General features: G+C 31.7%; 12 protein-coding genes across 16 annotated transcripts; 4 read left to right on the top strand and 8 right to left on the bottom strand.

Moving 5' to 3' along the window:
- Positions 1 to 931: 931 nt before the first annotated feature.
- On the bottom strand, positions 932 to 4,907 carry LOC109788956 (heat-inducible transcription repressor). Its single transcript, XM_020347820.3, has 6 exons — positions 4,417 to 4,907; positions 3,809 to 3,982; positions 3,452 to 3,592; positions 2,749 to 2,919; positions 2,201 to 2,371; positions 932 to 1,582 (listed from the first exon to the last, which is right to left on the bottom strand). The coding sequence occupies exons 1-6, from the start codon at positions 4,648 to 4,650 to the stop codon at positions 1,208 to 1,210; spliced, it is 1,266 nt and encodes a 421-aa protein (XP_020203409.1). The 5' UTR covers positions 4,651 to 4,907; the 3' UTR covers positions 932 to 1,207.
- A 3,618-nt stretch (positions 4,908 to 8,525) lies between these two features.
- Positions 8,526 to 11,727, top strand: LOC109788959 (RING/U-box superfamily protein). The gene is made up of 2 exons (XM_020347823.3): positions 8,526 to 8,756; positions 9,757 to 11,727. The coding sequence occupies exon 2, from the start codon at positions 9,757 to 9,759 to the stop codon at positions 11,494 to 11,496; it is 1,740 nt and encodes a 579-aa protein (XP_020203412.1). The 5' UTR covers positions 8,526 to 8,756; the 3' UTR covers positions 11,497 to 11,727.
- Positions 11,728 to 26,954: 15,227 nt separating this feature from the next.
- On the bottom strand, positions 26,955 to 31,754 carry LOC109818420 (Auxin efflux carrier family protein). Of its 2 annotated transcripts, none has more exons than XM_020383883.3 (11): positions 31,438 to 31,754; positions 31,130 to 31,353; positions 30,977 to 31,056; positions 30,739 to 30,863; positions 30,469 to 30,590; positions 30,060 to 30,254; positions 29,395 to 29,469; positions 28,759 to 28,859; positions 28,013 to 28,065; positions 27,735 to 27,923; positions 26,955 to 27,185 (listed from the first exon to the last, which is right to left on the bottom strand). In XM_020383883.3, the coding sequence occupies exons 2-11, from the start codon at positions 31,316 to 31,318 to the stop codon at positions 27,064 to 27,066; spliced, it is 1,251 nt and encodes a 416-aa protein (XP_020239472.1). In that variant the 5' UTR covers positions 31,319 to 31,353; positions 31,438 to 31,754; the 3' UTR covers positions 26,955 to 27,063. The 2 variants fall into 2 exon arrangements, with proteins under 2 accessions (XP_020239472.1, XP_020239471.1); XM_020383882.3 differs by having other exon boundaries at positions 31,130 to 31,320; positions 31,438 to 31,752.
- Positions 31,755 to 42,853: 11,099 nt separating this feature from the next.
- On the bottom strand, positions 42,854 to 46,412 carry LOC109818430 (cytochrome P450 714A1). The gene is made up of 5 exons (XM_020383893.3): positions 45,995 to 46,412; positions 45,312 to 45,538; positions 44,667 to 44,917; positions 43,979 to 44,393; positions 42,854 to 43,539 (listed from the first exon to the last, which is right to left on the bottom strand). Exons 1-5 carry the CDS (start codon positions 46,299 to 46,301, stop codon positions 43,099 to 43,101), a joined length of 1,641 nt encoding a protein of 546 aa, XP_020239482.1. The 5' UTR covers positions 46,302 to 46,412; the 3' UTR covers positions 42,854 to 43,098.
- A 5,818-nt stretch (positions 46,413 to 52,230) lies between these two features.
- Positions 52,231 to 53,096, bottom strand: LOC109818433 (calcium-binding protein CML42). Its single transcript, XM_020383898.3, has one exon. The coding sequence runs from the start codon at positions 52,960 to 52,962 to the stop codon at positions 52,414 to 52,416; it is 549 nt and encodes a 182-aa protein (XP_020239487.1). The 5' UTR covers positions 52,963 to 53,096; the 3' UTR covers positions 52,231 to 52,413.
- Positions 53,097 to 56,416: 3,320 nt separating this feature from the next.
- On the bottom strand, positions 56,417 to 57,422 carry LOC109818431 (uncharacterized). The gene has a single exon (XM_020383894.3). It carries the CDS (start codon positions 57,330 to 57,332, stop codon positions 56,667 to 56,669), a length of 666 nt encoding a protein of 221 aa, XP_020239483.1. The 5' UTR covers positions 57,333 to 57,422; the 3' UTR covers positions 56,417 to 56,666.
- Positions 57,423 to 59,746: 2,324 nt separating this feature from the next.
- On the bottom strand, positions 59,747 to 62,920 carry LOC109818435 (uncharacterized). 2 transcript variants are annotated; one of them, XM_083072906.1, is made up of 3 exons: positions 62,765 to 62,920; positions 61,861 to 61,931; positions 59,747 to 60,854 (listed from the first exon to the last, which is right to left on the bottom strand). In XM_083072906.1, the coding sequence occupies exons 1-3, from the start codon at positions 62,903 to 62,905 to the stop codon at positions 60,842 to 60,844; spliced, it is 225 nt and encodes a 74-aa protein (XP_082929032.1). In that variant the 5' UTR covers positions 62,906 to 62,920; the 3' UTR covers positions 59,747 to 60,841. The 2 variants fall into 2 exon arrangements, with proteins under 2 accessions (XP_082929032.1, XP_020239489.1); XM_020383900.3 differs by having other exon boundaries at positions 62,765 to 62,899.
- Positions 62,921 to 67,925: 5,005 nt separating this feature from the next.
- LOC109818434 (mediator of RNA polymerase II transcription subunit 33A) lies at positions 67,926 to 77,816 on the top strand. Its single transcript, XM_020383899.3, has 11 exons — positions 67,926 to 68,511; positions 68,610 to 68,975; positions 70,203 to 70,519; positions 70,650 to 70,741; positions 70,826 to 71,189; positions 71,337 to 71,547; positions 71,633 to 71,747; positions 72,707 to 72,868; positions 73,721 to 74,369; positions 74,827 to 75,033; positions 76,320 to 77,816. Exons 1-11 carry the CDS (start codon positions 68,123 to 68,125, stop codon positions 77,435 to 77,437), a joined length of 3,990 nt encoding a protein of 1,329 aa, XP_020239488.1. The 5' UTR covers positions 67,926 to 68,122; the 3' UTR covers positions 77,438 to 77,816.
- Positions 77,817 to 79,264: 1,448 nt separating this feature from the next.
- On the top strand, positions 79,265 to 84,389 carry LOC109818418 (uncharacterized). The gene is made up of 7 exons (XM_020383880.3): positions 79,265 to 79,699; positions 80,476 to 80,626; positions 80,716 to 80,841; positions 80,949 to 81,029; positions 82,423 to 82,615; positions 83,271 to 83,541; positions 83,644 to 84,389. Exons 1-7 carry the CDS (start codon positions 79,336 to 79,338, stop codon positions 83,892 to 83,894), a joined length of 1,437 nt encoding a protein of 478 aa, XP_020239469.1. The 5' UTR covers positions 79,265 to 79,335; the 3' UTR covers positions 83,895 to 84,389.
- A 12,366-nt stretch (positions 84,390 to 96,755) lies between these two features.
- On the top strand, positions 96,756 to 100,047 carry LOC109818423 (F-box/kelch-repeat protein At3g23880). Its single transcript, XM_083073319.1, has one exon. The coding sequence runs from the start codon at positions 98,818 to 98,820 to the stop codon at positions 99,934 to 99,936; it is 1,119 nt and encodes a 372-aa protein (XP_082929445.1). The 5' UTR covers positions 96,756 to 98,817; the 3' UTR covers positions 99,937 to 100,047.
- A 3,339-nt stretch (positions 100,048 to 103,386) lies between these two features.
- Positions 103,387 to 107,415, bottom strand: LOC109818424 (uncharacterized). 3 transcript variants are annotated; one of them, XM_083072908.1, is made up of 8 exons: positions 105,870 to 107,415; positions 105,361 to 105,511; positions 105,153 to 105,278; positions 104,975 to 105,055; positions 104,505 to 104,694; positions 104,143 to 104,218; positions 103,945 to 104,043; positions 103,387 to 103,836 (listed from the first exon to the last, which is right to left on the bottom strand). In XM_083072908.1, exons 1-8 carry the CDS (start codon positions 106,210 to 106,212, stop codon positions 103,592 to 103,594), a joined length of 1,311 nt encoding a protein of 436 aa, XP_082929034.1. In that variant the 5' UTR covers positions 106,213 to 107,415; the 3' UTR covers positions 103,387 to 103,591. The 3 variants fall into 3 exon arrangements, with proteins under 3 accessions (XP_082929034.1, XP_082929033.1, XP_020239475.2); XM_083072907.1 differs by having other exon boundaries at positions 103,945 to 104,218; positions 105,870 to 106,160; positions 106,304 to 107,413; XM_020383886.3 differs by having other exon boundaries at positions 103,945 to 104,218; positions 105,870 to 107,413.
- Positions 107,416 to 109,581: 2,166 nt separating this feature from the next.
- LOC109818417 (2,3-bisphosphoglycerate-independent phosphoglycerate mutase) lies at positions 109,582 to 115,175 on the bottom strand. Its single transcript, XM_020383879.3, has 10 exons — positions 115,019 to 115,175; positions 114,643 to 114,816; positions 114,408 to 114,535; positions 113,379 to 113,529; positions 113,104 to 113,307; positions 111,967 to 112,391; positions 111,424 to 111,616; positions 111,243 to 111,338; positions 110,585 to 110,737; positions 109,582 to 109,937 (listed from the first exon to the last, which is right to left on the bottom strand). Exons 2-10 carry the CDS (start codon positions 114,793 to 114,795, stop codon positions 109,773 to 109,775), a joined length of 1,668 nt encoding a protein of 555 aa, XP_020239468.1. The 5' UTR covers positions 114,796 to 114,816; positions 115,019 to 115,175; the 3' UTR covers positions 109,582 to 109,772.
- Positions 115,176 to 126,446: the final 11,271 nt, after the last annotated feature.

The raw sequence follows: 126,446 nt of genomic DNA on the forward strand, positions 1-126,446 counted from the left end.
CAAATGAAAGTAAACAACTTAAAATATACAAATCTTATTGGTTCATTCAAAGCTAGAAAATTAATCAAATTACATCCAACGTAATTTTATGAAAAGAAAAGAAGATGAGAGAGTGTAGTTTTAGGGTTATGTGGTACAAGAATAATTAGAATATTTAATAAATATTATTAAACGGGTACCTGCGGATATGAATATTCTCATACCCGCCCCCGCTCCATTTATAAACAGGTAAAAAATTATCCGTCTCCATTATCCGCATGTACTCAATTAACCTATCCATTTATTATCCGTAGTAGATTTTACTTGCAGATACTCGCAAGCACCCAATTAACCTATGCATTTAATATCTGTAGTAAATTTTACCTACAGATACCTGCACGTACATGTATTTTTGTCATCCCTACACTCAGTGGTCAACATACCAAGTTTCCAATCATATGAACAATTTTAAGCGAGTATACCTTCAGAAGTTTAGATACATATTTTATGTGATGTTTCTATTAAAACAGAACATGTAATTATTTCGCAGATGCTAAATTCATTCAAATGCATGCATGTCGTCCTTCTGATGAATAAGAAAACGATGAATCGAATTAGAGGAGTTACATTGTCAGAAATAATTTGCTGCAACGGATCATGATTCAAAGAGGGTAGCTGAATCCCTTGAGCAGAACCACATAAGGATTTATATTGAAGTGTTTCGAACAATGTACACTCTCATGATTGAGTTAGTTTATTATTACCTTACAGAATTTCTCTACTTTATTTTATGACAAATTCACTTCATTAGCGCATCGTTCCTTTCTTTTCATAAAGCGTTTTGCATGAGAATTCGCTCGACCCTGGTTTTCATTTTCAGTACTCCGTAGACCAAGAGGACAAATTGATATATTGATGTGAAATATGATAACTCATTTGTCCTATTCTTAAATACTTTTAAAATGTTAATTGAATTTGTCATATTCGTAATACATCCAGCTCCAAAAAATTATGATCAGTCAATACAAAGGCATTTGCCAAACCAACCTTACCATGAAAGGAAGGTCATACACAACACAAAAAATATGGCTTTCTCTTCATATACCCCACTCTTCCTCACTTTGCAACAAGATAGAAAAAAAAAAACAAAAAGTTCCAAAGCATGCACTTTTCCTGAAAACAAGAGAACCTCTTCTAAGGCTAAACCATGAAAAGAATAAGAAAGGTATCATTTTGTATGTGGAGAAACCGAGACAGTTGAAGGAGCCTCATCATCTGATGTACTCTTGTAATCTTCTTCTTCCGGCACAGTAAATATTTCTTTTGACAACATCGGTGGAGTTTGGGCTAGAAGAACCTCATCAGGAGATGGTGGTGATGATGAGCGTGGATAGACAGATAACAACCGTGTGAAGCCAGCAGCATCTGCAGGGTAAACTTCAGTGACTTCTCCCATGCCCTCATCTATATACACCACATCCTGCATAGTCAGCTGATGGTATTCCACAATTTCCCTTAAGAAACGGTTTTCCCTAGCATATGTCTCATTCTCACTCGCCAGACGAGCCTTCTCAGCAAGAAGTGTCTCCAGTTGATGCCTGATCTGAGGTTCTCACAAAAATATAGACGAGTTCAGTTTCTAACTCATGCAAAACTCAAAACAAGGTAGTGAGTAATGTACATGATGCATTATGCATACGTGCGTGCGTGCATCTACCTATGAATGAAGCATGCATAAAGGATACCAGAGACAATACTCATGTCAATACTTAATACTATTAATCTTAGAAACGTAAATTTGAGCTTAATTTAATCCTACAAAATTGGCTTATAAGGTGATAATTATTTCTCACTTGTATACTTTATCTTGACCTTATCTTTAGTCTCACTTGAATTTTTTCCAATATACTCTGTCTGATTCAATATTATTGGGTTTGATATGTGAATAAAAAGGTAAAAGACCATTTTTATAATGATGGATATATGAAAAGCTCTAATACCATCTTAAAAGCATAAGTTTAGACCTAATTTAATCCTATAAAACCAACTCATAAGATAATTTATATATTCTATTTTTACTTTATCTCTAGTGCTACTTGTGCTTTTTTCCAATAACACCACATGACATAATAGGACACTTCAAATTTTGCCATGTCAATGTGAGTGCTTCTAGATGTATAAACACAAAGTTGAAGTAGAGAAACATCAAGCTAATTAATACCAGATCATCATCTTCACGGTTCTGTCCCTTTTCACTGCCCTCTCGGTCTCGGAGTATTTTATTTTCTTCTTCAAGTTGAGCACACCTGGCTTTGGCAAATGCCAAATCTGCTTTAACAGATTTTAGCTCGCGAAGAAGTAATTTTGCTTTGGCAGCTGTAGCCATTGCCACCTGCAACCGGATCAAAATGAAATTATGTTTCTTTGGTCACATGAAGAAACCAAAACATCTTGATTCAAATAAAAAACCATCACATACTCAGTTTTATGTCCACAATCAAAATCAAATGCAAAAGTTAAACTGTGCTTCCTACAACTACATTGAGTATGAATGAATGCCTATAGGTAGCCAAAGTCTTAAGAAGTAGACCCGTTTCTTCAAGGCCATTTGTGAACTGAATTTAAATTAATGACTTGACATGGAAATAAGATCACTCTTATGCTAACTTAAAATCCATTAACAACTCCAATATTATATAAGACATTGTATGCCTTCACTACATGAACCAGTGAGGGCAGTAACACATGATTGCATAGTTGCCACCTTACGTCGCGTGATGCCTTGAGTTTTGTTTCATGGCTAGATTGAGTCTGTGTCTGGACTGCTTCTTGTAGTGGATTTCTCATATCTGAAGTTTGGTTTATGTCCACAGAGTTACTTTTTCGCCTAATTTGAGTTCTCAGGTCTGCTGTCTTATTCTCCATCATTGTTCGGCCTTCCTGAAGAAATTAGAAAAGCAGCGTTGAATCGGAGAAAGTGATATATCAAGCATTAGCAATAAGTAAGTGAGCCAGTTACCAAACAAAACCGAGTAACTAACTAAACAAGAAACTCTGCCTGTATTCAGTATTCCTTCTTTGGGATATGAATATGTGATGTACTGTTGAAACATGGAGTTCAGATAAATTTATCAACAGCTGGCAGCTATATTTTGTGTTTAACTCAGTGATTTGCAAACCATAACAGTGGTTAGACTATTGGTTAATAATATATATAGATTGATCAACAGACTAATAATCTGTTATCAGTTTATTAGTAATTTAACCAATTTATAATACACCTTCATATCTAATAATTCAGTCATTAATCATTATTAACCAATATAGAAATGATATGAAAATTGTGGCTGCTCCTAACATTTCTGGATTGTGTTGATGATAAATCATAAATGGCAACCTGCATCTATAGACCAACTAGAATTGTAGAGAAAGCAACCGCAAAATGGAAGTAAGATAGAGACAAATTGTTTACCTCGAAAGCCTTCTCAAAAGTGTCACCTAGTTGATTGAGGGACGAAGTGATTGCATCCAACCCCTTCCGAAATTTAGGATTGTCCATTTTTCTGTTGCAGTCGAGGGATTCATACACAGGCTTGAATTGTGAAGGGTTGTTCTAAGCATGCCAAAGAAAAAACACACACATACACACAATTAAGTTGATTCCAGTCCAACTAGAAAAGTAAAATGTCAGGCATATTCATTCCAAAATCAAGAGCCTTAAGTTTTATGTTTCATATAAGCGTCATATCATATTATATCAGATCTTCATGCATTGTATATAACGTAATAGCGAGTGAACAAACGCCAAATTATACATGACAATAATCACCTGAGTTGCAGGACTTGTAAAGGTATTAAATGAGTGCGATTTGAGTGTTTGGGGCCTGATGATGTCATGTTGTGGAGCTGGCTTATCATCATCTAGAATTGATTTGGCTTTCTGCGCAATCACACCCCAGAAACCAGCAGCCTTGGAGTTGTCATTCCCTTCAGACTCAAAGCTCTGCATTCATTCATTTGAGGAATTAACTACATATATTATATGTTAATTGAGTCAATATTTCCCACACTCTCACTTTTTATATACACACATAAGTCATATCAAGTGAAATGTAAGATTGGTGAGAAGAGTTGATCTTGATCCTTTAATCGTACATGAATGATTAAGATTGTCCAGAATCAATTTTGATTCATCATTGTAATATTGAATCCTTAAAATTATCTATTCTCTTTTCACATCCTCACCTTTTATTTATCTATCTATCCATTTGTTTGTATCTTTCTGTATATTTATCTATCTGTCTATCTATCTATTTATCTATCAGTCGGTATCTATATATGAAATCAAGAGTTTCAAAGTTATAATGGGAAATTGATGAAAAGCATTGATACAATGGTTGGTCTAAAACAAATGAAGGCATATTGAGCATCCAATACCTTGGATCTTTGATGGTCGGAGGGGGAAAAGGCGAAGGAAAGAGATGGTTGACGATGAGAAGAAGAAGCTTTGATGGCTTGAGCAGCGAGAGATGATGTTGAAGAAGAGGAAGATGAGAAGATTGATGGAGAAGCATTGTCAAGATCAGAATCCTTAACATCATCCAATGATGGATGAAATTCTTCCTTGAAGGTGGAAGCCCTGGATATACCTTGCCTTCTCCTGTACGCCATGCTACAACAACAACCTCAGAGATCACAAAACCAGAACGAGGAGAGATTCAACTGCCACCCAACCAACTCTGTTTTTTCTTCTCCTTGCTTTTTTTCCGGCTTCATGAAATGAAATGTTAACCATATAATATGTTAATATTAACGGTTGCTTCTTAATCACATGTCATAGCATCTCATTGGTTCGAATATAAATGAACTCAAGTTTTTTAAATAAGATATCAAATTTCACCCTTAAACGAAAAAAACAAATAGTTAAATATAATTAGTCAGATTTTCTGATAAAAGATTAAGACATGAAAATAGAATGGTGTCCCAAAAAGATATAGAAACACTCATAGAGAGAGAAAAATAAATGTTGCTTTTAACTTGTAACAAACATGTGTGTGGTGTGTGTCCCCTTCATTTAGGCCACGTCCAACATATTTCTTCTGCACTGAGTAAATTATCGGTTACCCTTAATAGCTTGATGACAATATTTTCAATAATACAAAAATAAATAAAATCTTCCAAACACGTTAACCAATCAATATATCTACATGTTCTTAACCATTAAATTTTACTTAATTTAATATGATGAGTTGATACGGCAGTTAAATATTTTACACTTATATATTATAAGAACAATTTAGTTAATGAAAAATCAATATTCAATTTTTATCTTATGTTAAAACTTGTCAAGTCAACAGTAAACACGATATTATAAGTAAAATTAATTTTTGATTTTTGATTTAGTAGTTGAAAGATACCATATTATTATTATTATTGTTATCTAACTTTAAAGATGTGAAATATCATGTGTAGGGATAGAACCTTTAAAGGCATAACATTTCATACTATTCAGGCGGGCTAGCCTTTCTTTTCTTTTCCTTTTTTCTTCTCATAATTCCATTATTGCATGAGAAAGGCAATAATGTTTATAAAAGGTAATTATGGATGGATGGTCCATCGATTCCTTCATTTCTCCCGAAAAGTAAAAATATGATCAAATGGTTGTTTATGTAACTCAACCTTGGTATATAGGAAGTTTTGTTATAATAATTATGTGGTATACCATATTATGGTTTTTTTTTCTATTTTATTAAAATTTTCTGAACTTCCAAGTGTAACCTTTTTGAGTTATTATTTTTGTGAACCAAGGACAAATCAAACGAGAGAAAGGGTCATACGCGTTAAGTGACAACTCAACTCAAAAGACAACCAGCGAAGCAAAGCCTACTTGAAGCATAGATTGAATGAATTTTCATAAGTCAGTACCATACACCTATGATTCTTCACTAAATTCTTTCCAAATTAATAGTGCTTTTTATTTGTATCTGTCATATTTCTTATTGTTAATATTAGTAATTCTCAACAAGCTTTTCCATGTGACAACTTTAGTGATGCCTTTCCCATTAAACGAAGCAATTGTGAAGAATATAATTGTTTGGCTTAGCTTTGAGACTCAAAATCCAAAGGAAAGATCTTTTCTACGTAGTTCAACACTGGCACCAGGTTTTGGTAGGACACAAAATGTAACCATGTATGGAACTAGATCCCTTAAAGTTCAAAATTGAACTGCAATTAATGGAGGTAACTATAATCGGATGATGCTAGGTACTTTTTGAAAAAAGTGTTCATATTTTACTTTAATACGAAAAGAAAATGCTACATGACCAACATCTATGTGCTTAAAAAGTTAATTGCATAAGATCCATAGCCAGACATGTATGTGTATATAGAACAATCTCAGCACTGAAAGATTCTCTCATATAAACTGAAATTTTGGGATCCAAGGACCCCTTTTCCTCATCTTTCAAAGATGCTTGGTATTATGATATCGAGGTTGACAAAAACCAAAGCATGCTTGGTCTTATGATTTTGGTAGTTTGCTTAGGCTTTCAAAGAAAGTGATTTTAAAATAACTGATTTTTTAAAATTTTCAGAGATTTTTACATAAGTAGAAACTGATTTATGTTTGGTTATATAAAAAAAAAATTTAAAACTTCATCCTCTCGCAGCAACTGTTCTAAAGAAAACTATTTTTCTGTTTCTTTTGTCTCCTAATTATTAAAAATAATTCACTCAAGTATTTCTAAAATTTGGGTAAGCACTTTTTCTTTAAAAAAATGTGTTTTAGATTTTTCTTTTGAACAAAAGAGGCTCAATTATAACTCAGTATGCAAATGTACTGTTGTTTGGTTGTACGATGTGATCCACTGTGTTGTGTGAATCTCTTGGGCCAGTACCATGTAGACGTAGTGGATTGGGTTAATATAATACTCCCCCTACTTTGGGGCAAGGAATCTTGTTTAGTCCAGAAACATTTTTATCAACTGTTGAAGGATTTTTCTTTCTATGATAGTGTCCTAAAATTGACAATAAAAAATTAATCTATATTTATAAGATGTGATTTTTGTTAGTTAAACATTATTTAAATATAAACAGAATCGAACTTGGAAGCATCAGATTAATCTCCCATATCTTGGAGTAGACTTTATAATCACTAGATAAAGAAAATTGATTATTGAAAAAGTTTATTTAAGGGAAATGTTTTCTTAAAATTAAATATGTAGGATAACTTATCCATGTAGAATAAAAACTATCTCTCATTAAAAAAAATCTTTTATATAGAAATAAATAAGTATTTTACTAAAAATAATATTTTTTAATGCTATCATTCAATTATAAAATTTAAATATAATATATTTGTTAACTTCTACAACAATTATATAAACAAAATCTTACTTTAGATATTTTTTACATGATTTTCTTTTGACTCTTTTTTACATATGATTGTTTTTCACTGATTGATAGTATAATTTTTTTTTACAATAAGATGATAAGAAAATTAAATAATAAACAAAGTTACATTAAAGAAAAATAAATAGGTTTAAATCTACTTTTGATCTTTATAATTTCTATAAATATATAATTTTAATTTTCAATTTTTATTATAAATTTGATCTCCTTATTTTCAAGTAATTTCGATCCACTCATTAATATATAATTTATAATTAAATAAAAGAATGTTGGCATGTTTGTGAATGACACTACCTAGAAATTGTTTAGCCATGTTAACCTTCATATAAAGAACAAAATTGTTTTTTTGCTATGGACAACAATGAGTAAGGTCTAAGGATACTATCCACCCCCATACTCATATTTTAAAAAATACTTATACTCATTTCCATACTTTTACACTTAATAATTTCAATCATCATTCTCATACCTTAATAAGAAAAAATATATACACAAAAGATTATAGAGCTACTAATACTAAAATAGATCTAAATCTTAATAAGAGTTTGGACCTTTTACCTTCAAGTTTAATTTACTCCTCTTGAATCTTTTAAGATTAGGTTCTTAAATATAATGTTATCAGATAATTAGTCTAAAAATCAATAAATTTATCATACATAATTATTTATGATAGTATAAAATTGCTTTTTAACTTCATTCCATATTTCAATTAACCTACCATAAATCCTTAATTACTTAAATAAAAAAAATAACACCTAAAAGTTAGTAAAATGAAATAGGGAAATACTAAAGATCGGATCAAATATAGTTAATCCAATAAAATAAGCGGAACTAAAAATGTGGGAGAAATCTTCTTTTTTAGGTATTGAGATAAATGAGAACATTATTAATTATTAAAAGAAATGAAATGAAAAATCCAAAAAAAAAAAAAAAGTACTTAAAGCACTCGTTTTACTTAAGAAAATTAAAGAAATAAAAAATAGTGGTACTAAAAATGTGGGGAAAAAATCTTCTTATTTAGGTAAACAGAACATTATTATTTATTAAAAGAAAAGAAATGAAAATTTTGTGAATGAATAGTAGTATAATTAGACATTGGTAGAACAGTGGAAACAAAAAAGGCTTCAAAAAAACGAAAAATGAAAAAGAAAGAAACGTCGTCGTTTGATTTGGTGCGTGTTGACGAGGGGCAGAGTCGCCGGCTGAGGATTTGATAGAAAGGAAAGAAAAAGATTTCTTCTTCTTCTTCGACTCATTCAAATCCAAATCCAAACCCAATTTTCTCACTTCAAATTTCACATCTTTTTTTGCTTTCTTCGCCGATCCCACTCTCTGCTTCTTCGCGTCGCCGTTACTCGCTCTCTCAGGTAACTTTTTCTCACTCTTCTCACCTCAGCACACAGTTTTTACGCTATCTAACGCCGTCAAAAATCCACCTTTACGATAACCCTACATTGCTTTTACTCTTATCGACGATTTTCGTCTTCTGGGTGTTTCGTAATTGTAGTGGTTTAGTAACTCCGCTTCGATGATTTGAATACATGATATCTTATGATTCTCATTTTCATTTTCATTTTATTTTTTTGTTACATTGTTTCACAATGCGTTTAACTTATTCCTGAATTTGCATGCTTTCCTCTTTCCATCAATTATACGCATTTCGAGTTAGTTAGGCGGATCATTGAACTAGTTACCATCTCTCTGCCACTGGTTGTGTGTTTGGGTGAGCGGTTATAAACTTTATTTTGTAAAATTGATTTTTGGTGAAGATGAATTTGAAGTGAAGGGGTTTATGATTGGGAACTTTTATTATGAAAGTATGTTTGTTGTGTATTATAAAATTTTCTACTTAGCACAGAAATTGCGTGTGTGTGTGTATATATATATATATATATATATATATATATATATATATATATATATTTTCCAGTTGTAGTTAAACGTGATTTTAAGAGCAAAGTTGATTTTGAATCATTATAACCAAACATGCAAAATTTATTCCAAAATCAAGTTTGTCCCAAGTAGACCTGTGTTTGGGGAGTTGAAATGCTCTCCCATACTGTAAGCAATTTCATGTGCTTGGTATCACATTTGATACTTGATTGATTCTCAGTGTCTGAGTACCTTCTTCGTGAGCTTAACTCGGTTGATTTTATCAAGTTGATGGTCTCACTGGTCTGTTTGCTTGTGCCATTCTTAGATGTAGATCGGTTCTAATTGTTTGGACTTTGGATTACTGCTTAGTGTTGTGTCTTGTTAATGGTTGATTTAGATGCCTTGTTATTGGCATTTTCTGGCTTGTTTGATTGCCTGTTTTGAATATATATTATTGTCTTGGTAAAATCTGGATTTTGTCTGGGGTTTCAGATGGCTGCAAATTCTGGGAATATATCATTTGCATCGTCTCAGTCTAGTTCACAGGTTCATGGGGACACTGATTCTGCCCAGGTTGCAGTGTGTTCTCATTGCCAAAAGGCCCTATCACCTGATAATGAAATGGCAAGTGATCTTGCTAGCAGTGGTGTGTGTGGTGATTGTAAATTTTTGTTACTTGAAGATTATGGGAGTCATACAGTTAGCCAAAGCTCACGGAGGAGGCTTAGAGGAAGATTTAGACACAACAGTTCTGAATCCGTGGAGAATAATTTATCACAACTGATCCCCCATATGGTTAATACTGTGAGGCAACATCAATCACCTGCATATGGGGAGGATGATCAACTTGTAGATGGTGATGCCTCTGCTTGGTCAGTGCAATTTCCTAGTACACATACTACCCCTAGTGGGTCTAGAAGGTGGAGGCAGGTTCTCTCTGACACTGACAGTGATGGTTTTGATAATTGGAATTCTCTTTATGGTGACAATGAATCAATTGCTAGTTTTAGACGCTACAGGGTTGGTGAGACTGATTCTTTCTCTCACAGTGCTTATGGAGGTGACTCTGATATCTCTGTGGATGCACGTAGTTTTGTAGGCACTGGAATCTTTAATTTACCAGATGAAAGAGATGAGTTTGATAGTGACACTGACATAGATCCTATGCATGCTGGCCTAAGCCAATGGATTACAGATGAAGAGGATGAGGATGAAGATGAAGACGAAGATGACGAAGATGAAGACGAGGATGAGGACGAGGATGAAGATGAAGATGAAGATGGAGAGGAGGCAGAAGAGGAGGATAGAGAATGGGAATTAGCTGAGACTGAGGAAGCTGAAGCCACAGCCCGCCTTCCAATTTTTTTCACCTCAAGTCCACGTGAGGACAGGGATCAAATTCATTGGCAACAAAGGTTTAATTCAACTGAATCTGAGGGAATGTTCAGCCAGATAATCAGGGATACCTGGCATGCTTTGGAGGATGTTGATTTACCTCATAGAGCAAACTTTGGGGATTATCTTGATGTTAGACGTTTTGAAGATCTGCTTGAGCATCTTGCTGAGAATGACAGCTCAAGACGAGGAGCACCTCCTGCTTCTGTGTCTTTTGTGAATAATCTGCCGCATGTAGTCATTGGCAAGGAACATGAGAAACATGGTGAACTAGTTTGTGCCATTTGCAAGGATGTCTTGGCACTTGGCACTGAAGTAAGTCAGCTTCCCTGCTCTCACCTTTATCACATTAATTGCATTTTGCCATGGTTGAGTGCACGAAATTCATGCCCTCTTTGTCGTTATGAGCTTCCAACTGATGATAAAGATTATGAAGAGGGAAAGCAGAACATTGATGCTAGAAATGTGATCCATGAGAGGCAGCAAATAGAAGTAACGGATGATAGCTCCTCCGATGTTTCTGATGGAGGCGATGTGAATGAAGAGGATGATACTAGTCAAGGTGGTATAAGGCAGAGAGTTGTGAGCTCAGGTTCTACTGCGAATTCCTCTGCAACAAGAAGTGGTAGAGGAAGATGGTTTTTTCTTGCTGCAGCTCCAATTGTCGGTCTAGTGGGCATTGTTCTTGTCTTGTGGTTAGGTAATAACTCTCAGATTGAAGGGAGTAGACATCTGGGTGGTCACTATTTGGCTGGGCAAAATCAGCATGCTGTTCATGCTTATGCCTCTTCAAACCAGAGGGAGAGTAGAAGCAGAAGATGGTGGTGCCCATTTTAAGTGCCTCTCTAAATGTTTATCAATAATGCCTCATCATGGCCACTTGGGGTGAAATTTTTATCTGACTCATGGCGTGCCTTGTGTCTTCACTAATTTAAGAAGACATGTATAGATTTTAGTTTGTAATGCCTTGTCTGTTTTGTTTTCTTTCTTTTCTAGTTTGTGTTTCAAGAACCCAATGTATGAATATTTGATAATCTATCGATACTGTTTTACCGTGTTAGACCGAAATCAGTCATACAATTGACCCAAGTTTCTTAGCTTGGAAAGCAAGCATCATTATCAAGTTGATAATACTGCAAATTTTCCAAACCATGGAGTTTAATTTTCCATTTGGCAGGTTTTGTAAGTTCCAGAATTTAATACTTACTACTCCATGTGAACTGAAATTTTCAGACTTGCAACGTGTTTTTAAGGCTTTCTTTCCTTGCAACTACATGATTCAACTTTCGTTTGGAAAATGTTTCAAACTGCATCAAATGCCTAGATGTAGCACATTTCCCCCAAAGTTACAACTCCAATACCAGAGGTTTTCCTCCTCTCTCCAAGTCACGTTGGCATTCTTTCTCCTAGAATAAACATGCCAGATAATGGGCCTGGTGGGGTCCACATCCGTTAGTTGATTTTTCTTCTCGACAACTCAAGTTTGGGTTGATAAATAACTTTTCTTGTAAGCGGATTTGTTAGGATTTTTTTCGTGACAAGAAATAACATGAGATATTGAATTTAAAGTACATTTATGTCTCGCTCTCTAAGGTGTTTTCACTGTGCTGTGACACTTTCATTTCAAGATAGAAGTATATAAACGAATGTTATAACTTATAACTGTTGGTGCACCACTGCGTGTCCACAAAACCAGAAAATATTTAACATGACAAAAACAACTTATAACGTGCAAAAGTGTTAAAGATCCGGTCAAACAAATTGAAAGAAAGAAAATAAAAACTAAACTAAATTAACCTACCATAATGTTAACTAAAACTAATTAACAACATTTGCTTTGAATTTTAAATTATAAATATTTTTTCCCTGCACAAACTATCTCTGGAAATCCACAGATAGAACCACATCAGGTGAATAATGTCCAACTACCATCTAAAGTTGAGATACATGAAATGTAGGGTGCACTTTGGGAGATGGAGAAAGTTTGAGTTTGTAATTAATCTCGCAAGCCCTTTCCATGATTTGGTAGGGTCAAAGAAAATGAGGATGTAGCTTCTCGAAAACACCATATCTCCAACCTCTAAAACCAATGACTTCCTAAGTTTATCAGCATAGTGTTTCATATGATCTTGAGCCTTCCTTAGTTGATACTCAAGTTGATTTAGTGTTTCATCATGATTCTTCAATTCCCTTGCATCAGCTTCCACTCGAACCTCCCCTCCACAAATTTGGTGATCGCTTGAGCCTTTCTACCATAAACTATCTCTAAAGGAGTGGCACCAATGGAGACATGGAAGATGATATTATTGTATACCACAACTCAGCCCATGGATAGATATAAGGATATAATTGAAAAAATAATGAATATTCTCTTAAACTGAAAAAAATTTTCTTAAAAAATTGACCATTAGAAAAGAATGATACTAGTTTTTGAAATTACTCATTGTTAAATTTTATTTATATTCTTCGTTGATTATTAATTATATTTATTATGCATTCACTTATAACTAATATTAAATATAAAAATCACTTATCGTAAAATGTATATTTGAAATAAAACTTAAATTTATGGTAGAATTCATTAAAAGTAACCATATTACTATATCTATTCCTATATATTGAAAATGAGGGAAATTAAAACATTAAAATGGGAACCACCAATTTTTCCAGCCGTCAAATCGAAAACCGACAATAGCTCACTGGGGAATGCGGGAGGTGTTGAATAGACAATGAGCTTCGGTTTTTTTTTGGCTATGTTGGGGTCTCTACCAGTCTCAAAGTGGATTTATTGGGTATCTTTTGTGTTTTAGAGAGCTTGACATGATGTTATTCACAACCTTATTTATGAATCAGATTCCCTTATGACCTTAAAGTTGATTAGGAAAAATGACAATGTTTTTCATCCATATTACTCGCTTATAAAGAGAATTTAACATTTTATTTTTTTAAAATTGAATTGTTAGCTTTAAACATGTCCTCCGTCAAGTTATTTCATGTGCAGACTTTTAGTAAAGCATGGCACCACACATGATTAGTTCATCCAAGTTTCCTTAACTTGCTTCCCTTTTACTGGCTGATGCCATGAGTGTCTACATGTTAGAGTGTAGTTCTTTTTGTTTTGTCTTTACATTTTATGAAACATAAAAAAAAAAATCCAAAACCTTATTTTTAATTTGATTTTTTAAATGATTTATTTTGTTGTTGTGCTATGATGATTTTGATTTTAAGTATATAATTATGTTAAAATGTGTTTTGTAAGTTTATTTTTTTGGAGACTTCTTTAATATATGATGTAAATTTTATTGAAACTTATAAGTATGAAATATGTATCATATAAAATTTTTTTTATAAAAAAATAGAAATCAGGTCATTGGTTCAATTCTAGTTTAACCTATAGTCCATTGATCAAATATTTGACGAGTTTAAAAACTGATTTGATTTTTAAAGTATTGAATAAATTGGAAGAATCCTAAGGGCACCTTTAACACTTTTGAAAATTACAAGTTTTGGTAGCTCTATATATTCCCTTTAATGAGTTTCTCTCCTAATTTAGTGTCAAAACCTATCAAAATTTGTTATTTTAACAATAAATTTTAGTTAATAATAATATAAAAAGGAGACACTAGTATTCCTCTAATTAGAGTGTACATGTGAATTATATACACATATACGTAAATATTTTCAAAATATAAAATTTTAAACAAAAGGATAAGAAATAAAATAAAATTAAAATAAACAATAGTAAAATATATATTTATATTAAAAAAATTATATCATATAATTGTAATCAAAATAAATAATTTTGTAATATATATTATAATAATTAATTTTGTTTAATAATTTCAAAGTATAGATACCCACGAATATAATTTACCTTACTACTCTCATCTCATTTATAAGTACTTATTTAATTAAGGCTAAAATTCTATTTTGGTCCCTTATAATAATTGTTTGTTTCAATTTAGTCCCACTTTTATTTTTGGTCTCAATTTAGTCCCTCATAAGTTAATTAGTTTCAATTTGGGACTTCCGTCCAAATTATTTAAACGAAGTTAACTATTGGCCACGTGGATGCCACGTAGATGCATACGTGGATGCCACGTGGACGCCAAATTCTGTGAAAACACCTGGAACCAGAACGGCCCGTTCTGAAACCAGAACGGGCCGTTCTGGATGTACTCTTGGTGTGTTAATTTTGCATCTGAAACGGGTCGTTCTAGATGCAAAATTAACACAGCACTAGTACATCAGAACGACCCGTTCCAAGACTGAGAATAGAATATTCTTTATTAATTTTATTAAAAAATATAATAATTTTGAAAAATATTTTTTATGGTAAAAATTTTATAATTATTTATTTTTATAAAACACAATTGTCTTATAAATAGAGTAATAACTTTTTCTTTTTCTCTTTCTATCCGAAGAAATATTTAAGTGTCACTTTATAATTTTTTGCAACTTATTTAAAATTAGAGGAATAAAATGATAAAAATTAATAGGATAAATATAATAAAATTATTAATTTATTTTCTTTTAGTGTTTTCTAAATTTTTACATTCATTTAAAACAAAAATATTTATTATATTAGATATAACAACATAATTAAAATATAATTAATAATATATATTTTATAAAATTATTAATATTTTATATATAAAAAAAATGAAAAAAATTTGAGTGGGGGCAAGTGCCCTACTATGATTAACTTAGATCTGTCCCTGCATATGGTTGTGGTGAAATGTTAGTCCTGTGTATCCTCTTTCTTTACTTCAGGTTCTACCTCTTCAAGAACAGGTTGTTGTTGTTGGGGTACATCGTTAATGACTTCAAGGAAAAATACTATGTCATTTCATCCTTTACTGTATAGTGTCAATTTGGTAATAAGTGGTTCACTCCAGTTTGAAATGAAATAAAATATGCTACCATTGTCTTTAGTGATACATTGCATTGTCCTTAATAATACACTGTATAGCCTAACTGTTTAGCAATTGAAGTTATCAATTTTCATTAATAATATTACCAAATTCAGTGTTTGAAATGCTTTGTACCTTGGGTCTTTTTCCTTCCATGATTTACAACCGTGAATTATAATCATTGATCGTTTATGCTTAGCGGTCTGGAACCAGAACGACCCGTTCTGGTTTCAGAACGGACCGTTCTGAATCTTCTGATTCCAGGTATTTTCAAAAAAATTGGCATCCACGTGGCATCCACATATGCACCTACGTGACATCCACGTGGCTACACAGTTAACTCCATTTAAATAATTTGGACGGAAGTCCCAAATTGAAACTAATTAATTTATTAAGGACTAAACTGAGACCAATTAATTTATTTGGGACCAAATTGAGACAAAAAATAAAAGTGAGACTAAATTGAAACAAATAATTATTACAAGGGATGAAAATAGATTTTTAGCCTTTTAAGTATTTTTAAGTATTGCGAGTTATATATGTAGTAGGTGTCGTCCTAGTGCTCCCCCAAGCGGCAAGCCAGCTACGCTACACATACAGTGATTGTTCTGCTCACCGCACTGCTCTTTCTTTAAGTAACACCTGGAACAACAATATACTGTACAAGCCCAAAATTACCATTCTCATGCCATTAAGCAACACAAAAACTACTATTACTTATGTAACTTGCAATATTTATTTTTTCATATAATATCCAAGTCATATTTAATCTATATTGTTTCATGTGTTAATCATTTTTTACTAAATTATTTTTAATTGAAATATATTATCTTAATTTAGTCATATACATTTATTATAAACAAGTTAAAAAATATGTAATTTAATTAATTAAAAAAGTGATATTATTTATGAATTCTAATTGCTTAATAAAAAAGGAGTATTAATTATGAGAGGAATTTCTCCGTTCTATAATAAATGTCACCTTAAAATAAAAAATAATTCTTCAAATAAGCATTTTGTTAACTTTTAAATACAATATTAAGTGCCCCTTTTGTGTTTGTACCCCAATAAAATATGTTTAGTATTATATCATTTATGTACCTGCTTAAGGATACACTCGTAGTCTTCTTGGTAAGAAGGGCCGAACGGATACTTCAAACGGATTCTTCAGAGGGGGGAGGTACCTGCAAAAGGCACTCCAACGCTCAAGTCAGGATAAGCACGATATTCTAGGATAATTAATGAACAGTGACATACCTTGTTGTGTGTGACCTATTTATAGCATCTGACATGGGCCTGAGCGTGATGGGCCCTCTCAGATATTTACCAAATTAGGTAATACGGTACTAATTGGTTGTTAGGCTTTAATCATGTACTTACCTTTCTTAATTGTGATTACCGTTATGACTTGTTTAACTCTTCGGCAAGAGGCCGAGCTGACTATTCAATACTAGTCGGAACGGCAAATGACCGAGCCGTCTAGTCCGTATACGGCAGCTTGTATACTTCCGGTACGATCTATGTCGGAACGGTACTTGACCGAGCCGACTCGATGAGTGATGATCGTCCATATTGGCATTAACCAGACTGATGTCGGTTCTCGACCTCATGCCGAGCCGACGTTGATGGTGATGCTTGTACGTGGCTTACTATGCATGAGTGTCTGACGAAATGGCACGTGTTGGCCCACGTGACTGATACGGTCTCTCCGGTACACAAGCCCCCCAGCCTTTGAGGAGCGAAGCGACGCGAAAGGTTAATGAAATAAAAACAGGATTTCTCAGTTGGTGTCTTGAAGAAGAAGCTAAGGGTTACAACTGATGGTGGGATATGAAGGGTTGTAACCGTTGGGCATTTGATGGCGTACGCGAGAAGTTATGGTGGGAAGCGAAGGGATATAACCGTTGGTCATTAATGACGCATGCGAAGAGTTGCGCGCCCTAGACCGTTGGATCTAAATGATCCAACGGTAGGCACGAGGGGGTGTCTCTTCAGTTGCCTATTAAGAACGCCTATAAATAGATGTGTAGGAGGAAGGGTTTCCACATGCAAACTTACTAGCTGCTCCGAGCCGAAGATATTTGAGAGCGTTTTGAGTACTCAACAGCAATTGGTCAAGTTCAATCATCAGGTACGTAATGGCTAACCTGGACATTGTTCATGTTGACTCCTCTGGGGACGAAGAGGAATCTAGGTTAAGGACGACGCCGAACCAGGAGGTAGCGTCGGCTTCAGCTTCGAATGGGGGCGATTCCGCAGAGTCGGCTTCGGGGTCCGATCGGTCGCAAAGCGGGAATGATTCGGCATCGACTGTGGGTTCTGAAGATCAGCCGAGTCGGGGTGGGGAATCGTCAAGAATTTTTCCTCCCATATCGACTCCCGGGTATTCGGGGGTACATGGTGAAGTTGGTAGTGTATACTCTCGGTATACGAGCAAGAAGTCTCTTGTGGACTTCGTATCAGCCATAAAGTTTTTAAACTTTCCCGAAGATGAAGAACCTTCTGCTGTCTTTTTCCAACCGTGCCGAGGTGACGGGGCTTCGAATCCAGACTTCGTTTATTTGAATCAAGGATCGTCCAAATACCCATTCTTTTACGTGTATGATTATATGTTCCGGGATCTGAAGATATCCCTCCCTTTTGACGATTACTTCATGAGTATACTTCGACTTCTTAATGTGGCGCCGAGCCAACTTCACCCGAACACCTGGGCCGCTATGCAAGGGTTTAGGCATTTGTGTCTAGCCCTCGGTCTCCAACCCACTCCACATCTATTCCTGCACTTCTATACGTCTCGGCCGACGAAAAAGGCTAAGTGGCTGTCGTTGATTCGTCACAATGATTGCTTGCTGCAACCTTTTACCACCTCGTACAAAAAATTTAAAGTGGGATTTATGAAGGTGATGATTCGGCCAGAACCAGGAAAAAAGTATTTCTTTGATGCCGAAGGGAATCCCCTATTTCCCTTGTATTGGACCCGGAAGCCGCGCAAGTACGACACGGTTTCCAAATCACGCATGTCCCCGGAGGAGAGAATGAGTCTAAGTTTTTTAGACAAACTACCTCGGCCTCTACCATGTCGTCCTCTGATCCGGTTGTTTGAATCGGCCGATGTAGTCGAGGAACTAATTGGTATAGTACTTTTCTTATTTAATTAAATTTGTGTGTTATCATTGATTTTGACTAATAATGTGCAGGTATAATGGCTGCCCATGGAGATGACGATCTAGACATCCGTAACCTGATCCGGAATCAATTGGCGGCGACTATTGGAAACAAGACTTCAGCCCCGATGGGTGGGAATCAAGCTACCGTCCAAGCTGGTGGGGTAGGGTCTTCGGCTCGGAAAAAGAAACCCACTCGGCCCCAACCTGAAAAAAGAAGGCCGGATGCAAGGGCCGAGGAAGAAAGTCGTCGGGCCAAACAACGCCGAGTGGCTAGCCCCCCTGTTCCAGAAGGTCTATCTTCGCCAAGTTTTTTGGCCGGGAACGTCAACGCTCAGGATTTCCTGAGTCAAGACTTAACTTCTGAAGCCGGCCAAGGGATGCTGAGTCGCATGAGCTCGGCTCAAAAATGGAGCTTCTTCTGCGAGTTCCAAGTGCGGGCCGTGGCAATGGCCCAAAGCATAGTTATGCAGCCGAACGGCGAGGCTGATGGGCTGCGCCGGTAGCTTGCTGAGCAGGAGAAGTCTCTTCAAGAGACGCTGGCGGCTTTAACAGACGCTCAAACATCCAACAGCAAGTACCAGGCTGAAATGGATCGCAGAGGGCGGGTTGCCGACGACTTGGCCTTGAAGGTTCAGCGTCTCGAACTTGCTTTGAAGACCGAGACCGACAAGGTTACTGCACTAGGGAAGGGGTTGGATGCTGAGAAGACCGCTTTCGAGGCCTATAAGGAGAAAACGCGTGCCAAGGTCCTTAGCCAGCATCAGGCCGGCTTTGCCCAAGCGGCTCGGCAAGCCTGTCATTTCGGCGACTTTCCGCCAGACTTCCATCTTGACATGACGAAAGATTTCTTTCAAGGGAAGCTGGTGGACCTCACTTCTATTCCTCCTGATCAACAAGCCGACGAGGAAGCTCCGGCTCGGGCGAACGAGCCAAATGAGGATGTTACAATTCAGGAGGAGGAAGCGCCTGAGGCTGGTCCGATTCCTGGCGAGGCGGAGGTAGTTTCTTAGGTTTTTGCGTTGTAATTTCGGGCCAATAGTGCCCGTTTTTTTTTTGTTGCTAGGCCGATAGTGCCTTTTAATAAATTCGATTTTTCTTTTCGTATACTGCTTTGAATTCTTTTCGCAATGTTTTTCTCATTGGCCGAGAGTCATCTCGGGTTAGAAGATCTAAAACTAAAGCTGCATCCTTGGCCGAGAGGCATCTCGGGAGGGAAGACGTAGGATTAAAAGTCACATCCTTGGCCGAGAGACATCTCGGGAGGGAAGACTTGTAGGGTTGAAAGTCACATCCTTGGCCGAGAGACATCTCGGGAGGGAAGACTTGTAGGATTGAAAGTCACATCCTTGGCCGAGAGACATCTCGGGAGGGAAGACTTGTAGGATTGAAAGTCACATCCTTGGCCGAGAGACATCTCGGGAGGGAAGACTTGTAGGATTGAAAGTCACATCCTTAGCCGAGAGACATCTCGGGAGGGAAGACTTGTAGGATTGAGTCACATCCTTGGCCGAGAGACATCTCGGGAGGGAAGACCGGTTCAAGGAAAAGAGTGCATCATTATACATAGTTGAAATGTAAATACATGATGTTGATTCAACTGTAATATGTCTTCAAATGAGTAGAATTCCATGTCCGAGGAACGACCTTGCCGGACAGCTCTTCTAACTTGTACGCTCCATTGTTGAGGACATGCCGTATCCGGAAAGGGCCGTCCCAGTTGGCTGATAGCTTCCCTTCTGGAGAGTTGCGTCTGGCTGACCCGGTTGCTCTCCATACAAGATTACCTTCGTGAAATGTTCTCGGCTTAACACTTGAATTGAAACGGCGTGTCATGCGTTGTTTACATGCCTCGGCCACAATCTGTGCTTTTTCCCGTGCTTCATCGAGGACATCAAGCTCGGCTCGGAGCGAAGCATTGTTAGACTCCTCATGGAAGTGCTGTCTTCGGAATGATGGCTCTCCGACTTCAACCGGGATCATGGCGTCTGCGCCGTAAGTCAGGCGAAAGGGTGTCTCTTTTGTTGTTGATTGTGGTGTACATCGATACGCCCAAAGGACCTCTGGCAACTCTTCGGCCCATGCCCCTTTTGCCGAACCGAGCCGTTTCTTTAATTCGGTGAGGATAACCTTATTGGCCGCTTCGGCCTGGCCGTTCGACTGGGGGTGTTCAACTGATGTAAACCTATGCCGGATGCCAAGGTTTTCAAGGAAAGAGTTGAACTTTTTGTCCGTGAATTGTAGGCCGTTATCCGAGATGATGGCATATGGGATGCCGAAACGGGTAACTATGTTCTTCCAGACAAATTTCTGGACATTAGCGGCGGAGATGCAGGCAAGCGGCTCGGCCTCAATCCACTTTGTGAAGTAATCGACAGCTACAAGGAGAAACTTAACTTGTCCCTTCGCCACCGGAAATGGGCCGAGTACATCAATGCCCCATAAAGTAAACGGCCATGGAGAGCTGATGCTATGCAGTTCAGCAGCTGAAGCATGGATGAGGTTCCCGTATTTTTGGCACTGAACACATTTCTTGACAAAGTCGGCGCAGTCCCCCTTCAGAGTTGGCCAATAATAACCGGCCCGCAAGACTTTAGCTGCTAAGGTTCGTCCTCCGGAATGGGAGCCACAAATACCCTCATGGACTTCCCTCATCACGTAATCTGCTTGGTGACTATCTATGCATTTGAGCAGCGGGGTGGAGAACCCCCGTCTGTAGAGGTCCTCGGCTATCATGGAGTACCGAGCCGCCTGTGTTCGCAACTTCTTAGCTTCCAACGGGTCGGCCGGTACTGCGCCGTTAGTGATATAGTTCCGAATGGGTGTGGTCCATGAGGGTGATTCATCTATTGCCATGCACTCGGTTGTTACGCTTGGGGAGGGAAATTCAAGATGAATAGTGGTGCGCAGCTGTCCCGGCTTCCGGCTGCTGGCGAGCCGAGCTAACTGATCAGCTCGTTCATTATTGCTACGCAAAACATGGCGAACCTGAACCTCGCTGAATTCATCCTTCAATTTTTGGAATAGATGATAGTATTGTAATAAGTTCGCATCTTTAACTTGGAAATTATCATTGACCTGCTCGGCCACTATCTTTGAGTCGGTCCAGCATATGACTCGCTTCACATCCATCTCGGTTGCCAACCGCATCCCAGCTAGTAGGGCCTCGTATTCCGCTTGGTTATTGGAGGCACGAAAACCGAACCGAAGGGACTGCTCAATTGTGACGCCTGAGGGACTAGCCAGTATCACTCCTGCTCCGCTGCCTTGGGCGTTAGAAGACCCATCGACATGCAAGGTCCATGATTCGTCTTCAAAACGCCCCGAAGGGGTAAGCTCGTTAACAAAATCAGCCAAGTGCTGCGACTTGATTGGACCTCTCGGCTCAAAGGAGAAATCGAACTCTGACAACTCGACCGACCATGCCATCATTCGGCCGGCAATCTCTGGTTTTCTTAATACTTTTGCCACTGGACAATCGGTCCGAACAATTATCTTGTGGCTATGAAAGTATTGTCTCAGTCGACGAGCAGTGTAGATGAGTCCTATGGCTACCTTTTCAATTAACTGGTATCGTCGTTCGGCCTCCTGCAAAGTCCGACTGATGAAATACACTAGTTGTTGCTCTTCTCGGTTTTCTTGAATTAGCGCAGCGCCAATTGAGCTGTCGGAAACCGCTAAGTATATGATCATGTCAATGTTGGCAACTGGTTTGGAAAGGACTGGGGGTGTACTAAGGCGCTCCTTGAAATGTTGGAATGATGTTTCACACTCCTGGGTCCATTGGAATCGCTCGGTCTTCTTGAGCAAGAGGAGGATGGGTCTAGCTATCTCAGCTAGGCAAGGAAGAAAGCGGGAGAGCGAAGTGAGCCGGCCTGCCAACTTCTGAACTTCTTTCAGGGTACTTGGGCTTTTCATGCTTAGAATGGCTTGGCACTTGTCAGGATTTGCTTCAATGCCGCGACTGGACAACATAAACCCTAAGAACTTGCCGCCTGAGACCCCGAATACGCACTTGTCGGGGTTGAGTCTCATTTGGTGGTGCCGAAGCGCGTGAAACACATCAGTCAAGTCCTGTGCGTGTACAGATACGCTACTTGACTTTACTACCATGTCATCAACGTACACCTCCATACATCGCCCAATGTGGTCACTGAAAATTTTGTTCATCAACCGTTGGTAAGTGGCTCCGGCATTTTTCAGGCCGAAGGGCATAACTCGGTAACAGTAATTGGCTGTTTCGGTGATGAACGCCGTTTTCTCTTCATCCTGAGGGTGCATTCGGATTTGGTTATATCCGGAATATGCGTCCAGGAATGACAGGAATTTGTGGCCAGATGCCCCATCGACGAGCCGATAAATATTTGGTAGCGGATAGGCATCCTTCGGACAGGCTTTGTTCAAATTAGTGTAGTCAGTACACATGCGCCATTTGCCATTCGGTTTCTTGACCATTACTACATTAGCTAGCCAAGTTGAGTAGTGTACCTCCCGGATGAACTTGGCTTCTAGCAACTTACTCACTTCGGCCTCTATTGCCGCCTTCTTGTCCTCCCCAGCCTTTCGACGCCGTTGAGCGATCGGTCTTGCTTCTTTGCTTATGGACAATTTGTGACAGAGGAAACTAGGATCAATGCCGGGCATGTCAGAGGGATGCCAAGCAAATAGGTCACTATTTTTGAGGATCACTTGGCTGACAGCCAATTGTTCCCGCTCGGACAGGTTGGCTCCTATATAAGTGACTTGTGACTCCAACACCCCTACTTGAATCGGTTGCTTGTCATCAACAGGTTCGACTCTTTCGTCCTGATCGATCCGGGGATCAAGGTCCACAGTCGAATGATGGGACACCGAGTGAACCCCACTCGGCCTCCTAGGTACCTCGTCTTTTATTTTTGCCAGTCGCAAACTAGCGAAGTAACATTCCCGCGCCGTCTTTTGGTCGGCATGAACCGTGACGACTCGTCCTGACTCGGCCGGAAATTTCATGGCCAAATGAGGGGTAGATACGACTGCTCCGAGCCGATTCAGTGATGGTCGTCCAAGGAGAATGTTGTAAGATGTGCTGGCGTGTACCACCACATATTTAACTGAAACATCTCGGTATTCGGCGCCTTCAAATCCGAACCGAGTCGACAACTTGATGTATCCCTTGGTCTTGACCCGTTCGCCGGAGAACCTGACCAAGGGTTCATCATACGGAACTAGCTCGGACTCCGGGATGCCCAACTGCTTGAACGTATTCCAGTAGAGGATGTCGGCCGAACTTCCTTGGTCGACCAGCGTCTTGCGTACAATACAATTGTGAATTTCGACGCTGATTACCATTGGATCATCCTGGTCCGGATCGATGCCTTTAAAATCAGCTTCTGTGAAAGTTATAGTGGGAAGGCGGCGACGAGCGGATTCGATGGCATGAACATGCCGGACAGCCCGCAGGTGTCTTTTTTGTGCAGATGAAGACGAGCCACCTCCAGCGAATCCCCCGGCAATGGTATTGATGACTCGCCGAGGCTGTGCCGAAGGCTCATCCTCTCTTCTATCTCTAGACCGACTACGTTCTCTACGAGAACGTGTTTCTGTCCTTTGTTCGAGTTGGTCGTGTCTCCGTGACCGGTCTTCGTATCTCGATCGGTTTGGACGCTCAACGAAACCTTGCAGCTGTCCCTGCTTGACTAAGTCTTCAATCTTATCCTTCAGAGCCAAATAATCGTCAGTTGAATGCCCACGGTTGCGATGATATCTGCATGACTTGGTTGTATCGGCCCGGGGAGGGGTTGATGCTCGTTTTGGGATGACCAGTATATCCGAGGCCAGTGCTTGTTCTAATACTGCTGACCGGCTAGTATTGAGGGGCGTGTATTGTGAGTACCTTGGTCCCCGATGAGGCTTCTCGCGGGGAACCAACTCTTTCGGTCGACTCCGAAAACTCGGCTCGGCCAGCTTGTCAGGTTTTGTTGACACTTCTACTCGGGCTTGGTTCCGGAACTCGGCCAATTCCTCCATCTGCATGTACTTGTCGGCTCGCCGACGCAAATCATCCATGTCTGTAGGGGGTTTCTTACAAATGCTATTGGCAAAAGGCCCTGGCTTCAAGGCAGTGGTAAGGTGGTGTAGAGCTACAGCAGGGTTTAAGTCTCGAATTTCGAGCGCCGCTTTGTTGAATCGGCTCATGAATGTCCGAAGAGATTCCTTCTTCTCCTGACGAATGCTGATTAGTGCCAACGAGGTCAATTGGTGAGGCCGACTGGTAGCAAATTGAATTGTGAACTGGGAAGCCAACGTACTGAACGAATCGATCGAGTTGGCCGGAAGCCGAGTAAACCAACTCAGTGCTCGTCCCTTTAAGGATGTTGGGAAGATTCGGCATAGAGCAGCAGCATCGTTTGTGCTTAGAGTAACTTGAGTCAAGAACACATCCACATGTTCGTCTGGATCGGTAGTGCCATCATACTTGTCTAAGGGCAAAGACTTCCAATGGTCAAGGAGTGCCATCTGCATGATGTTCGGGGTAAAAGGATGCCGATGTGCTCCGGCCGGCAAAGGCTGGATCGGTCGGCCGACCGAAGCATGCGCAGCTGGAGCGGCGACGGAGGTGTGGGGAAGAGAAGAGTGAGGGCCCTGCGAGTGGAACGACCCCTGTGTGTGAGTTGTCTCAGATGGTTTCCATGTGGGATCCCGGTATTGATTTTTCAGCGCAGCATTCTCTTCTCTCAATGCAGCCATCTCGGCAGCATCTCTCTCTCGCTGTTGTTTCATGGCGATCATTTCTTCCTTCATCTGGCGCACCATATCGATCAAGTTTGTCTCCTCAACCGTCTCGGCCCCGGACTGATGTTCGTCTTCAGACTGTTGCCCTTCAAAATTAGTATTCCTTGTCTTTACCATGATTCTTTTACTCGTAAACTTTCAGTGCTTCTGCAATGCTATCGGTTGGGCCCCACGGTGGGCGCCAAAATGTACCTGCTTAAGGATACACTCGTAGTCTTCTTGGTAAGAAGGGCCGAACGGATACTTCAAACGGATTCTTCAGAGGGGGGAGGTACCTGCAAAAGGCACTCCAACGCTCAAGTCAGGATAAGCACGATATTCTAGGATAATTAATGAACAGTGACATACCTTGTTGTGTGTGACCTATTTATAGCATCTGACATGGGCCTGAGCGTGATGGGCCCTCTCAGATATTTACCAAATTAGGTAATACGGTACTAATTGGTTGTTAGGCTTTAATCATGTACTTACCTTTCTTAATTGTGATTACCGTTATGACTTGTTTAACTCTTCGGCAAGAGGCCGAGCCGACTATTCAATACTAGTCGGAACGGCAAATGACCGAGCCGTCTAGTCCGTATACGGCAGCTTGTATACTTCCGGTACGATCTATGTCGGAACGGTACTTGACCGAGCCGACTCGATGAGTGATGATCGTCCATATTGGCATTAACCAGACTGATGTCGGTTCTCGACCTCATGCCGAGCCGACGTTGATGGTGATGCTTGTACGTGGCTTACTATGCATGAGTGTCTGACGAAATGGCACGTGTTGGCCCACGTGACCGATACGGTCTCTCCGGTACAATTTCTAACAAAGAAAATTAATTTTATAAAATTATTATTTTTATCTATTTATTAACTTTCTTTTTATCTATTTAAAATAATCTAAAACAATACTTATTATAAAACAGGAAGATTATGAGATTAGTTTTAGAAAAAGTTATAGAAATAAGATATTTATTATTTTTTAAAATGTTAAAATTGAATATATAGAATTGAAAGTAGCATCTTTTGACGCAAAAGCAATGGTTGTCTGTTTGTGTTTTCAACTACTGGGAATCACATTGACGACAATGATGTGGACCTAAACAAGCGTGGCATGTGAATACAGTTATTGATATTCCTTTCGTCCATCTTAATAATTGAGAATATTCTAGTGGGGAATGGGTTCTCCAAATACACACCAATTTGGAATAGTAAATAAACTAAGGTTTAAAATAAATAATTAAACTATGAAGAAGGGTCTTGTTTTTCAGCTTTTCTATACTACGTCCTCAACTAATGAACAAACATCAATGAATAAACATCATACACTTTGGCCTGACTTTTATTCTGGTTTGTACATAATTAAGATATCACTTTATTTATATAGAACCTCACTTAGTGGGAAAAAGTTATACTTATATCTCCTTGTTAAAAAAAAAAAAAAAAAGACATCAGACAATTTGTTCGTGAACCGTGATCATTATATAAAGGCACATTATATAAACTATTGATATTTTTCCTCTAATCTAACATCAAATGAACAAAATGAATTGGATTAAATTACAGTCTCAGAAGAGTATGTTTAGATAAAGAATAATCCATCCTGCCATTGAGAATATAGCAAAGATATGGACCCAGAATAGTACAGCTGCTGCATCCCTTCCACAGCCTCTTAAATTAGCAACAGCACCTGTGAGCAAGTAAAAAAATTGTGTAAAAAATCAACACAAAAATAATCGTCCATACAAAGTCCAACTTAACATTTTTTGTGATTTTTTAACTACTATGGACCTATATGAATAAACTTTTTTCAAAAGTATTTATAAGAAAAAAATAGTAGAAATATGTTTTTCTATATGCTAAAACTTATTTATAAAAAAGTTAAAAAATAAGATTCTGAAAAAGTTAATAGGAGAAATCTTTTACAAATTAGTTTTTGCATAAACTGTTAGCTTCTAAAAAAATTATTTCATTTTTTTCCTAGAAGTGCTCTTAAAAAAGTTTACTCAAACAAAACCTATATAACAATGGTCTTATTTACAAATGAGAAAAATCCTTAGAGCAACTTGAGAATAAAAAGCCAAAGCAGCAACTACTTCCCACCTTTCCACCCACTTTGCCAACCCAAGAAGAACCTTGTTGTGCTAGTTATGTGTGTGGTATAACAAAGTCTTTACTTCTAGAAAATGTTTAGAAGTGTTTCTAGCAGTAAGAAGTAGGATACATGTGTGTGCTATACCTGCAAGGATAGATGTTGGCATTGAATGCTGAAGGAGCAAGACGAATCGAAACATCTTATCATCAGGGGGAAGAAAACCAAGCTTGTCAGCCAACGTGACGATACCAAGTCCAACAGGTGGCACTAAAAGTAGCCGTGCAAAAATAATAGCAGCAGTTGTCCGAAAACCGAGTTTTGAACTTCCAGGTCCTACAACCAAGATAAAGATCATTTGACTCTTACAAACATGACAACTGACATTGATTAAATAAAATGAGAACATTATGACATAAATTTACCATCAATAAGGTTGCCTCCCAGTGCCAACAGAATGCAAGGAATCATGGCCTCCCTGATCACCAAAGGAACTATTAGAATGTATCCACTATCATAACATTGTAAGGATCCCTAAACAACTTCTGACAGAGAAATAATAGTTTATTATCAGTTTTATAGAACTAAAAAATGGCTTAGTTCCATAACGCATTTTTGAAGTTTATTGGATTGTTGCCTTATAGCCAAGATTGCAATGTATCCCTGAAAACATTTATTATTCTAAATATTTTGTTTCAGACCAAAAAGGAAGAGAAGAAGAGAGGAGGATAAAATATCCTCTTCCATACTAATAGATGAGCAGAAATAAAATATGGACATCAAAAAGCTTAAAGTTTATATAGTTATAAACCAAAATTTGATGCCACTAGTTAAGAGAATAATTAGGTGAAACATGAGTCACTATGGGTCTAATCTTAGTTATTTTGGATAGTAGATGTTTTACTATGTTGTTGCTCCGATCTCTCAATGATTCAACTGCCTATATAATCTATATATTTGTTTAAACAAGAACTTAAACCGTCAATATGACAGAAATTGCCAATATGTGATTGATTATCCTTTAAATATACTATCCATGGCGAAAAAGAAAACAAATTTGCTATATGCTAAAAGTTGGTATGCTTTTCAATATACTAATGAATACTTGGAAAATAAACTAAATTTCAAAGAATACTCTACATGGACATATTCATTAATTAAATGGGCATACCCAAGAATCATGCAGCTGTCAGTGAAGAAGAACAGTGGAGCATCAGGTGTAAAGATTTGTTTCTTGAGAAATGGGACGGACCCAAGTCCCATGGCAAGGATCTGCAAAGCATATGCAATACTTCAATCAAACTCAATTCCATTAATATATCAACATGACACTATCTATTTAATAAATGTATATGTAAAGTATTTGCTCTGGGTATAAGATTATTATGAAAGTAGGTAGACCAACACATTCATTTCCGACTGGTTTTTAACTATCAAGAAGACACGGCATTAATACTGCTGATACAGAGAAGTCAAATGTGGAAAAGGAAAAGGTAAGCATAAATGGAAAAAGAAAGTTCAGAACCACTATCCTCTAGAACAGAACTATTCTTGACCAGGTTGCTCTGGTTCTAAAGTTGGACGCTAATGAAATCCTAACAGGAAATCCAGAATTTTAGTGTGCAAAATATGTTTCTCTAATTAATCTATTGGATAAATTTTAACCCTATTAGAACAAGTAGGACATAATAGCCTCCAAACACACTGACTCAAAAAGGATAGAGATGAGGAGAATCCAGCATATAAAATGTAAAAAAAAAAGAAAAAAACTAAATACTAATTATAGGTTCAATAAGGAAAGGCTTACTGATGCAATAATAGGGGGTTGAAGAATTTGCTTAAGCTTCAACTTCTCATATAGGAATGCAAAGAAATCTTTAATCTGCACTAACAAAACAAACATGTGTTAACCTCGTGTGCAGGGAAGAATGAGATATAAAGGAGATAATAACTAAACAGGCACTCACTAAGAATTTGAGTGCATAAATATAAAAATTAAATCATCACAATAATTCAGAGGCCAAATAGAGAGATTTTAGAAGTTGAACCTGAAGGACATAAGAAAGAAAATTTTAAATCAAATTGCATGTCCAGACAATTTAGAGAACATAATTAAGAAAATAATAACATGAGGCTGTATAAACTCTCATTTTTACAGAAAACATTCATGAAAATGGACACTACAGATCGGTACGAATTTCCATCATTTAATATCACAGTAACCAAGTGTCATCTACTCAACACGAGCAGAAAAGAGGGGGCGAAAGCTGATTTATATTATAGCTAAATATACTCGAGAAAATCATATCACCAGTATGTACATGGTTGTCACCTTGGAAACACTGAATCTATGCCCCCTACCCCCACAAAAAAATGAACTATCTGTTCAATTTCATCTTGTAGTTCAACAAATGAAAAGTGAAAATAAGAATAGAAAAAAAACATAACATCCATGTATCAAGTCACTCTCACCTTCCATTTCTTTGTTGTATTTGGAGCTGTAGAAATTACCCCCTCCTCGCTAGCAAGCAATGGAGCTTGTTCAGGTGAAGCATCACTCATTGAAGTACTCTTCAAGGGAACACATTCATTATCGATATCAAATGTGGCTTCTGGAGGAGGTGCCAACATATGAAATACATATGTATATAGGATGATAGCACCGACCTAAGACATGAGAATTAATAACTCCCATTTAGTACTAGGTTTTTGTTTCAATGTACAGTATCTAGAACAATATTAAACATATGAACTAGTCTAAATTCTAATAAAGACCTTGTATATTGAAAATTGCTTAGGAAATGAATGAATTTTAAGTGAATGAACAAAATATCAACAACTAGGAAAAGATGCAGTAGTCAGCAAGATATCAAGAACCTACCCACTGGCCGAATGATATATAGGCAGTTCCATCTGTGCTACATTTTTCATACTCTCCAAAGGGATTCGATTGGTCTCGACATAAAGCAGAAATCAAAACAAGTGGAACATTCCCAATATTTCCTGTACAACAATTTGCAATGATAGGACTCAAGACAAAGCAAAACCAACACATGGATTCAATCAATTCCTTCACTTAACATGAAGGGGTCTTGTCCAAGTCCATAAGGTTCCAAATATAAAGAAAGTAAAACAGGGATGACCGGCTTACCTATTCCAATTTGTATAATTGTAAACTTGAAGAAAGGGTAAGGAGGGCGGATGATGGTTGCAACAACAAAACCAATGAGTGACCCTGCTATGGAACTCAAAACAACATTCACGGGAATAAACCACCTACATATAATCAAACATCAATGCTTTTGTGAGTGTGGACATGAAACAACAAAACGGGAAACAAAAGTGAAGCAAATTTGAATACTAGTCAGTTGTTATCAACCACAGCTTACCAATCAAGCATCTTTTCCAAAGTAACAGCTTGCCCCAATTGGGAGAATATCAAGCAAGGTAGCAAGAGTGTAAACACCAGCTGCAAGAACCAACAAAGTGTGTGAGTGAGTGAGAATTTGATGGCACACGCAACATACATCACACATACATACCCCATTCAAAAGCTTCCTTCCAGAAGCAGGCAAGATGGCAACATACTTTGAAGCCATGAGAAGTCCCAAGGCACACATGGTGAACACTTTAACTATGGGCATCACAGCAATTTTTATGGACCCCAATACAGATTCTCCTCCTGCACCCTGAGTTTCCAGGGCCAACAGAATCCTCTCCATCGATGCCATTACTATTCGTTGCCAAAAAGCCAATTCAATCACTCCTTGATTCAATAAGAACATTCAAAATCTAATACAAACAAAATTTAAGGACAAAAAAGAAGAAACTTTTAAATCAATTACTTTACCTCATGCACCTATGAAGAAGATCTTGGTCCTATAACGTCTTTGGCTTGATATATTGAGAGAGAAAGAAAGGGGTTTATTATTATGTTACGGGTCAGTGGTGTATGTTTCCAGCTACTTGTGAAATCGAATATGATTCTGTTTTCTTTTTGTTTCTCTCTCTTTCTTTTGGTTGGACCCAAATACAAAGACAGAAAATCAGTGAACAGAACACCCCTGAAATCTAAACATTAATCTAAATGTTATCAAACTTTATTTAATCACATAGGACTTGTCCTTCAACGCAATTTTGGAGAAAAAGACTGTTAGTTACAACTAGCCCGAATGCAAGGGAACCCCACATGTCAACTTATATTTATATCAATTTTTCCAAAAAAAAATTTTGATTTAGGGATTGCAAAGACAATTGATTCTTCAACTTCCGTAACCTTCTAGGCTCTATTAAGTAGTTATAATGATGGATCAGCAGTTGAAATAAATCCAACTATTAAAAACAAATCTTTTACGTTAGTTGATAAAAAAAAAAAAGAAGAAGAGAGAAACTTGATATAAAAAAAATCCTTTACATTAGATTATAAAGCAAATTATGAGTTAAAAAACTTCTGCACCAATAGATTTTAAACTACATGAGAGTGCAGTTACTTATGAACTGACAGGTAATCCAAATCCAATAATGATATTTTAAAAGATTTTCTCTAACAGACATCCCAAAAGATTTATTTATTTATTAGTATTTTAATTCCTGTAATTTGCATACTAAATATTTATTATATGATTAAAATTTATAATTAATTATATATAGATATTATATTTAGGTATATAAATTATATTTAAACTTTATATAATAGATATTTTTAAACACATAAAATATATTTTAAATTTATGATAAATATTTTATATCATGATAATATTATTTTTACATCTGAATATTTTAGAAATATTAACATTTATTTAAAAATAAATATAATATATAAAAATTGAATTAAATAAGAAGTTAAAGAAATTTCTAAAAATAATTTAGTTGGAAATTTTTTTTCAAAAATACTCTCACATAAAATAATGGTTTTATTTAATATATATGAATGTAATTATAAATTTTTGACACATGACAAATATATAAATTAAGTTTTATATTTATGTTATATAATTTATATGTTGCTACAAAATTGTTTTTAATTATTGATAATTTATATTAAAATTATAAAAAAAAATTAATCTATAAATAAATATGAAAAAATAAATATTTAGAAAAATTAGAAATTTAGGAAATCTCTAAAAATCCTTTCATTAGAGAGAAGTCCTTAAAAATGTATATTCTTACACAAGATAGTTATGTTTAATATATAAGGGTTTATTTATTTTAAAATTATTAAAATTTAATTTATAAATAAATATTATAAATAAAATTTGAAAGATAAGTTTCTAAAAGCATGCAAGAAAAAATTCATGTATAATATGTAGGAATTGATAAAAAAAAATCTAAAATATTTTTGTTGAAGAAAAACTCTTGAAAATACTCTTGTACAATATAGACATTTGTTTTTAACATATAATTATATTTTATATTTATGTTACATAATTTATATTTCACACAAAAGAATTTTATTGATAATTTATTTTAAAATTATAAAATTTAATTTATAAATAAATATAATAAATAAAATTTGAAAAGATTAAAAGTTAAAAAAATATCTATAAACCCTATTCTTAGAGAGAAGTCTTTAAAAATATACATAACTATGTTCAATATATAAGAGTTTATTTATTTTAAAATTATTAAAAATAATTTATAAATAAGTATAATAAATAAATTTTGAAATAGATAAGATGTTAGAAAAAAAATTTAAAACCTCTCTCATTAAAGAGAACTTCCAAAATAACGTTTTTCTCATTTAAAAAAAAAGAGCTACTGTTTATTGTTTAATATACATAATTTGATGTATAATCAATAGGATAAATATTTACTTTTACATAATTAAAACTTATATTGCTAGATATTTTGAATATATAAATTATTTTATAATTAAAATTTATAATGGATAAATTTTTAAATATAAAAATTAGTTTTTGAATTTATAATGATAATTTAAAGGCTTTATCTTATTTGTTAAATTTATTTTGGTCCTTTATTTTTAAAAATGTTCATTATGATCATTTATCTCTTAAATTTGGACTAAATTAGTCCTTTTAATTTTTTTTTTAATTTTATGACACAATTCTAAATAATTGATTTGAGACATGAAAATTATAATAATATATTGAATTATATAAAAATTATAAAATTTAATTAATGTTTGAATTCATAATAAATATAATATAATAAAAATCGTATGAAATATATGTCTCATAAATAATTAGAATATAATATGAAATTATATTTTTTTTTAATTTTCAATTATTTTTTGATTTTATTTTTATGTAATTTTTTTCATGTTTGTAATGTTTATGTATTTAGTTGCGTTTAATAATTTTTACATAAATGAATTTAATGAGACAGATTTTAAATTTTGAATCGATAAAAAAAAACAAAAAATCATGTCTCTAAATTTAAAATAATTATTATTTTAAAAGGACTAAATTGGTCTAAATTTTAGAGTTAAAGGATCATAATGAACATTTTAAAAGATAAATGATTAAAATAAATCTAATAAAAAAGATAAAGGACCAAAAGTATAATTTAACCTTATTTAAATTATGATATAAGTTTATAATGTTTTGAAGCTTAATTTAAAATTAGAGATAAAAGATGACAAATAGAAAATGACCAGTATTTTATATAATGTACTTAAATTTTATAATAAAATATACATAAAATATTTTATTTGAATATCTAAATTATATTTAAAAAAATATACACAAACATTTTAAAATGAATAAATTATATTTTAGATTTATGATAAATAATTTGTATTATAAAAAATATTTTTTATTTATTAGTATTTTATTTAAAATATTAATATTTAATTAATAAATAATTATGATAAATAAAAATCAAATAAAATAAGAAGTTAAAAAATTCATACAAATTCTCTGGTTGAAGAAAAATTCCCTAAAAATACTCTTGCATAATATAGAAATTCATATTTAATTTATAAGAATTGATATAATTAAGAAAATGAATATTTAAATAATGATATGAATGGTAGTTTAAAATAATTGAGAAAGAATTTTTTTAAAATAACAAAAAAGTGTAAAATGTACATGTACAAGAGAGAAGGAAAAAATATTGATGAATTTCAGGCTAGACAATTATTCAAAAATGACAAATAGAGTTAGATGTAAAGAACTAACATATTTTATTATTTTTTTTGTGGGCCGGGTTGGTAGGTTTGAAACCCACTCCATTTTAATGCATTAAAAAAAGTTAAAGGAGAGTTACAGTACAGTAGATCAATTAATCAACACGTTTTTTTAAATGTTTCTTTTTTATTGATATCACTTTATTATAAGATTTAAATAAATAATAATGTTAATTTTGATCCATTTAAATTTATGTTTGTATTATAATATATATAATTATATATGTGTAAATACTTCTGTTAATTATTTTTATGATTTTTTTTATTTGTATAAATAAATTATTATTAAAAAATGAAGTTAATTTTGAATAAAATATTACATATAAAAAATAAAATATATTTAATTATTAAGTGAGTTAACTTATTAACCCATGAATAAATTAGTTGAGTTGAAATTTTCAAGCCAGCTTATTAAGGTAGATGGGTTGACCCGCTTTTTTTGTGAGGGGATGTGATAGATGGACTTATTTTACTACTTGTACCACTATCACCCGTGATCCACATGTACTTTTAATACTAACATTTTCATTAATCTATTAATCTATACACAGAATCTTACTATGCCCCTTCTCTCACCTGGGTCCAATTTACCTAAACAAAATATCCAAGATTTTGTATCACTAATCCGTAACTAGGAGGAAGCTACAACAACAACACCACATATCATGTGGCAAAGGGTGACACAACAGAACAAAATAATAGCAAAGTGTAACATGAAACAATAATGGAATGTGAGTAGTCACAAAACACATACCAGACAAAATATCATTTACATTTGCCTCATAAAATCTTAAAATAAAGTAGAATATTACACCTAGAGTCCAAAGGATGAGTCGAAATAATTTAACATGTGTCGTCTAAATTTATTTGGAGATTGGTAATTATATATATTTATATATAAAACGTATTGTATATAATAAAGTATATGCAATTCTTTTAGGAAATATTTTTATGTATTTGTAAGTTTTTTTAAACAATTATTCGAGAGAGTTTTCAACTAACATTTTTATAGTAAAAGTAATCGTACTAAATAAAACATATGTCATTAACTAGTATTTTGAAGAGGAAAAAAAAAAGAATTGAATGAGGCTAGAATAACCCTTCCGTACGAATCTTGCATTCTTGATCAAATGAAGAGGACTTTATGGTATGAATGTCAAAAAATTAATATACGGTATTCATGGCATGGAACGCGTGTCCTTGGTCATGGTTTCAACATTCAATGATGCTGAGTTATGAGGATTGGTTTTATTTTTAGTGGCACTTCATTTTCTTCTATTCATACATAACACTGAATTGGAAGGGACTATGGACTTTGAGAAAAATAACCACACACAATATAAATAGTTTCTAGAGTAGAATATTTAACACTTTTATAAATGTAATCAATTCTTCAACTAATTTCTATTATAAATGTGAATTTTTATTTTATAGAATATTTTTAGAAATTTTTTTAGCCAAAAAATTTGTAAGATTTGTTTTTTTATTTTTTTAATCTAATTTGATCACTATTTATCATAGTTATTTTTTGATAAAATATTAATATTTTAAATAAGTTATCAATAATCAACTCATACATATTAAATACGAATATCTATCTTATACTAGAGTGTTTATAAGACCTTTTTTTTCAATGAGAGAATTTGTAAAAGAAAATTTAAATTTTTTTATTTAATTTGGTTATTATCTATTATAATTATTTTTAATAAAATATTAATATTTTAAATAAATCATTAATAACCAACCTTATATATTAAACATAATTTTATATCATATGCAAGAGTGTTTTTAAGAGGCTTTTCTTGATTTGTAGAATTTTTTTTAACTTCTTATCTAATTTAGTTATTATTTCTCATAATTATTTTTGAATAAAATATAAATATTTTAAATAAGTTACTAATAAAAAAATAATTTTGTGCTACAATATAAATAATTTATCATAAATCTAAAATATTATTTATATGTTTTAAAATATTTATACTAAATTTACATATAATTTATATTTCAAAAAAATATTTATTTATATTTAACTTATTATAAATTTTAATTAAATATAATAAATGTGTATGTATATTGTACATATTAAATTACTTTGTGTGTCTATATTTCAGTAAGGAAAAAAAAAAAGAGAGAGAAAAAACTAAAAAAGTTATTCTTGATAGATCACACTCTAATGATTGGGATTTACAAAGTATCTATATTTCAGTAAGAAAAAAAAAAGAGAAAAAAATTAAAGAAGTTATTCTTGATAGATCACACTCTAATGATTGTGATTTAATAAATTATAAAATATACTTAAAAAATGTAATTCGTTAATTTCTTTTTTAATATAAAATATTATTCAACCAAGAATCAAAATTACAATTTTAGTATCTATTTATAAAATTGACTTTTTTAATAAATATTTTTTTATAACATTAAATATTAAAACGATTTTAATTGGTATACTTTTTTAATTAAAGTAAAAATAAAATGTTAAATCAATAATAATCCCTTTTATTTGTTATATATATATATTTTTTTTTTAATCTATTGGTACGAAGTATTACCGATTTCGTCAATAATTAATCTCCGTCAAAAAATTTGACTGATAATCTTTAGTAAATTTTTTTTTAATTATATTTTTTACCTACACAAAACACAATAACAATACTCAAATTTGAGATTTTTTTTAATATGATCAAGTTTAATAACATTCAGACCAATAATTTATTGATGAGTTAAATTTGTATTAATCTGTCACACAATTTTTTTATTTTATTCCTTTCAATCTTTCAATAAACATCCTTCAAAATTTAAAATTGACCATTTTGGTCTATTAAAATATTATACGGAATTGAAATGATATGGTGCGTATATCTGCTGAAATACAGAAATAGGGTTCTCTTGTGCACACAAAATTTCTACCCATTTACTTTTATTCATTAATTAATTCTCTCTCTCGCGTCGTTGTCAGTATCAATTTTATATACTTTTTAACAAATCTGAACTCAAGTTTGTCTTCTTATTATTTATATCATTTCTAACAAAAAAATAAAATAAAATTGATGGTAACTTTTTGTCGCCTCTCGTCTCTTGTAGGATACGTAACAACATACAAGATTGGATCTAAACCTTTTAATTTGTACTAAAGTATTAAGTTTGTTCTTATAATGTATTTGGTAGGATGAAAATAAATAAGTGAAAAACAGAGAAATAAAATCAATAAAAATATATTAAAAAATAAAATAGAAATGTTTGATTTAAGAGAAGCATTAAAAAAATTAAAAATTAAAAAATTAAAAATTAAAAATTAAAAATAAAAACTTAAAATATTTGTAAAATCATTTTTTAATCAATTTTTTATTTTGATTTAATCAACTAAATTTTGTTTAATCCATTAAACAATAAAAAGCAACAGTTCTAAGTATAAAAGTTTGGTTTTAATCGAATAAAATTGTTATATAATAACAATTAAAGTTAATCAACTTTTTTCTTTGTCAATTTCTTTTTTCTTCTTACTATGAAAAGTATAACTCATGGGATCCACCTTTATATTTTCTCCTTATTATTATTTAAGACTTTAATATCAATTAATGTAAAAATTCTTATATAGTTAATTAATCAGAACTGACGAGTTATATGACTTTTAATATAATTATTATAAAAATTAATAAATTTATCTTTTATAAAAGATGTGATTGGATGACTGTTTAAACCCTTAAATTCATTATTCGAACTCAACAAAATATTTTTTTTTACTTCTTTCATTTTATTTTCACATTCTTTTCTTAATTTCTCACTCATTTTTCTACAACCAAAAGTGTAAGATCTTGACATATTAGTCCTTAAATATAAGAAAATTGAAAAATATTATCAAATTAATTTGTAATATTCCATCTATCACGTTAGTTCAAACATAGATAAATATTTATAATTTTATATAATGTTAGTGTTATGTCATATCCTCCTTGACGTATTGCATAGCATTCATGTCAATAGGTGCCAATGAGAAATTTTTTGGAACTAAAATGAAAATTTAAACATTTTTCCCTTGCATCAAAATCAAACAAGAATCAAAATAAAATGAAATATTTAAGAATCAAATATATATATATATATATATATATATATATATATATATATATATATTCTACATTAACAAGGAACAAAAATAAAACATTCAAGGAATCAAAGAATTTTTTTAAAAAAAAATTCTTGCATTCATGTCAACAAGGACCTAAATGGAACACTCAAAGAACAAAGTTAAAAAATTACAAATATTTTTTCTTTAAATTTATCTTTCTTCTTCTTGCATTGATGCTAACAAGGACCAAAATGAAAAATTAACATTCAGAAACCAAAATGAAAATAAATAACTTCCTTAATAGAGTCTATGAAAGACAATCATGAAGTCACATGTTGGTCATAAGACATATCTTTTTGACACCGTCTCAAGTATGCAAACAATGTTAACTTGTGTTCTATATATGATCATGTAATGCAATGTCTCCTTCATAACTTTATTCATACCTCTTTTCATTTCATCGTCAATTTCTAGCATTGGTACTTACGACCATTAGATTTCGATAATAGAGCCTTGACATTTCTTTTGACACTTGTATCTCCCTTTTATCCCTTGGTATTGTCAATCTCCATTAACAAAATTCCTTTCGTGATACTTACCACCTTATCATCCATTATCAACATCACTAATTTTTTCTTTCATTAAGAAACTTACTTGTTATTGCCCTACACCTATAGTAAAGACGTTGATGGTTCACTCTTTTAATTTCTCTATAAAATAAAGTGCATGGATTTTTTTTTTTTATTTATAAAAAATGCTAACATGTGCCCTCACACCTATTAAGAAGCCAAAAAAGATTCTTTATTAAGAAGTATAATAATGCATTCTTTTGTGATTTCCAATGTTATTCCAACATATACTTTTCTTTCATAAAACTTGTTCACCATAAAAGGCATTTTGGTAATTGAGATCTGTCTCACTGATTCATAAGTTGAAAGAAGAGATTAAGATAATGATGGCATTGAGTTTGATGGAGGCCTGACTCTGTTAAGTGACACAATTCGAAAATGATGTTTCTGATTCTGAATGCACCGCTTTTAAATGGCAATGTGAGTATGCTAACCACCGTTTGCAAGGTTAATTGACATATTTGAGAGGCGTAGGATAATAACAACGTTGGTGTGTGTGCGTGTCTTCACTTCTCACTCTTTTGCTTCAGATTCAAAACATGCCACTGATTAAAAACATCATGTTGGTGAAACTAAACCATAACAATTATTTTTGTCATCCTATTTTCGAATGCAATTTAAACTCTCTTTAAATGTAATCACTCACCTTTAGTCTATACATGTGCATTCAAAGATTATTGGGTTGTTTCTATCACCCTATGTTTGAATGCAATTTAAAGATCCTTTTACTTTATTTTCAACGATTAGTATATGAAAAATTTTACTTTATTAAAAATTTGAATTTGAGAATGTTTATTTGAGAATATTGTTAAAATTCAATATGAATCAAGAATTATTGAGTGAAATAATTCGATCATAAATTATAATTGGAGTAAATAAATCTTCTTTTATAATTATATTATTATTAATGTAAAATATTTATCATCTTTGTTAATTAGTAAATTTTGTCAGAAGAATCTGACTTAACATCGATCAAAATCACGTGTAGGAACCGTAGAATCACCATTCTGGAGCATATAATCAGTAGGAATGAAGGTTTTTATGTCTCCAATTTGTTAAGACCTCCATTCAGTTTTTCACGTTTTTTTTTGGACAATAAAAGCCTATTTCTTTTTGCAATTTTGTTTTTGTTTTGGACCTAATATTATTAGGCTTCTTTTTTATTTTGGGCTTAATAGAAATTTGACCCATAACTCAAACTAAACCTATTCAATATTCTCTCATCCTAATTTCTAATTAGTAATTACTGATATAATTAAATCGGCATTTGAAAGGCCTAACGATCACTTTTAGCACACGAACAATACCTTTTTATTTTTTCTTGTTTTTGTTGGTATTTTTAATTTTGTATATAGCTTAGATATTTTCTTTATGACGCCTACTGTTATGTTATTATGAATTTTAAGTTTAAATTAAATACTTCATGTGTTAATGATGGTATTTTTCTCTCTTATTTATACTATGTTATATATATATATATATATATATATATATATATATATAATTTATGAGTTAATCACTTATACAACCAATCATATCTTTTAATAGTGTAATGTCATTTGCTTATTTAATGAAATAAAAATAAAATAAAATAATATAAAAGATATGATTGGTTGCCAGTGTAAAAAAACTTTATACTAGCAGTGTATAGATGATTAACTCATAATTTATATGCATATGTTTGGATTTTATAATTTAGTAGAATCTTATATTTTGTATTAGATTTCATGAGCTATAATTATCCGACTTTTTTTTGAGTTGAATTAGAATCTTGATTTTGACTATTTTAATCTTTCTTTTAAATCACATTTTTTTATTCACAACACTTGTTGGTGTATTACATAAGTATATTTGAAATCAAGTATTAAAAATATATAATTTCAATAAAATTAAAAATTAAAAGTATTACTTATATTATCAATTTTTAATTTTGTTATATGAAAATATATCATTTTAAAAATGTATAAAAAATAATGTTATGTACTTAACTAATATGATAAATTTAATATTATATTAATTTTGATAGTATTCAATAGAAGACTTAAAAAAGTAAATAATTAATAGACATATTTTTTTAGCTAAATAAACTACCTCAATTTTTTTATAGATTATATCATGATACTTGTAGTAGTTAAACTTAAGTTTATCGTACACGTCTTCATCTTGTATGATAATTTTTTAATCACCGAATTAATACTATGAAAGATCATCGCTAAAAATAATAACTAATTTTTGTTGATTACCGAAGTGCAAATAAGGTGGATTCCATACTAAATATAGTTTACATTAAATTAGACCTATATGTTAAGCAATTGTTTGATGGTCAAAATAAATTTTAGTTCTATCTGTTTAGTGCATAAGTATAACATATCAACCAAATTAAATTTTATCCAATTTCAACTGCTAAAGAGACACTTATGATATATATAAGGAAGGGTTTTGGGTGATCAGTAAAATTGGGTATCCTTGGATTAAAATTGAGAACTAGATGAATCTATGAGCAACTTGGAAGTATTGTTACAGGTAATTTGGGACTGTTGAACTAATCATCAATACCTAAATTCAACAAAATTAGTATAAATAGTAACTTATGATGAAGTAAAAGGTGTTTTTTTTTTTTTTTTTTTTTTTTGCATTTATTATAACATTTATTGTATTGACTAATCTGAAATCAATGATTGACTTAAACTTTATAATGTCTTTTGCAGACATCTTCCACTTTCTTTCTTAAACAGTTATAAGGTACATATCTTGAAAAAGTCAAAAACTTTTTGGAAGAATAAAAGTAGAGCTGTCAAAATGGGCTCAGCCCGGTGAGCCAACCCGGCCCACCACGGGTTCGAGCCGGGTTGGGCTAAAAAAAATTTGCAAATTTCAGTGTGGGCCAATTTTAAACCCGGCCCACTAACAACCCGGCTCACCCGGATTCAACCCGTGGTGAGCCGGGCTGACCCACCAGCCCATAAAAAAAAAAAAAAAAAACTTCTGCTATTGGGTTGGGCCAAATAAAACTTCATAGACCATCATAGGTTCTCAATTTTATGTATTTTTTCTTCAAATTATGTAATTAGTGTAGGAATTTATTTACTTTTCTCTAGAAAAGCTTATGTGCATACTATTTTTGCAGGATTAGGCATTAAATTTGATTACATTTTTTTAAATTAGGTGATTTTTTCAAATTAGGTGAGCCAACCCGTTTAGCCCACCAACCCGTGGTGGGCCGGGCCGGGCTCAATTTTTTCTAGCTCGCCAATAAACGAGTCGGGTTGGGTTGGCCCACCAAAGGCTCAACCCGTGGTGGGCCGGGCCGGGCCGAGTCGGGTTACCTGTTTTGACAGCTCTAAATAAAAGTGATAGAATTACCTATGTAACCTTATGAAAGGACATGATATATGTTATTATTTACTATTTGTCTAAAATGACATTGAAAAACACCTTCATTTTACGAGAGTTCATAGTCACCTCCTTAATACAGGAACACTCTAAAAGATTAGTGTAAACATTTTTAAATTTAAAAAAACAAACCGAAAGAAAAGAAAGAAATAAATATGAGGCACCAAAACAATATTTTTCAAAACCTTTTATTAATCAATAGCCATATAGCTTCACCAACCAAACTAGCTATGGTCTTGGTCACATGTTGGGACAACACATAGTTTAGAACCTGAACTACGCCACGTTCTTGTGAACCTTGCTGACAAGAAGGCTCACTCCATATTTCGGTATCAACAACATTCTATACACAGGGCAATGGCGATAGTTTGGTGAAACAGCAAAGGAGAACTTGGATAGAAGAAGGCACAACACTTGCTTGATTTCGAGCAGGGCAAAGTTTTGGCCTAAGCAAATTCGACTCCCGAGGCCAAATGGTGCATAAGCTTGTGGATACTTGCATGCTGCAGAAACACCACCAGCAAACCTTTCTGGCTTGAACTCCTTAGCATCAGGCCCCCAGTTATCAGGGTCACGGTGCAATGAGGGTAAGAATAGCCACATGTTGATGCCTTTGGGGAGCACATGTTCTCCTAATTTCATCTCAGACATCACTTCCCTTGCGGCTGTAACTGCGGGGCCATACAGACGTAAACTCTCTTGAATCACCATTGTTAGCTGCACAAACACACATTAGGATCGAGAATTTGGTACAACAAATGTTAGAAAGTGCTTTTGTACTTTACTATATAATCAACATGCATGTCTCATGCATAACAGAACTTCAGGAGTACTTTGTATTGATGAAAACTTATTGAAAATCACAAATTTTATTAATCTTATATCTCATTTAATGAGTCTCTTCTAATTGATTAAAAGGATTCATCAAAATTTGCAATTTGCAATCAATACTAGAGAGGGTATAAACAATAGAGTGGAAGAGAATAACATTGCTCATTTCTTTTTCATGGATATGATTCACTGTGTTTTAAAATTGATAACTAAGGACTAATCTGTACTCATGAGATATGATTTCTGCTGACAAACACATTTAACATGCACTAAAGACTAAAGTATTATGGAATAATAATATTGGGAAAAGGGGTGTTGTACTAACTGCTTTCAAGTTTCGAAGTTTGTCCATGTCATGTAAGGAATGAGGCAACATGGTACCAAAGGTGTCCATAATCTCAGATCTAACGCGTTGTTGCCACTCAGGATGTAAGGCAAGTAGCAGCAGTGTCCAAATAGTTGCAAGAGCACTGCTCTCAGAGCCTGCAAAGTACATGTTTTTGCAGATATCTAGAATCAATTGTTCTAAGTTATACCCTGCTTCGAAAATACCCTTTCCACTGCTGTCACTGGTGGCATTGGCAGCACCTTCTAGAACTACTTGTAACATGTCCTTTTGATTCCCATGTGTGTTACTCTTCTGATTTTCTGATTCACGGTCTTTGATCACTTTTAGTATCATTGTTTCCACCTCTTTTTGTAGCTTCCATATCTCTTTGTTTTCCTTGGTAGGAAGAAACCTGGGAATGCATCATATCTCTCATTCATTTAGACATGGTTAATTTATACAATATTTATGTCAAGCCTTAGAAAAAGAAAGAAAAAACTTGGATTTAGAATCATTGGTGTCGTTCTCCGATCAAAATTAAGATTTTAATTATAATATATTTAGACATTTAATAGAATCTTTTATCAAACTAAAATTCCAATTCTAATCATAAAACAACACCAACAAGTATAATCCACGGATTAGTTTTGTATAGGTTTGGCAAAGTTTAACAAGGATATATAACCTTAGGTTTAGAAATCCAAATAGAATACTAGGCTTTGCTAGTGCATTTTGCATTTTGGCCAATTTTGCAAAAATTAAATTGCCTTGAGCGTAAGTGCTACCAAAACAAGCTTTGGAAATGATATTCGCTGTAAGAGCCTTCATATCTCCATCAATAACCAACTCTGCAACACCCCCTTCACTTTCGGTTATAAGGCTCTCCCATTTTTGGATAATCTCCATGGTAGATTCTTCCATTATATCCACCCAATTCTACATGTTAAATTAACCCAGAACCAAAACAAATACAATATTATACATCTATATGTACAAAAGGGACTTTTAATATAACAGTTTAAAAGTATCACCTCTACCAACAGAAACTTTCAATCCAATTAAAAATCTGGCAAGAAAATTGTTCAATAAAAAATATTAAATAATATATGTGTATTAATTCATTAGGATGACAGAAGAATAGATCATGTTCAATTTTTTAATCCATTTTTTTCATAAATAATAAACAAGTAGGATCTATTTAGCATCTGTTAAGAGAATAATATAAAAAAAGTTAAAAATACAAATTACTCACACACATATATATAAAATGAACCTATTTTCAAATATGAGATATGCTACTAACCTTAATTTTCTTTTTAAAAATACTAACCTTAATTTTGCTCTGGAAAAACTCAGGAGCAAGTAGATTCCTTTGAAAGGCCCAGTTTAGTCCATTAGACCTAAGGATGCCGTTTCCCAGCAAAGGCTTCAATGTTTTAGTTAGATACGATGGCCGGCCTAGTTCCAAGGACTTGTTCAGACCTATCCATTTTATTAACTCTGGTATCTCCACATATAGATGCTGTTTGGTTCCAGTGGAGTACATGAACAAAGGACCTGATCATCAAAGTAACAAGTTTCAACAATCAAAGTATTGATACACATAACAGATACTATGCATGATAATTGCAATCAACTCGTGTGAAAGTTTTTTATAATGGCATATAGATATTAAACTCAATCAGATATCACTATTGATATTCATTTTATTTATTTATAAATATGATCCACAATATTGTAAAGTTAACTATCAAAGATTAATCTATCTTTGTGAGACGTGACTAATTTGTGTTTTGAGGATGGGATTTCTACGCATCTAACATTAACATTATTTTAACAAAGAAATTGATTCTGAGAACACCATGTGGACTTCCGAGTTCCAAAATCAATAAACTTAGTTCAAAAACTTATTGTGCATGATGGGTTGTAATTAGATGATAGTGTGAAGTGATATATAATCTATTTTGTGATGATAGTCCCAACAACAGAAATGAGTAATTGGTATTCATGTACCGTAGCGTTGCCTCCATGTGTGGAAATATGGGAAGAGGGAAGAAGTCCAATCATCTAAGGCTTCAAGAGAAACGGGAGAATCTTGTTTGGCCTGTAACTTTTGCATCTCAGCAACGTTGCCAAAGGGGAATGAAGGCTTTGGTCCATTGATGCCTTGTTTCTGAAGCACTGATCTGATCCTTTGAGGCTTATGCCACAGCTTCACATATACTAATGTTATGATGCTCCATGCCGCTATGAACACCACCGAACAGCATATCTCTTTCACAGCTTTCTCTGAAATCTGCCATTGCCCTTCTGCTTCCATCCTCACTCTCTCTTTGGGTTAGTCACTTTACTTGAGTGGAAGACAATGAGTGAGTGACACGGCCAAGTATATATTTTATTTCTACAATTGAGTTGACATGGCTATCCAATAGGAACATTTTACATGTCTGTATCAGCAAACAAATAAAAGTTTATAGTAAATCCAATGCATATAGAAGTAATGCAGGCTCTTTCTTCTATTTTAATTTATTAAAAACATGAAATTAGATGACAATATTATTAAATAAAATGTGATACCTACGGAATTATATGATTTTCAATAACTAATTTAACTAATAAGAAAAATTGTATTTAAGAAATGTATTAAGAAAATGGGTTACTAGCATTTATGGTACATCGATATTATAAAAACCAAACAAGATTTGAACTAACAAAACTTTTTAATCATGGAAAAGTTAATTTAACCACTTAAATGTGTGGTTGTACTATATAATGTTTTAAAGAAAAAGGTAAGTGAGGCTTTTTTTAATATTTTTTTACTAATATTTTATATTATTGAATAAAATTTATTAAAAATTATAAATTCTGATTAACTACTAAATTGCAATAGACTCATTTAATTCAAAATTTGTGATTTTTAATAAATTTTAGTTGATAAGAAAGAAGTGTTAGAAGAAGGTATTGTCTCTAATATTTATCATATTTAAAATAAGACTTAAATATATTTTTAATCTCTAAGATTATTCTTGATCTCTCAAATTTAAAATTGTTATTTTTAAGTCAGTAATTTAAAAAAAAACTTGTTTTAGTAATTATACTTAAATTTTATTAGATTATTTATATAATATTATTGCATAAAATCTATCTATTGGTGTCCATGTTAATTACTGAAAACTTCACACTAAATCTAACTGATATTGCATAATTGTCTCAATTAATCACTTTTAGATACTACTGGTAACCTGAGTTTAATGGTTATAGTCAAATTTTATAAAAGAATATGTTAAATATTATCGTATAAAATTGACTTATTGATGTCTCTATTAGTAAAAATATCATATTAAACCAAATTGATGTTACATAATTGTCTTCGTTTATTACTTTTAGATATGTTATTAATGAATTGAAAGGTTAAAACAAAATTTTTAAAAATTGCAAGTATTTAAAAAAAATTTAAATTTGAGAAATCAAAAATAAATTTATTCTAAATTTAAGAGACTAAAAACATAGTTAAGTCTTAAAAATCTCAAAATAATAAATGTAAACCAACGGCTAGCCTATTTAATTTGATTTTCACAAATTGCTGAGTAGATAATATTAAATGTAAAAACATTTAGTATATCAAAAAACAAAAAGTATATAATTAATGTTTTTTATTTAAATGATAAAAATATTATTAGAACAATTTTGGGAATTTTTAATTTCTATACATAAATATTTGCCAAAATAACACCCTCAACCATTATTTATCACGAAATAATTTTCTTTTTTGCTCTGAAATTCCCCACCAACCTTACGTCCAAATCACCTTTTTTAATATATTTTTTTTTCCAACAAATCGGGTCCTTAACTTGTTTTCTCTGTGGGTTTTTATTGTTTCTATTTTATATTTTCTAAATTTAAAAAACTAAATTTATAAATTATTTTATTTAAAAAATAATTTATAATTATTCTATGAGTTAATTAGTAGTGAATTACTACTTTAAATAAATCATTATATATTGTAATTTTATTTAAATTATAATTTGCAGTAATTAACTCATAGAATAATTATATAAAACTAAAAATTAAAAAACAAAAAATATATATTAAGAAGTGGAGTTTGGAGGATCCAACTTCTTAACAAGTCGAAAAAATAAAAAATAGTTTGAAGTCACTAGGCGATTCAAACAAAAAACAAAATATATTAGGATGCATTAAACACTTCTTGAAATTTCATGAAAACATACAAATATTCCTTACTTTTTCTACCATATAATAACCTTCCTTTTATTGTTTTAAAAACATTACTTTAATAATCTTAAATATTATAATAATCTTCGTTAATTATTTTAAAATAATATTACAATCTAATGCAAGGACGTTATTATAAACATTAAAAAATAGAATAAAATCACATTAAATTTATAATTAAATACATAATTTGAATAATTAATTTTAATATAATAATTATAATTGAATGTTTTTATGCTAATAAAGAATTTTCTTACTGACATGACACGTGTATAACATACATAAAAAAGAAAACGTATCTTGTACAAATTGTAATCTAGCTATATGTCAAATTCAAAGAGTTACTTGCTAATTTCAAGCGTGTGATTCAGTAGTAGGAGTTGATCCACTTTTAAACAAGGTCATGGGTTTAAATCCTGCCTTATGTATGCAGTCACGTTAAATCTTGGAGCCAGTTATAATCACTACTGGGACAAATTTTAATAAGTACAAAAATATTATAAATCAAACTCTCTCACGAATAAAATAAAAATGTAATAGTGAATAGATTAGGATTGCGATTTCTTTGTTCTCTTAATCTTTTTATGCGTTCAATTTCAATTAAAACTTGTGTTATTTCAACAATTTTCAATATTATCTTACAAATTATACTAGTAATCATTTGTCATGAATTATGGAACTCTATTCTAGGTTGACTTCCAATTTGATCATTTAAGAAATTAGAAACCTAACAGACATGAAGAACGAATGAGATGAATAATTAATTAATTTAATTAGAAACAAAAATTGAAGGTTGGTCGTGTATATATCAATATATGGTTTGATTATTCTACACTTTTACTATTTAATTGCAATACAATCGTCATAATTCAATTAATTAATCAATTCAGACATACAATGATTGATAAATCACAAGGAATAATACAACATAAGAGTCTTAGATATTACATTCTGTTAACAATTCTCCTAGTACCCTCAGTTCCTCAGATTTGTGTCACATTAATTAAGAGAAAATCAGATGAAGTTAGTCTGTTACTGCAATAACTTAATCTAAATAACATAGTTTCACATACCACTCTTCCTATAAGTCACACAAAATGATGGTTCATCAACCTATACCCACAACAACAAGCAATTATTCTAACTCAAAAGATAATCTTAGAAAATCATGAAATCAAGGTATTAAGTTATATATATTAGAAAGAGAGAAACAATGATGGTACATTAATTAAGGTAATAAGTTAAAAAATATATTTATTGAAATGAAAATTTGTTGGGAAAACAATTCAAAATTTTCAAATCTCTAAGATATTATTTAAATTTTAAAAGATATTGATTCTTTTAGGATATTGTTTAGAATTAAAATATATTGTATTTATTTTATATATTTTTTTTTTTAAATAGTGATGTAAGATCAATAAATAGAGACTCTTGAGATGAGAAGAACCATCCCGACCTGTAGAGGGGGTCACCGCCTTAAATGAGAGAGGATGTCATATAAATGAGGGTTTCCAAGTTTTGTGAATGATGATTTTCAAGTTTTTTGAAACTTGTGAGGAAGGAGTTTCCAAGTTTCACCCATAAAACTTGTGAGAAATGAGTTTTCAATAAGTTTAACCCACAAAACTTGAAGGGAGGATTTTCAGATATATGTAATACATTTTGAGATAAATAATGGACATCCTTGTGGGCGTAGGTATGAAGGACTAAACCACGTTAAATAAATTTGTGTGATCTTTTCTTATTTTTTTTATGGTGTTATTTTAACATGTTTCTCATAATCATTATTGTGCGTAAAAGAAAAGAAAATTTTTTGTTCCCAACAAAATTGAAATTTTATTTAATATTTTTTTAAAATGATCAAAATACATTAAAAATATAAATATTTTTTGTATTTATTCTCTAATCATAAATTGATATATATATATATATATATATATATATATATATATATATATATATATATGTGTGTGTGTGTGTATGTATCAATGGAGTGTAGTAATTTCACCAAATTGAATAAGGTGTGTGAGTACTATAAATTCTTTTGATTCCAAATTTGATTTTTATAGATAAAAATAATAATAAATTATTTATTTTTGTAATAATTATGTTAAAAATTATATAATTATGATAGTACATACAAATTAAATGCATTAAAAAAATTAAAAATGCATATAATATATATATTTTATCCTGTATACAAGTGATAGAAAATCATAAGTTGTAAGTCCTATATCCCAAAACTTTCATCCAAAATTGAGAGGATAGGAAGAGAAGTTACTATTCATGTAATTTTTATTTTTATTTTTTTATTTTAGAGATAAATAATTTGTTTATGGAGTAACATTTAATATATAGATATTTATTTTGTAAGATAAATAATTTAAATATAAATAATCAATATAATTATAATAAATAAAATAAAAATATTTACTAAGTTAATATTTGTTAATTTAATTACAAAATTATCTCCCTTCTACTTTTCTTTTTCCTACTTTTATCCTACCAAACAATTTCAACTTCAACTTTATTTCTTACTTACTTTCCTTCTCTTCTATATATTTATTTCCTCTCTACCAAATACTTAAAAAAAAAAAATTATGGTTCAAAATACTCATTCTTGTTTGTTGTATAAATTTATAGTAACAATATCTCTTCTAGATATTGTTGCTAGAACAGAATTTAAAAAATAAAAATAAAAAAATCATAGATAACGAATGGGAATGAAGCGTGTCTGACAATGTTCATATGCAGAAGATCAAAATCCATAACGAATTAGTACATGTTTGGTTTTTAACTCTAACGTGAATTTTCACGTTTGCTTGAAGCAAAAAATTTTTGCTTCTACGTAAAATTGATACCTAACGTGGAGAAAGAATGTAGAATCATGTTTCAAAAGCTAATCCAAACATGCTCTTAATGTCATTAGAACCATTATGGAATCAGTAACTACTAACTAGCCATCTCAACTCTCAAGGTAGGTATAGTTCATTTACATTACTTTTTTTTCTTCTTTATGATCAGAAGGCTTTTATTCAACTGGATAAGGTGCCATCAATGGCCACTGGAATGGATAGGTGAAGAACATCTTCATTCAATCCCAATACAGTAGCTTTCATCACATAAAAATAAGTTCACTTATCCTATACACGGTTCCCACTGTATTGTAAAAATAGAAACATAAAAATAGGTATATTCGAGGAAAAGTGTGGTGTTACCATTTATGAAAACAACAAAAGAATTGATGAAAGCTAAAACATATAATGTTAAAAAAAAAAAAAAAATTAACGACATGAACTAAAAGAATTGAAAAACTTATAGAAACTAAAAATATTTGTCTTCAACTATATGGAAAAAATATTTAAAAATATAAATATAAAAATTAAAAAATTAATTTTAAATTATAAAAACTAAAATATAAAATAAGTAAAATTATAAAAACTAAAAAAATATTTTAATTGATTAAAGATATAATGAAATTAATCTTTCTTCTATTTATAATATTTAGATGATATGTTAATAAATAGAAATTTTTTAATTAGAAGAACTATCCGTGCAAGTTTAAAATTAGTAGCATATGGATTTTGTATTTTTATTTTTTTGCATTTGTACTTCCTCCACAACAACTATATTCATCCTTAATTTGCACCTCATAGTTATAAAAGGTTAGAATATAAAATTAATATTTTTGTAATTGGTTATTTTTAAAAGGTGGCTTGATTCGGTGTAGGAACCATGGCTGGGAACAATTCAAACTCGAATCAGCATGGTCCATTGAATATAAAAACTATGCATCTGGTTATTATTAATTATGGGAATTTTGGGTTATGGCAGCCATGGATCGTGAGACGTGCTTCTACCACTGTCAGGTTGAATTAAAATGATAAACTAATCCACCCAACTAATCCCTTATTATTATTACCACTGACCTTGTGATCCCATCACAACAACAAATAAAAATGTTATCGTGAATCGTGATGTTTTTGTGATAATTCATCATTAACAAAATTTGATGATAGAGATTGAAACAAGAATTTTTTTGAAATTATAGAAACTAATTAATCAAAAGAAGCAAATGTTTAGCAAGCAAGAAGAATGTATGACTAAAGTTACAAGTAAAGGTGAAAGAAATGACAATGACAGAAGCAAGAAGACGCGGCGAATAGTTTGAAAAAAGAAAAAAAAGAGAGAGAAAGAAGTCAAGAGGAAGAGGAGGGGGCAATGGTGGCGCGCATCATTTCCTTAAACTCGTAGAAATCGACGCGACCGTCGTTGTTGGTGTCGACGGAACCAATCATGCGGTGAACATTATCCATGAGGTTGGCCTCGACGAGTCCGAGCTTGGCGAGAACGACCTGGAGCTCCTTGGCGGAGATGTAGCCGTCGCCGTCCTCGTCGAAGACCTTGAAGGCCTCCCAGAGGTCGGACTCGTGTTGGGCCTCCTCCTGGTCCTGGATAAGCCCGAAGTAGGTGTCGCCGAGGGACTCGTGAAGGGCCACGAAGTCATCGTAGGTGAGGCCCTCGTTGCCGGGCCTGATGTAGGACTGCGTCATGGAGGCCAGCTCCTCCACGTCCGCCTCCAGGCCCAGCAGGCTCAGCGCCTGGCTGATCTCCGTCACCGTTATCATGGCGTCGCCGTTCTTGTCGAACATGTCGAAGATTCGCCGGAGGCGGAGGGAGTTCAGGCTCCGGCACCGCAGCCGGAACGACGGCGACGGGGTTGTCAGGGCCAGCTTATCCTCTCCCATTATCCTTACTATTTTTCTTCCCTTCTCTCTTTTCTGCTATATTATATCACACCATGCGTCTTCCTTGGCCCGCCAAAGGGGACTGCGTCTCTCAACCACTCTTTCTCCATTCCTCCTCCTCCATACCTTATTTATTCAACTTTCTAATTATCTTTTTTAAATATTCATCCATCTCATATATTTAGTTAATTCCTAATCTCAACCTTAATTCACGTCTCTAAATTATTTATTAAACTAAATACTATACACATAGGGGTGAGCAACGGGTGGGTTTGGTCGGGTTCGGGTGAAAAATGTCCAACCCGTTGTAAACTGACTTTGAAAAAATGTGACCCATATCTGACCGACTGAGCTTTCGATTTGAGGCGGTTCGGGTTGAAACGGATTCGGATTTAAGCGGGTGGGTATAATCGGGTTTGAATTTTTTTGTAGACCAATTTATCTTAACGAAGATGAAGCTTAAAACGATAAAAAATATTTTTAAAATAGTGTATAAAAATAGAATGAAGGTGACAATAGATGGTGTAAATAGATTCGTAGTTGAAACATTTACAAACTAAAGAAGCAAAAATAAAAGATAACAAAATTCATAGTTGTTACATGGAAAAGAAATATAAAGTTAGATTACAAAACCATAAGAAATCACACTCACACAAAATGTACTCAAAATGGAGATAAGAAGATGGAAAAGAAAGACAAAGTGTTGAGAAGTTGAATGAGGAAGGAGAAGACAAAATAAATATCTAAGTTATGAGAAAAAGGAAAAAAATAAGTTACAAATCGATGGCTATATTATACTTGAAATAAAGACTTTTAAATTTGGACCATTGTTGTTTAGTTATACAAAAATAATAAAAATTTAAACTTATCTCATTTTCGGTTGGGTTCGGTTTTTAGCGGGTTTAAAAATTCAAAACCGAACCCGCCCAATATAACCCGTATAAAATCAAAATTTTAACCCGATTTACCCATAAGACCCGCCCGAACCCACCCAAAAACAATATTTTTTTTTCGGGTTTTTCGGGTTCGGTTCGGATGTCGGTTTAATGCTCACCCCTAATACACATTAAACCAAAAATGCCTCTTTCACTTTAATTCGCCTTCTCCACTTCTTGTTGTTGGTCAAGTCAACCTATTCATCTCAATTTATTGAATTCATATGCCAACGTTGAATTGCCACTTGTGTCATTTACACATATGGGTGGCTTCCTAGTTGAAAGAAAAGTAGATTCATGTCAGACATACATCTACGAATCAACAACGTGTTCTAGATCCTCACTAAATACAAGCCCAAAAAATATAACTAAATAAATATGAAGAATATTTAAATTTAAAAATCGCTATAGTGGTGGGTCCGAGTAATAGGTAGATGTTCTCCAAAAAATTAAATTTAAGGTGAAAAGTCGAGTTCTAAACCTTATACTCGGTGGGTTTTTTTTATATATTTTTTTTATTTTTATATTTACTATCCGTAATGTTATGCCGAGCTCGAGCTCGACATCACATGGTGGAATGACTTCGGACACATACTAGATAATATCGGCCCACTATTTAATTAAGTCATAACTGATATCGAGTCCAAGGTTCAGATAAACCCTAATTCACACTAAGGTACGTGTATTATTTATACGAGACTCGTACTTCCACAAACACTAACTTTAGCATCGGAGTCTCTTTTGCAAGGACTACCCCACCTTAAAACAACAAGCGTACCCAGTGAAGGAGACTTGCTGATCTTACTCAGCAAATCATCCCTACGAATAATCTCCGCTAACAGAATACAAAACATAATCTTGTATACTGGTAAAGAAAATTTGCTCCAATTTTCTTCTATTATGCATTAAAGGCATGCAAATACAAAATTGTTTCACTTTACGGGTCTTCAGTTCTTACTTTCTTGTTTAATTCGAATGTAGAGGTAGGTAGGGTTAACTGAATGGCTTTACCGGTCCATTTCCCTCCTCAAAATTTCCATCGGATTAATTTTGTGAACTTGAATTTGATTTTAACTGGACGAAGACTCAATAATATTTGCAACAGAATTCGTATTTTATTGTCGCAACATATGTAACATTATATAGTTAAAGTAATATAATTAAATAAACATATACCAATAATTAAGATTTATTTTACAATATATATAATACATATTCTAGCATAAAAAATATCGATATAAATATTTTATCTTATTAGTCAAAATAATACTTGATAAATTAATAAGTTATAGAATAAATTGCATTCTCACTCCATGTGATTTTTGGAAATTGTACCACTCCTCCATTTATTTAAACCTACAGCTACAATGAGTCTTTTAAAAAATAAAATGTTAACACTTTTTTCCTGACCCATAGACCTACACATATTTTTAATAATTTTTTTTTCTCAAAAATGTCCCTCATCTCCACCATTAAAAAGGAGCACTTTGGGGGAAAAATATTAAAATTTATATACAAGTCACATGACATAAATATATTAACAAATTTGAAATTATTCGTGGGTTGAAGGACAGTGTAACATTTTTTTAACTTTTAAAAAATCTCACTATAAATTCAAATAACAGGAAAATATTAGGTACAATCTTAAAAAATACAGGAAGTGTGAGTGTAATTTACTTCAAATTATATTAATAATACAAATTTTTTAAAAGAATTATATTTTTTAAGAAAATATAAAATATTAGATTGAGTTAGAATAACACATAATAATTTGTTTTCAAAATATACAAAATTTAGAATTTTAATGCCATTATTAAAATTTTTAAGTGTATAAAGGACATTAATACTTTCATAATTAACATTTAATAACCTTTATATCGTCAAAACTAAACGGAGAGAATCCAAACAGTGTTCTGATTCATTGTGTAGTTGAGAGCACTAGACACAGAACATCAAATAAAAGATAATAGAAGACCATTGGAAGAGCAATGATAAAACCAAATACCATATGGACCCATTTGAGATGATTTCTTTACCTTTGTTCAGAGCCCTTAGTTTGTGTTCAGACTTTACAAATTGAAGATACTCTGTAAATGTTTGCCTCTGACTTTTAACTTGATGGTGATTCTCGTTGTGTGTCGAATAACTCCTACTTGCTAAAGACAAACCTTTGGCGCGTGAGAATAATAGTACAAGTTTTTAATCATGACTGAAATTTCATATCATATGGCTATAATTGAAATAAAACTTTCTAAAATTGAAAATGAAACTATTATTTTCAGTCTCTGCTGAAGTTATAAAAACAATTCTTAGACTTCAACATGTCTTTCGCTTGAGGACCACTCAGTACTGAGTTAATCAAAATATTGTTGTTACAGGAAGATTGAAGCCAAGTTTGACCTGGTTAGGGAAATTTTAATTGTTTTATAATAGAATGGCATGAAGAATCAAAATTCCAGTGAAGAGAATCTTGGGATTTTGCACGGCATCGCATCACAAATTTCAAAGGACAAAGTCAGTTAGCACAACATATAAATAGTTCTACCGGAAATAGTGTTCTCATATTTACAAAACTGGAACCAACGTCTAATGACTAATAGACAAGCATACATGTAATACTAAAGATGAAAAAATTAACATGTAGAAGCGTGCTGCATGCAAGTATGCAACATCATTATTCATGTCTCAGAAACCCCTCATGAGAAACTAGAGTATGAACTATGAACATGACCGTATATATATGACACAAAAATCTGCTTCGTATATGATTCATAACGTGGCCTTGGTCTTGCAAACTTGGCTAGTGATCTTCAAGGCAGAAATACTGACATTGAATTGGCAATTGGACTTAGCAATAATATGTTTCTTGATAATTCCAAGGAAGGTAACTCTCCCAGGAATCCTAGTAACTGTGTCCAGAGAAAGCTCTCCTTTCATCAAATCCCCAACCAAATCACCCACGCTGGATGCTAGCCCTTGGTTGTCAGCCTCAAGGGTGAGTCTGCATGAGAGTGTTTCAGAACCTCTTGAAGGAATCAAACCAGGCTTTATGTCAGTATCTCCAACTTGTTTCCCTCGGTACATCAAGAGACTAGTCCCCACTCCATGTTTGAAGCTAACACGGTTTTTGTTCTCCACCAGAATCTTGATATCAAGGGTGATGTTGAGTTGTATGTCAACTGCAGGAAGTGTGACACGAGGTGCTATACCCTCCAAACTGGCTGACACAATGGTGGTCTTTGGATCCTTGGACTTGAACAAGGTAAAGGCAAGGATGATTGCAACTATGAGCAACACAATGAGGTGTAACAGCACTGCTCCTGTGACTATCTTGCACAATCTTCTCGTCCTGAGTTTTTTCTGTGAAATCACCACCACTTGCTCCTGATCATCCTTCAGCTTCATGGTCTCTTGTTTTTGTGCTGATTCAGACATTATCGTTGGCTCAAGGGAACTAGAAGGGCAAGTGTGTTGTGGTGATTAATTAGATCTTTGAAATGAGATTTGGTGGCTATGAATGGGCTAAATAGGAGCTGCCAACCATATTAATAATGTGATTATCATAAGGGTAGTTGGCTGTTGTGGGGGTCCAATCGATTTAATGTGTTGTATTGATTAGTATAGTATGTAGAGTTGCACACTCTACTTAATGGTCGGCATGCCATGCCGTGTCTCAACTGTCAACCAGGTACTCTTTTAAAATGGGACTATTAAGTGTGTTTGGACAAAAATAAATTCAATTCATAAATAATTTCAAGACTTGGTTAAATCAACTAATCAAGACTCCAATGTATTCCTTTTCTCTATTTAGTAGTATTTACTTTTTAATTATAAAAGTTTCAATTTATTGTTTTCAAATATTTGTACACGAAACACCGTTTCTTGTATAAATTTTTCAAAATAGAAAATGATGTGCAAATTTTTTTATTAAATAGTGAAAACAAATATTTAAAATAAAAAAATAATAATTAATCTTTATCGGGAAATCTCACCGATACTTTTAGTAGTGTCTCTCATCTCGAAGAACTTTTTTCTATATACATGACTCAAACATGAAACCTTATATAAGAAGATTGAGTTTAGTAACACTTGGACCAAAAACTTGTTAGTTCATAATGATTTAAGACGTTAGTTAAAAAGTTAGAAAATATGGTTAATTTTTTTCTTTTTAATTTTATTTATTTTATCTTTTAGTCCCTATAATTTAAAATAGACATTTTTAATTTTTATATATATCTTTTTTAATCCTTTTAGTCTTTATAATTTAAGATAAATTATTTTAGTTCTTATACTTGCAATTTTTTAGTCCTTATTGCTAATTTTTTTTTCTTATAATGTTGTTTGTTTTATATTGGCATGATAGAGATTTTTAATTTTATGAAAATAAAAAGTATTTCAATCATAGGTTTCATGAGTGAGAGTGTAAAAGAGATACAAAACGTCAAAAAACTTAATTTAGTGTAATTTTAATAAAATAAATTTGACATAAGATCCAAAAAAAATTAAATTAATATCTCTGTCGCATCTCTAAAAAAAGTCAAACTTAAAAAAAATAACGATAGAGACCAAAAAAAATTAAAAAATTGCAAGTGTATAGAGATTAAAAAAATTTATGTTAAACTACATAAACTAAAAAAGATTAAAAAAATAAATATAAGAATTAAAAAATTATTTTAAATTATAAAGATTAAAAAGTAAAATATGAAAAATTATACAAGTATTTTAATAAAAAAAATATTTATTGAAAGTGTGACCGTATACTCTGGTCTCCAATTTCAATGTATAGTTTTCAAGGTAAGTGAATTAATGCTCTGGTTGGTGGAATAAGAGTCTGTCCACGTGTTTTATTTTCCTCACTAAACTGTGTGGAAACTCGAAAGTATAACAAATATAATCAATTGCATATTGCACATAACATATTATCATTGAACATAAAGATTAGTTTTTTTCCTATTAATTGATTATATTTTTTATTATTATTTCTGTTTCTCTTTTTTTAAAAATCTTATTTATTTTTCTTAAAACAAATACTCTTGTTTCAACTTTATGATCCACTTTTTTTTTCTTTTTTTTTTTTTTTTTTATAAATAAATTGTAGGTTCAGTTTCTCTATTTTTATAAATTTGTAATTTTGATTCTTTTATTTTAAAATAAAAATATTTAGTTTTCATATTTTTAAAATGTCTTATCATTAATTTTATGTTAATTAATTATTGAATGTTAATGTTTTTCAATAAGTTATGTTAATTAATTATTGAATATTAATGTTTTTTAATAACTTATCACCACGTAAGCAACTTATTATTTAATAATGTAATATTTAAAAATAAAAATTAAAAAATAACATACAAAATATTCTCATTTATTTATATTTTAATGAGTCTAAGTAATATTTATTTTATTAATAAATATTATTTATATTTTTAATTTTAAATATTATATTACTAAATGTTACATCACTTAAGTATCTATAAATATTAAAACTTAATACTTATTAAAAGAGTTATTAAATAATAAAGCATAATACATACCAAATTTTATATTTTTTAATACATTTTAATTAATAAAAAAGTTTTTTAAAGAGTGTATTATTAATATTTCTCATTTTTAAATTTAGAGAGATCAAATATCTCTATTTTAAAATAAAGAGATCAAAATTGTGAATTGATAAAAATAGAAGGGTTAAAAATATCATTTCACCTATATTTTTCATTTATTTATTTATCTCATCTTTTCACTCTGGTCTAGTTCTTTTATTTCTATCTAGCATTCCATTGCAGGAAATGAAATTAGCTGATAACACTAATACAGAAAAGAAATTCTACATTAGTAAGAGTTGACATTGTATATAGAGTAAAATTAACTTTTTATATCGATTAAATTTAATCTATGTAAAATTGCTAAATTCTGGCACAGCTAGATCACCCTCCTCTTATGTAAAATACACACTCCAACTCATACTTGGAAGTTGAGGGAAATGGTTGAAAAGAAAATGAAGGGTAATGGAAGATGATTCACATGAGAGGTTAATTAACATGTTTAAAATTCTCCAAATCGGGAGAACTTTCATATATTTACTAAGAAATGATTTTGAAAGAATACATAATAGACTCAGTTTTTCTTTGAATCTTTTCTCTTTTTCTGAGACAAGAAATTATTAAGTGACCTTGAATCATCGTATATTTATGATCTTAATCAATTTCTACATGACATGTATTTAAAATTTTCAACTCACAAGAAAAAATTAATTACAATTGATTACTTGTCATGTAGAGATTAATCAAAATCCACAAAGTTCAGGACTATCTAATAATTTCTGAAACTCCATGCTATGATGCTATTGAAAATCAAATCTTAGTCTTGTATAGGCACTCATTGACCACAACAGTGTTGTTGGAAAGCATGACAGTGAAATCACAAGAGGCTGTTGAACCCAAATGGAACCTGATGAAGCCTAATAAGACTTCACCAGTCATTGAGACCACAGCGTTAAGGGGTAATGAACCCGATGCAGCATCCCTGGTAACCTGAGAATTGGAGAGCAAACGATCAGCCATAACAGTGAGTGTGAAGTTCACTCCCTTAGTCTCCTCAGGTGCTATCTCTCCATTGGGTAGAGGAGCTTCCCCTATCAACTCTCCTCCATAGTTTAGTTTGGCGTTGCCATCATAGTATCTGAATCCGAACTTGTTTGGGTTCTTCACTGAAACATCCACTTCCAGTGTCACGTTCAGATCTATCCTCATTTTAAACAAGTCCATGCCTGTGCTCATGTCCTGAATCGTTATGGCATCCACCGAGGTCACAGGTTGTTTTGGTTTGAACACTGTCAATGTTAATATCACTGCTACCAACACAATTGCGATCACTATGCTAAATGTTATCAACAGGCACGTTATGCATCTTTTGCAAGCAGATCCTTTTTCCATTTTGAGTTTTCCTTCTTATACCCTGGATCTGCATCATCATGCAAATGAGATATGAATTGTAGCTGAAGCAAGTGCATATCAATGAGATATGTAAACTCATATTCAGAATAATAACTGAACATTAAGCATGTTCACCAAAAGTTTCATTTTTAATATTCACATTCTTGGTTTCTTTGAAAGAGAGAATAAGGCTTCTTGGTCCTTATCATATATGATATATTTTAAGAAGAAGAAAAATGATATTTGTCCAACTAAAGGAAAGAAAAGTTTGAAATATAATAAATAATATGATAGAGAGAGTAGAGATAACTACAAAAAAAACGATGTTGTATGAATTATTATGTGTATCATCACTTAGGAAGAGCAATGATACTTGTACAACAAATTTAAAATTTTCCAATCCTTTTTGGAGAAGTATAAAGCAAGTTCTAACTTTAACTTTCAAGAATCTACTCTCTTATTGTCCATTAATTATCCTAGAGGTATATGTAAATAATGTAATGTATATTTTGAAATTACAACATATAAGGTTTCATGATATATTTCTTTTGTGATTCGGTGAAGATGTCCAAGATAAAACTATTGAGCGAGAATTTGATTTCTTCGGAGACTCAACATTTTGTTTTTTTGACCTATCCTTTTTGTCACTTTGCTTGTTTTCCTGGTTTAAGAAGAATCTGTCAAAGTCCTTGTTTCTTCTTTTATCTTTTTGCTTGCTCTATTTCCCTTGTGCTTGTCTATTAAGTTCCGGTTAAAATTAAAAAATATAGCGTGGTTCATGGTATATCAAACTGCTATTACAACAACTCAAATGAAAATTTATAATCTTATTGAACTAAAAAGAAATGATATTGGAATTTTACATTATCTATGTTAATATTATCATACCAAACCTGTCAATAATGTGATATGATAGTGAACAATTAGATGTATCAGAAAGCAAATTTAGGTAATTCAAGCTCATTGTAATGATTAAATACAGTATAATAGTTCACCAAAAATGAAGAGTTTTGGTTTGTTGAGCATCTGCTTACCTGGACAGGAAATGTTTTGTGAGGAAGTTAGCTGTCAAAAGCACCTCTTGACAACTTTTATCCCCGTCCAACTGTATTTGAAAGTAAACATTATACAGTATATTAGGTTCAGTATAACAGTATAACCCTTAGTTTTTACATATTAAACAACATATTTCAGGACAGAGGTCTACATCTGTGTTTGAGTGTCTATGCAGTATGCACACAAATAAAAGCATAAAAAAGAGAATGAAATCCCAACTTATTTAGTTATTTTGGCTAGATAGAAACAAATCTTAGATTGCTTGTGGATCAGAAAAAAAAAGAAAAAAGAGGTGATTGGTGAAAAGGAAAAAACAAAATCATGGTTTGTTTAAGCTTCAGGGATATCACAACTAACCAATCAATACTAGGAAAGGATTTGAATTTGTCAAAGTTTTGTGAAGAGGAAATATACCTACCTTTTCCAATTAATCAATCATGACCATGCATCTGAAAATGGTGCTTTCACTTTTTCCTCTAATAAAACAAAATTAAATGGGACTAGTCCCCACATTGATTCAAACACATATGATGCAGTAACATGAAACATCATAGCCTCCAACACGTTATGTTACTATTCCTTTTCTTGCCTCTCATAATTCATTCCGTGTCCACAATTCACGGCACACACAGAAATGTGTGATATGTATGATGCATAGAGAAACAAAATCTTAATGTATATTCCAGACATGATCACATGCAATGCAACAAATTGCTTGACCAAATTCAAAATCAATGTATTATTTAGCTTGCTTAACAGAATCACGTTCATGGAAAATTAATACAAAATCTAAACCAAAGAAAGACGAAATCGATATGGCATTGTAACAATTAATATGTCTAACGTGAAGTAACCTTATAAGAATACAAGATATATGAGTACCTGCAAATTGAAGCATAAATTGGACGAGGACGGGGTCCTCACAAAATGTTGAAATACCCCAAAATGCAATCCAACTGAAATTGCAAGATTTGAAGACAAATTTGCAATCCTTAACGCACCTTCATATGTTCGGTTTGCCATAAGGCTATTATTGGCCACTGGCTAGTATGAAACAAGAAATTTAATAACAGATAAAAAAAATAAATAAATAAAGAATGTTGTTTCTTTTTTTTTGAAGACCCAAAAGAGCATTTGAGTTGGAGGGTTGTTTTTCTACATGTTGTTTTTCTATTCTACTCTATGCCTCGGGAAGAAAGTGTACTTAGGATTAAAACATGTTTTTCTACATTCCTACTTTGTAGGACTGGACCAACCACCAGGGAACCAGGGAAAAAGAAACCACACAAACCTTTATTGAAAATGTTTTTATGTATAAAAGAGATAAAATTTTGGGTAAGGTAGAGGCATCTTTTTAATCTAAATTAAATAATTAGTTGTCTACAAAATAAATTTGTCAGCGAAATTCCTATTACTAGAGAAAAAGGAAATTTTCTTCATTTGTTTATTATAGTATGATTAAAGATTTTCCTTTGACGTTTCCACTCTAAAAGTTATCATATTACATTATTATTATTAAACTATTAACATAATATATAATGAACATTTTTTTGTGTGTTCCTTTAGATGTGAAAACTTATTTTAATCTGGAAAGCAATAACTTATTTTACTCTTGAAAGCACAAATTTAAGGTGAATTCTTTGAAGGGCCGGTAATGCAAGTAATGTATTTATGTACCATGAAAATTGACCATAGATATATTAATAAAATAATAAATAGTCGAGATATTTAATCAGTAAATTTTTTATGATTAAGATTTTGAAATTGCTGACAAGTCCTTTTTTTTTCAAATTTTGAAATTGCTCCTTCTCACCTCCCTCTTCTTGGGCTTCGCTGCCTTCCTCCTCCTCCACCTCTTCCTCCTTGGCGGTGCCTTCCACTGCCTCCGCTCTTGTCCCTCCGCCGCCCCCAATTCCTCCACTGCCTTCCCCCCTCGCGAAATCAACAAGCTCCCCCGTTTCTGTCTCGTCAAGGGATCCCTTCCCGCTCAAAATCAACGGACCACATTTTTGCCACATCCAAGGGATCCCTTGGCGAGACGGAAACGAGGGAACTTGTTGATTTTGCGAGGGGGGAGGCGGTGGAGGAATTGGGGGCGGAGGAGGGGCAGGAGCGCAGGAGGTGGAAGGTGCCGCCGAGGAGGAAGAGGTGGAGGAGGAGGAAGGCAGCAAAGCCCAGGAAGAGGAAGAAGAGGGAGGTGAGAAGGAGCAATTTCAAAATTAAAAAAATAAAAGGACTAGTCTGCAATTTCAAAATCTTAGTCATAAAAAATTTACTGATTAAATATCTTAACAGTTTATTATTTTACTATTATATCTACGGTTAATTTTCATGGTGCATAGATACACCACTTGCATTACTGGTCCTTCAGAGAATTCACCCAAATTTAAATACATGCTATGTAAATCTTGGAGAACATATTGAACTTTGGATTGTATTGAAGGTCCACTAAAATTTACTTTTAGGATAGTGGCCAATACAACGAAACAATACTCTCTTTCAATCTTTTTTTAATAATACCTCTTTCATTTTTTTTGTTTGACATTTAAGGTTTATGCACGAGAATTAAGAAAATGATTGATATTTTAGTTTTTAAAAGTATTTATTACTTACTTTCTTGTTATACCCTTTATTTTTTATTTTTTGTATTCAAGCCTTGAGATTGTTGACTTGTGTACACTTATTGTTGTTATGCGCTTTTTGAGAAGTCCATGAATTAATGCATTAATTGTTGGAATGCACATGTGAACTGTAACCTACTCCATTTAATCACACTTCTAAGTAAATTGTGTCTTTTGGGTATCCTAATTCCTGAATGAATATTGTGGAAAGAAAAAAAAATTATGAATGAATGATATTGCCTCATCATCTTTAACTAATACTGAATCAAGTGAGTCTTTTACCCTTTCCAAATATGGAGAGTCTTGAACCCTTTTCATGAAGTCTTCTACCAGTTCTAAATTTACAGATTTTTCAGTGCCATCCATGGAGTCTTTTACCCTTTCTAAAATTAAAGAGTCTTGGACTCGTTTCATAGAGTCTTTTACTCTTTTTGAATCCATCAAGACTTTTTACTACCTTCAGAATGTTTAAATAGCTGTCCATTTTTTTTTTAAATTTTTTATATTTCAATCTTAAAAAAGGAAGAAGATAAGAAGAATAGGAGCTGAGCATCAAAATAAAAAGAGATAGAAGGGAACAAATAGGTACTCCTATACGTTGGAAATATGTCGCACTTAGGTAGTTGGAGAACAAATAAGTACACTGAAAATAAATAAACACATTATTCAAAAAATGCAGATTAATTATTAAAGATAAAAATTAATAAATCATTGATTTTAGAAAAGTGACAATGAGAATTAAAAAAAAAAATAGTATCAAAACGTTTATGAAAGAATAAGAGAGAGTATTTCCTAACATGTATAATTGTGCATTATTATCTCCTTCATTTTGCATGTTAGTCTTGTGGCAATTTCTACAGTCAGCCCATAAAGCATGTGGTTCAATAGTGAACTATGAAAATATGATTATAATTTAATATGATTCACCCATAAATACTAATGTTTAAACTGTTGGATATAAATATATAAATTAGTGGTTGAGATTAGATACATGTTACTTTCAATATATTTTTTGAAAATTTGAGAATTATGTTATATATAAAAAAATGAAATATCCATTTTGTCCTTGAATTTATTAGAGGGAGCAGGAACCAATGGCCAAAATTTCAACTCCTTCATATTTGTGTGTTGCGGCGAAAGGAACAGCAGCCACATTGTGATGAACAAAAATGGTGGCCACAATACCCCTATATTCACTTTCTAGTCCTTGAATTTGTCCACCCTAACAATCGTCTAGCTTAGTTATGTTGAAAACCGGTGAATCAGAACAATTATAATCACATTAAAGAAATGGAAAGAAAAACAAAGTTGGTGTTCATGGCCGTATCAAAAGCTACTTTAATTAATTGAAGTTTCGTCCATATGTTTTTTTATTGACTAATTGAAATGAACTATTCGGCTTTGAATACTTTTGTATGAGAGGGTGAAAGAAAATAAATTATGTAACTTGTTTTCAAAAACTACTTTAATTAACTGTTTTTAATAATCATTTCCTTTTTTAATAAAAAATAAGGTGTTGTTTGATTTAAGAAAATATTTTTTATTTTTATTTTTTAAAAATAATTTTCATGTTTAAATTTCATGATTCAGAAAATATAAGTTTATTTTGTCCCATTGTTTTGTTTTCATTTTCTGGTCTCCAGAATGATTTCTGTTATGTGATTTGAATTTATTTAACGAATGTCTTCTTCCTCCTATCTTGCAATATAGGATTGTTGATGAATCTCTTTCCATAAGAGTTTCCACCACTTAATTCAATTGGACCCAGCCTAGTTGCCACAATGCTTACACTACACCATGTTATTAAACATTCTTCTTACTAATCATTTTATATTATGTTGATCAAAGACTATTTTAAAATTTCTTTAACAGTGAGATAAGTTTTGAAGAGGTAGTAAGGAATGCATGGTCTTTGAGAGAACCTTTTGGTCCCATGGAGTGCAAGATTTGGCTATTGGAATCAATGGAATGCAACTATGAGTTCCGAAGAAAGAGAAAAGTACCTTGAAATTAAAAAAGTTACAAAAATATCAAAATTGCTAAGAAAGGACTTTTCTTTTATTTTAGTATTTTCAAAAATAATGAATTCATCTTCTGAAATTGAACATCAAAATATCTAACTAACGTAATTTCTTTCTTATTTTTTTATTTTATTTGAAAATGAAAATAAAGTGATGAAAGTAAACAAATGAATAAACAATTGCTTAAGTCATTGAATTTGAAAGATATCATCATATTAATCTTTGAAATTAAGAAAATGTCAAACTAGTCTCTTAAAGTGCAAATAGCCACATTAGTTAATTTTTTTAAAAAAATATATTGATTAAAGTGATAATATGAATATATGTTTAGGAACTAAAATATCATATACTAGTTAAATTTAGGAACTTATTTAACTTTTTTTCTTAATTTTAGAGACCAATGTAACAATAATTTCCAATTTTAATGACTAAAGTAACTTATAAGCAATCTTAATATCAGCATTTTCTTTAATAAAAAATAATTATTAACAAAATCAATATATTTCATATCAATAACATAATCATTAAACAAAACAAACAAAATTAGCTAAGGTGACTCTTTACTAGGGGAATTTATGGAGTTGATTTTTTCAATGGTTGCACTATCCATTGCCTGAGAAGTAATGTCTCACGTTCCTCTATTTTGAAACCAGATTGAGAATTATGTTTTGATGTAACTCGATTCCCTATGACATAATAGAAATAAGTTATTGTTTCAGCATACAGTGATCCACCCGCCTCAAGTGATGACTGAAATTAATGCACCTGTCTTGACTATAGTTTTGTTTTTTTTTTAGGGTGTCTTGGCTATAGTTAAAATAATTAATGGGAAGACTGGTAGATAACGGCCTTAGCAGTTGATTTTATCACCAAGGGGTGCAATAAGACTCTTGGAGCATCTGCAATGGGGTTGCTCTGTGCCACATCATTGTCAAATCAGTTCTGTCCCATTTTATAGATTGTTTAAATTTTAGCAAAGTTGCTTGTACTTATAAGCAATCTCGTGTATCACATTACTGTCAAATTAGCTCTAACCTACTTTATGAGTTGTTTAAATTTTAGCAGAGTTACTTATAGAAGCAACTTTACTAAAATTTAAACAACTCATAAAATAGGTCAGAGCTAATTTCACAGTGATATGACACACAAAATTGCTTATAAGTAATCCCATTAGAAATGCTGATAGTTATTTGCTGGTTCAGAAAGTTACTACTAGTTAAGTAAAAGTCAAAGATGAAATTTTGAATAGTAAATTCAAATTCTTGGTTGCTTATCCTTATAATGAAAAAATTTGGTCAAATGTAAGTGTTGCATAAAGAAATAATATGGACCTAGTGACAGTGACAAGTGATTGGTGTGGTTTGGGATTGGCAAGTGAATAAGGGCGAGACCTACAAGTACAACCATCAATCTGAATACAAGTAGAAGCGTAGGCAGCCACAATCCCAACCTAACAGTCTTTATTTATGTATCCTTTTTACATACACGTAAGACGACCACACTCCTCTTCACTCACTGTTCCTGGGTTGTATTTTGTGTTTTGTTTAATCTTATGCGGCGAAAATGGGAGGAAGCAACTAACTAGTAACTGACAGAGCATGGAGTTGGAGTGGGACGATGGAGTGAAAGAAGGGGTTCTGAAGAGGCTAAAGTGGTGGCAGCAACGCAGCACGAAGCCCCCAACGGCATGGGTGACGGAGCTGGTGGAGCACTTGAACTCACTGGGGGTTGCGTTACCCAGCCCCGAGTTAGGGGAACTCATAGTCTCACAAATCTGCTTCGACAACAACCACCCTTGGATGTGGAAGTTCACGCACCACGCACTCTCCTCTCGTCTCCTCTTCCCTTTTCAAATCCTCTCACTCCTCGCTTCCAACGTCATTCCTCACCGCCACGCGCACCCCCACGCTTACGCCCTCTTCCTCCCTCTCCTCGCTCACCACGCCTTTTCCTTTCACCCTACGCCCTCGCTCTCCTCCAACCTCAGGTGAATAAACCCTAACCTCTCTCTCTCTCTCTCTCTCTCTCACACACACACACACTCACACGCATTGCTTAAACCTAATTCGCGTTTTCGTTTTGCAGGATAGCGAGTTCCGTCGACGCCGCGCTTCGCCTTTCGGAGACGTACAAGATACGCGATCTGGAGCTAGGGCACGTGTTTGTGCTGTTCTTCTACGAGGTTGTTGTGGCGTTGATTGATTGCATGCTCATGGATTGGGGATTTCAGGTCGCGTTTAGTGAAAGGTCGTGTTTGGTTGCTGCTGCTACTACTGATGGTGGCGGTGAGGATTGTATGGAGATTGATCATGGCGTGACGCAGGGGTTTAAGAAAAGTGAATGTCATGAACAGATAAGGAAGCGGAATCCATTCACCGCCTTAGAGGTATTGGAACGACTAACCGAAAGCAGAAAGGCTACTATTCTGCTGCAGTCTGTTCTCTTGAACATGTATTGTCTCCCACTTTACATATGGTTTTTGTCTTGAAAGTTTTGCTCAATGTTTGCCTCGCAATCCTTGCTATTTTGTTTTATCTTTATAATCTGAAATAAATATAATCTGTTAACGTAATTCGTTGATTGAGCTCCAAAAATTGATAGTGTTCGGTTGCAATATTGCCTGATAAAATAATGTAGATAATAAAATTGCACTCTGTTTGTTGTTTTACTACTATAAGATAAGATATCTCTAGTCAGTTTGATGTGTCTTTACATTCTGAAATAATCCATTAGCTTAATGCATTGATTGAGCTCCAAAAAATTGATACTGTTGAGTCTCATTATTGCCTGATAAAACAATGTAGATATAAATTTGCTCTCTGTTGTTTTACTACTATAAGATATCTCTAGTTCAATGTGTCTACTGCATGTCGTACTTTGGTTTGATTGTGCTGTTTTTTCTTAACCAAAAAGATGAGAGGGATTCTTAACATGCAACAATAAGTTAGAGAAAGCATCTGTAGAAGTGATTTCCTGGTCTTGTTAGTTGTCAATGCCACCATCACGTGGGAGCCTTCTGCTTCCATGGAAAATCAAGATGGCAACGTCGGTCTGGTAGTTGGCATTTTAAGTTTATCTAGGATCAAAAAACCATTGTTTATTTGATTTCTCCTCCATTCTATGATATCCTCTAGAGGAATATGCTACTTTGGGAGTAGTTCAACCAACAAAACTGTTTTCAGCTGATCCATCAAGAGATCATCTAACAAGGAAGAGATAATAAAGGATCCAAAATGCTTCATATCCTGCAGGATTTTCCTTCTGAATTTTTTTAATGGGTAAATATTTTCAGATTCATCAATTGACTTGTCAAGTAAAATCATAGTAACTTGTTCACTCTCCATTCAAGTTCTAATATACCTTTAAAAGGGCCTACTTTCCTTGTTTGCTGGTAAATGTTGGTTGGAACATAAATTGTTACCATTATCAAATGGTTTGGGAAATTTGATTTTATTCAGTAGTGCCTATTCGTATGCTGTAATTCCTAGTAATCCTGTCTCTTCTTGACTGAGAGCATGTTAGGATAACCAATTTTAGTTCCTAAAGTATAAAATATAATTTTATTTAAACAGCATTTTGCATGAGTTTTATTGTATGCATATATTTACTTGCTCTTTAGGATTTGTGCTGTGAAATTGACAATATGTTCCCCTTTTTGTTTTTCATCATGTATGATAGGCCTGAAAAATTCAATTGCCTCCAGCAGAGGCTTCAATATCTTGAATCCCTTGAGCTGGCCTCGTCAGAGTTAAAATTAGTAAACCAAGTCCTAACAAAAGTGATTGCAAACATCCGTGGAGTTTCTTGTTTTGATTTCTGCCTAAGTAAGCATCAGCTAGTCAGGATGCTTGTTGATGTTGGATCATGCAAGACATCGTTAAGATACAACTACAGATTTTGTCAGTCTCCTTGCTGGGTTTCTTTTGATATTTATATGGAGAATGCTATGGATTCTAGACAAATTCCTACCAAGTCAGCTATTGATGTGCTTACAGGTAAATCTTTCAAGAGATTTTTCATCGGACTTATTATGGCTCACTGCAGTTGTTTAATACTTGTTAACATTTTATTTTCAGAAAATTATGAGGTTTCAGTTCTTTCCTAATATTCATGAACTATTTGCAGAAGGAATCAAGACACTTCAAAAACTAAACCAGGCTAGCTGGCAAGAAACTTTTCTAGCCCTTTGGCTTTCAGCTCTTCGGCTTGTGCAACGAGTTGAGACTGATCCATATAATCTTTTGTTTTCATTGAAGCATTAACCAAATATTTAACTTCTCCCCATTTATGGTTTATTGCAGGAACGTGATCCTCCTGAAGGCCCTATCCCCCATCTTGTGGCCCGTCTATCTGTTCTTTTATCTATTGTCCCCTTGGCAATTGCAAATGTTCTAAGGGATGATTCTGAACATAATTCGTCTTCTGTTCAAATGTCTAAAGAATCAGAATACAGACATGAAATGAAAAGTGATGGTTCTATGAAACTTGGACTGATTTCATCTGTTCAGGTCCTTGGGCACTTTTCTGGTCTCCTATGCCCTCCTGCTTTAGTTATTGATGCAGCCAATCTGGCAGCTAGAAAAGCAGCAAGCTTCATTCATAATTCTATGAAAGGAAAGGGTGAATCTGGCACTGGAATTCATGCTAATGCCAATACAAAAGCAGGTTTATTTTTTGGGACTAGATCTTTACTTCCATGATTCCATCTGCCCTGTTTACAATGAATAAGGATTATAATCATATGCATACAACTTTCTTCATGATTAATTTTTTGCAAATCTCAATGATACTTCTGAATTAATTAACTTTCAGGTGGGAACTTGAGGCATCTCATAGTGGAAGCTTGCATAGCTAGGAATTTAATGGATACATCGGCGTACTTCTGGCCTGGTTATGCCTCTACATCTGTCATGTCTTTATCAGATTTGTCACCGCTAGAAAAATCTCCATGGTCAATATTTATGGAAGGAACACCGTTAAACAATACCCTTATAAATTCTCTTACGGTGACCCCTGCCCCAAGGTTTATTTTTCTGTCAAATTTGATTCACCTTTGGTGTTATCTAAACTGCTGATGATTGATCTTCATAATTTTTCTTCTGCCCTAGCCTGACTGAGATAGAGAAGTTATACTATATTGCATTAAATGGATCAGATGTGGAAAGGCCAGCAGCTGCAAAGATTCTATGTGGTGCATCTCTCAGCCACGGATGGTATATTCAGGTGACAAATCTGATTCCTACTAGAGATATTGGACATCACAAGTCCTCCTGCCATACAGTTACTTAGATGCACTTTAGGCTTTTCCTTGGATGTGTATTCCTTAGATTATTTAGTTTGACTCCCGCTTTTATCGTGAAGTTTACCAATCTTGTTACTGGAGTAGGATAAAATTGTTAACTTAGGTTTGCAGATTTGTTATAAAATGATTATTAGAATTGAGAAAGGATTGGGCATAACTCTACCCTAAAGATTTGCTCAAGTTGGGAGGATTACTCAAGTCATTATAAAGGGTCTTTTGGCTATATACTCATCCAATTTGGGAGTTTAACAATGATAACATTGTCTTCGTCTCAGCTAGGATCTTTTACGCATACAATAATGATGGACTGGTTTGGAATCTACTGGATCTATTGGCATGGAATTGAAGCAATCAATTATTATTGTAATGTAATTATTAGGAAGTTCATTGGTTTCCAACCATAATTGTTGTACCTCATTTATTTTTTGCTCAAGTATTCTCTTATTGTTGGCCTTACCTAAGTCAAAATAATAAAATTGAAGAACAGGGTACACAAGACACTGAAGACGGGTATTGAATAATTTTGACCATTAATTGAAAATCTGAATTTATTATTCATTTAGTTTAATTTAATCATGCGGTTTGGTCTAAATGCTTAAAGAAATCATGAAACTGGATTTTGAGTTACACTGATTTTGAACCTACTTCTGTTTCTCCTTCTAAATAATAATAAAAAATTAAAAAAAAACTGTCATGTTTTGTTCTTTGCAGTGATTACTGGTGACAAAACCTGCATTAGAACTACCCTCTTCAGATAATGGTTCTTTGCTTTGGTTGTACTGGCTTATGGATTAATGTGTGAATACTCTGTTCTTGGAATTGCATTCTTGAATGTTGTATCCCTTGTTGTTTCTGATATCAAGCTTTGTCTCCTTGGCAGGAACATGTGGTCCACCATGTGATTAAGCTTCTTGCTTCTCCAGTATCTCCTAGTCATTCTGGATCTTGGAGCCTTTTGGTTGATAATATGCCCATGCTAAGTGCTGTCCTCCGTGGCGCTTCTTCTATTGATATTGTTCATATACTTTCTTTACACGGTGTAGTAAGTGAATCACTTATATATTTTATTTGATGGCTGTATCCTGTATGAATATGATACCCTTTTAGATTCTTTCTCACAAATTCATGAGGATGGAAAACTTTTGGGTTTACTTGGCAGTTGCCTTGTTTGGTGCTTGAAATTGGGCTCCAATTCAACCTTGGAATCAGAATGGTACTATCAAATTCTAAATTTCATGTTTGATATGCCTTTTAGAATTTGAAAATTCCATTTTTTTTATTAAAAAAATTCTGGCTTCCAAGGTTGGAAAACAATTTAATGAAATCCTTCCAATTCTTTACCTATATGCTGAAAGTGCATATCCCAGCTACAACTGGAGTGATGCACTTATATCCCACTTCCCCTGCAATTCTTTGTGTAATATGAAGTATGAACATTAATTATGTGCTTCTGATAATTGAGATTATAATTCTAGACTTCAATTTTAATTTTGGTTTCTGAACTAAACCTGAAGAGAAATATTGTAGTGTTATAAATAAAAAGGTGTGAAAGAGAATTATAGAGAGATGGACAACATTGAAAGGCTGTAGGATGAACAGTGTTATCCTCGCTGCTTACCCATTAATTTATATGTGGATATGGTTGGAGCATTACAAACATGTTGTGGCTATTAATGCGTCGACACTTCCCTAAATGCTTCTTAACAGTAGCAGAAAAGTTTGAGTCTATTTTTATTCCTTTTTTGGATATGCTAGGTTAAACAAGTTAAAGCAACCTTAGATAGTTTATCTTGTTCATGTACCATTAATCAGCTATTAGTGTACAACCTTCATTTTATTTCTTTTGCAATCTCATTTTAATGTCATGAATTTTTATCAGAAGTTCTTTGTGTAGGTCCCAACAGTTGCTGCTTCTTTATTGCCACTTTGTGAGGCATTTGGCTCAATTAAACCAACTTCAAATAGCATCGGCGATGAGTCCTCAACATCAATATACATGGTCTTTTCTTTAGCATTTCTTTTTCTTATTCGTTTATGGAAATTCTGTAGACCCCCTCTTGACCAGTGCATCACTGAATTAGGAGTTTCAGTTGGAGGTTTGGAGTATATTTTGTCATTGTACAATAATCGTGTCATGTTTTCCCAAGATAAGATGAAAAGCAATCCAAGTCTCTCTGAGTCTGCATCTGTTAAACCTGTATATATTGATTCATTTCCAAAATTACGGGCCTTGTATTGTCAATACAAATCTGGTGTAGCTTCAGCCCTTTCTGGCATTTCTACTGGAAATTCCATTCATCAAACTGCTAATATGATTTTAAGCATGATTTACCAGAAGATAACCAAGGGTGGAATTTCATCAAGTAATTCTTCATCACCAACTAGCAGTAATGCATGTAGCTCCCTCATGAATTCTGGTGAAGATGCTTTTCAAAGACCAATGCTTCCTGCATGGGAAGTACTCGAAGCTCTTCCTTTTGTCCTTGAATCAATTTTAACTGCTTGCGTTCATGGGAGGCTTTCATCGCGAGACTTGACAACAGGTTGGCTAGATGCTAGCTTTACTCCTCTATCAATTAAGTTTTTTTCATCCATCAATTTGGTCTCACCTTTCTTGTGTCTTTTGTAATAGACGATAATTAAATCATGAAAATTAAGTGCTCTTGCTGGTTCTAATCCTTTTTGTCAATATTATTTTCCGGTTATGTTAAAATTTTGCCCGAATTGTCAAAGCCAGTGTACTAATTCCTGTTTAGTTTCATTAAGCCACCATTGTTTTTAAGTTTAATATTGTAATGTATATAAATGAAAAGAGGTCACGTCAAATTAGGGTAATTGGGGATCACTGATGCTTTACTTTAATCAACATTTAATGCAACTATTAATTAGAAAATGGTTGGTTGTTGGAGACTCAGCAAAAAGTTACTGGAGAGAAGCACATGTATGTCTGGTGCTACCTTCATTTAATAACTATAACTCTTATGTGCGATTCACTTTCAGGTCTGAGAGACCTTGTTGATTTTCTTCCAGCGTCACTTGCTGCCATTATTGATTACTTTTCTTCAGAAGTTACTCGTGGTGTATGGAAACTAGTTCCAATGAATGGAACAGATTGGCCCAGTCCAGCAGCAGTTCTTCAATCAATTGAATCAGAAATTAAAGCTATATTAACTCATGTTGGTGTTGAGGTTCCAAACTGTTCTTCTGGTACTTATCATGTTCATTATTCTAATATACCTGTCTGATTTTTATGAATTTCTAGAGTCCTTCTAAAACATCATATATGATACATGCATGGACAAATAGATGGAATATGCAAGATGCATGCCCTGCAATGTTGCCAAAAATAGCTGCCATGACCACAATAATTTAATCTGTGTTTTGCTTCTCTCTGTAATGTATCTGACTTGATTTAAATTTACAATTAAATGATTTGTCAATACTCTAAGCTATTTGCCGCAGACAACACTGGTGGATAGAGAGAAATCAATCCTGAAAGCCTGAAACATCATTATTACAGTTCTTGATGGAACAGAAGAGCTGCTATGTCCTTTCAATGACTTTTTCTACCTACAAAATGCACAAAATAACTACTTTGCATGACAAAATTTTCCAACTGGGTTCATCCCATAATCTTTTATTGAAATTACTTTCCTACTCTTCTTTTTCTTCCTTTCATATACCTGCCAATCCTTTGTTTTTCTGTTTCTGAAATTGTTCTTATTCCTTCTTGTATAGATGATGATCAAATATCCTTGTTTAAAATTATAATATGTTTGACTCGCATCAATGCTGAAATTTGTCATTTATCATCAATGTAAATAATCTAGTAGTGTTTGATAATGCCTAACCAAAAATGATTAAATTAAAACAAATCATCATATTAGGGGCCATTCAATGCTTTGAATTCCTTGTTTTAACTATTACATCATAGTAGTTTGTTTTATGGTCTCATTTATTAATGAATACTACTATTTTCCTTAACTATGCAGTGATGATTTTTTAGCGGTAAGCCTCTCAATTTTATCAAACATGCCCTAAAAGTATCAAAGGGTTATAATCTTTTATATTTATTGATTGACTTTGTTGAGACTGGTGGATATTTTATGTAGTTGCTTCTTCTCTTGATTAGAGAGCTCTTTAGTTTTGAATTGTTTGGCAAGACTGAGTACATCTTCAAATGCTGTCGGTAACTTTAGTTTGTATCTAATATTTATTTGTTTTAGACTTAGTTTATTACATGAAGGATTTTGTGGAATTCTCTTGAGAAACACTTGGTATGCCAAGTGAGAGCACATTTCATCCATATAATTGGTGCGCCTGAGGGGGATGAATTTATCACTATCATTACTGATATAAATCTGCAAACTTAATTTTTTTTCTAATATTTTTATTTTTATTTTTATAATTAATAGGGATACTTGAGATTAAACAATCCAATGATAGTTATTGTTTTTGTATTGATTACGAGTTACATCTTTTTTGTGTGGTAGGAGGTTCACCGATAATGCTTCCTCTACCGATGGCAGCTCTAGTCAGTTTATCCATTACTTTTAAACTTGACAAGAGCCTGGAGTACATGCATGCTATTACTGGAGCAGCTTTGGAAAATTGTGCATCAGGTTGCCCTTGGCCTAGCATGCCTATAATTGGGTCTCTGTGGGCCCAAAAGGTTCGCCGCTGGCACAACTTCATTGTTGTATCAGGTTCCCGTTCTGTGTTTAGACATAACAATGAGTGTGTTGCTCAACTATTGCGAAGTTGTTTCACTTCATTCCTTGGAACTTTGTGTGTTTCAACCTCAAAGCTAACTGCTGAGTGTTGTGTGAATGGTCTGTTGGGTAGCACCATTACTGCCCCTGGTCTCTATCCTTTTGTTGCCCCTGGATTCCTTTTTCTTAGATCATGTCGAAATATACACAATGTGCAGTATGTAAACGATATAATCGTGGGTCTCGTGACAGAGTACTCTCATGAATTAGCTGGCAGACGGACGGGTACTGGCTCTCGCCGTATTAATTCCAATGAAGCATCACTATCCCTAGCCGCTCAAAGTGCAAAAGAGGTGGCAACACTTGGTGCAAGTCTTCTATGTGCAGCAGGTGGCATGCTACTGGTCCAGGAACTGTATAAGGAGACTATTCCTACCTGGCTGCTGTCGTCTAGGGATGTGAAGCAAAACAATGACAGTGTTGTGTCGCATGTACTGGAGGGTTATGCTATGGCATATCTGTTGATATTGTCCGGATCAATCATGTGGGGTGTTGGGACCAAGTTACCACCAGGGACATTCAGTAGAAGGAATCGTACGATCGAGGTCCATTTGGAGTTCCTGGCAGAAGTGATGGAGAAGAAAATTTCACTCAGTTGCAATCCTATTACATGGAAAACTTATGTCTGCTGTTTAGTGGGATTAATGGTTAGACTTGCACCAGCTTGGGTTCAAGAAGTGAAGGTGGATACTCTGAGGAAGTTGGCGCGTGGATTAAGCAGATGGAATGAAGTTGAACTGGCACTTTCTCTACTACATAGAGGGGGGACGGCGGCTATGGGAGCTCTTGCTGAATTTGTCAATGTGATTGATTCTGAACACATGTCACCTTGCTCATAATCCAATTCATGAGGACCAAATAATATAACGTCAAAATTGCTCGAGAGAACAGCAAGTGAGATGGGACTTGCTATTTTCTCCCAATCCCGGTAGTACTCTGGAGTCGTAATCGTTCTTAACATGCTGCACCATAACACTAGTCTTTGATGATTTTTTTAGAAAAAAAGATTGATTAGTCATAAAAAATTTAAATTTACGTTCATACGTTAATCAAATAGTACCAGTTTACAGTTAATATGATTAAAAAAGAAAAAAAGAATTCAAAGAGGTTATAAGTTGCAAAGGAACAGAGGTGCTCATGTACGTTGCCATAGTTGTATCCGAAATACTCTCAAACTGAAATATGCCTAAATAAAAATAACGTGGATTTGATTTCTAATGCTTTTGATGAGTTCAGATGTCATCAACATATAATAATGAAATAATACAGGTACTAACAGTAATTTTTATTTTTCTTACTTTTATATCGTTATTCAATAACAAGTTGTTATATATTGTAAGTTTATTAATTGTTATCTATTAAAAGTTACTTCTGATTTGCTGATACAGTAATTTTTTTAAAAATACTTTCTTTATATATCAGAATTTTTTGGTATTTGAAACTTCTGATATCTGATAAATGTTCATTACATATTTAAAAAATGGTTGATGATTTTTAGAAATTTTTCAAAGAGAATTTTTAGGAATTATTATAACTGAGTCGAATGTCATCCTAATATCATATATTGATCATTTAATGTTATTTTCTTAAAATATATTTCTTAATTTTAATTTTAAATTAAGCTCACGATAAACTCAAAAAGTTTGTTTAACAACCATTTCAAACCACTTTATCTTAATTATTTATTTTAATTTATGGTTTCATGTCTTTGTTGATAAATTGAATTTTAAATATTTTTTAGAAAGAGCTTATGAGTAGTTAAACATAACATTGTATCAGAATTTAAATATTTTATCAAATTCAAAATAAACAATTGCATGTCTAAAAATGTTTATTTTTTTTATACAAATTTAATTACAATCAAATTTATATATTACAAATAATTATTTATTACAAATCTTAATTATTTAAAAGTAAACATTTTTAAGTTGGAACCACTGATTGATACACACATCAGATAATTAAAGTGTATAAATTCACAAAAAAAATAAAAGATAATTAAAGTGTATTGAAATCTTTGTAGTCATACGTACCAAAATGTATCGGAATTTTCGTAGTCATATGTATTGAATAATTAATGTAATAATTCTTAATATAAAAGTTGAAGGAATTTTCCTAGAATAAATAATTTATGTATCAATAATCATTTAATCGTTAATATTTAAAAAGTCATAATTTTTCAGATTCTCTCCTAATGACCACTCATAACTATTTATTCTATTATTTTATTGTATTTTATTTTTATAATAAATATCTTTTAAAGTTTATGCTAACTAACTTATTTTTATTAGCAATGTAAATTATTTTATACTATCTCTGCATATAAATTAAACCCATGTATCTGTAATCAAAAGTTATTATTGGTAAAGATATTATAGCTAATTTCAGATAAAATTTATGATTGATATTCTTAGAATACACTATAAAAATTTTGAGTATTCTTTTCTTCTTCTACTGGTAAGTGACTAAATCAATATTTCTTCTTCGCAGAATATTATGAAAGATTTTAATTAAGTTTTGGAAACACTTATTTTATTCAATAAGTGAAAATTAAGATAGACAGAAAAAGATCTTGAAAGAGATAAATAAAAATAAAAGGTCAACTATGACTAATGAAATAAATTTGGTTTTACTACAAGCCGAAGGTATTTAATTATTGCTATGATATTGTTTTTGTGTAGAACTATTTTTATGAAATACGATCCACAGCAAAGATGTTTTTGTTGAAGTGGTGAGAATGGAAGAAAAGAGGCGTGGAGGTTGGTGTGGTCGACGAGTAGTGGCAAGCAAAAGAGGGAGTAGTGATGGCAATGTCTCCGACAATGGCTCCAACAGCAGAAGCAGCAACATCAGTGTCATCAAGAAGCTTCAAAGCCGCGAGATTTCTTCGAAGCCTCATCGTGCTTTTGCTTCTGCCACTGTTTCCCACAGATTCCGCACCATGCGCTTGACGCATCAATATGACACTCATGATCCCTCCAAGGCTCGCTCTTCCCTTTTGCCCTTCTTGATGAAACGAACTAAAGTTGTCGAAATTGTTGCTGCCAAAAACGTGGTATTCGCCCTTTACCATTCTGGTTTGTGTGCAGCTTTTAGTAGAGGTGAGGTTTGCCCTTCAATTCGCTGTCTTGTCTCCTTTGTCTTCATTAGGAACCATGATTTTTTTAGGTGTGAATTTTCCATTGCTTATTACCCACTTATTAATCGTTGTCATATTTGTGTAAAATCCTCAACTTTTGATTGTTTGATTTGTGAATTGCTATTGCCTATTACCCATTTGTTAGTCTTTGTAATATTTGTGTGAAAACCTCAACTTCTGATTATTTTATGTATGAATTGCCATTGCCCATTACCCATTTGTTAATCATTGTCATTTTTTTGTGTGTGTGAAAATAAAAACTTTTGATTCTTTAGTATATGCATTGTCATTGCCTATATTACCCATTTGTAAATGATTGTCATTTTTGAGCCTCGACTTTTGATTCTTTCATGTATGAATAGTTATTGCCCATTTGTATGATTGTCATGTTTTGGTAAAAGCCTCAACTTTTGATTGTTTCCTGTATGAATTTCCATTGCCCATTTGTTAATCATTGTCTTGTTTGTGAAAAACCACAACTTGTGATTCTTTCATGTATGAATTGCCATTGTCCACTACTGATTTGTTAACCATTGACATATTCATATAAAAACCGTGACCTTTTATTTTTGTTTTTAACATGTCGATTTATTAGTTTTCGTTGTATTTGTACACAAAACATGAATTTATTCTTCTTTTTGTATGAATTGCCGTTACCGCATCCCATTAGTTAGTCATTGTCAATTTGTTCTATTGTATAGAAAGCATGATATTGGGCTTTTTGTGTGTTCCTTGCAGTAACGAATGAAAGGATTTGCTTTTTGAATGTCTGCCATGATGAGGTCATCCGCAGCCTCTTCTACAATAAGAACAACGACTCACTTATAACAGTATCTGTTTATGCTTCTGAGAATTTCAGCTCTTTGAAATGCAGATCCACAAAGATTGAGTGCGTGCATTCTATGTCTGTCCATTCAAATGCTCCTCTTTAATGTGTAAAGCTTATTTTGCTTAGACGATCTACGTTTTTGTTCTTAGATACATACAGAGGGGCAAACCAGAAGCTGGATTTCCTCTTTTCCAATCTGAATCTTTGAAATGGCCTGGATTTGTAGAGTTTGATGACGTCAATGGAAAGGTCCTGACTTACTCTGCACAAGATAGGTAACTTCCTCATTCTCTTATCTTTCTGTTCCACTTCTACTGTTATGTAAATGTTTGCTCTGCTCATCGGTTGTTCTATCTAACACATTTTCATTCAATGGTGTCAGTATTTACAAGGTCTTTGATCTTAAAAACTACACCATGCTATACTCGATTTCAGATAGGCATGTTCATGAAATCAAGATCAGGTACTTTCTCTATTCAAAGGTTGTATTTCTCCTTCAAAGTTCCTGTGTCTGCAAAAACCTTCTTTTCTAAATTAATTCTGGCTAGTCGTGAGCATGATTCTCCTTGCTACGTAGTTACTGTTATCTTATTCACTTGTCAAAAATTTCAGATCCTCAAGTTTTGACTGACAGTTGAGGTGTTCATAATTTAGCAATAACATTTACAGATTCACTTCCCTAATTGAAATGCTTGAGTCATTTTGGTTTCTGGTCTTTGTCATTAATCTCTTCCTTTAGAATTTAGATATATTTTACATCACACCACCAGCACATGTTTATTACATGAAAGATGAAATCCATAATGAAATTGAGGCACTGGCTTTGTTGGTCATGGGTGGATTTCTCTATAGTGGATGTGTCACTATGAAAGCATTGATACTTTAATTTGCTTCACATACCTGTATCTAATATTGATACTTTTGGATATTTTACCGATACAAATCCAAGCCTTTAAGAAAATTATGAAAGCCTATACAACTTCGAACGACACATAGAAGCATTTATAATATAAAAACATAAAAACATTTCTCCTTGATGAACCAAAAATGGAAATTGTCTTCTTTATGGTTGATTTCTAGAAAGGAATAAGATTGATACTATCCCTATTTGTAGACAATAGGAAATGACTTATGATGACTATAATTTATAATTTGTTTTTAGTAATGTCCAAAAGAATATATATATATATATATATATATATATATATATGTTTTTATTAATTTTTATATGCATTTTACTCATATTGTCTAATATATTTTTAAAATAGTTGTATTGTCATATTTAGGGGTGTAAGTAACCTGCAAACTCGAATTTATCCATGAGTTTGGATCGGATTTTCTTTATTGTTCGGGTCATATCTGACCTAACCCGATCAAAAACATGTCAATGTACGGTTCAGGTCGCAAGTTTTGTGTTTTTGACACGTGGCTCAACCCAGTCATATATAAAAAAAAATATAATAATAATAAAATTTAGTTTTTGGATAATCACTTGCTTGGAACAATTTTCTGTTACTTAATAATGGGTTGTGTTTTTGGATTGATATCATTGTAACAATATAACATTTTATTTTAAATTTTATTTAGTATTAATGTTGGTTTTTGAATTGATAACAATATAACAAATTAATAAATTTATTTTAAAATTTAGTTTGTACCATTATTTCTTTATGGGTTGATAATATTTCATTTGCAACAAGATATCAAATAATTTATACCTATTCTTAAATATATTAAATTTTTATAAATAAATAAGTCTCTTTTTTTTTGTTAAATCTCTTATTACTTGATATCTTCCTATATCTTTTTTTTTTTTGTTGTTGTTGAATCTCTTATTACTTGATATTTTGTTACAGTCCTGGCATCATGTTATTAATTTTCAATAGAACCAGTGGTCACATTCCCCTCAAGATTATATCCATTGAAGATGGCACAGTTCTCAAAGCATTCAACCATCTACTTCACCGGAATAAGAAGGTGGACTTCATAGAGCAGTTTAATGAAAAACTTCTAGTCAAGCAAGAAAATGAGAACCTTCAGATTCTTGATGTAAGCTTCTTTTTGCCTTTTATTTTAACATGTATATGTGTGGGTTTTGCTCCTTATCCTTTAATGTTGTGTGGGTGAAGGGATCTACTTACTCTTGGAGTAAGTCTTGTCTGACTCTACTTAATTAGAGCCTGGTTGGATACAGACTTTAAGGTGCTTTTAAGAGTTTTTCTTATTGAAAATAAAGAATATTTTTCAATAGAGAAACTCTCAGAAACACTTATAACGTATATGCAAACAAACTCTTAGTAAATTGCTGTATGCATTGAGTTTCATTAATCTAACTATTAGTTTTAGTGTTTCCATTAAATATATCTAAGTTTATAAAATTTTATATAACTTAATTATTTAATACTCTATCAATCAAAATTATTTTTTACGTATAATATACTCTTGAAAATATAAGTAAATATATGAATGTTTAATTTATCTAACATTTGAGTACATAATCATCAAGAATGATATCACAATATTCGACGGTTAAATTTATAAAATTTGCATTTTAAGACAAATGAAATAATTAAAGAGTTAAGCCTGTAAAACTAACATATTGAACAAGTAGACCCCTTCCCTATACGGGTGTGTTTCTGCATGATTTCTTGTGTCTTTTCCTCTATAATTATTTTCATGACTGTGTCATTCCTTTTGTTCCTAGGTTCGAAATGCTGAGCTGATGGAGGTAAGCAGAAAGGTGTTCACGACTCCATCCGCATTTATCTTCCTGTACGAGAATCAGTTGTTCCTTACTTTCAGAAATCGAACGGTTTCTGTTTGGAACTTCCGTGGGGAGCTTGTTACTACATTTGAGGACCACCAGTTGTGGCATACAGACTGCAATACAAATAACATATACATAACAATTGATCAGGATCTCATTATCTCTTACTGCAAGCCAGATTCTGATGACCAATGGATGGAAGGCAATGGTAATCATCTTTGAGTTTTCATTGATTTCCTAATGAGTAATCATAACAGCATTTAATTTGTTAAAGTGATTTTATATCTTTATAATTTGCTTCATGGTGCAGCTGGATCCATTAATGTCAGCAATATCTTGAATGGGAAATGTGTGGCTAAAATTGATGCACGAAGTAGCAGCATGAAGGCTGAAAAGTGCAGCAGTAGTGGTTGCAGCATCTGTGAGCAAAGTCATTCATCCCTATTAAGGAGTTCAGTTGCAGAGGCTTTGGAGGACATCACTGCCCTATTTTATGATGAAGATATGAATGAGATATATACTGGTAACAGACATGGTCTTGTTCATGTATGGTCTAACTAATGACAAGAGATTCCTGTTTCTTCTGGCTCCATGGTCCAAGGAATCCCAAGTTTGGGTTTTGCTTTTGCTGATCGGATAATTTCAGCATTGTAATGTATAACATTAGTTGATGTGAAACTATTACGTAGCACTCTACAGTGGTGGATTTCATAGTTTGTGTAGATATAAACCAGTTAGTTAAATAGTGTATTATCTAAGCCTTTTTTGGTTTGAGTTTTAGCCTTTTTTAGAGGTTTGATCTTCTAGTTTCTGTATAGTAAAATCACCACCGAAAATGAGGGAGATGAGACATATATATTCCTTGTATTAGTTTGTCCTGGAATTCATAGAGGACATGTCATGAGGGTTAGAAAAAAAAGGGCAGATTGTATGGAGTTTATATCTCATATATCTATACTACTGGCGTAGATTTCACTATAATGGAGACCTCTATTGTTATGATGTTATTTTGACACAATGGAATATTGAGTATTTACATAAACCTTTTTTAAATTCTCCAGTTTTGTGATGTTTTGGCTCAGTTAGATTTTTTAGTTATGATGTTTTGTTTTGCTATTGAAAAATTGAACTATAGTTCAACGCTTCAGCCATCATTGAAAACCGAGTATGATTACATGTGTATTTTATTTTATACAATTTACATGTTTTATGATTATACATGTTAATTAATTAAATAACATTTATTAAAATACGCTGGTGTATAATGGCAACAAGGAAAGTTGTGCAAGATACGAATGAAGAAAGTGGAATGATTAGAATCAAATTTGTTTTGAGTTGATTCCATAAGCTAGTATATTTTGAAAATTTATAATCTGATAAAGATAGATAAATAAGAAAGTGTATATCTCTAAATAAATATATCTTGATGTATGGTATTGCAAGTTGAATATACTAATTATATACTCACAAGGACAGGACTCGGGTTTCCATATCAAGCTATTTCTAAGACTGGTTTTCAAGTTTTTATACAAGAGATCTTTTTTAGTGGTGTATTTTATATCATGCCTTTTTAAAAACATTTTATGCATATGATATATGTCAAACAAATTATATGCATTACATTCACATGGTTCCATGATCTTACATTTAACATTCTCCTCAAATCACATTACCCTTCATTCATATTCATATGTTCATTTATTGATATTAATTCATATCCTATTAACATCATAATACAGGATCACAACATAAAATTCAACAACAGCACAACAAGAATTTGTGGGCAGGACAACGCCCAATGACACATGTCCCGCGCCCGACGTGAATTGTCTAGAGGACCACACTAGTCTTTGTTTGAACCGTGCCCAACATGACCAAGTCCACACCTAATGAGAACACCATAGAGAGCTTTTTGGAATGACCATGTCCGACTAGAATTAGTTCACACCTAATGAAAGCACCATAGGAAATTTCTAGAGCTTTTGCACTCGGCATGAGAGACCCCAAGAGCAACCTTTGCTTTCGGCTCGACAATGCCGGACGCATCCCAAGTGACACTCAATGACGTATCAAAAACAACATGTAGGAAAAACAAATTTTACGAGTCACATTTCAAATTATCCAAACATACAACACAATCAATAAAAGCATTCTATAGCAAGCAATAAACAATCCATATTATTCAATTTACATGTACAACCAATATCTTCACTCAAGATCACATCAAGTCCCCTTAGGGTTTCCCATGGAACCCTCAAATCATACAATTTTCTATCTGAAACATGAAATTAAGCATCCATTCAAATAATTCATGCAAGTAATTATGAGTGAGAAGAATAAGGAACATAACAGAAACAGTAGGGGAAACCCCTCATGCAAAGGCACACAACATACACAAGATTGTGGATCATCCTCACTACCCGACATATAAATCCACACCAAAATGAGGTTTCTCACTCCTCTCTTATTTGGATAAGCTCTAGATGGTGAGTGCACAGCTCAGGGTGATTTCCTTACTATTATTGTTCTCCGAACTCTAAAACACACACGTGAAAACAGGTGTAAAAAGTGTTTGATAAAAAAAACTCTTGTTTTTTTTAATAAAAAAACTAACCTCTTTTTAACCATTTAGTTAAAACATACTAACCATAGTTACAAATATCTTCCCTTTTTAATAAAATATTATGCTATTCTTTAATAAAATATCATATAATATATTATAAAATATTTTGCATAATTAAATAAATATTAAGTAATTCCTATTAATAAAATAAAAATATTTACTAATATAATATTTATATTTGCTTTTATGAAAAAAAAGAAAAAGGTTACACAAAGATATCACAAAAATAATTACAATAATTGAAAATCATGTTCAACAAAAGATAATTCAATCACAAGAAAATAAAGTTACTAAGATAAAATAAAAATAAAAAGGAGATAATACTTGACGAGTTTTAGCTATAAACAAATAAAGATAATATGACATTTTTACTGCATTGAAACTTTATTTTTATCTTGAAAAGGTTAATTTTTCACATCAACAAATAAAAATACTTTTGTGAAAAATATATATAAAAACTGTCTTTAGAAAATAATATTTGCTAGGAATGTTATTTTATAAATAACAAATTAAATGTGAGAAGCTAACATTTTTTATATTAGATTTTAAAAAAATAAAAAAATTTCATGTATTAAATATTGAATCCTAATTAAAATTTAATTGAATCATTTAGTTACGGAATATAAGCACTTACACTAAATAGGAAATATGTTTTATGACTATGTATTCATTGATGAGATATATGATATTATAAAATAATATATATCACATATATTATTATTTTATTATTATAATTACTACTCTTATATTATTATTACAATACAATATATATTTGTATGTTATACTATATTTATAATTTATTATACTATTATATTATTTATAATTGCAATAGTGCAATATTATATTAAGATTTTGTATTCCTTAAATTATATGAATAAATAATTTACTAAATATAATTCTTTTGATTTATTACATCTTTATAAGATATTACACTTTTCATTATATATTATTTTAATATACACCAATATAATTAAAATAGTATAAAATTTTAATAATAAATAATAGCTATTTTTAACATAATATTATATTATATATATATATATTATATTATTATGATATTGTATAATTATTTATTTTATTATTACTACTATTGTATTTTTATCTATTAATTTTTTTATAACAAAACATTTTTACGTTGTATTCATGAATCAATTAATTTATAACATATATAAATATTTTGACTTTCTATTATTTTACATTGTAATAATTATTCTACAGGATAATAAAATTGAATTTAAAATGTAGTGAACCAAATGATATATTAACAATTATTTAATCAAATCTAATACAAAAAATTAAATTTCTTTATAAAAAAGCATTGAGAAAACATTCATACGAAAAACATTAGCTTTTGAGTTTTCATCTCAACAATAAATCGTACTAACAATTGTATCAAGTAACATTACATCTTTGTTATTACTTAGAGCTGAGAGACAACACACTCAAAGTTCAAGATTCATATTATTATATCTTTGTTATTTCATCTTTGTTATTACTTGCTTATTTATTGAAATTAATAAAATTGATATTATGAGAGGCAACTCTAATAATAGATAAATTTTATTTTGAGTCATTTGATAAAATTTTAATAGACATCATGTCCGTAGATCATGATAATACTTTAATTTTAAGAAAGAAAGATCATTATCTTTAGTGGAGACTTTAGACAATTTTATCAACAATACCAAGATAATTCATTTAGATATAATATTGTTCATGCAACAATTTAATGTTTCTTATATTTAGGATTGTTGTCAGGTATTTACAAAAAAAAAATGTGTTTACAAAGTAACTTAGACAACCATTACAAAAAATGTTACATATAGTGACATACAAAAAGTATTATTATAGAAACATTATATTCATAAATAAATTAATTTGGCATATACCCATACACAATTTTAGTGTTAATTTTAAATGAGTTTCAACAACATATATTATGTGTCACTACAACCTATATATACCAACACTTTTGACGATTATGGAAAATATTTATTAACACATGCTAACATATATTGTAGGTAAAAATAATTTTTAGTAACAAACATTATGTCATTATAGGATGTGAGTCAATACAAAACAACTTTTTGTAGTGAGCATAAGTAGTGACGGATCTAGAAAATTTGTTAAGGGCAAATATAATATTTTATAATATTTTTTTATTAAAAATATAATAATTTTTTAGAAAAATATTTTTTTGTGATAAAAAATTTAATATACTTATTTTTTATAAATTAAAATTTTCTCATAAATAGAGTAATAATTTCTTCTTCTTCTTCTTTTTTTATATCTGATATTATATTTAAGTGTGACTTTATAATTTTTTGTGACTTATTTAATATTAGATGATCAAAATTGTATATGTAACAGCCCAATTTTTCGCTGGGCCAAGGGCCCAATTCGTTACCCAGAACGGGCCGTTTTAAAAGTGAAACGGGCCGTTCCGAAATAAGAAAATGTTTAGAAAATGAAGTGGGAGAACGGGCCGTTCCAATTGGAGAACGAGCCGTTCTGGTTTGGAGAACGGGCCGTTCTGGAGGGAGAACGGGTCGTTCTACTGGGTTTGAGAACGGGCCGTTCTGGTTTTAGAACAGGCCGTTCCAGTTGAGAAATTTGCGTAGGTTTGAAGGGTCCAGAACGGGCGTTCCACTTTTGGAACGGGCCGTTCCGGTAGGTGAGCCTGAAATCCTATAAATAGCGCCCTCACCTGTCATTTTCACACATCTCTCATTCTCTCTTCTTATTATCTTCTGTTCTCTCTTCCTTACCTCTTCTTCTCTCTGAAGACCAAGGGGCACTTAGAGGAGGAGACCAAGAGATCCCTGTTTTAGTTCAACTGCTATCCAGGTACGGGAAAAAGGAGATTATTTGTATGCAAAGTTACATGAGGGAATTTGGTAGAAGGGGATTATGAATAATTTTATAATTATTTCTGTTTGGAGAATTATTGGTCTTATGTGATTCTGTATGTATTTAGGACCATAATATATGATTAATTTGTAAAAATGATGCTCTAGGAGAGAGAACGAAATTATAGAAAAGTGCATGTAGGTTAGGTTTTGAAAAAATTGGATTATTTTTGTTTGAGAAATTGATGATCCCATTAGATTCTGTATGTGTTGAGGATTAGAAATATATATTTAATTTGTAAGAATGATGATCTGAGAGGGAGAACGAAACTGTAGAAAAGTGTCTGTGAGCTAGGCTTTGGAACAATTGGGAATTTTACTGTTATATTGAAATTATATTAAATTGGTAATTCCGTTAATTATTATATTAATTTATGAATGTTATATTACTTGATAAGAAGTGATGATCTAGATGTGAATTTTCTTAAGGGGTGTGTAAACCCTTATTTTGTTGGACTTATTTGTTGAGTATGTGATATGGAATTGTATATGTGATATGTAATTGTTATGAGATGAGATGTTGTATGAATGTGATTACGATTTGTTTGTGGTCCCTCACACGAATGCTTCAGGGACGAGGGTACTCCTGGATGATCAGGGATGATACGAACTCTGGGTAGGTGATGCTTCAGGGACGAGCGTACTCCTAGATGATCAGGGATGATACGAACCCTGGGTAGGTGATGCTTCAGGGACGAGCGTACCCCTGGATGATCATGGATGATACGAACCCTGGGTAGGTGATATTTATGGGACGAGTGTACCCTTGGCATAAGGTGGGATGTGTGAGATAATTAATACTTATGTCGGGGGTGGCACGACCTTGGGCAAGAGATGCTATAGGCGGTGATGGACTCCTTCCACCAAGGGGATGAACAAACGTCAATGGTGAAGAGGAGCTCCTTGCCAAGGCCAAGATGGTGACCTTAGAGGGTGGACATTCCTTCAAGGGTGAGGCTAAGTGATGGTGGGCGTGAAAGGTGGAGTCTTGGGCGAATAGGAGAAAGGTTGGGAAGATGGTGTCTTGGGTGTTCTAGTTGGCTCTCTTCACTAAGTGGAGGTGAAGGCCATTCAAGGTATCCCTAAACTCACTCTAAGGAGGAGATAAGAGAGGTAGGCCGAATTGACCTAGTGACTAAGGAGAGAATTTGAGGCAAAAATGCTCACTCAAATTCATATATTCCAAAGTATTTACAAGGTGTGGGGTGTTGGGTATTTATAGGAGGGGAGGCATCTAGGGTTGCATTTGGAGTAGGCAAATGCATTCCAAATGAAATGCAAATGAACCCTAGATGCAACTTGGCGGCCAAGGATGGAATCTTTGGGTTTAGATTGGCTATATCTAGGTGCATGATAAGATCATGCAACATTTGCCCTCCACTTGGGCCTAAGCCTTTCTAACACCAAAAATAGACCCAATAAGCACCAAAAATGCGTCACCCTCTAATTAACACCCTAGCCCAAAATTAAAAACTCTAATCATCTAGAGCACCCCATAATACAAGGGTAAAATGAGAAATACAAAAGAAAATAAATTCTAAGTCCTAAACACCCCAAAATACAAGGGTAAAATTGGAAATACAAGTAAAATAAATTCTATGACTAAAATACCCCAAAGTACAAGGGTAAATTTGGAATCAAAGATAAGGGCAAAATAGGAATAAAAATAAATGCTATAAAAACTTAGGAGCTAAGGCCCAAAAGTAGGCCTCACTCCTCCTATGGTTTTTCAACACTAACCCATTCCTTTTGCTTCCTTCAATACATCACCTCTTGGACTTCTTGGCCTTAGTGTTATTCCATCATTCCCTCCCTCTTGAAAAGGATTTGACCTCAAATCAAGAGGTTCCTCATGGTGGGAATCATGACCAACAAAAACATAAAAATAAGCATTAGAGGTAATAGTATATGATAGAAATGGAAAGTGTATCCTAAGAGGAGTTCTACTAAAAATGCTAAGAAGATTGTCTAAATTAAAAGGACTAGACTCTCTAATGTTAAGGATAGGATCCTCCCCACGGTGAAGTCTAGGTGTATAACTAAAACCTAAAAAGGTAAAAAGACTAAAACTATAGCACACAAATGCATTAGTCCTAAAAACTAAAATATCTTGTTGGAGGTACCCAATGTGGTGACCTAGATATGTACTAGAAAGTAAAGAAAACTTAACTAAAAAATTACCTAAACAACTTTGTATTGCATTATTTGTTAGATACATATGAGAAAAAGGTGTCAAGAGGAGTTTAGAAAACTCATATAATCTAAGTTTGTCTTGTAGGGAAGTAACCAAGTTAAGTTGAAATAAGTTTGAACTTCCCTCAAGATCAAAAATAGAAAATAGGACACCATGAGATGTATCCAACAAATCATACAAATAAAAAGTTGGGTGCTTTATGAGGACAACTAAAGTAGAAAGAGGCTTAAAGAGAAAAGGCTTATCTTCCTTGGGCACCACCAAGGAAGTAGCACAAGAAGTGGGACTAAGTGAAGTCCACTTCTTCTTCACTAAATCTTGAAGTTGAGATTCTTTTTCTTTAAAAGGGATTTGTTTTTGAATCTCCACTTCATGACTAGTGGCAACGTGAGAGAAAGAGTTAAGGTCTTGATGAATGAAGAAAGTCTTTTTTAAATCATTTTCAATGGGAAAGTGACTCTCCTCAAGCATAAGCCCTTTGGAAGAAACATTATCCTGCTTACTCTTCTCTAAGAGTGTTGGTTGTTGTTTTTCATTTTCTAACCACTCTTGAACTTTTTCTATACTTTTCTTTCTTTTTTCTTTCTTTTCTATTTTCTTTTCTTTTTCTTTTCTTCTAAGTTCTACCTCTCTTGTTGTATTTTGTTCTTCATGCATACTCCTAGGGACTTTAACTTCGTTGCCTATTTTAGATCTAGTTGGAACAATCCTAGGTTTGGATCCACTAGTTTCTACCAACTTTGCAAGTAAATTTCTTATTTCCTCATTATTCTTTTCAAACTCTTTTTCTTTTCTTCTCATCTCTTCCTCTCTTTTTAAATTTTCCTCTTCTTTTTTTCTTAGGTACTTCTTTAGTTGCCTAAGTTCATCCCTAACACTAGACTTAGAACTACAAGAATTATGACCATGTACACTACAATGAGCACTCATCTTTGATCAAGAAAAGGTTTTCACAAATTTGTTTTAAAAAAAAAGGTTTGAAAAAGGTTTTCACAAAGAATGGGTGATAAAAAGGTTTTCACAAAAAGGTTTTCAAGGTGCAAGATAGGTAGGAAAAGGCCTAAGTGTACAAAGTGAACTTTCAAAGGGAGGTGGACTACTAGGAATCACTTAATAACCAAGCCTTATCAAGTAAAAATTACTAAGCCTTTTCCACTTTTCTCACAAAACAATTTGGCACAAAAATAAAGTGTGTGTGCACGTTCCCCCTAGTAGGCAAAAGAAAGCCTTCTAAACGGAAATTGAGACAAAGATAAAGTCCTAAGCAATTATACTACTAAAAGCTTTAAAACATGCAAAAGAAAAACACTTAAAGCATATACTAGTCAAAGTCCTAGGTGAAGGTTTTCAAATCACCTTCAACTACACAAACTAAAACCAAAATGAAGAGGTTTAAAAATGGCCAATTACAAACCAAGATAAAGAAATAAGGCCCAAATACAAGTGGCCAAAATTGAGCAAAATGAGCAAGTAAGAAAGAAAAGAAATTAAAGGTCTTCAACTCCTCCAATTTGGCTCCCCTTCACAAGGAACAAACAAAGTTAGTCCTCTCCTTCGGTGTTTGCACTCTTTGAGATATAATATCCTTCTCCAAAGCACTTGGGACCTCACGGATTTAGTCTCCACTCAATCCCCCAAAGAAGTTTTGCTAAGGGTTTCTTGGAGGTAGTACTTCACCTACACCCAAAGATAACAAACCAACCAAGAACAAGAAGGAGGCCAAAGGAATAAAACTGAAAATGCTCAATTAAAAGGCTAAACTCAAAGAGAGATTAATGAGACAAACATAAGAATTCCAAAGAAGACAAGAAAAAAATTAAGACACATTAAAAAGGCTAGCACACAAAGGAAAAGTCCTAGAATGGCACTAGAATGGAGTTAAAACTTTAATGGTTTTCACTTGTGAATTTTTAAGTCCGTTTTGGTAGAGGTCTAGCCACGGTTTTGTGTCTCAAAATGGTCCAATAAGGTCCAAAAATTCAGTCCAAGTCTAACTCCAATGTGCAAGGGTAATTAGGTCAATGTCCACAAGTCTAGCAACAAGTCCTTTTTGTTTTTCTTTCTTTTTCTTTTAGCCTTTTTGGTCACGTTTTTTTTTTAATATTTTTGTCCAGATTTTGTTTCTATTTTTCTTTTTAAATGTTGCTTGGTTTTTACACTTGTGGGTGATTAAAAATTCAACACATATAAGGAGTCAAAAATAGAGAGACAAGTGGCAACACATGAGTGGGTATAGAAGCATTTTGTGAGTGGAGTGTGTCTTGTACTATTTTCTTTTTGGTGCAGATTTTTTTTCAAAGTTTCCAGCACTCACACACAAAACTTATCACTCACACATGTGCATAAAAGGACAAAAGAATAATCATGTAATGATGTGCATGGAAAGGTGGCCAATCATGTATGTGTAGGAAGGAAATAACACATAGATTTCAACACAAATTTGGAGCATGCCAAGGACTAGTTAACATGCATGAATGACCTCTAAATGGTGCAGCAAAATTTAGGCCACCTCATGGAAAAACACATACATTTCATATTTTCATGGTTTCATACATCAAATGGGTGCATCATACATATTTTTTTTTTGTCTTTTTGAGAAAGGTGAGATAAACACAACTTTTGACAAAACTTTAAAGGTAAAAAGATCAAAAAGAGATGAAAGACATGTTCTTGATGTTCATAATATATTTTTCCAGCAACAAGAGTAAAAAATAAAAATGGCACACAAGAACCTAAAACTCAAGAAAAACCCTAAAGCACAAAAGGAGGCTCATGAATAAGCAATGAACCATGGAACAACATGAGATGAAATTTTTAATAAGGTTTTCATGGATGACAATGAACTCAAAGATGACACAAAACAAGACTAAAAAAAAGAAAAGACTCAAAGAAATGGAAAGGAAGCTAGTTACCCTTGAAGATAACCTAAGCTCTTGATACCAAATGATGGACTCCTTCCACCAAGGGGATGAACAAACGTCAATGGTGAAGAGGAGCTCCTTGCCAAGGCCAAGATGGTGACCTTAGAGGGTGGACATTCCTTCAAGGGTGAGGCTAAGTGATGGTGGGCGTGAAAGGTGGAGTCTTGGGCGAATAGGAGAAAGGTTGGGAAAATGGTGTTTTGGGTGTTCTAGTTGGCTTTCTTCACTAAGTGGAGGTGAAGGCCATTCAAGGTATCCCTAAACTCACTCTAAGGAGGAGATAAGAGAGGTAGGCCGAATTGACCTAGTGACTAAGGAGAGGATTTGAGGCAAAAATGATCACTCAAATTCATATATTCCAAAGTATTTACAAGGTGTGGGGTGTTGGGTATTTATAGGAGGGGAGGCATCTAGGGTTGCATTTGGAGTAGGCAAATGCATTCCAAATGAAATGCAAATGAACCCTAGATGCAACTTGGTGGCCAAGGATGGAATCTTTGGGTTTAGATTGGCTATATCTAGGTGCATGATAAGACCATGCAACCTTTGCCCTCCACTTGGGCCTAAGCCTTTCTAACACCAAAAATAGACCCAATAAGCACCAAAAATGCGTCACCCTCTAATTAACACCCTAGCACAAAATTAAAAACCCTAATCATCTAGAGCACCCCATAATACAAGGGTAAAATGGGAAATACAAAAGAAAATAAATTCTAAGTCCTAAACACCCCAAAATACAAGGGTAAAATTGGAAATACAAGTAAAATAAATTCTATGACTAAAATACCCCAAAGTACAAGGGCAAATTTGGAATCAAAGATAAGGGCAAAATAGGAATAAAAATAAATGCTATAAAAACTTAGGAGCTAAGGCCCAAAAGTAGGTCTCACTCCTCCTATGGTTTTTCAACACTAACCCATTCCTTTTGCTTCCTTCAATACATCACCTCTTGGACTTCTTGGCCTTAGTGTTATTCCATCAGGCGGTGACCTTGACATAGGGTTGATTGCAAGATTTGTGATGATTGTTGTGATTGCGAATTGTGACGTGATGATATGCGCGATTGATAAAGTTATGATACATTGAAATGTTTATGAATATTTTGTTAAGTATCAAGTTATAATGAGATGATATGTTTTGTGTTTGTATGTACTTTACATATAGATGTTTTTTTTTCTCACCGTACAATTTTGTGGATGTTTTAGGTGAGGAAGATCCGGCTGCGAGTGGCATCTAGAATGCCAACAGTTAAATTGGGGGTATGCTCTGATATTATGACATCGGGGCAGAGGACTTTTAGTACAAAATTTTTATATGGATTTGGAATTGTAAATATCATTTTATAAATAATTTGTAAACTTTTGTGTTTCATTTTCTAAATCTTTAATATTGTGGTTATTGAAGAACGATTTTTGAATTTTCTCATGTGAACCCTTTTTACCGAATTTTAAACATTTATTTGTAAAGTTACAGTATATGTGTTGGGGTAGTAAGGGTGTCACAGTATAAATTATTAAGATAAAGATAATATAATGACTATTTATTTTCTTTTCTATCTCTTCTAAATTTCTATGTTCATTTAAAATAAAAATATTTTATGAGAATGACGCCTATTTTTTTTATAAGAGTAAATTTATTTTTTATTAAATATGTTTAAGTAAAAATAAAATAAAACTTTGTGTGATAATTACTCTCATTCCTCTTAATTTGGATCATCACCTACCAATACACAATGTACATATACAAGATCAAAAGGGTTAAAAATTAAAATTAAAATTAAAAAAACCTATATTTGTAAACAAAATTATGACACCTTTAATGACTAAAGAAGTAATAAATCTTTCAGTTAAAAAATAAATTATAATAACAATAAAAATTAAGATAGTTTAATCATAAAGTGAAAGAAATTACACAATAAGATAAAATATAAATGAAATATTAATATATTTTAACATATATGATATAAAAAATAATCATTATAAGAAATATTACATATAGTTACATACAAAAAGTATCAGTGTAATATAGATTTACACTTTTAACAATAAATTAACATATATTATATTTATAATATTTGTAAAAATAGTTTTTAGTGGCAAATATCATGTATCTATAAGATGTGTATCATTACTTAACAATTTTTTTAATAAATTAATAATATAATTTATATATATCATAAAAATAATAATAATATATATAAATAGAAAAAAAAGTTAAATTTTTAGTGGGGGCAACTGCCCCACTCTCATACAAATAAATTCGTCCCTGAGCATAAGTGCTTTGAAACTCAATCAATTTTCATAATCAATATTAGATATTGGAAGTAAAAAAAAAATATTTGAACTAAATGATGGTTATGTTTCCATTGATATTTCACAAGAGTTTTTAATAATATACTTTGAAGATTTCACAACTAGTTTATAGTACATAACCAAACTTACTTCAACAACAAAAAATATATTTTGACATCCACCAAGACCATTAATCAAATTAATTATTATGTTTTATTTTTGAACTAGGTATTTAGTAAATATGTTAATTGAATGCAAACTTGATATTAACACTAAATATATTTTGAGCTTTTATATATCAGTTATATTAATTTAGATTATTTTAGATGATGAAAGGAAATATCAAAGTTCACATTCAATTAACAAGTCAAAAATATAGACAATCAAATTAACATTTGAAGCCCTTACAAGTAAATTCTTAATACTTTGAAAATATCTAATATTTTTAATTATAAAATAAAACTAGACGTGTGGCTCAATAATATTGTTAAAAAATTTATATCAATTTGAAGTATTATGGGAATAATACAAGATTGGTTGTCATAAAACTAGGAGATAATATTTAGTGAGATGGTCTCTGATTTAGTTATATAATGGATATGCATGAGAAAAAAAAAAGAGTACTTATGATAAAAGCTTTAGATATTAACAGAAAAAAAATTGTCAACTATCGTATTTTTAAAAGTATATAGTGAAAGTTTCTCTTTTGTGTTAGTGTAAAATAACTACGCATAGGAAATATAGGTCAATTATTATTTTTTGTTTATTTTTCTTTTGTTATTTTAATATTTTTTATTATTTTAATACGTAAACTTTAATTCACATGTGTTGCTTAGAAGTTAGATGTTAAGAGTTCATTTGACACTGTAATTGAAATTTACCTTCTATATGAAGTATTATATCTATCAAAAGTATAAATTAGAGATAAAATGATTATAAGAAGTATAATGGTGTAAAAAAAGTGAAAACTAAAAATAAATTATTCAATTGATATATCCTTTATATATAGTACAATATAGAAGATGAAAATATGCATATTTTATTTCTATATATTTGTTCAAAAAAGAAAAATAACAGAAATTATTAAAAAGATAACGATGGTGATTTTATTTTATGAAAAAAAGAATTATTTAATAATAGTTATTATAAAAGATAATATACATTTACTAAAAAAGTCTTTGGCTATAATGATAAATAGATGTAAAAATAAAAATATTTTAAACAAATATAGATAAATAAATTAAAGAATAAATAATTTTTTAAAAAAAGTGAAAATCAAAAAGTGGTACTATTATTTGTTTGTTTAAGCAAAACAATTTTTCATAATAAATGTTATGAATTTTACAATAAAAATTGTAATACTTATTAAAAATAAATCTCTAAAAAAATTATATTAAGAAAAATAACACATAAATTAATAATGATCTCACCCGAGGATATGCATGAGTTACTTAATAGTTGCTGAACAAAGTAGAATTAATTTAAACAACTTTTTTTAATCTTTAAAAAATGTATAAAAGCAAGGAGTAATTGTTTTACGCTAATCTATAATAAATAGGTTAAATTATACTTTTTTCCTAAAAAAAATTTTAAGATTCATTTTGAATCTTTATTTTTTTAAAATATTTATCTTGGTTCTTAATTTCTTAAATTTGAGTTGATTTGATTCTTTCAAAACAAGATTATTTTCAATTTTAAGACAAGATTTTGAATCCATATTTTATTTATTCAAGACTTCAAATTTGGATCATTAAATTTACTTATATGAGAAATTTTGAATATAACTGAAATTTAAACAAAAAAAAGTCACAAACATAATAAAAATTGCATAAAAATAAGTAAAAAAATGATAAATTAAAAAAGTTACATATATACTTTCAAATTATTTTATAATTACCTTGAGATTTATTTTTTATGTGATTTTCATTATGCTAATTTATAATCATCTTAGATTCGAGCGTCAATTGAATTTTTATGTTTTCATATAACTAAATTTAATGTTACAAATGTTAAATTAGTCAAAATTTAATTCAAAATTATATCATAAAATTAATAATAATAATTATTATTTTAAAAGGATTAAATTGATCTAAATCTAAAAAGTAAAAGATTAAAATAAATATTTTAATAAATAAAAGATAAAAAAAATAAAAATATATAATTTAATCTAATAAATATTTAGCTTATAAATTACAAAGGATAAAATACTATATCTACTATCTAATATCCTAGACGAGAGCTTGTTACTATGTATTATATAAACGCGTAAATCAATTTAAAATCATGATAACAAAAAACAAATAAGTGATATAGTAATAGTAATTTAGAACATTCGCCCTTTATCTACAATTTTGACATAAATCAATTAAAAATCGTGATAACAAACAACAAATCGAAGATAAAGTAATCTCTAATATTCGGTCTTTATCTGCTTTATTTTGGATAAATATCAGTAAAGATTTGTCAACTTTTGGCTATAAAATAGTGATTGGCACAAGTGGTTGTGTTGTTGCCTTTGAAATCCAAAATCTCACCACAAGATCAACATGGCACTGTCATTCTTGTGTGAAGAACTCATGGTTGAAATTCTGTCATGGCTTCCAGTGAGATCTCTTATGCAATGCAGATGCGTGAGCAAGTCGTTTAAATCCCTCATCTCAGATCCAAGTTTCGTGAAACTGCACCTTCAAAGATCACCCAACAACACCAACTTCCTAATACGTTACAGAACTCCGAAACATGACTTTGCCCTTCCTTGCTCTCTTCGTTCTTTATTAGAGGGTCCTCTTTCTGACATTGCCCTAAAGCAAGAAGAGAAGTACAAGGTTGCTGGCTCCTGCAATGGGTTGGTCCTTTTGTTCGCTTTGTCTAACACCTCTTCCACACGCACATACAAGTTTCTCTTATGGAACCCTGCCATTAGAAAAACATTTCAAGTCCCACATTATATAATTCCAATCAATCCAAACAGATATGACTTCATAAAATGGTTTGGGTTTGGCTATGACAATCTAAGTGATACGTACAAGGTTGTAATTGTCTTTGAGCATTCTATGCATGGTTCACAGAAACTCAGTGAGGTCAAAGTTTGCAACCTAGGTGACAATAATTGCTGGAGAAAGATTCAAAGTCTCCCTCCTTATGATGATTTAAATCGAAGTCAAAATTCTTGTGGAGTATACCTAAATGGTACTCTTAATTGGATAGTCACAACACATCATATATCCAGTGAACTGGTTATGATTTCACTTGATCTTGGGAATGAGACGTACACACAATTTTTGCTGCCTCGCATTTTTGAAGGACACGACTTTCGGCTTTTGCATTTGAAGGATTGTTTGAGTCTTTCTTTTGTCAATTCCAAGAGAAACAGATTTTGCATATGGCAAATGAAGGAGTTTGGGAATCAAAAATCTTGGACTCCATTACTGAACTTGTCTTTACGTCAAGATCTCCAAATTACTTCTAAGTATTTGTCTTTTGTGCAACCGTTGTGCATGTTTGAGAATGGTTGTCTACTCGTGATTAGCAGCACCACAACTCTTCAAGCAATTATTTATGATGGGAGAGATAATACAGTAAAACATAGTAAACTTACCAACAAGATATTTCAGGTCTACGCTATGAATTATGTTCAAAGCTTGGTTTTCCCAAGAACATATTAGGTGATAGATTCTCAATTTTCTTTTTCTTTCATTTTACCATCTCTTACTTGTTATTCTTCTTTGTTTATGATCGCATGTTTTTATAATTCAATTTTTAATTCTAGTCTCAGATATTTTCTTTTTTTCTTTCTATTCTACATTAAGGTTTTTATATTAAGTTAAAAGTTGAAACCTTGGAGGAGGATTCTTTCCTTTTAGGTTAATTATTTTTCTTTGCTTTATAAATTTTAATATTATGTTAGGTTATTTATCTATCACTAGACATAGGTCTGCGCGTTGTACGATTTATTGAAATTTTTTATTTTTTATATAATATTTTAATATATGCAAATTAAAATTTTGTAATATAACTACTATTATTTTAGAATATAAAGATATGAAATAAATATATGAAAATTGTTATATATTATTTTTTATTAATTATATTACAAATTTGTGTTCACATTTCTACATTAGAAAAATTATTAAAATAAGTATTGACATTATGTACAAAAATAAATATTACATAAAATTAGTTTTGTAAGAGGGAAATTGAGGTAAATGTAGATAAAGATAAGAATTTATTATTAAAGTCAAAAATTGATTATAAAATAACAAACCACCAATGAAACAAAAATAATATTAAAATGAATACATGTCACTGTTCATATGGATATTTGGTAATTTTCTTTTTGGTGTTAGGTTGTTAAATTGTTTTTTCTTTGGTTTGTTTTTCTTTAAACTTTGAATTAGAATTAGCTCTTCATTTGAGGAATTGTCAACAATTTGTATAGATATCTTTCTTTTTGAATGAGCCTTTTTTATTTGATGATGATCCATCTTTTGACTTCTTAAATAGTTGTTTGTTTGTACTTACAATGGGCTCTTCATCCAAGGAAGAAATTGGTTGTTGTGATTTACGCTTCTTGTTTGAATTTTTTTAAAAAAATAATTAGTGAATAATAATATTGAGATTCTTTAAGATAAGCTTTAAAGGATATAAGATTTTTTTTAAAATTTTAGTATTAAAAGAAAGGGACAGGACAGATTCATATATTCAACAAAATAAATATTAATTCGGAGACCAAATAATGGAGAATAATATTAGTACAAAATCCACCTCTATATTTTAATTTTTAAGACTATTAATTAATTAATTTAATTTAATTATTTCTAAATGGATGATATTATTAAATAATAAATTATTTAATATAAAATAATAAAATAATTTTTAAGCATAATCTACTTGAAACTTTAATTTTTGGTTTCAATTAAAAATTGTGCATGTTAAATTAATCAATAACATGTATATATTCGTATTTGCTAATTTAATGCATCATCTTTTTTTATACATGGTTCTTCATAACAAACTAAATAATTTAGAAATCAAATTACTTATTCGTTCTCATTATCTTGAATCCAATTTATTCTAAATTAACATGATATATATATATATATATATATATATATATATATATATATATATATATATATATTGAAATTTATGAAAATAAGAATAGTTTAATTATCAATTTATTATTGTTCAATTTTATTAAAATATAATTACATTCCAATAGTTCAATTGATGAAAATAACATTTTATATAAATATCAATAATGTGAGAATAAATATTATAATTAATTGAAATTCAAATTGTGATAGATGTACAATATTATTTTCTCTATTTGGGTAGAGACAATGTTTAACATTGCAAAATATGCAAGCAAATTGAATATTATTATGCAGATTAACTAAAATGGAATGTTGATTGTTAAAATGTCAGTTATAGAAAATAATAAATAATATTTAATTATTATTTATTATTTATTAAAATTAATGACATAATAAGTAAAAAGAGAGGGATTTATAGTGATTATGTAGAGGTAATTCAGAATGACACAAACAATTTTGTTGACATGATAACATATTATAGATATTTTAAGCATACGTGTTAACATTATACAAAGTAGCTTGACTTTCATATTATAAATAGAGAAGAGACAATGTTTAACTTTGCAAAATATGAAAATAAATTGAATATTATTATGCAGATTAACTGAAATGGAATGTTGATGGTTAAAATGTCAGTTATAGAAAATAATAAATAATATTCATTTATTATTTATTAAAATTAATGACATTGTAGTTAAAAAAAAGGATTTATAATTATTATATACAGATAATTCAAAATGACAAATAAATAATTTTATTAACATGACAGTATATTAAAATTATTTTAAATTAACGTGTTAATACAAAATAACTTATTTTTCATATAGCTTATTTTTCATATTATAAATAGATAGATACGACAATTAGGGGTGGGTATACGGACCGGTCCGGCCCGTTTAAGGCCCGGTCCGTAAAACCCGCGTTTTATACGGGCCGGATAAGTCCGGTCCGTAAAATAAATAGACTTATTTTTTAAGTCCGTATCCGGCCCGCCAAAATCCGCGGATAACGGACCGGTCCGCGGGCCTAAATAATGGTTCAAAAAAATAAATTTTTAAAAAATAAAAATACATAAAATTAGAAGAAAAAAAATATTTTTTATTTATAAGCTAAATTTTATCATACTAAAATTTATCAATAGTTAAAATGGTTTAAAATACTAAATATTAAAATACTAAAATAAAAATAATTACAAATACTTAAATAATAGTACCAAACTTTCAATAATAAAAGCATCAAAATGTCATAAAAGTAATTCAAATGACAAATACCTACCAACTAAACATAATTTTAATGTCATAATAATTTAAAAAATTAAATACACAACTTAATATTAAAATCATAATATTTAAAAATATTAATTAGTGAAGTCCGCGGACTAGCCCGCGAGCCCGCGGATTAAATCCGCTAAGTCCGCGGACTTCACGGGCTGGGCTAAAAAATTAGACATAGTCATACGGATTTGAAAAAAACGGGTCCGTTATCCGCGAAATCCGCGGACTTACGGACCGGTCCGCGGACCCGAGTCCGTCTACCCACCCCTAACGACAATGTATATATCAATGGAATTTGGGTCTAATGAAATGGATTAATTTGTTACACGGCAGCAAATTATTGTTCAAATTTATGCTGTGAAAGGCACTGACATTTATGTTTTGATTATATTAGGAATGAATAAGAGAAAACAAAAAACTTAATTACATTTTCTTTTTGTCCTTTACACAATCTTACAAATTGTCTCTAAGTTTATTTTTGTAAATTCTATGCCTAATTTATAAAATATTGTGATCTGTCTTAATTGTGATCTAAAGAAAAAAAAAACGTCTAAAAAATGTTTTAATCATGGTAGTTTAAATATGCTGGGACAAACTTTGCGGCATTTTGTAAATTGAAGGGTAAAATTTACAAAACAAATTATTTGGGTCAAAATCCGCGAGATTGTGACATAAGAGACAAAAGAAATACAATTAAGCTTAAGAAATAAGAATAAAGGGGGAAAAAGAAGAAATAGAAAATACATAGAATAAAAAAAATGTATGGATTTATTTTGAGAATTTTGTTTGGATGGATTCAAAAAACAGAGATGAGTGTAAAAATTTTGTTTCTTGTTTGGATGAATGAAATAGAAACTACGAAATCCTCAACTGCAGTGTGGTAGATAATCGTTTCACATCAACTATGTCACAATGCTAGGATTTCATCGAACCATCAAAAGGGGTTGCAATCATGAGTTTGACCATACATGAACAAGACCATATCTATTACCCGTATATATCTCATTTCTATCTTCATCATAAGTGAGGGCAGTGATGTCCTCCAAAGCCTCTGTAACTGAACTAACTATGAATGAATGACTATGCTCGCAGAAACTACTGCTGCTGCACTCTTTAGCCTTGATGCTGCTACTTCTTGCATCAATTTTAGCCACACATGTCCCATCCAAGATATTGCTGACATTAATGGATCCAGCTGCCCCATGAAGCAAATTATAAAGATATAAAATCACTTTAACAAATTAAAAGGTGTTATGATTACTCATTCGGAAATCAATGAAAATCTAAGCACAAAGATGATTACCATCTTTGCCTTCCATCCGTTGGTCATCAGGATATGCCTTGCAGTAAGAGATAATGAGATCCTGGTCAATTATTATGTGTGTGTCATTTGTTTTGTAGCCTGCATGCCACAACTGGTGATCGTCAAATGCAGTCACAAGCTCCCCGCGAAAGTTCCAAACAGAAATTGTATGATTTCTGATAGCAAGGAACAACTGACTCTGGTACAGAAAAATAAATGATGATGGACTCCTGAACGCTGCTGTGTTTACCTCCATCAGCTCGGCCTTTGGAACCTAAGAACAAAAGGAAAATGAAAATGATTATAAAGAACACAATAGAAATCATGCTAACACACACATGTAGGGAAAGGATCCAGACACTTTTTCTTCAATAATTTATTCTAAAATACAAATTTCATAAATTTAATTGTTGAGCATTGTTGTCAAACTCTCCGGTTAACTTGTAATTTAATTAGAATTTACGATGCTGGATAGAAAAAGCCAGTTAGCTTACTCCAAAAGTAATAGATTTTCATTCATAAACACACACATAAAAGGAAAAAAGCAGAATGAAGGTTACATCTAGAATCTGAAGGTTCTTATTTTCTTGCTTGACTAGAAGCTTTTCATTACATGACTCGATGAGGACCACCTTATTACTTTGAAGAATATGGTTGAACACCTTGAGAACTGTGCCATCTTCAATGGACACAATCAAGAGGGGAATATGATCACAGACTCTATAGGAAATTAGTAACATAACTCCAGGACTGTAACAAAATATCAAGTAACAAAATAAAAAGAAGATTAGGCAGAGATCCTACAAAAAGAAAGATCCATAAATCCATAAATCTTGTTGCAAAATTATAACCAACCCAACCATCAGTCAAAAAATAAGGACCCAAATATTTTTAACTAGTTAATAGTATAACTGTAACTATGTAGCAAAGAGTCATCACAGTACCCCCAAGATGATCATGCTCATGACTTGACAGAATTTATGGACTGGCACTATGAAGCAGAAAGTCAACCCAAGAAAAGAGAAAGTACCAGATCTTGATTTCTTTAACATGCCTATCTGAAATCGAGTATAGCATGGTGTAGTCTTTGAGATCAAAGACCTTGTAAACACTGACACCATTTGTAGAAAGTGTGTAAGATAGAATAACCAACGAGCAGAGAAAACACATACATAACAGTAGAAGTGGAAAGAGAATGAGGAAGGTACCTATCATGTGCAGAGTGAGTTAAGATCTTTCCATTGGCAGCATTAAACTCTATATATCCTGGCCATTTCAAAGATTCAGACTGTAGAAGAGGAAACCCGGCATCCGCCTTGCCCATCCGTAGGTATCTAGGAGCATAAATGAAAGATCGTGTACCCAAAAATAAGTTTTACACATCAAAGAGGAGAAACAGCCACAAAATGTACTCACTCAATCTTTGTGGATCTGCATTTCAAAGTGCCAAAGTTCTCAGAACCATAACCGGAGACAGAAATAAGCGAGTCGTTGTTCTTATTGTAGAAGAGGCTGTGAATGGCTTCATCGGGGCTGAGGTTCAAAATGCAAATCCTCTCATTGGTTTCTGCAAGGAATTCACACACAAAAAGTCCAACTTCATGGCTTGTATAAAATTCAACAATCACAAATTAGAATCAGTAACAACAATTGATACTAATAACATAGAGAGTATTAAAAAAGAAAGTGTCCTAACATTTTTCTAATTTATTAAAAGGCAATCCACACATTAAAAACAAAAGTAAAAAGTTACGATTTTTGTACTAATGTGTCAATGGTATTGGTAAACAAATGGGAAATGGGCAATTCATGCATGAAAGAATCAAAGTTGAAGTATTTATACAAACATCACAACGGGGTAATGAGCAATGGCAATTCACACACCTAAAAAAGATAAAGAAAATGGTTCTTGAGGGAAACCTCACCTCTACTAAAAGCTGAACACAAACCAGAATGGAAACGAACAAAGACCACATTCTTGGCAGCTATAATTTCGGAAACTCTAGTTCTTTTCATCAGGAAGGGCAAAAGGGTAGATTGAGTCTTGAAGGGATCATCAAGAGTCTCATATTCCTGCGTCAAGCGCATGCTGCGGAATCTATGAAAAGCAGTGGCAGCAGCAAAAGCACGATGCGGCATTGAAGAAATCTCGCGAATTTGAAGCTTCTTGATGACATTATTGTTTCTTCTTCTGAGCCTTTCTTCCATTCTCATCACTTCAACAACAGAATCTTGGTTATATGATAATAATATTTGTTGCCAAAACATTATCACACCACTGCTTTATATACTTTTCGGTTCTAATCATTGGTGATTAAATGGGCTTAAATAGCTCAACAATCAGGCCCGTTTAACTTACCATTTTAGGCGGGTCCAGTTTGAATATTCAATTCACCAGTGTATTTTGGGTCGCCTCATTTTAATTATTTAAAATATTTCTCCAACGAGATAATTTATCTGAAAATAAATTATAGGGTAAAAATACACTTCACTTTTTTATGTATTTTATAAATTTTAAAAATATGAGTGAATGATTTTGAATAGTTATTTACAAGTGTGAAAAGTTTGAAAAATGAATTTGTGTAGAAGTAATAAAAAATAAAATAAAAAGATGAGGGAAAAAATGTTTTAAAAGTTAATAGATAAAACAATCAACAAAATATGTTTACAAAAATAATATTTTGTTAATAAATAAGTCTAATTCTAAATTTGAAAGAATCTCTATTGGAACTAATGTTTTAAAATCAAATAGATCAAGATATTGGATCAGTGTATTAAAGATTGAACTAATAGATCATTAATTAGATTACATGGTTTAATTTTTATTAATTTTTTTAATAAAAATATCCATGTTATGTATATTTCACACTTATAAGTTTAATCAAATTCATACTATATTTCAAATAAACATAAAAAAAATTGTAATCTATAAATTATAAATTAATTGAATCAAATAAATTAACATAATTTTAAATTATTATTTAAGTCGAATGTGAAATAATAAAATATGTTAAATAAGATATAATTATATATATATATATATATATATATATATATATATATATATTATTTGTCTAAAATATAGAAAGAAACAAATGGTATAGCGGTGGTATATGAGATCCCCAATATATGGAACCAGCTTGATTGGTGCCTATGCCGTTTTTAGGCATATTTTACAAATTTTAACTTGAATTTGAAACACAATTTAAACCACACTGCACAAAGAAAGTAAAAGAATTTGTAAAAAAAAAAAGGAAAGAAAGGTTGAACCGGTTTGAATAATCGTTGGTTCAACACCCAGCTTGAAGCAGTTATATATTCGGGGCTGAGTCTCAGTCGGAACAGTCAGTTCGAGCTGAGTGATTGGAACCCAAAATCCATGAGAAGAAGAGTCTTAATTAACAAGAGTGTGTGCCACCATACTCACTTCTTTTGGGATCACCTACAATTTCACCCACCAATCAAAATAGAATACATTAATAATTATTTTAAATTAGTGTTTTAGTTATGTTGTTCAACCAGAATATTTTTGTTCTTTTTTTTTACTAAAGTATTTTCAATATTCTTTTTAATAATATTTTATAAAATGTTTTTAAAATCAGATCCATCATTGAGTTGATTTAGACTCTGATTCAAAGTGTAATAGTTTAACCGTGACAAAATTAATATTAATAAAATTATTATTATTATAATTATCAATATAAAAATAATATTAAATAATTATAATTTTATAACACTAAATATTAAAATAAAATGTTATTTAAATATTTTTAACATTTAATATACACATTAAATTCTAAATTATATATAATATAATATTTAAGTTTAAGTTTTAATAAAATATAACAATGTCCACTAATAACAAGTTTAAATTTAAAATAAAAAATATCAAATTAATATAATATAAATTATAAAAAATAAAAATATTAAAAAATATAAATTAACATAAATTATTAAATTATATTTATTATATAAGTATTAAAAAAAATTGGTAGCAGCCATGGTTTTAGATTACCCAATGTGCGACATGAATTTTATAGTATCCATATTTTAGAATTTTTCTTCCGGTTGTTTTAACAGTCAAGAGATCAACACTAACTGGAATCAATCCCTTTTTTTTTTTATCTCAAGCACCACACAAGTGCTAAGCTGATATGTATGATAAGAATCTGGTGGCAGTTTTCTATCTTTATGAATATTAAAGAGCATAACTATCTAGTTGGACGGATTACTCCACAACCTGGGTTTGTATAAATAAAATGAGAGGTATTAAATTCTTTTCGCCGCCACCATGAGTTGTTTGGCGAAAAAAATAAATTTCTCGTGTTCATAAAGATTGTCTTAAAAAGTCAAATTAGAGCCTTTAAAATCTTGAATAAACTAGCTTTATGACACTAGATTTTGATTTTACTCAAAGTTGTGGTCGGTAGATTTTGATTTTAGTCAAAAGTTGTGGTCGGTATACGTTGTTTGATTATTCTACTGTTTCTGGAAAATCCTAATATGTTTCAGGTTTAAAGGCCAAACAGGGCTATTTTACCTAATGTGTTATACTTGGTGCTAGCTTAGAATCCTTTTATATCTATTTCTTTGTTGAATTCTTTGTTTGGATTTTTTGGACAATGCAATTGAACCAGTTTTTCATTAACTATATTTACTGATTTTGGTAGAAGTAGAGAACCCTGATTGCTGTGGTAACTAATAATCTATGCTAACACTTTGGTTTATTTGGTTAGAGTTTAATTGTCTCATCTTTATGTAGATCTACTTCGTGTAAAGTGTGGTCTTTTTAAAGGGAATTTATTTTTCTTCTCTCGGTTTTTTTTTTCAAAAACTTTTATGTATGATCTCTTTCTAATCTTTTTCTTCTTTGTTGAATCTCTTGTTACTTATATCTTCCTATATACTTATTATTTGATATTAAGTTACAGTCATGGCTCATTCAATAGAAAACCAGTGGTCACATTCCCCTCAAGATTATTAATAGGCTTTTAACATTAAGCTACATGCCTACATCCAAAAAAATAAATTAAGAGTTTTCTTTTTCAAGGAAATGAATTTTGTACTTATGAATTATTAGTATAAAGGATTTGACACTATCAAAATTACAAATCATTCCGATTATATGTAATTGACTGACATTGTAAACTCTACACTAATTAAAAATCCAAGGAAAATTCACATGTAATATTCGGATTCTTAATTTCTATGGTCTTTAGTCAAGTTCCACGTTGAGTATTTCAGAAAAAAAAATACAGAACCCCTTTTAAAATTAAAACACGACTTTAGATTCGATTCAAAGGAGATAATATTCATATCTTCAAAGCATAGGATTTTACACATAGACCTAAAAGCATTATTCATTTCGAGAAGAAAAAATATGCTTTTCAGTCGGCTTAATTTCTGACGGTTGCAATCACTTCTATGGTCAAAACGTTCTATTTCAAATCCTAGTGTCACATGATTTTGATTACAAAGCATGATGATGATAGAGACATGAGTTCCCTCGTCAACATGATAACGCACGAATCAGCCAATAAAGACATTTCACAAGCATGATTTAGCCTTAGAGATGACCTTGCAAGTGACCTTGCAAGTTAAGTTGTCAATCAAAAAACCTGATTCAAAGCACAAGAGTGAAAGTATCAAAATATCACTTAAAAGTACTTATACCGTTCTGTCTCAACTTCAGACTGATTGGAAACTCACAAGAACAAAACCACCACACATGTGGAGGGATGAAAACTTTCAATTATTTGAGGGCTGTAATCTACAGCTTTCCCTGTAGTTTCGAAAATTATAATAATTCATCTACTTGTTCCTAGTTATCAATTATCAACTACTTCTATGAGAGTTGTCTCGTAGTCGCTGGGAGCCTCAAATCCATGAAGATTAATCACAGTTGCAGCAACGTTCGCCAGCCCGCCGGTTGGAACATCGTTACGGAATCTGGCACCAGGGATCAATCCAGGGCCTCCAATAGCAATTGGCACCTTAACCAGCAAGGAAAAGTATGAGATTCAGAACCAAAACTAAGGTTGATGTCAAATAATGATTATGCCCACATCTTAATGCTTTATCTGAAGGACAAAACCTAAATATTGTTCCTTATATACTTCAAAATTAGAGTTTCACTTTCGTAGCCTATGTTGACATGAAAACCTTTATTATCGATGGATCACTAAAGTGAAGCTCTAATTTTAATTAGAAAACAGTACCAAAAGTTAAAGATATGCATTTAAATTTCCTTTCGGAATGTTTTAATAAACATCTCCAAAAGTACTATAAATGAAAGAAAAAAAATGAGTTTTTTTTCCATATGCTAAAATTAAAAATATTAAAACTAAGTCTTTTTTATGGAAAAGCTAATATGAGGGAGCTTCTACAAAAACTTATTCATTTTTCTTTCTTATTTTCTTCTGTTACAAGTTCTTTTGAAGATTATCCAAACAGACTTTATCTGAATTGATTGGAAAAGGGCCATTTTAATTAGCCTATGAAAACAAAAGCCAATGCTTCTAGACATGTATCCAAATAAACATGTTATGGATTTTTGGAGATCCCTCAAGTCATCCATAACTCATTGAAATTTGAGAGTGTAAACTTCTAATCAATAACTGACATAACTTGTAAAACTTACAGGCTCAAGAGTATGGGAAGTAAGAATCTGGATTTTTCCATCCTTGAGAAGAGGTTTTCCAGATTTATCCCTCTTGACCATATCCTCTGCGTTTCCGTGGTCAGCTGTGACAACATAAATTCCTCCAACTTTCTCTATGGCATCAATAATCATCTGCAATTACGTATGTAAATATACGTTAATCAATACAATGAGTAGCTATTTAGCTTTCATCTCTCTTGTTCGTTTCTTTATAGGGTAATTGCTTAATTGGCAATAACATGCCACAAGATTAAGGATATGACCAGCTACCAGAAGACATTTATTCTTTCCCCTCCTTAAGAAAGTGATAGACACAATACTACGGCACCAAGTCACATGACTTGATGTCTTAAACTTAACTGTTCATATAAATCAAACAAAATTCACTCCTCTCATTCTTGTATAAGATTAACTTTCTCACCAAATTACTGTAACAAAACACATAACACAAGTTTGCAAACTAAAAATTGTTTTACTTGTTTACACTGATTAATCACCTGAGTACTAATTTTAGTCATGAAATAAAAATCTAAAATTGAAATATGGAATTCCCAAAAATTTCAGTGGAGTTTAAAAAGAATATAACAAGTTTTATTTACAGAAATGCTGCAACAAATTTGAAAATTAAGCTTCATACCTTCACAGCTTCGTCAGCTGCCTTGCAAGCCACAACTGTTGCTTCAATGTCACCTGTATGCCCCACCATGTCACCATTTGGCAGGTTGACACGTACCTATACAACACATAAATAAGAGTAACTAAAAGTATAATTAATTAGACCATGATTCCCAAAATCAACTGGTAAACCATTTAGTTACCTGATCAAATTTCCCGCTAAGAATAGCATCCCTAGCCTTTTCACCAATCTGTAATGCTTTCATTTTTGGTTGTTCATTGAATGTAATCCCTGAGTCGCTAGGAATTTCCACATATTGCTCCAATTCTTTATTAAAATACCCAGATCGGTTGCCATTCCAGAAGAATGTGACATGACCAAATTTGACAGTCTCACTGTTGACAAAGAAATTCATACAAGTGACTACAATAGCTATCATTTAAAAGATAAGAACTAGATAATGAAAAGTGCTTAAGGTAAACATTAAGGCAGTCTCACAAATGACATGAATTTATACTTCTTATTTCTCACCACACAAAGTTGTTATCTTTAATTATTAACCCCAGTTGGAAGGACTCAAACAAGAAACATTTGTTCATCAGGTTGGGCCAACAAAATAAACATGTGGACTCTCATGTATTAAACAGATTCCAACATTCACCATCAAGAATAGATAAGCAGGTTATGGATTCCATAAATTACAATATCGTGAAAATCCTACTAAAGATTAAAAGAGATGATTCACCTGCAAGCAAAGGTTCGAATACCATTATGCACTAAATATTCACCAGAAGTCCTATCAATCTCTGGTGGAGAAACAAGGTAATGACTTGGAAGCTTCAATTCACCATCATATTCAAGCATTCCAGCATAGCGGATTTTTGGGAAACGAACTCTATCAAATTTGTCAAAATTTTCATATTCAAGAGACTTAGCAATCATAACCATACGATCAGCTCGGAAGTTGAATGTAACAACCGCATCACCATCAACTATTGGACCAACAGGTTTTCCATTCTCATCAACAATAACAAAAGGAGGCAGATACTGGTCATTGGCTTTTGGTTCTGCCCTCAGCTTCTTGACAGCTTCAACAGCATTTGTAAACTTGTGAGGGGCTTCACCAAGAACTTGAGCATCCCACCCTCGTTTCACAACATTCCAGTCATTCTGCAGTTTGTTTTGAAAATAATGAATCAGATATGAAAATATGAAAATACAAAGTTAACCATAAAAAGGTAGTTTTATAACTAACATGTTTTCACACCCAAAATAAATAAATTAATAAAAGATTTGACAGCAGTTTGTTTTGTTTTCCTTTGACAACTTCAGAGGTAATATGGCATTATGACGACGAAATTGGTTGGTGTATAATAGATGCATAATAGACAGAATAAAATTGGTTGGTGGATAATAGATGCATAGCTGCAAAAAATTCAGAGGCAGAGACTAGATAAAAAGTTAAATGATGCATTAAGTGCCAGGCATAAGACGATAGAACACAAAGCTAAATTTGCAGTGAAACAGTGGAATGGTCACAGCCTATTGAATGAATACTATAATTCACCAAAACATTTTCAAATTTAAGGATAACTTCAATGCAGAACATAACTCACATATGTAATCAGGCACTATAAAGTGAACTTCAAAATCTGTAAATATTATAATTGCTGTTAGCACACATATCCGATTTTTTAATGAATTAAAATTGTCTTGTATACAAATAAAAAGTGGCAAAAGAGTTAATTGTGAAAATACAAGAGATTTTTTTAAAAAAAAATTAAAGCAGGGGGGAAGCATTACTACTAAAATCCAAATAGGAGTGCAGTAATGAAAGATGCCTGAGTTATGCAAATTGAAGGGCATTTCCAGGTCACTATACCTCATAACGATCCATTGTGACATTCATTCGACCCCCACCTGATGCTATCTTCGCATCGATACCTTTCTCACGCAATTGTGCAAGATCATTTTCAAGGGTTTCCACAAACCCGACACTTGAACCATCCAAAACATCACGGCCATCTGTTAGAATATGGACACGGACTCTTTTAACACCACGCTCACCAACTCCTTTAAGTAACAACTGCACAAAAATAGTTAGTTAGAAAGAATAAATTTTATAGACATGAAGAAACACAAGTTCCAAATAATCACCTGCAACTGATCAAGTCTGGAGTGAACTCCACCATCACTCAGTAACCCAATGAGATGCAATGTACCCGTTTCAAAACTTTCCTTTATGTATTTGAAACCTTCTCCTTCAAATATTTTTCCAGAGGCTAGAGCAAGGTCGACAAGCTTAGCACTACAATGAACAATCATAAACAAAGATATCACAATCCAATCACCACACAAACTAGAATAATTTTTAAACAAGAAAAAGGGACCAAATAGCTTATATGGGAAGACCATGACTGAACATTTCATTGATTTCAAGGTAAAAGTGCTATTGTAAACCCTAATTCCACAGAAGAAATCAATTGAAATACAATACGAAATATTGTGCACCCAAACATCATACAAATTTGGGAAAAGTGACATAAAACAAGAGAATACACAAAACCACAACAGTGTTGTTGATAATTCTGTTGCATCTAAAAAAAATCTACACGAGTATCTGGGGCACATTTATCATTATTGATCACATTTAGCATAACTTAAGAAACAATGCAGAACGGGCCATTTTATGGCTCAATCCATGACATAAAAAAGAAAGGCACAACAAATATAAATATTTACAAGAAACAAGATTAGTCCATATTCATAGCTACCATAAATCTCAAACACCAGCAACATAATCCAATAAACATTGAAAACCAAGCTCTCGCGAAAACACCAGTAAATCTAAAAAAAATGATTTCCATAATTCCAGATATCAACTGCTTTATAAAATACAAAATGACAAACAGTGATAGTAACATATGTAGATGGACCAACAAGCTGTTAGTTCGAGTAGTACAGGAATCTGTCCCCTCAAGTAAGATCTCATATTTGAGTCTTGTGAATGAAAACGTGTTTCATAGGAGACTTCACTAAAGGTGACCAAGCAAGATCTCGAGATTTGAGTATTGTGAATGAAAAACAGTACCCCACTTAAAGTGATGACTCAGGTTTCTGATAGAAATTAGCATCAATAGCCAGATGGGGCTAGTTACATGAATAGAGAGGCTAATTTTAGCTTACCCCTGAGCAAATATGCGACCAGCCCCAAGGGCATTATGACCAACTTCACTATTGCCCATATCATCATCTGATGGAAGGCCTACAGCAGTACCATGAGCCTTAACCAGTCTCCACCGTTCAGGGGCACCCTGTATAACACAACAACAACCCTCATTAATTCCATCTAACCAAAACAACAATAGATCTTTGAAATCTGCAAACAAAAATTGGATCCAACAAGCACAACAAAACGAACCTTTTTAAGGGAATCCATGCAGGGTGTTTCAGCGTTGTGGATGCAATTGTACTCATCGGGCTTGGCCTCACCCCAACCATCCAACACAATCAAAGCCACCTGCTTCCCCTTTGGAAGCTTTGGATGATCCGCCAATTTCCATGTGCTACCCATCTGCGCTTTTCTCTCTTTTTCCTATCAGATTCAGATTCAAACACAAACCCAAATACACATCATTCAGATACACTAATAATCATAATCATTTACTACCCATCTGCGTTTTTTTTTTCTTCTTCTTTTCTACCAGATTCAGATTCAATCGTAAAACCATATATGCGTAATCCAGATGACTAATAATCATTTATGATATACACGTTACACGCGATATGGTGCATACCTCTTTGTTTCTGGGTGTCAGCCGCAACTAACAACACAAATGTCACAGAGGTAACCTAACAAAACCAAACCCTGTGGCTCGCTTGTTGTGTTGTGTTGTGTGGTTTGGTAACAAATAAACACTTATAAATACAATTTTATTGGACAACTGTTAGTAGTCTAGTAGAGTCGCAGTTTTCCTTTTCCGTTTGCGTTTTCACTTTTTTAAGAAAAAGTAGATAGTCACGTGAATTCTAGAGAAGTTTACGAGTAGCCACGAGTAGAGGAGAAAAATAAGGAAATATATTTTTTTTTATCAGCATAAGGAAATAATACTATAATTTAATTTAAATTAATGTTCTCTTATATTACTGCAATAATCAATCACCAAACAGCAATTTAACAATTATATATGTGTAGATAACTTAATATTAAGATAAAAAACACACACACACATACATTAGTTTAAATATGTTTTTACTTTCTTTTATACGAGGTAAATTAATTTTTTGTCATTTAAATAAATTTATTTTTAATTTTTAATTAGAAATTTCTTGTTTTAATATCTCTTTGTAAATTAATTCTTAATTATTAAATGTGAATTATTATCTTGCAAAAATATTTTTAGAAGTTATTTTTTGGCAGGATCATTTTGATTTTTTTTTTAACTTTTATCTAATTCAATTTTTTACTTATTATGTTTATTTATAAATTATATTTAATATTTTAAAATAATTTATCAATAACTATTTTTTTGGAAAATATATATAAAAAAATTGTTAATATACATATATATTATCTTAAATTTAAAATACAATTAATATATTTAAAAATATTTATTTATACTAATTTTAAATATAATTTATATATTCAAATATAATATTTATTTATATATAATTTATTATAAATTTTAGTTATATATAATAAATATTTGACCCATGAAATGCACAAACTAAAATATTAGTATTGTTAGTATATCTATTAAATAAAAATTGTCTATTATTAAATATATTTTACAAAATTCACTTACTAGTATATTTATTAATTAAAATAACACAATATCTTGTATAATTGTTTAATTTAAATATGTTTTTAATTTTTTAAATTTAAGATAAATTTATTTTTAATCTCTTAAATTTAAAATTATTTTTTTAACCTTTGTAATTTTTAAAAATCTTATTTTAGTTCTTCAAATCACTAATAACATATTTTCAATAACTAATTAAGATAATTATATTAATTAGTATAAAGAATATTCTGATAGTGTGTTAATATGTTTGGCATATTCCTCTTACATAGGCTTAAGCATGGAATAGGGACGATATTTTCTATTGTAGAATAGCGTGCTCTATGACTTTATGCTGCCGTAGCCAGGTAAGGAGCGTCATTCTCCATGCCTCTTTCCTTTTTCAATACAAAAATATTTTTCTTTTTCCCTTTCTGGAAGCAGGCGTTACTGGTCATTTTTAATAGTAAAATCTTTTCAATATGTGTTTTAAAAATATAATATTTTAATATTGAATTTTATTAAAAATAAACAGTTGAATTTTAATAATTTTAAAAAATTAACAACATATAATATTCAATAATATAAAAATTATTTTAAATATTTAATAGTTATAAAATTAATATTGATAAATTATATATTAATTGATAGATAAAAAGATATAAGGGAAGAAAAAAAAATAAAGGGGAGAGATAAATAAATAAAAACAAGAAAGACGAAAAAGAATGAGAGTCAAAAAAGAATATGAGATAAAAAATATAATAATAAGATGAAGGAAAGTGATGAATAAAAAGAAAAGGAGAAAATAAGATAGATAAGAAAATAGAAAGACAAGAATGATGAGAGTGAATAAAAAACAAAAAAAATAATATGAAGATTTAAGAGAGAGAAGAAAGAAAGAGTAAAAATGGAAGGGAAAAAGTCATATAAAATTCCAAATATTTTAAAAATTATTGGATTAAGATTTCAATAAATTTTAAAAGATTATTTTATTATAAAAAAAAATTATTGTAGTATTCAATTAAAACTTTTTTAATATAAAAAAATATGTGGTATTCAATCAAAATAATTAAGATTGTTTTAAGAATTTTTTAAAATTTGGTCATATTCAATTAAGAAAATTAGGATTGTTTTAGGAGTTAATGAAAATCTAATGATATTTAATTAAAAAAAATTCACTTAAAAAAATCTATTAATATTCAAAATATAAATATTTCAATGGATTATTTTAAATATTAAATTTTATAAGATTTTTTAATATAATTTACATGTAATTTACTCGTTAAATAATCTTTACCAAAACTGTTGAGATTTCACATGATTTTTTTTCTTCTATTTTTATTTTTTTTCTCTTAAATCTTTTTCCTGACTTTTCTTGTTTAAGGTTTAGGGTTTAGGGTTTAGTTTTCTCTCTCCTTCTCTCTCGTTGTTCTTGTTTCTCTCTCTCTCTCTTTTCTCTATCTCATTTTTTTTATATTTATCTCTTAAGCTTATTTTCCATTTCATATTCTATTTTCTCTCCCTTTCTCTCCCATCTTTCTTGTTTTTCTTTGTCTTTCTCTTTGTTCTCTATTTTTATTCATCTCTCTCATTAATCTTTTATTCTTCTTTTTCTCATATCTTTTTTTTATCTATCAATTAATGTATAATTTATCAATATTTATTTTTAATTATTAAATGTTTAAAATGATTTTTTATTATTAAATATTATTTATTGTTAATTTTTTAATTATTAAAATGTAATTGTTTGTTTTTATTAAAATTTAATATTACAATATAAAATTTAAAAACTTATATTAAAAAGACTTTGTAGGTCATGGTAATGACCCTCAAAATGAAAACAAAGTTTTTACTTAATACATTAGCTGAACTTGTATTAACATGTAGTATTACATAACTTTCTTTACAAAGAATGTCGTTATGATGAATTTTCAATCGAATTAGTGGATGAATATTTATCTTCAATGTTATCAATTAATAAAAATCATAATTTTGAACATATTATTCATACTCAAATGCATGAAATAGAATATGTCAATGCATAGAGGGCTAATATAATTTTAGATATGTGAAAAAATATTAGTTATGAGGACATTAAAGTCAATTATTTGTCAAAAGATAGAAACAATTATTTGTCAAAAAGAAAAAAAAATGTATTGGTTTTTAATTTTCTTTGTTTTTTTTATTAAATCTTGTAGCATTACAAATCCATATTTTCCTATGAAATCCATAAAGTCCTTTAAAATCTTATAATATAAATCCATTAAAATCTTAATTACAAAGTCTTGAATAAAATTCAAATTTTAAAAGTCTTTTAAAAAAATTCTTTAAAGTCATGACATTCCTATAAAGTCTTTTAAAATTAATTAAAATTTACAATTTTTTCATGCTAAAATTATTAATCATTTTAAGGTATATAAATAATAATTATTTTAAAGATGTATATAATTTCTCAAAGGTATCATTTATTATAAAGAACTTGTTTGGATATAAGTTTAAAAGCGTTTTTAGCAACTTCTTTACTAAAAAATACTTTTTATTTTCAGTAGAAAAATTCTAAAAAATTCTCAAACCTTATCCAAACAAGCTCAAAGTATCACAAACAATTTTAGGTATCACTTAATATGGTCATTTGACCTTCTAAAGATATATAACTAGTTAAAAAAGATAACATAATATTAGAGATTAAAAACATAATTATGAATTTTAGAGGATAAAACAAAAGAAAAATTTTATAGAGATCAAAATCAAAACTTGTTAATTTTATAAAAACAAAAAATGTATTTAAGCCAATACTCATTTATATAAATTTGATAAATTTCTTAACAAAATTTGAATATAAGGACTAAAATAATATTTTTTTTAAAATTATAGGGACTAAAAACAACAATTTTAAATTTGAGGGACCAAAAATAGATTTACCCTAAATTTGATGGACTAAAAACATATTTAAGCCTTTTTTTTTTCACCCAACTTTCATTCTTTTTAATTTTTTTCCATTTGATCTAATAAAAATTCAATACCTTCTTTTAATACGACTTTCCTTCCTTTTTCAGATTTATGTTATTAAAAACTCCTACTAAAGTTATATGCATTCATGACCATCAAAACTTTCGCCACTACTACTTTGACAATACAACACACTCACTAGTGATTTTCAAGTTTGATCTAAGAGATAATAGGTGTTGTATATAAAGTAGTGATTAAAATTTTATCAAAGATGAATTAATATAACCTAAACGAGAGTTCTATAATATAAAAAATGTGAAACAAAAAAACAAGAAAATAATTGAATTCCTATTAGATCAAATGAAAACAAGCAGACAAATTTCTTGCATTTGGCCTCGTAACTAGAAAATATAAGGTTTGTGATATCTTTGTTATTGTCTATGAAAATATAATGTTGTCTTAAACAAGTTGACAATAGTGTTTGAAGCCTTCGACAATAATGTAAACTTGAAACACTTTCCTCAATGCATCTTGAATTTATTGAACCAGAGCATAGGAGTTTGAAAATTGGATCAAGAATGAAAATATGTGTGCGTCACAGAAATTAAAAAAAAAGAACGTATTTTGAACTTTCTAGTTCAATTATAATAAGAATTGTAGAAAGTCACTATATTCTAAATTGTTGTACAGAAAATCAGTCTAAAAAGTTTTGTTAGGAATATCAAAGCTTGTAACACAACGTTTACTTTGTAGATCAATTGATAAAGAATTAATCTACAATTTTTTTTAATAAATTAATAGTTCTTAGCACAATTGACATATAAAGTATTTTTCTAGATCAATTCTATAGCAACTAATGCAGAATATTACAAAAGTATATAGTCGTCTAGCTAAATCTCATCAGTTTTTTAGGATCCAGAGTAAATTTCTAATGTAAAAAACATTTTTTATACCAGTAAATTTAGGAATTTAACATTTACTTGGTAAGATCTATAAATATTTCTTTATATGAAATATTAAGGGGTTGACTTTTTTTTGATAAATTGCATTTAATAGCATATGCATTAATATACTAATTAGTTAGACATTGTTTTACCTTTCATGATCAAAATAATTAATTGAAATTCTCATGTTACTTGATTATATGGAAAATTCTACTGTACCCAACATAATTAAGGGTATTGGTACAGTCGAACATATTCATATTACTAATTACCATTTTCATCTTAAATATGATATTTTTAATAATTTATCTTTATAATATTTTTATATCTTTATATTAATACTATATTTATTTAGATATTAATCTATCCATTTTCTTTTTTAAATTATTTAATCAATCTATTTCCGTCTTATATGATTTTGTTTGTTTTCTAATTGCATCAATTATATAATTAAATAGGTTAAGTTTAATAATTATTTAATACATTTTTTTTCTGTTTTAATTTTTTTAAATTAATTATCCAGTTCTATTATTTATTAGTTATTTTTCTTCTTTTATTATTTTTATAATTATTACATCTTTTATTTTTAATTTTTATTATTTTGTCTCACTTTTATTGTATAAACAAAATCTATATTATTTAGTAAATTAGCCTTTTTAATTATTTGGTCTGATGCCAATTTTTTAATCCGAAATTTTTTTTCCAATCATTATCTATTTTATAAAATTTATATTTGAATCATTTTTTTATTCTGTATTTTTCTTCGATTACTAATTGTTATAACTTTTCTATGAAATATTTTTCTTCTAACATTTGCATTATTTTTTTTCTTTTATTTCTACAGAAAATAATAACATATATGTAATAATTTTTTTCTATTATTTCGGTTCTGAAAATTTTTTTTGGCTAGGTATTTTAGTACTTTATTATTTTTTATATTCCACCTCTAATGGTTTTGGCTTATTTAAATACTTTTCTTGACTAATGTATTTAACATTTGTTTTTATATTATTAATTTCTTCTAATAATATTTTAGTTGTCACGATTTGAAAAAAAATAACTTGAATAACGTTGCATTTTCAAGTTTAACGAAGACCGTTGACTTATTAAGCTTATTAGTCCACGTAAGGAAAAGTATTAAAACCCTTCAATTTTTAGTGATACTACAGCAACTCCCTAGCGTATTACATTTCGATTACTTTGCCTTTTTGTTAATGTTTGGCATTAGAACCTTTTTGTCAAGTCTTTCTCTAATGGCTAAGGATCTTATTAGTATTTTTGTTTCATTAGTCAACATATGTCTGACATTATTTAGGATGCTTCAAAGAATGTTATGTACTCAATCAAATCAACTTATAAGTGGATCACGAGTCCATCATACACAGTTATACTTGTTACAAAGTTAAGAGAATTTGGAGTGCCCTCATTTTTGTGTTTCATGATGATGACTGAAGTGATGATGTGGAGAACTGATTGTGAAAGTATTCAACAGGTCAAGATAGCACCTTATTTGCAGTGGCTACTTGACTTAATAAGAATGATAATTTCATGGGAAATTCAGGCAAATCAAGTTTCAATGGCATATCTTTAGAAGTCATCTTGATTAGTGGATCCACGGATATGTGGGAGAATTATGGAATTACTAAAAATGTTGATGCGAAGTTGCTTGCAATTTATCATGACCCGTGCATTGCTTATGATTTAGGGTATACTTCTATATAGTGAGTTGTACTTCCAAAAAGCTTTGTCTTTTATAAATGATGGTGCCTATATGATACGTCTTTATGCTCTTCTAATTGCTAAAATTAGAGCATTTATCAATCTTCTTTGCTTTTGATCATTCTAATATAGAGAGAAACAAATGTGTCAATTGATTATATTAATTTGGAACTAAAGCTGTTAAAATGTGTTCAGTTTAGTGAGCTAACCCGGCCCATTATGAGTTCGAGTCAGGTTGGGAAAAAAAATTAAAAATTTTAATAAGGGCTAATTTTGAATCCGGCTCACCCAGGTTGAACCCGTGGTAAACCGGGCTGACCCACCAACCCCTTAAAAAAAAAAATTATGCTTCAACTTTTATTTTATTGGGTCCAATTGCCCAAATGAGCATTAGTGTTTGAATTATATTTTAATTATTGGGCCCAAAAGAGTATTTGAGATGATTTTGAATTAATTTATTTACATGAGATTATTTAGATTTTATTTGATTGTATTTAGAATTATCATTTAATTATGATTTTGGGCTTTAGTAATATATTAAAAAAAATTACATTTTTTTTAAATTAGGGAAGCCAATCCATTTAACCCACCAACTCATGGTGGACCGGGCCGGGTTCAATTTTTTTGAACTCACTAATAAATGAGACAGGTTGGGTTGACCCACCAAATATTCAACCCATGGTGGGCCAATCCGGGTCGGGCCGGATTACCCATTTACAGCTCTATTTGGAACTAATGATATTAAGAATCTTCTTTGGTTATCAACTTGCTTGATGCAAATGTCTCATATTTTTATTGATGATGCTTTGGGAACTCTTTATCCTGAGGTTAGTTAGTTTATTATTCTGTTTCTTTTTGTTGTTCTTTGTTCTTGTATTTCCCACTCATAAAAAATAAATCCTTGTGTGTTTTAATCTCCAAACAATTAATGCATACATCTATTATTTGTATATACTTTTCTGCATATGTTAATTGATATCAATAGTTTACTTCCAACACCTTCATTCTCTTACTTCGATTTCAATGTTTATCAAAAGAGTTTATCTCATTTGATTGAATAACATATATGAGTTATTATCAATTTATTAGAATTTCAATATTTACCAAAAAAGTCTATCTCAGAATAAGATATGAGTTATTATCAATTTATTAGAATCAAGTTTCTGATCTTATGGATAAAAAAATGATTAGTGTTTGTTGGATGAGCTTTTTTGTTCATTTTTTTCTCAATCATATTGTTTTTGTTTTAGTTGAAATTGATCGTTCAATTCATAATTGTTTTATGAAAAATAATATAACTTAAAGTTCTATATTTTACTATCAAATATGATAAGAATTGTAATTATCAAGTCGAACTAATTTTTTTTTTCATAATATTTCTCATTTAATTTATTTTTGAAAGAATTAAATGGATATTTAATATCGTTAAATTTGTAATTTATTCAAATTAAGAATCTCAATGTTGTATACTTTATTTTTATTGTCCAAAATTCTTTGCTTTGTCAAATGATTTAAGAGCTACTAAAAAAATTTCTAATGTAAAAGATATTAAAATTGAAGCAAATATTGTACTTTATTTTTAATAGGTAAGTTCTTTTTGTACAGTAAATTTTATTACTTCTACGTGAGAACTTAACCTTAGCCTAAGACATTTCATAAGTTAATAAAAAGAGTCTAATATATGGGCACAATTCCTAAAGACACCACTTTTGAGTGGCAGTAGGATCATTTTCATAGTAGAATTCCTCTTTTACATCATCCCCTTCTCCCATCGCTTCTTGGATGAAACCCCCTCCACGTATCCTTAAATGCAACATTTGATATAAAAGATGATCTAACTAAAAGGGGAGGGGAGTGAATTGGTTGGTTTAAATTTTTTTTTGCACAATTTTCCTGATTTTGAAAATCTTTTCTAAGTCTTTCCAAAGAAGTGTATTGAGCTATAATTATATATAGGATACTAAGTTCATATTTAATCGAAGACTAAATTCATTTAATTTGATATGCAATGTTTATGCCTCATAATACATATAAAAACAGAATTGCAAGAATGTAAAGTCAAGGATAGGTTGAGATAAAAATGCACAACTAATTTATATTAGTTCAGCAACATCCACTTGTGAGCTACATCTAATCTCCATTCAACCCGATTGAAAATTTTCACTAATATTTAATATCAGAAGTCTTACAATAATAATACCACATGTAATACACTTTTATATTATTAAAGAAATCACTTCTTGCACCCCTAAGAATCATTCAATTGTAGCACCCACTACAAGATCTTCCCTTCTTAAGAAACCTATTTAAAAAAAAACAACCAATACAAAAGCTACGGAACAAATTTACTTGATTTACAGAACATATCAAAGTAGGTGAACCAACCAAGTAGCTTATCCTTTCACTCCATGAACATAATGATAAATTCAATTCTTGAAACCTTTCTTAAGGTTACCACAAAGGTTAAAAAACCTCTTCTTGCAAAGAAAAATATTTATCATAGAGTATTTTTGAAGAAGATATCACAATGATTCAAGTTTCTCTATTCTAAGTGTGAAAATGATATATATATATATATATAAGTTTTTGACTGAAATAATCGATTATTTTAAGCAATAATTGATTATTCCATAAATCAATTTCTAAAATAATTGATTGTTTTGGTCAATTATCGATTATTAGAGCAACTGCTCCTTATGTTACTGAAAAATAGAGCAAATAATCGATTATTACTTAAGATAATCGATTATTTTAAGTGAAAACAAAATATCTCAATTTTTTTTATGTCATTTCTCTTTACAAATTAAATCTAATACTTATTTTAATCATCAATCATCATCTAGATAGAAATAAAAGGCTAAGTTACTTACCAAGCACAAAACACACAAACAACAAAGCTTAAAACACACAAAACAAGACACAACTTGCACTCTTATTTATCAAGAGACTCAAAACTCAAAACAAATTACAAGTGTGACACCCTCTACGCAAACATACATATACAATATTTATAAAAACATATTCTCGAGGTAATAAAATCTTTTGAATCAAAAGAATGATTCTACTAACATAAGAGTAGAGAATTCACATTCATAAACATAAATCATGGTCAATTGCGAAATTTATAAGAAAATGAAATATGAGTTTTTCCAAAACAAAATAACAATAATGAAATCCTAAACTAAGCCAAACTATGCCCTGATGTCACATATCCTATCAGAGCATGCCCAACTGAAGTCTAAGCCTCATCACCAACATCTTCATGCTGATGAGCACCTGCAACGCAATTTAAACACATACAAAGAGCAACAAGGGAGTGAGAAACACCTCACTCAGGTTCAGGTACAAAAATAAAAGTTAGACAGCATACACACAATAAACATAATACAAGGCCCAAGCATAAATCACATATAAATAATACACATACCCAATTAGCATCACATGTACATTCATCTATCATGCAATGATGTCATGGACTCAACTCATAAATGCATGCAAGTGGCGCCAGCCATGTGTCTCATAATCATGTATCATGTGGTATGCTACCGAAGCAACATAACTAGAGTATTATAGGAGTACATGCCGGCTCAATCGTACACTCTCAACTAGAAGGATGTATTGCTAGGATCTCGTCGGGATAGCGAAGCCGCACAAGATACGTTCCATGCACACAAACGAGCAGAACTGGGCCTTCCAAACCGCACTATTCCCTAGGTCTCCTCCAAGATGTTTCACACTTGGTGGGTCTTCCCTAACGATGTACTCCATATCGTACCCCGTCACATAAATGCATATGATGCATGTCACACATTCACAAACTCATGGACTCAACATTTTACTTGTCAAGGAATTATGTCTTATCTCATTTCATCACGTTTCACATTCTCATAGTCATAGTATTCACAATAGCGCGTAATTCACATCATGTCTCATGTCACTTGTTCACATTTCACATTTCTCATAATCATACTCATAAGATCATCATTTGGAGATTATTATCATTATCATGCTCATAGAACACATCACTTAAGTTAACATAGTAATAAGGTAGTTCCCACACAATTTACACCTTCAAACAAGACATAAAACATGTAAAACATCATAGGGATCACGCCCGGCGTGCCCCAACTCGCACCTGGCGCATTAAATACCACACCAAAAGTAGAGCATCACACTCGGCGCATCCTAAGCACGCCCAGTGAATTTAATATCACTCCTAAAGCGGAGAAATTTGCTCGACGAGACTTTCCTGTGCTCGACTTAAAAATATTGCGCCCGACTTAACTGTTAAGCTCGACTTAAAAAAACTAAGCCCAGCTTAAAAATTGCGCTCGGCGCTAAGAACTGCGCCCGGTGCCCCAACGCGAACCTGCATTACTTAACTTCGCGAAATCTTGTGCATTTCACAACCAAACATGCAATCATAGTATTCAATCGATAAAAACATTTCAAATAACTCCCAGAACACGAATCCATACTCAATTTTATGTAAACTACCTCAAATCTTGTCAAAAGATCATATCCCTAATTGTTTCTCATAGGATTTCCCACAGGAACTCACAGAACACTCTAATTCATATCAAAACTTATTTAATTTCAAATCAAATACATATTCATGCATCACATCCAACCAAGAACCCAACAGAAAACTCAGGTATTAAAACAGAAAACTTTCATAATTTGCCTATTCCTAAAGCATGCATTAGGCAAGGGATTGGGGGTCAATCCTACTACCCAACAATTATTCCTACACCCCTGATTGAGGTTTCTCACTCCCCCCTTACCTTGATGATCAGAAGATAAGGCACGAGCGAAATCTGGTTGTTCCTCTT

This window comes from Cajanus cajan, chromosome 4, assembly GCF_000230855.2.
Source record: "Cajanus cajan strain Asha chromosome 4, NIPB_CcT2T_4, whole genome shotgun sequence".
NCBI classification, from domain to species: domain Eukaryota; kingdom Viridiplantae; phylum Streptophyta; class Magnoliopsida; order Fabales; family Fabaceae; genus Cajanus; species Cajanus cajan.

Excerpts from the sequence above, each read along its gene's own strand:
- LOC109788956 (XM_020347820.3), bottom strand. The coding sequence starts at position 4,650 with ATGGCGTACAGGAGAAGGCAAGGTATATCCAGGGCTTCCACCTTCAAG. Across the intron at positions 3,593-3,808 it reads TTACAAGTCCTGCAACTCAG|AACAACCCTTCACAATTCAA; the intron begins GTGATTATTGTC and ends TGGCATGCTTAG. Across the intron at positions 2,920-3,451 it reads CTTTTGAGAAGGCTTTCGAG|GAAGGCCGAACAATGATGGA; the intron begins GTAAACAATTTG and ends TAATTTCTTCAG.
- LOC109788959 (XM_020347823.3), top strand. The coding sequence starts at position 9,757 with ATGGCTGCAAATTCTGGGAATATATCATTTGCATCGTCTCAGTCTAGT.
- LOC109818420 (XM_020383883.3), bottom strand. The coding sequence starts at position 31,318 with ATGGCATCGATGGAGAGGATTCTGTTGGCCCTGGAAACTCAGGGTGCA. Across the intron at positions 30,864-30,976 it reads TTGGAAAAGATGCTTGATTG|GTGGTTTATTCCCGTGAATG; the intron begins GTAAGCTGTGGT and ends GATTATATGTAG. Across the intron at positions 28,066-28,758 it reads GACAGCTGCATGATTCTTGG|GGAGGCCATGATTCCTTGCA; the intron begins GTATGCCCATTT and ends TTTGGTGATCAG.
- LOC109818430 (XM_020383893.3), bottom strand. The coding sequence starts at position 46,301 with ATGGAAGCAGAAGGGCAATGGCAGATTTCAGAGAAAGCTGTGAAAGAG. Across the intron at positions 45,539-45,994 it reads CACATGGAGGCAACGCTACG|GTCCTTTGTTCATGTACTCC; the intron begins GTACATGAATAC and ends TTTGATGATCAG. Across the intron at positions 43,540-43,978 it reads AACTTCGAAACTTGAAAGCA|CTAACAATGGTGATTCAAGA; the intron begins GTTAGTACAACA and ends GTGTTTGTGCAG.
- LOC109818433 (XM_020383898.3), bottom strand. The coding sequence starts at position 52,962 with ATGGGAGAGGATAAGCTGGCCCTGACAACCCCGTCGCCGTCGTTCCGG.
- LOC109818431 (XM_020383894.3), bottom strand. The coding sequence starts at position 57,332 with ATGTCTGAATCAGCACAAAAACAAGAGACCATGAAGCTGAAGGATGAT.
- LOC109818435 (XM_020383900.3), bottom strand. The coding sequence starts at position 60,826 with ATGGAAAAAGGATCTGCTTGCAAAAGATGCATAACGTGCCTGTTGATA.
- LOC109818434 (XM_020383899.3), top strand. The coding sequence starts at position 68,123 with ATGGAGTTGGAGTGGGACGATGGAGTGAAAGAAGGGGTTCTGAAGAGG. Across the intron at positions 68,976-70,202 it reads CAGTCTGTTCTCTTGAACAT|GCCTGAAAAATTCAATTGCC; the intron begins GTATTGTCTCCC and ends CATGTATGATAG. Across the intron at positions 75,034-76,319 it reads GGTTCCAAACTGTTCTTCTG|GAGGTTCACCGATAATGCTT; the intron begins GTACTTATCATG and ends TTTGTGTGGTAG.
- LOC109818418 (XM_020383880.3), top strand. The coding sequence starts at position 79,336 with ATGGAAGAAAAGAGGCGTGGAGGTTGGTGTGGTCGACGAGTAGTGGCA. Across the intron at positions 79,700-80,475 it reads GTGTGCAGCTTTTAGTAGAG|TAACGAATGAAAGGATTTGC; the intron begins GTGAGGTTTGCC and ends TGTTCCTTGCAG. Across the intron at positions 82,616-83,270 it reads AGAACCTTCAGATTCTTGAT|GTTCGAAATGCTGAGCTGAT; the intron begins GTAAGCTTCTTT and ends TTTTGTTCCTAG.
- LOC109818423 (XM_083073319.1), top strand. The coding sequence starts at position 98,818 with ATGGCACTGTCATTCTTGTGTGAAGAACTCATGGTTGAAATTCTGTCA.
- LOC109818424 (XM_020383886.3), bottom strand. The coding sequence starts at position 106,212 with ATGTTTTGGCAACAAATATTATTATCATATAACCAAGATTCTGTTGTT. Across the intron at positions 105,056-105,152 it reads ACTCACTCTGCACATGATAG|TGTTTACAAGGTCTTTGATC; the intron begins GTACCTTCCTCA and ends AAATGGTGTCAG. Across the intron at positions 103,837-103,944 it reads ACGGATGGAAGGCAAAGATG|CTGGATCCATTAATGTCAGC; the intron begins GTAATCATCTTT and ends TTCATGGGGCAG.
- LOC109818417 (XM_020383879.3), bottom strand. The coding sequence starts at position 114,795 with ATGGGTAGCACATGGAAATTGGCGGATCATCCAAAGCTTCCAAAGGGG. Across the intron at positions 111,617-111,966 it reads ATTCGAACCTTTGCTTGCAG|TGAGACTGTCAAATTTGGTC; the intron begins GTGAATCATCTC and ends CTTTGTCAACAG. Across the intron at positions 111,339-111,423 it reads TTAGCGGGAAATTTGATCAG|GTACGTGTCAACCTGCCAAA; the intron begins GTAACTAAATGG and ends TGTGTTGTATAG.